Source organism: Phascolarctos cinereus, unplaced genomic scaffold (genome assembly GCF_003287225.1).
Source record: "Phascolarctos cinereus isolate Bilbo 61053 unplaced genomic scaffold, phaCin_HiC Scaffold_9;HRSCAF=440, whole genome shotgun sequence".
NCBI classification, from domain to species: Eukaryota; Metazoa; Chordata; class Mammalia; order Diprotodontia; family Phascolarctidae; genus Phascolarctos; species Phascolarctos cinereus.
This window is the reverse complement of record NW_027556402.1, coordinates 151,146,974-151,291,152: the sequence shown is the minus strand read 5'-3', so window position 1 is coordinate 151,291,152 and position 144,179 is coordinate 151,146,974. Positions and strand designations below refer to the sequence as shown.

Genomic DNA, 144,179 nt, shown 5'->3' with positions numbered 1-144,179 from the left:
ATATGGAAAAAATGAGACATGCAATATTGGTGTAGTTGTGAAATGATTCAGCCATTCTACAGAGCCATTTGGAAGTGTGCCCAAAGGGCTATCAAACTATGCATACCCTTTGACCTAGCAATACCATTACTAGGTCTTTATTACAAAACAGATAAAAAGCAAAAAGGAAAAGGACCTATAAGAACAAAAATGTTTATAGCAACTCTTTTCTGGGGGGCAAAGAATTGGAAATTGAGATGATGCCCATCAATTGGAGAATGGCTGAACAAGTTGTGGTATGTGATTATGATGGAATATTATTGTAGTATAAGAAATGATGAGCAGGATGCTCTCAGAAAAACGTGGAAAAGCTTGCATGGGCTGATGCAAAGTGAAATGTACTGTGTACAAATTAACAGCAATTTTGTAAGATGATCAGTTGTGAATGGCTTAGCTATTCTCAACAACACAACAATTCTGAAGGACTTATGGTGAAAAATGCTATCTGTGCCCAGAGAAAGAACTGATGATGTCTGTATAGAGATTGAAACATACTTTTTTTAACTTCCTTTATTTTTCTTGAGGTTTTTTTTGCTCTTTGTTTGTTTGTTTGTTTGTTTGTTTGTTTCTTTCTTTCTTTCTTTCTTTTGTTATTTCAAATATTTTAATAAGAGTTCTGTGCAAGGCATTTAAAACACCAATTTGTGAGGATAAACTGTTGGAGAGAGAGAATACAGAATACAGATAGTAAGGAATTTTCTTGATTTGGGGCAACATCTGAGAGTCCACTGTTTTCTGATCAGCCTTGCTGCTCCATCATCTCATATTTTCTTTTTTCTGTGTCAAAAATCTCTCCTTGGTGTCCAGGTTTACGGAGCCTCTTTTTCTTGAAGTAAGCTTCAGTAAGATGATTTGGAATCTTTACACCCTAAAGGCTAACCCTGGTAGAGGTGACAATGACAAAGTTCTGATGGGTACTTCTCAGAGGAACACGGTTGATGGTCAAAGGTCCAGTCACCAGTAGCAAGCCACTAGCCAGCTGCTTCAGGAAAACAAGTTGTTTGCCCCCATGGCTGCCAGTGAACATAATCAGAACCATGTCTGCAGTGATGGTATCTTGAAGTCTCCTTACATACTGGCTGAAGGGCTTTTTGCCATGACTTAGGAGCTTTCTGGGCACATCCTCAGTAGAGTAATACCTCGGCATCTTGAGAATCCTTTCCACACGGGTTCCTCCATTCTTACCACCAATTGGCTTTGCGATAGCAGCAGGCACCTTCTCTTTCTTTTTTCCTTTCAGTCCTGGATTTTGGTGCAGCATATTTCCACTTGTACATGGCTCACCAGGAATACACTGTAGACCTCGAGTCTACCAATCCCTCAGGCCAAGAATGGGCTCTGACTGCAATGCTTTAGAGGCTTTTTCACTACCTTTTCAGCTGCATCTTCCTTTTTGTTCTCCTTTTTTTTTTTTCCTTTCCTGACCTTCTTTTCCTTTGGTTTCTTTGGGGATTTTTTGTCTGCCATCTTGAGAGAAGGGAAAGTGTTGTATATGGTTTCTTTCACAACATGAGTATGATGGATACGTTTAGCATAACTACATATGTATAACATATCAACTTGCTTGCCTTCTTATGAGGGGTCGTGGGGAGGGAAGAAAGGAGAGGATTAGGAACTGAAACTTTTAGAAACGAGTGTTTAAAATTGTGTTTATATATAACTATGGAAAATTAAAATGCTAAATTACAAAAAAACCAAAAAACAACCCCCCCCCCACAAATTTCAATGTACCTTGTCTTGGAGGACCCTCTTTACAAAGCATATTATCTGCTAAGTGTACTGGTACTTTTCTCTGAAACTCTATATAAGGTAAACCTCTCAGAGAATGAGGAGGGGCCCTTTTTCTGGCTTTCATCCTTTTCCAAATGACCAAATAATGTTTTTTTTCTAAAACTATTTCAGATTTTGGAGTGCTTTCTAATGACTAACAATTATGGTGGCAGTGATGATTTCTCCCTGGTGGTCACCTCAGGTTAACCCAAAAGCTCTCCAAGATCATGGAAGCTGATTAAGTCTTTATCATATTAGGATTTAGCATATTAGGACCTGACCAACATTGCAAGAACCTCAAGAGTCCTCATGTAGTCAAGGCCTCATATTACAAGGGTTAGGACTGAGGACTCCCAGTGCCCAGAAAATTAAGGGGCTATCTTTTGCTTTAGTCAAGGAAACACAGGCAGTTAGAATTAATCCAGGCCATGATGATCTACAAACAAGTAACCCCTTTGATTTGATCACTGGAGGCCTTGATAAGCAGCTGCTGAAAATCTGATTAAAATTAGGCTGATAAAAACAAATTAAGCTGGTGATCCTTTGATAAACCTTTCTCTTTCTTTCTTTTTCTCTCTCTTGCCAGCTTCTCCTTCAACCCTTTCATGATTCCTGGTCTGTGACTTGTCAGTATCCTGGTGAGCATGGTGTTATGATCCAGGCCTTGAAAGTTTGAGAAACTTGTATTTGGCAGCCAGTAAGGTGGGCTTTGACTGCCTCCATTTTAAAGTGTACACAAGGTCTTGTTTACCTTGGACAACTTCAAAGAGAAATACATAGTCATCCATAAAAACTAAAGGCAGCTAGGTGGTATAGAGGATACAATGCCAAGACTGGAGTTAAGAAGACCTGAATCCAAATCCAGCCTCAGACACTTACTAGCTGTGTGACCCTGGGCAAGTCACTTAACCTCATTTTGCTCAGTTTTCTCATCTGTAAAATGAGCTGGAAAGAGGAAATTGGAAACCATTTCAGTATTTTTGCCAAGAAGACCCCAAATGGGATCATGAAAAGTCAGACAACACTGAAATAACTGAACATCAACAATAAAAATAAATAGAATGGGAGCTTATAAGGGTGAAAATAAAGGAAGTCTTATAATTAAAACAGATCTTCCACCTATCTGTAATATTGATCATGTCTTACTTGCATGATGCGTTGATTAGACTTTTGGTGGCAGATAGGGAGGAACACTGAGATTCTTTCCTTTTCTATGCCTTCTGAACCCTGACCAAGTTGGAGACTTCAGAGATAGACAGACTAGAAAAGAAAGGAAATCTTTTTTTTCCTCATTTGTAGAAATTTATGGCGTTATAAACTAATTAGAAACTAAAATTGTAACTGAAATTAATATCTTTACTATAAATTTCCAAATCAAAGTTGATTGAGATGCAAGCAAATATTCAAATTTTAAAACTGCAAACATTAATATTAGGTGTATACAAGATCTGAGTGGGATTCAAGCATTCCCTGCAGCCATATGGCTTACCTAGGAGCATCTCAGAGGTCAGCCAATTTCTAGCTACATCAAAATGGGTTTAAACTATTGATATTTAAAGCTTTCCAACTGTATACTATAATATTTCCATATGCTAGCATACAAGGTTTTTTTGGGATACCTAAAATAGGTGAATACAGAGTTACTCAAGGAAAGCAACCCCAGAACAAAACATTCCTATCTTTTTTATATTTCCTTCTTTAAATGTTAAACAGCTCTTCTACAACCACTGTATAACAGCATAACTTTAGAACACCAACTCAAACTTTCTGCTGATCTGCCTGAAACAGCTTCAAAGAGAGTTCAGTGATATTATTAAGACTATTGAAAATAACTCCAGTCTCTGTGGTTTAAATTGCTTGGGATCCTGGTTATGATTAAAGTGGTATACAAAGACAGTGGCATAAAAAATTATAGTGACAGGGGAATACACAGATGAATAATAATTCTGCTCCACAAGGGGATTATAATCTATTTGATGGAAGAGAAATAAATAAAACTAATTGTAATACAAATGAGAATATAATGACATGCATAAAAGGAGTAAAAAATGTAACATGAGACTTTAGATTCTTTCTAATCTCTCTCTCTCTCTCTCTTGATTATGCATCTATAGTATGAATCCTGAGTTAGAAAATCTTTGGGGGTATTTCTTATGAAGTGCAAATTTAGACTAAAAATGAGATCTGTGTACTATACAATACTTAATAAAAAATCAGAATAACACAATGACAGAAAAACAGTTTTTTTAAAAAAAATATCCTGTTATTTGAAGATGAGTTTTGGAATCTATTTTTTTCCTAAATTGCTGTGAACTTCCATAGTTTGCTATTTTCTTTTCTGAGTTAAAAATGTCAGTACTATTTTTTGACAGATTATCTTAATAGCATCTATGTTTCTGTTCTGATGCTTCTTATCTTTCTAGTGATTAACTCTTTTCCTATGCTGTAATGCATTCTGATATACTATATGTGCTTTTCCTGTTTACTCTTAATCTAACTTCAGAATATTCCAGATGACATAAAAGTAGGGGAAAAAGAATTATTTTTCCTGTCCACTCTTCTTGCACATCCTGCACTACAGTTCTTGTTAATCTCCACTTTAGTAAGACTTTTCATTCACATCATTCCTTTTGCCAACAGTTTCATTTCAGACCCTGAAAATTTCAGCATTTCTCTTTCAATGACCAATATCATAAACTATTCCCCTCATTTGAAGATCAGTTGGTAGAGTAATAAGGAAACTCTTTTTTTGTCAGTATTCTAGTAAATGCTATTTATTGTTTTTGTCATATGTCTTCATTCAGATATTACTGAGGAATATATGTGTATATGTATATATAGATGTATAGATAGATAGATAGATAGATAGATACACATATTTATCTATATTGATATACACATATATCTATATACAAATATAGATATAGATAATGATATCTTAGTCCCAAATATGAAGTATCTTCTCTATATCTTTGATAACTAGTCATCTAGTAGTTGCTTTAAAAAAGGGAAACTCCATTAACTACCAATCAACCTAGTTAAATATTTTGCAGTTCTAATTTCTAAGAACCTTTTTTTTTCTTAAGTGATCCCATTAATTCCTCTCTGATATTTCCATCCATTCTTCTTAGTTTTGCCATTCGGGTTAAAGTCAAAAAAATCTAATCCCTCTTCTACACAACTCATCAGATACTTGAAGGATTTCCTTACAGTGTTCCTCCAAGTCATTTATGCTCCAGGTTAAGTATTATCCAACTTATTCCTTTCAAACAATGTGTACATATGGCAGACTATCCAGTACCAACATTATTCTTCTCACCCTTTTCTAGACCAGAACCTAACTTTTTAAATTTCTTTAAACACATCACTAAGAAATGAATGTATTATTCCAAATGTTGTCTTTCTAAGACTGAGAATAATAGTACTATCACCTCTTTTACTTTGGAAGTATGCCTTTCTTCCCATAACATATCTCATTGTTGACTTACATTATGATTGTAGAACATGAAAAACCAAAGTATTTCCAGATAAATTATTATTTAGCCATGTCTCCATCATCCTTTACTTGCAAAGCTAATTTTTCTTGTACCTAAATGTAGAATTTTATTGTGTATTTGTCCTTATTAAATCTCATCTCATGAGATTTTATCATACCCAAACTTTTGTCATTATATTGGCATATAACTGTTATACAATGTATCAAGTATTCATCTCAGAGTTATTTTATCTTTGAACTTCACCAACATAACTTCTATGTATTCATACTATTCATTGATTTAAAAAAATATTGCATGAAAGACCTAATAGAAATTTCCCTCTAAGATAACAGTTTCATCAGTCTAATAATGATTACTCAATGGGCCTTGTCATTCAACCAGTTTCAAATTGAACTAACTCTAATATAACCCAGCTCAAAGGTTCCCAATCTTTTCAGATAAGAGTTTAAAAACAATCATAGTCATTTGCATAGAGTGGCTGTATAAAAGCATTCTTACAAATGCATATGCTGATACATTCAGGAATATTTTTAAAGGAATTTATAGTACATGAATCATATTATCTACATGTATTTGAAAACATGTGTGTATCATATAATTAATTATGTCTACCAGAGAGATTTTTTATTTATTGCAATGAGTCATTTAATAAGATTGTTAATGTATATATGAGTTAATGCACTCCTTCAAATAATTGCTCTTCCTCACTGAGTCTCACAACTTGAGGAACATTTATGTAGCCAACAATAGTTAATTTTTTTTCAAAAAGGATTATATTGATAAAGTTATGAAATCAACATTTTAATGATTAATGCTTCCTTTTTAAATGTTCACAAAACACTTTAAAACTTTGCTCTATAAAGTTGCTAAGAACAGAGTTTAAGATTGTTGACTTGTAATTTTCAAACTTGAACTGTCATTTTTTTTTTTGAAAAATGGGTCAAAAGTCATGGAAGTGTTCTATAATTCTTTCTTCTCTTATCTTGAGTTTCAATTTCCTATTAACATTTTTGTTCCATATGACCCAGTTAAAAGTTCATTCTCCTTGGAAGAGAAAATAGAAGTAAAATATAAATTGAATATCTCTGCCTTTTCTTGTCATTCACTTGAAAAAAATGCAAATCTTAACTGCAGAAAAACACTTCAGTATGCAAAGTAGATGAGAGAAAAATGGATGCATTCAAAACCTTTAAACATTGTACAAAAGCTGGTTTTAAAAATGTGAAAAATTCAACATGTAACTTCCAAATTTGTCCCTTTTGTCTGTGTTTCCTTTTGAACTTCCTTCTACACTCTTGTACATTTTCTTATAAATGTTTCAATTACACTTCCTTTTCAAGTAGTTGGGATCTTGATCAAGTGATAGGTGAATGTGTCCATCACTTCTCTAGAGAGGTATGCACTGTCTTTAATACTTAAATACTTTCATCATCATCTAAACAAGTCCCTTCAAACATCAAAGCATTTGAACAGACCATCTCCATAATTTCACCCTTCTATTTAAAACCATCTAACCTTCCTAGACAGCCACCCAATTTTATGGGTCATAATGCAAACTAATGCAATGTGATGTGACTGTCAGACTGTCATCACTTTAAAGAAATATCTTATGTGAAGAGAACATGGACAAGGTTATTAGTGAACAGAACAGAGCAGGAAATACTTGGCTATAATCTGTATAGAGAAGTATATGCATAAAGGTAAACTTTATGTGATATAAATCTTTCTCTTTATTTGTAGCTTAGTCTACAAAATTCAGTTCATTGTGTTCTAGAAATGCTAAGAAGCATTAGAGATGATAACTAGGGATCTTGCCCCATGAATCTTTCCATCTTTTACAAAGGATAGTAAAGTAAAAAAAAAAAACACAGTTTAGCAAGATGTTCTGGGGACAAGTGAAAACATTGTGTTGGCAACACTTAAATATATAGTCTGAAAAGTCACTATGCTTAGAGTCGGATGACATTTTATGAGTCAAGGACACAACCCTTATTGGCTGTGGCTTTGGGCAAGGGACTCCAGTTTTCTAAGTTTGCTTCTTTGACTTACAATGGAGATAATACTTATGGTGCTTACCTTCTCTATGCCTTTGCATGGTTTTCTACCTTCTCCTACCCCCTCATTCATGGAATGCACTGTCCTTACTTTTACCTCTTTGATTCTTTCACATCCTTCAAGATTTAATTCAAGTGCCAGATCTTATATTAACCTTTACTTTCTCCTTTAGTTGCTAATGTTCTATCTTGATTTTATTCTAGCATTTCCTTTTTGCTTCATACAGCCTTTGACTTATGCTTACTCGATTCTAATTTTCAAGGAATCTATTACATGGATAAGGTTTACTGTTATTACCTTTAATATGCTATTAATTCTTCCCATTCTCCTAGAGTTCCTATTTTGCTTATAATATAATTTTTGTAAAGCAATTTTTATTTCTTCTAGGAACTCTTTTAGATCTCATGGCCAAAAGGTATTTTTTGGAGATTTTGTTTGTCTTTGTTGTTGACTCATTCTAGTCTTTCTTTATTTCTTGGGTGTCCCTACATCTAAAAATTTTAACATTGGTATCCTTCATAAACTTCCTGAATTGGAAACTTGTGTCAGCTCTCACTACATGTGAAAGGACTGGAATCTTGTCTCATTCTGAACTTTATTATGTCAGTTCCTGCCATTGCTTTCTTTGTCATCATCAAAGCCACCACTAAGGGGTGGCTCAAATCAGTTAACTGCAAACTTTCATTGTCATAAGCTAGCTGATCTAGGATGAAGTGTGATCCCTGCTCTTGAGCTCTGATGTTTGTTGGCTCCTGACCTTTTATCTGGCATGAAAGTGACATGGCTTTATGGTCAAAATTTCCCTTACACTTTGCTGGTCCACTCCCTAGAAAGGATCTTTATCCTGTGTTCCCAGGCCCAAGCTTTTGCACAGTCTCCCTTATATTTTCAGGATTCTGACAATCCTTCAATATGAATTTGGCTTGCAAAAAAGCATTTACTATTTTCTTGTGTGTGTGTTTGTTTGTTCTAAACTTCCTGAATAAGTTGTTGAGAGCTGGGTTGTTCAGCTCTTGTTCACTCTTCAGAAGTTGCTGAAAGCCCCTGTTAATGTCCTCTCCAATACTGAATTATCTGTTTAAATGTGACATTTCCTTAATAAAATTCAAGCTCCTCAAGATCCAAGTATGTTTATTTTTCTCTTTTGCATTTGTATGCTCACCTTCAATGGTGTCTTGCATAAGGTAGTTACTAAAGGTTTAATTCAAGTAAATCATAAAGCGCTGTTTGAATATTGTAAGCATTATCAATATTATTATTTGAAAGGGGGGAGTATAAGTGGTCAAACAAGCCACCAATTTGGAATAAATCTAAGGGGTTCTTATCTGAATTGATGAAAAATAAAAGTCCAATCCAATTTAATTCAAGGTGGAACACATTTGGTACCCACTTTGTATAGGATACCAAGAATGATCTCTGGCTTCAAGGAACTTACATTCTCCTTTGAGGATTAGAAATACAAACCTATAGGTATAAAATTGATCTTCTATGGAAGGACAGACAATTGAAAATTGATGGGATTAGGGAAGGCTTTTTGTGGAGTTGTACATGACTTTAACATTTAGGGAGTCCAGAGATTCTGAGAGGCATAGGTGAAGAAAAGAGTGTTTTCCAGGAATAAGATAAAGCCAGAGAAGAGTCAAAAAATTAAGAGATGAGTTGCTGAAATATGCAAAATTACTTGTAGGCCAGTCTGATTGGAACATAAAGTGAATGCATAGAATCAAAGTAAAATAGGTTGTGAAGGAGTTTTTGTTTTATCCTAGTCATTGGGGAGCTAGTGACATTTAGTAATCAGGGAAGTAATGGTTAGTTTTTTTGTTTGTTTTTGGTAGCTATAGGAAGAATGGATTACACAAGGGAAGAGAAGGGAAGGGAAAGGAAAGGAAGGGAAGGGAAGGGAAGGGAAGGGAAGGGAAGGGAAGGGAAGGGAAGGGAAGGGAAGGGAAGGGAAAGGAAGACCTGAAGCATGGATTTCACTTAAGCTTCTTGCAACTGTCCAGATGAAGGGTGATGAAGACCTGAACATAGTTGGTTGCCATGTGAGAGGAGAAAAAAACGTGAATGGGAGGTTTTGTGGGAATATAATCAATAACACTAGGCAACTGTAATAATGGAGGGGTCAGAAAAGGGGAAGAATTGAAGAGGAGTTGGGGTTGTATATGAGCTTAAATGGTACACTTAAAACAAGGAAAATACATTGACTTTTATATTGGTTGTGTTGAAATGTTAAACAGGTATTTACAATATAAGACTGGAGCTCCAGAAGAGACTAAGCCTGTATGGACCAGGGAGTCATGTCCATAAAGAGGATCATTAAAATCATGAGAGTTGTTAAGATGGCCTAACTAAAAAGCATAGGGAAAGGAAAATGTAGAATAAGAGCTTTGGGGACTCTCAGTAGTTTACAGAAAAGAAGATATGGATAACAGTTCAGTAAAGGATACTGAGAATGTGCTGAGATATAATTACAAGGACAACTAGGACAAAAGAAGGCCATAAAAATAAGTAAAGAGAGTTTTCACTTGACCACAGTATAACCAAATGCTTTAAAAAGGTTGGAAGTATGAGAACTGAGAATAGGTCATCAGATTTATCAATTAAGGGGTTGTAGAGTTATAAAACATATTAAAGATCTTTCATTTCCAAGTAGTATAATTATTCAAACTGGAGTAGGGGAGGGAAGAGTCATTACCATTAGATATTTTCTCTGGACCTGCTTTTATGTGTGTGTGTGTGTGTGTGTGTGTAATGCATACATACATATATATATATATATATATATATATATATATATATATATATGTTACACACATACATAAGTTATTTATAACAATATTTTATTATTGAACAGATTTTTATTTTAAAAAAAACAATAAAGAGTTTTTAAAATTCTATGTTTTCACATAGGATAGGTATTTTCACAATTCTTTTCAGCTAGGAATCATTTGTCATTGCAGAAGAAGATCAGTCTAAATCTAGTGGAATTGTCTATATACTGAAGGAGATGTCATACCAAAATAAAACAAGACAGAAAAGGACAAAAGTCTACTCAACCTTTACATAAGTGCATAAAGATCAAATTCTTGTTTCCTTTTATAATTACTCAATAGTTTCATTAATACATACTATTTATAAAAATGCCTTTTCATGAATAAATTAAAAATAAAGTGAAATAATTTTGAGATTTTTCTTTTGATCCATCCACAGCATAAGATCTTTTTCTATACATCTTGTATTTTGTTTAATTGAAGAAGTAATGTGAGATTAAAAGTGCCTTGAGAATTCTTTATATAAGCTTACATAATCCCACAATTGAAATATTGTCTAAAATAGAGGGGCATCTTTAAAGTGAGAATAAATGAACACTTTTGTTATATGTATTTCTTATAAATTGAAAATAATTTTCCTTTTCATAATTGATTTTTTAATATTTTTTAAATTTTTTTATTTTAATTTTTAGGCAGTTGGCGTTGTGACTTGCCCAAGATCACGCAGCTAGTAAGTGTCAAGTGTTTGGTCTGAGGCTGGATTTAAGCTCAGGTCCTCCTGACTTCAGGGCCGGTGCTCTATCCATTGCACCATGTATCTGCCCCTTTTTTCATAACTGCAATGGAAAATATTTTTACTCCCCTGAAAGGATGGTCTACCAACTAGAATTAGTGATATTATTGCAGTTTCAATACATTTATTCCAACCTATAACTATTGCTTTGTTATCTATGATATAAAATATTCAACAGCTTAGTCAATGCTGAACAATTTATATATGGCAATAGACTTTCATGATATGGTTTCAGAAAAATATAAATACTATTTCATCTGTATTTTCTAAAATTGAAATGTTGAATTTGTGATGTGATCTAATATTCTTATGCTGCTAAATCCAGTTATATAAGTGAAAATAAATAACCTACAGAAAGAACTGGGAGTCTTGAAAGTCATTCTCCATGAAATAGCAGTTAAATTTTCTTATATTTTACATTTTACAGCATTTCTCTCTAAAAAAAAAGGTTATAGACAGATAGATATAGATATAAGCCAAATTTATAAAAAAAAATAAGAACCATTCCTCAAAGGATAAATGGTCAGAGGATATTAACAGGCAGTTTCCATAACAAATCAAAGCTATCAACAGTCATATAAAAATGCTCTAAATCACTAATACTTGGATAAATGCAAATTAGAACAACTCTGAGGTACTACCTCACACCTATCAGATTGGCTAACATGAGAGAAAAGGAAAATGGCAAATAATACAGAGTATATAGAAAAACAGGGACACCCATACTCTCTTGGTGGAGCTGTTAACTGGTCTAGCCACCCTGGAGAACAATTCACAACTCTCCCTACAAGGCTATAAAACTGTGCCCAGCGTTTGGCCCAACAATACTATTACTAGGTCTGTTCCCTGGAGAGATAAAAGGAAAAGGAGCAATATGTACAAAAATATTTATAGCAGCTCTTTTTGTGGTAGCAAAGAACTGGAAACTGAGGGGATGACTATCAATTGGGGAATGGCTGAACAAGTTGTGATGGAATAGTATTGTGCTATAAGAAATGATTAATGGGATGATTTCAGAAATATCTGGTAATGTTTATATGAACTGATACATGTGAAGTAACGAAAACCGGGAGAATATTTTACACAACAGAAATGTTGTTATGACAATCAATTGTGAAATACTAAGTTACTCTAATAAATACAATGATCCAGGACTCGAAAGGACTCATGATGAAAATTTATATTCACCACCACTGAACCATGAGTGCAGATTGAAGCATATTTACTTTCAGTTCTTTATCTTTCTTACTTTTTTTGCAACATGACTAATGTGGAAACTTGTTTTTTAAGACTTCACATGTATGTACTAAAAAGTGCAGGAGTTAAATATTTTATTTCTGAAATACGATGAGTAAGAGTCAACAGAGAATAAATCAAGCTTAGATTCAAATGGATTTAAACAGTGCTGAAAGAAGAGACAAGGGACAAACTTTTGAAGTATTTTTTTTTGCAACTCACATTTCATTAATAGTTTCCACCACCTCCTCCCCCTTTTTGGGGGCATATGCCTTTCTCTTGAACGTCTGCAATCTTCAAGATAAACTCTATTGCTAAAAGTTATTTATACATTTCAATGCTGTCCAATTGTTAATTGCTATTCCTAGTGATCCTGAGGGCATCTCAGCTTCAATTTATATATATATATATATATATATATATATATATGTACTTTAAAAATGCAATGATATCATATTTGTATTTGTTTTTATTGTGTTGAGATATCTTAAAGTTTCTCTAAAGCAGTACATATATCCTTTTGGGAAAACAGTTTAATGGCTTTAGATCCTATAATACCTCCAGGTAGTCACAAATTAAGAAATCTTAATAAGTGAATGATGCAATTAGTGCTGCTTGGTTCTTAAATTCTTTATGAAGCAAGAACATTTCTCTCTACCCTTTCTGCAACCTTATTATGTAAGAGGATAGGAAATAATATTGTAAAGTAAGCCAGGGCATTCAGTTAAATAAAAGACTTCCTATAATTTTCTAGAATAAAAAAATTAAAACATTTATCAATGAAAGTAATTTTCTTCTCATTCTAGCTATAGTGAGTCTAACTGGAAAAGATATTAAAAAAATGGAAATTTGGTCTTACACATTTACTAATTATGTGACCCTGGGCAGATCACTCAAACCTGATTGCCTCCAAAAAAAAAAAAGGAAATTTGGAAATATATATCATACTTCTAGAATCAGAGCATTCCAGGTGGATTTGGTTATTGATGCTGAAAAAATGTGATGATTAACATCCATAAATTATCCCTTGGATGAATTTGCTCTTATTATTGGTTCTTGGATTTGAAATTTTTCCAGTAGTTGTAAAAAACAAACAAACATGATAATAAATAAATAAATAAGTAAACAGACATATATAGAAACAGGGATAAAGCAACCAATAAATCAATCAATTAACCAATATGGCAGATAATAAAATTATAGAATGCAAAGCTTAAGGCACCTTACTGATCACATTTTCGTAAGCCCTTATTTATAAGGCTCTTTATAAATTTAAAATCAGAAAATCAATATTCAACTACTTTGTTTTCTTTTTTCTTGAGAAAGCAATGTTATACTGAATAATAGCCTTTGATTCAAGAACGCTGCCTTTTCTTTTTCCCAAATGTCACCTTAAATAACCATAGTACCATCATGTATTATTATGGAAAACCGAAAAACACTCCCAGAAAACTCTACCTTAGCAAATTCAGTGATGCTTGAATGATTAAAGTTACTTTTTTTAATATTGGCACAATTAAATTCTCTTTCTAGGTGCTTATGATAACTTTCCAGTTTCCTGACGAGTCTGTGATCTAGATCCTTAGATAAGGACGCTCACTCCAAGAGTACAAACCACCACCCATCCATCTCTTCTCATTATGGGGAATTCTCATGCAATTTACTCAGGTTGTCCCATAAGCTGTAGATAAAATTTTAGAATGGTACATAGACAGCCCCTGTACAATAATGTGAACAACAACAAAAAAAAAGACATGAGATTTTAACAAGACCAGAAAATTTCTTCATAAAGGGGCTGTAGGAACTATTGCAATAGATCTTTTATTCTTCTGTACTGTCATTGCTGTGCTTAGAGTGTCTATCTGTTAATACCAATTCCTCATGCATTACTGATAAATAGCCTTTGTCAGTCTCATGTTTCCTTGATAATATTACCTGTATATATTTTTAGAATAATGTCTTTGGACTTTTGCAACATATAGCCAATGATATGCTTTTATCAGTCACGTTCTTTGTGGGATCTCTCCATCTCTCCTTTTCTTTGCTTATGTAAACATGCATAAGTAGAACCTAGATACAGTGGATAGAGAGTTGATATTGAAGTCAGAGACACCTGTATTCAGAAGTAGGTTTTTACATAGCTTTGTCACCATGGAGAAATCATTTATAATCTCAAATCTATGTGACTATAAGTTAGAGTTCATGTCCTTATCTGAATTAGTTATGAAGATTTCCAACCCAGGATTCCCTACATTAATGCAGAGAGAATGGGGGGGGGGGAGAGAGAGAGAGAGAGAGAGAAGAGAGAGAGGAGAGAGAGAGAGAGAGAGAGAGAGAGAGATTATGAATCTATATATGCTATAGCCTATATGAAGAAATCTGTCCTTTTATGTATTTAGGAGTCTCTATTTAGATAGATAATACTGTAAGGGGTGTGAAATTTAATCATGTTCCTAACTACAATTTTCTGAGACAAAGAGAAAAGAGAGATACTGGAAATGTACGTTATGATGGGTTATCTTTTCTCCCTCTGTGAAGTGTGAAGTCCTCATGAATTTCACTTTAGGAATATTTCTCTTTTGGTCATCAGTTTCAAGCATTTCTAGAGTTCCTTGCAATGAGGCAGTCACACTTCCTGAAGCCTCTTCTTCTTGTTGTTCTTTGCTATCCTTCTGTATCTGTGTTTGTGTTCCTTGAAGTTTCTCTTTGATGTGTCACTCTCTGCTCCCAGTCAGATATGTTGTCTCCTCCATGTACAATCTCTCTAATTGGATAATGGGTTGATGGGTTGTAGGGTGACGTGGAGAGTACAACTTTGCCTCAGGGTTGACTCCTCTCTCCCTTGTTACCCTTCAGGTCCAAAGTTCTGTCTTACTGAATGACGTTGAACTAGATTATTTTTAGATTTATTTTTAGGCTTAATCTAAATGCTAGGTCACAAGGATCGGCAACCTATGGCACTGAGGCCACATGTAGCCCTCTAGGTCCACAAGTGTGGCCTTCAATTTGAATTCAGCCAAAGGGCTACACTTGAGGACGTAGAGGGCCACATGTGCCCTCAAGGCCTCAGGTTCTCCAATGCTGAGCTAGAATTTGAACACCTCAATATATTGCAGGTATTTTCTTTGAAGCATCAACTGCCTTTCATTTATTGGTGAAAAGTTTATGAGTACTTTAGGTCAATTAAGGGCTTGCCTATACATAGTAATAGTGTAAGAAAATTCTTTAAATCTTTGTTTAATCTATTGATAGATTGATTAATTGGGGTTGGAGGGTAGAATATCATCCTTACAGAGAAATGTTGTGGGGATATAAATTATTTAATCTTGCAACTGATTGCAAATCTATATAGTTACCTATACCTCTATGCCTGCTCCTTGGGATAAAATATTCTGCTTTTGTTATCTATGATGAGAAACTTCTAAGGCAATAGCCCCTGTTGACAGACTGCAAATTTATTTTCAGTTTACGTTAGTAGTTGACTGAATTTTAGGAGGAGAGAAAAGGGAAATTTTTATTGTAAAATTTATTTTGTAGTGCTTTGTACTCTGCTAACTACTGGGGAGATGCCTGGCCAAATTCCTAATCTAATTTACTCCAGGAATGAAATGTTTTCTAACTGTATTTAATGTAGAATATAAGTTATTTGTGGGCAAGGATGATTTCATTTTCATTTCATATTCCATTTCATTTTCACACAAATTACTTTGGATAGAGTAAGTTCTTAATAGAAATCTGTTTAATTAATGCAAAAATGTCTTTTTTTGTTGCTTTAGAGCTCCCTTAAAATGAATTTAGTATTCTTTCACAAGTATATTTTCATAATAAAATTTGTGTTTCTATAAACCTCAGATCATTTTATGCTTACTCTGTTTTTATTTGACATGAAAAATTTAGTCTGGTCCAAAGTTAATAATGAAAATAGCTTCATCTAGTGATTATAATCTTAACCTGCAATCTTATGTTCCCAAGAGAGGACTTCCCATCTTTCAAAGGTGTGTGGGTGGAACAAAATTCCAGCATGTTAAATAAGATGGAAATGCAAATGGATCAATATTTCTGTATGCATTTTGTTTTTTTCTTTTTCAAAAATATTATTAATTTATTTTTAACATTCTTTTCTTTTAATTTGATTTCCAAAATTCTCCTTCTCCCTCATATACCTCCCTCACCCACTGAGAAGGCAAGCAAAATAATATCAATTATACATGTGAAAACATGAAAAATATATTTCTATATTAGTCATATCAGAAAAAATAAGCAAGAAAAAGAAGAAAGTGTGAAAATTGAACTTCAGTTTGTACTTAGAGTTCATCAGTTCTCTCTTTGGAGATGGAGAACATTTGTTTTTTCATCCTGAGTACTTTGGAATTTTTTTGAATCATTGTGTTGATCAGAGTAGCCAAATCTTTCACAGTTGATCATCATTACAACAATGTTGTTACTATTATCTTCCAGTTCTTCACATTTAACTTTGCATCAGTTCATATAGGTCTTGCCATTTTTTTTAAATTATGAAACCATCTCAACTAATCATTTCTTATAACATAATACTGCTCCATCATAATCATATGCCAACTTGCTCAGCCATTCCCCAACTGATGAGCTTCTCTTAAATTTCCAATTCTTTGCCACCACAGAAAGAACTGATTTTTTTGGGGGGTAAATATAGGTCTTTTTCCCTTTTCCTTTGATCTCTTTAGGCCACAGATCTTATAGTGGTATTACACAAACACACACACACATATATGTAAAATTGTGCACAGCTTTTGATAGATATATACATACATATATCTATCAAAAGGTGTGTATAACTTTATAGCTCTTTGGGCATAGTTCCATATTGTTATCCAGAATTGTTGGACCAGATCACAGCTCCACACACAGTATATTAATGTACCTATTTTCCATCAACCCCTCCAGCATTTGTCATTTCTGATAGTTGAGAAGTGGTAAATCAGAGTTGTTTTAATTTGCATTTCTCTAATCAACAACGATTTAGATAATATTTTCTTATAACTATAGATAACTTTAATGTCTTCTTTTGAAAAGTCCCTTTTAACTTCTGCTTCCGGAAGCCAGGATCGTGCAGTGAAAAGGTAGTTGCTCTCACTCTCCCCTATCAACCTCTGAAAACCCAGAAAATATCACCCCAGAAAAAAAAAATCCTGGGACACCTGAACTAGAAGAAAGACAGGGAGCAGCAGTGCAGCAGCCCAGCAAACGGGTCTCCCAGTGCCTCAGCAAAAATAAGGAGGCAGAACTACAAGAGGCCCCAGGCAGATAAGTACCCTGAGGCATTCATCTGTAAGGAGGTGAAGAAAACAACCTAAAGGCTTCCTAGAGCCCTGGTCTTGCTGATTCCAACCCAACACCAGGCAAGCTGTCAGAGCCCTGCAGCCTCCAATTGTGAGGAAATCCTGAAGCCCATGTGGTAGAGCAGTGAAACACCAACACCTGGACCTCCGAGTGCCTCAGTGAGGGCAGGGGGAATTAGAGGAAACCAGCTCAGAAAGCCACCAGGTGCCTCAGCAGTCTACTACAAAGGAATCTCCCAGTGCATCAGAAGAAGCCAGGGAGACAACACTGCAGGGGGCCCCAGGCAGATAAACCCCCTGCAGCACCCATCTAAAAGGAGCTGAAGAAAGCTAAAGTAAAGGAAAAGCAGGCAATCTAGAATTTCCTGAAAGTTCCAGCCTTGCTGATTCCAGCCCAACAGGAGGTAAGCTGACAAAATCCTACAGTCTCCAATTGCCAGCATAAGAGGCCCCAGCACACAAAGCCAGTAACCAAGACCTAGGCTCCCAACACAAGAAGCTTGGGTCAGTACCCTCTGTTCCCCAGCAGGAGAGCTCAATCTCTTTAAAGGCCAGGGAATAAAGAAACACCATGAGTAAAAAGAAACGTACCATAGATTCATATTATGAGAAGGGTGAAGATCAAGACAGAAATTCTGAAGAGGACAACATTGTCAACAGATCCACATCTGCAACAACAAAAGGGAATATGAACGTGTTTGAAGCCCAAAAATCCTTCTTAGAAGAGCTCAAGAAGGATTTTAATAGTCAAATGAGAGAGGTAGAAGAGTCCTTCAAAAATACAATTGGCCAAATGGAAAAAAAATACACTGAATAAAACAAGTCCCTAAAAAACACAATTGGCCAATTGAAGGAGGAAGTATAAAAACTAACAGAAGTGTACACTGAAGAAAACAAATCCATTAAAAACACAATTGGTCAATTGAAGAAGGGAGTACAAAAACTGACAGAAGAAAACAATCTGTTAAAAACTAGAATTGGACAAATGGAAACTAATGTATCTATGAGAGAGCAAGAATCAGTCAAACAGAAACAAAAAAATGAAAAAATAGATGAAAATGTAAAATACCTTACCAGTAAAACAACCGACCTGGAAAATCGACTCAGGAGAGTCAATTTAAAAATTATTGGACTACCTGAAAATCATGATGAAAAAAAGAGGCTGGACAGTATCTTTCAGGAAATCATAAAGGAAAACTGCCTGGAAGTCCTACAACCAGAAGGGAAAATAACCATAGAAAGAATCCACTGATCATCACCTGAAAGATATCCCAAACTGACAACACCAAGGAATATAATAGCAAAATTCCAAAATTACCAGATGAAACAGAAGGTGCTGCAAGCAGCCAGAAAGAAACATTTTAAATATCATGGAACCACACAGGACCTTGCAGTTTCTGCATTAAAAGACCGCAGGATGTGGAACACGATACTCCGTAAGGCAAAGAAGCTTGAAATGCAGGCAAGGATCAATTACCCAGCAAAAATGACCATTATTTTTCAAGGGAGGAGGTGGATATTCAACGAAATAGGATATTTCCAAACTTTCCTGATAAAAAGACCAGAGCTCAACAAAAAATTTGATCTTCAAGTACAGGACCCAAGAAGGATTTAAAAAGGTAAATGGGACAGAAAGATACAATATGTTGTTAATAAGGGGGGGCTGTTTAAACATCTACAAGTGAATATGACACTTGCAACCCTTGAGACCTGTATTGTTATTACACCATGCTAAAGGAGTATACATACAGAGGGTGGATATTAGTTGAGTTTGATGTAATGATAAAAAAAAAAATCTAATAAGGTGGGTTAGATGGATCCAAATAAGTGGATGAATCTGATCTTAGAAAATGTACTGAGAAAGGAGGAGGCAGACAAGGGTAAATTACATTGCAGGAAAAGACACAAAATTCTATTACAGCAGAGGGAAAGAAGGGAGGGGGGAACATTGTTTGAACCTTACTCTCCTCAGATTTGGGTCAAGAAAACATAACATAATCAGTTAGGTATAGAAATCTAACTTGCCCTAAAGGCAGTAATAGGGAAAAGGGGAAGAAAAGGGAAAGGGATAATAAAAGGGGGGAGGGACTGAAGGAGGCGGTGGTCAAAAGCAAAATGCTAGTGAAGTGGGGAAAGGAAAAAGGAGAAAGAAAAGCATAAATAGGGGGGGAAAAGGATGAGAAAAAGACACAGATAGTAATCATAACTGTGAATGTGAATGGGATGAACTCTCCCATAAAACGGAAATGGATTGAAGAATGGATTAAAAACCATAATCCTACAATATGTTGTATACAAGAAACACATTTGAAAAAGAGTGACACATTCTGCTAAAAGGCCCCATAGACAATGAAGTTATATAATTACTAAACATATATGCACCAAATGGTATAGCATCCAAATTCTTACAGGAGAAGTTCAGGGAGTTACAGGAAGAAATAGACAGCAAAACTATATTAGTGGGGGACCTGAACCTCCCCCTCTCAGCACTAGATAAGTCTAACCACAAAATAAACAAGAAAGAAGTTAAGGAGGTGAATAGAACGTTAGAAAAGTTAGGTATGATAGACCTCTGGAGAAAACTGAATGGGGATAGAAAGGAATACACTTTTTTCTCAGCAGTACATGACACATACACAAGAATTGACCATGTACTAGGGCATAAAAACCTCACAATCAAATGCAGAAAGGCAGAATATTAAATGTATCCTTTTCAGATCATGACACAATAAAAATTATATGTAATACAGGGCCATGGAAAGATACACTAAAAAATAATTGGAAACTAAATAATCTAATCCTAAAAAATGATTGGGTCAAACAACAAATCATAGAAACAATCAATAATTTCATTCAAGAGAATGACAATAATGAGACAACATACCAAAACCTATGGGATGCAGCAAAAGCAGTTCTTAGGGGAAGTTTTATATCTCTAAATGCTTACATAAATAAAATAGAAAAAGAGGAGATTAATGAATTGGGCATACAACTAAAAAAACTAGAAAAAGAACAAATTAAAAATCCTCAACTAAACACCAAATTAGAAATATTGAAAACCAAAGGAAAAATTAATAAAATTGAAATTAAGAAAACTATTGAACTAATAAATAAAACTAAGAGCTGGTTTTATGAAAAAACAATAAAATAGATAAACCTTTGGTTAATTTAATTAAAAAAAAAGAAGAAAACCAAATTACTAGTATCAAGAATGAAAAGGGCAAGCTACCACCAAGGAAGAGGAAATTAAAACAATAATTAGGAATTATTTTGCCCAACTATATGCCAACAAATTTGACAATCTTAGTGAAATGGATACATATTTACAAAAATATAAATTGCCCAGATTAACCGAGAGGAAGTAAAATACTTAAATAACCCCATCTCAGAAATAAATTGAACAACCCATTGATGAACTCCCTAGGAAAAAATCTCCAGGGCCAGATGGATTTACATGCGAATTCTATCAAACATTTAAAAACAATTAATTCCAATACTATAGACTATTTGGGAAAATAGGTGAAGAAGGAGTCTTACCAAATTCTTTTTATGATACAAATATGGTGTTGATACCTAAACCAGGAAGAGTCAAAATAGAGAAAGAAAATTATAGACCAATTTCTCTAATGAATATAGATGCAAAAATTTTAAACAAAATATAGCAAGTAGATTACAGCAACTTATCACAAGAATAATACACTATGACCAGGTAGGATTTATACCAGGAATGCAGGGTTGGTTCAATATTAGGAAAACTATCAGCATCATTGAGCATATCAACAACAAAACCAACAGAAACCACATGATCATCTCAATAGATGCAGAAAAAGCTTATAAAATACAACACCCATTCCTATTAAAAACACTAGAAAGCATAGGTATAAATGGAGTCTTCCTTAAAATAATAAATAGCATATTTCTAAAACCTTCAGCAAGCATTATATGTAATGGGGACAGGCTAGAAGCATTTCCAATAAGATCAGGGGTGAAACAAGGATGTCCATTATCACCACTGTTATTCAATATTGTACTGGAAACCTTAGCTTTAGCAATAAGAGAAGAAAAAGAAATTGAAGGCATTAGAATAGGCAAAGAAGAAACAAAGCTATCACTCTTTGCAGATGACATGATGATATACGTAGAGAATCCTAGAGAATCAAGTAAAAAACTACTTGAAATAATCAACAACTTTAGCAAAGTTGCAGGCTATAAAATAAACCCACATAAATCATCAGCATTTCTATATATTACCAACAAAGCCCAACAGCAAGAGATAGAAAGAGAAATCCCATTTAAACTTACTGTAGACATTATAAAATATTTAGGAGTCTACCTCCGAAACAAACCCAGGAACTCTATGAACACAATTACAAAACACTTTTCACACAAATAAAATCAGATCTAAATAATTGGAAAAACATCAGTTGCTCATGGGTAGGCAGCTAATATAATAAAAATGACAATCCTACCTAAGCTAATTTACTTATTCAGTGCCATACCAATCAAACTACCAAAATTATTTTATAGAGTTAGAAAAAATAATAAAAGATTCATTTGGAAAGATAAAGGTCCAGAATGTCAAAGGAACTAATGAAAAGAAATGCAGGGGAAGGTGGCCTAGCAATTCCAGATCTTAAATTGTAACATAAAGCAGCAATCATCAAAACTGCTTGGTACTGGCTAAGAAATAGGGAGGTGGATCAGTGGAATAGGTTAAATATGCAAGACACAGTAGTCAATGACTATAGTAATCTATTATTTGATAAACCAAAGACCCCAGCTTCTGGGATAAGAACCCACTCTTTGAAAAAAACTGCTGGGAAAACTGGAAAAGAGTATGGCAGAAACTAGGCATAGACCCAAATCTCACACCATATACCAAAATAAAGTCAAAATGGATTCATGAATTAGATATAAAGGCTGATACCATAAGTAAACTGGGAGAGCAATAGTTTACCTATCAGATCTATGGAGAACAGAAGAATTCATGACCAAACAGGAGATAGAGAACATTATGAAAAGCAAAATGGATAATTTTGATTACATTAAATTGAAAAGTTTTTGCACAAACAAAGCCAATGCAACTAAGATTAGAAGGAAGGTAGAAAATTGGGAAAGAATTTTTACAACCAGTCTCTCTGATAAAGGCCTCATTTCTAAAATATATAGAGAATTAAGACAAATTTTTAAGAACACAAGCCATTCCCCAATTGATAAATGGTCAAAGGATATGAACAGACAGTTCTCAGATGAAGAAATTAAAGCCATCTATAGTCATATGAAAAAATGCTCTAAATCATTACTGATTAGAGAAATGCAAATCAAAACAACTCTGAGGTACCACATCACACCTATCAGATTGGCCAACATGACAAAACAGGAAAATGATAAATGTTGGAGAGGATGTGGGAAAATTGGAATGCTAATACATTGTTGGTGGAGTTGTGAAATGATCCAACCATTTTGGAGAACAATTTGGAACTATGCCCAAAGGGCTACAAAAATGTGCATACCCTTTGATCCAGCAATAGCACTTCTAGGCTATATCCCAAAGAGATCAAACAAATGGGAAAAGGACCCACATGTACAAAAATATTCATAGCAGCTCTTTTTGTGGTGGCAAAATTGGAAATTGAGAGGATGCCATCAATTGGGGAATGGCTGAGCAAGTTGTGGTATATGAATGTAATGGAATACTATTGTGCTATAAGAAATGATGAACAGGCTGACTTCAGAAAAACCTGGAAGACTTATATGGTCTGATGCTGAGTGAAGTGAGCAGAACCAAGAGGACTTTGTACACAATAGCAGCCACGTTATGAATGACTAAGAATGTTAAACTGAACCCTTCTCATCATTATGAGGATGTAAGACATCTCCAGAGGCCTCGGGATGGAAAATGCTGTCCACATCCAAAGAAAGAACTATGGAAGTTGAATCGCTATCACTTATTTTTACCTTCTGTTGAGTTTTGTTTCATCTTTCTGATGGTTCCTCCTATTGGTTTTAGTTTTTACTTACAACTTCACTGATGTGAAAATATGTTTCATGGTTATGTAAATGTAAAGCCTATATCAGATTGTGTGCTGTCTTGGGGAGGGTGGGGGGGAGGAAGGGGGAGAAAAATTTTCAACTCCAAAGCATATGGAAGTGATTGTTGATAAATTGAAATAAATTAATAATAAAATAAAAAAAAGAAAATTCCCTTTTAGGAGCAGCTAGATGGTGCAGTGGATAGAGCCCTGGGCCTGGAGTTAAGAGGACCTGAATTCAAATTCGGCCTCAGACACATATAACTTACTAACTCACTTAACCTCAATTGCCTCAGAGAAAAGAAAGAAAATTCCCTTTTTATATCCTTTGATCATTTATCAGTTTGGGGATAACTCTTATTTTTATGAATAAGATGATAATAATAGTAACAGTAATAATAATATTTGATAAATATATATTTGAGAAATTAGGCTTTTTTCAGAGAATCTTGCTGTAATTGTTTTAATATTACTTTGTTGTCCATGATAGCTTTAAGCAAAATGTCATTTTCCTGATTATCTTTTTCAATTATTCAGTTTTTGCTTTTGCTTTCTCTGAAATCATGATTGCTACTCCTCCTTTTTGCATTTCAGCCAAAGCATGCTAGATTCTGCTCCAGATCTATTTTAACTTTCTATGTTTCTTTTTGTTTCAAGTGTGTCTCTTGTAAACAACACATTGTTGGATTCTAGTTTCTAATGCATTCTTCTATATGCTTCCATTTTATGGGTGAACTTATTCCATTCACATTTACGCATTTACACTAACTGTACTTTCCTCCATCCATTTTTTTTCTGTTCATCCTTCTCTTTCTTTTTATTCTGTCCTTCCTCAAAAGTTTTTTTTTTTGCCACCTCTCTTAATCTACTACTTTTTTTTTTTAACAACCTCTTTCCCATGTCTCTTATGCTCTTCCCCTACTATTTCCCTTTTGGGTAAGATACATTTTTGTACACAACTGAGTGTGTGTGTGTGTGTGTGTGTGTGTGTGTGTGTGTGTGTGCTTCCCTCTTTGAACCTATTCTGAGAGAGTGAGGTACAAGTATTGCCTGCCACCCCACTCCATTTTCCCTTCCACTATAAAACATTATTCTTGCATTCCTCTTTTATGTGAGAAAATTTTCCTCATTCTATCCCCCCTTCCTTCTTCTACCAGTACATGTTTTTCTTTCTTCTCTTAATTTAATTTTTTGGAGATCAATATAATCATCTCATACTTATGCTCTCTATTTTTGTAGACTACCTCTGTGCTAATAATGATAAAGTTCTTAGGAATTACATATATAGTTTTCCCTTATAGGAAAGTAACCATTTTAACTTTACTGAGTCTGTTATGATTACTCTTTTATGTTTATTTTTAATGCTTCTCTTGAATCTTGTGTTTGAATGTCAAATTTTCTATTCAGTAATACTGTTTTCATTAGGAATGTTTCAAAGTTCTCTATTTCCTTAAATATGTAGTTTCCCTTGAAGTATTATGTTCAATTTTGCTAGATAAGCTATTCTGGATTGCAATCCTAGCTCCTCTTCCTTCCAGAATATCTTATTCCAATCTCTCCACTTCTTTAAAGTGGAAGCTACTAAACGTTTTCTGATCCTGACTGTGGTGCTATGATATTGAATCATTTCTTTCTGGTTGCTTGCAATATTTTCCTCCTGAATGAGAGCCCTGAAATTTGGCTATAACATTCCTGGGAATCTTTATTTTGGGATATCTTCTAGGAGGTGATCAGTGGATTCTTTCAATTTCTGTTTTACCTTATGGATCTATGATATTAGGGCAGGTTTTCTTGAAAACTTGTTGAAATATGATGTCTAGGCTCTTATTTTGCCCATGGTTTTCAGTAAGTCCAATAGTTTTCAAGTTATCTCCCCTGGATCTATTTTTCAGGTCAGTTCTTTGCCCAATGAGATAATTCATCATTTTTTCTATTTTTGTTTTCATTTTTGACTTTGTTTTATTGTTTCTTCATGTTTCATGGAATCTTTGACTTTCACTTACCCTATTTTAATTTTCAAAGAATTATTTTCTTCAATAACGTTTGTACCTATTTTTTCATTTGACTAATTCTGCTTTTTTAAGAAGTTCTTTTCTTCAGTGAAGTTTTATATCTCCTTTACCATTTGGGAAATTCTGTTTCTTAAAGTATAATTTTCTTTAGCCTTTTTGTGCCTCTTTTACCAAGCTGTTAATTCTCTTTTAATAGTTTTCTTAGATCACCCTTGTTTCTTTTACCATTCCCTCCACATCATGTCTTTCTTTAACTATTTCTGGAATTCTTGTTGGGCTTGTGCCCAATTCACAATACACACACACACACACACACACACACACACACACACACACACACAAAAGCTTCAAGGTTTTTTGTGCTACTGTTTTCAGATTTGGTTTTGGGAGTCTGCAAATATTCAATACTTCCAAGGTGGTATGATATGGGAAGAGGTGTAATCGCTGCTCTCCTAGTCAGTACTCTGGTCTTTATCCAGGAAGGGCCCTGGATTCCCTTTAGCCTCAAGCACTAGTGTTCCTCTCAGCCCTGGAATTCTGACCAAGTCCCTGGCTCCCCTGCAGCCACAATGCTAGCACTTCTCTTTACCTTGGAACTATGAGCAAGGCCCTTCTTCCCTTATGACACACAACAAGTGGTCATCTCTTCCCTGGAACTGCTTATATGGACAATAGAGTTTCCAATTAGTCCCAGCTGCACCCAGTGTCAGCAAAGGATCCCCTGTAATCTCTTTCCAACTGCTTGTTCAACTCCCTTGCTATCTCTGGGCTGAGAGTTCCCAAAGTTGTTGCTGTTGCTACCACTGCCACAGCTACCTCAATGCCCCACAACTGGTACCATCACTTCATTTCCAACTGGCCCCCACATCAGTGTCACAGACCTCTCCTGCTGACCTTCTAAATTGTCTTAGGCTGGGAAAATGCCTCACCTTGACCTTTTGTTGACTCTGCCACTCCTTAATTGGATCTGAGGATTAATTTTAAAGTTGTTTTGAGGGAAGTTTGTAGAAGTTCAGCTGAGTTGCTGCCTATACTCTACAATCTTGCCTTTACACCTTGTATGCATTTTCTGATGAAATCCTTTTATGAATTATCATAGTACATAGGGCATTTATAATGTATAAGTTTGCTTTATTTTAGTAAAGTGAGTGAATCTTGTATAGCACTTGAGGAATCCATTGATTTTTTTTTCATGCCCTTATGGTATTCAAATGGAAAATAGTTATTAAGTTCTTATTGGGAACAAGGCATTCTACTAAAGTTGGGGAAGCAAAGGCAAAAATGAATTAGGTCCCACCCACAAGGATCTTCTACTATATGTGTTTTGAGGGCAGGTTATAATATGACCTCACACTGTATTGGGCAGGAGAGTATACTAATAAAAGAATTCTGAATTAAGAAAGGATTTATAGTACATGGAGCAACTTAATTGAGTTTTAAAGGAAGATGATTCTGACAGATAGAGATGAAGAATTGATTAAAGACATGAAAGATAAATTCCATAAGTTAGCATAAATCGTAAGGCCAGAAATGTAATGTTATGCTTTGGAAAGAACTAGTAGTCCAGTTTGGCTGTGTATATGTGAAATGGAGTAAAATATGTCTGGAGAGGTGGATTGAACCCAGCTTCTGGAAAACCTTGAATTTGAAGACACAGGTGTTTATATGTTATTTTTAGAAAGAATAGCAAGCTGGTGAGCATATGAGTTGATTTTGGAAGATTATTTTGGCAACTCTGTGGCAGGTGGATTGGAAAGGGAAGATACGAGAAAAAGAAAGACCAATTAGTAAGCAGTAGCCAAAACAAGAAGTGATAAAGACCTGAAGTACAGTGTCATATCCAGAAAGAGAATGGGATCAACAGGACTATTTGTGTGTGTGTGTGTGTGTGTGTGTGTGTGTGTGTGTTTGTGTTTCAGAAGGATTGGCAAGATTTGACAAAGATTGTGTTTAAGTGTTAAAAGAAGGCTCAAAGATGAATCTAGTATTATCAACTTCATAGGTTGATAACTAAGAAAATAGAGGTAACTTAATATAGGGTTATTTGGAGGGGTAAGATGATGAGAAGTATTAATTTTTCTGCTGATAGCCAAAACTGTCATTTTACATTGAATCTAAATAACAATGAAAATATTTACTTGTTAATATAGAATCAGGTTTTTGTGAGGAAATACTAAGTGACTTTCTTGATAACTTATAGAAGTATTTAACCACATGCCCTTCACTGGCCATGTCATTCTTCTACTCAGAAACCTTCGGTACTTCCCAATTGCCCATGGAATAAAATATGAACCCCCTGGTATTGACTTCAAAGGCCCTTCAAAATCTGGCCTCCTTCTACTGTTTTTAAAATACTTAATTGTACTTGTTCACATCTTCTACATTCTAGACAAAACTGGATTACTCATTGTCTCCATTCTCAATAGGCCTTTCCTACCTTTATCTCTACCTTTTAAAGTCAATAGTTCATCTAATACACATAACTCTGGTTTTGAGTTCGGTAGATCTAAATCTAAGGCTTTCCTCAGACATTCACTATCTGTATGATGTGGACAAGTCACATAATATCTCTCTGCTTCATATTCCACAAATCAAAGGTGACCATCTATGTTAAACACTTTGAAAGCCTTAAAGTTTTATATGAAATTTATTTTATTGGGTTTTTTAATATTGCTGTTCCTCATCTGTAATATGAGGAGGTTGAGTTCAATAGACTCCAAATTCCTTCCAGCTTAAAAATCCATCCTCTACAGGCTCTTAATCTCTGTTTTTCTTTAAGGTCTCATTTTACATAAAGATTTTTTTCAGTTTGAAATGCTGCAGTAGGGGGTTGGAGCCAAGATGGCAGAGTAAAAGCAATGATTTGCTTGAGCTCTCCCTCAAACCCCTCCAAATACCTATAAAAAATAGCTCTAAACAAAATGCTGCAGTGGCTTCCCATTTCCTTAAGGATAAAATAAAATCTATTTGGGGATTCAAAGACCCTTCACAGTCAGGTTTCAGCCTATCATTTTAGCATGAGTACACATCATTCTCCATCACAAATTCTCCCCTGCAGCCTAAGTGTAATACTTCTTCCCTATGCACAATAATCTATCTCCTCTCCATGCATTTTCTAGGCTGTTTCCCATGTCTGAAATGCTCACTTCTCATGTGGACCTCTTAGAATTACTAGCTCCCTTCAAGACTCAGCTCATGCCATATCCTTTGAGAGGCCTTTCTTGAATCACCCTCTCTTTAGGCACCCCATCCAAATTACAGTGTGTATCTCCAGTGTTTACTTTTATGTAAACAGGTTGTAATCCCCTAGTAAAATATAAACCCCTTCTGGGCACATATGCTCTCCTCTTAATATGTGTATCCCCAGCACCTGTCATGCCAAATGGGTTTAACAAATGTTTGTTGATTATTTAATACTTTATAATCCTAGTTTCCAATCCTGAATTAACAACTCAGATACTTTCTGTGAGGGCACATCACTTAGTAAATCATTGCTACTCAAGTGACCTAAGACAGTTCATACATGTCTCAAAGAGGCTGACACTGTCCCTGAGAGTCACTTAGTCACTTGTACAATCACATCCAATGTTTAGTTTATGAGATATACTATTCCCAGAGTCATCAATTCTATTAATTCTGGTCTTGATATACTGAGGGAAGGAGGTCACAGTTCAGCTGTGGATGCTTTAAAGAGCACCAGGGAATATATATCTTTCTGAAAAGCTCAGCAAACTGTAATGCTTCTCATTTCTCAACGTACAGAACATCAGAAATTCCTCTGATGAGGCACAGGAGGAATCACCGTGGCTCAATAAACCAATCAATGAACTAAGGTCAGAGCCTTACATGCTATCTCTGCTCCTTGAGATTTCAAGATTCTTTGAAGTCTCAACAAAATAGTGAAAAGCAAATGACTGACCAAATGTTTGGTGTAAGGTGTAGATCTTTTGGTGTGAGGATAAAGTTTAAAGAACTTCAGAGGCAAAGAATCCCAGAAATATTATCCCCCCCAGCCCTTTAGGAAAGTGGACTCTGAATCACATGACAGATTGGACTAAATAAGAAGATCTTAATCTGTGTGTGTGTGTGTGTGTGTGTGTGTGTGTGTGTGTGTGATTAACCCCTTTAATAATCTGGTAAAGCCTATATATACATGGATTTAAATTCATAGTAATTTATTTAATAATATGGAAATACAGTTACCAAAACATTTTTAAAAGTTCATGGTCCCCTTGTTAAGAACACCTAGATTAATGTAAGTTTCTTCTAACTCTAGGAATTAATTATGAAAAAAAAATCTATAAGATTCAATGTATCTTTGACTTGAATTCCTAGTCATTCTGAGATGGCAGCTTTCCTCCTATACTACTTCATGATATTTATTCAAGCTGTCAAAAAAGAAGTGTTCAATTTATAGAATTGAATTTGTTGATGTTTTTGTTGGGTTGTTTCAGTTATGTCTGACTCTTCATGATCCCATTTTGAGTTTTCTTGGCAAAGGTACTGGAGTTGTTTGTCATTTTCTTCTCCAGCTCATTTTATAGATGAGGAACTGAGGTAAACAGGGTTGTGTTACTATACCTCTGCTACAGGGAAAAAAGTTTTCCCATATTTGGCTTTCCTATTTAAACATTAATATGCTAAATATGTAACAAAATTATTCAAATGCGTATAATACTTTATGGTCTACAGAGGATTTTCCTAACAACAACCTTTTGAAATGGATGGTGAAAATAACATTCTTTAATTTGCTGATGAGGAAACTGAAACTAGAAGAGGTTTCCAAAGTCCTTTGACTCCAAGGCCAAAATGCTCTCTGCTATATCATGATGCAATGTTGTGATAGTGGCAAATGATGAAACAATTTTTAGAGTCTGTGGATTTCCCTCCTTTTAAGTGTATGCACTAGTGATTCATGCCTTTATCCTGTTATTGGTTGTGGTTATTGGCAATGCTGAGAAACAAGAAAGTGTTGGTCTAGGCAGAAACTAGAGTGGCTTTTGATCCTGGAATTCTTGGATAACCAGAAAGAGCACTAAACCTCTCAATTTCTTCATCTCTAAAACGAGAGGGTTAAACTGGTTGGGCACCAAGGTTCCTTTCAGTTCCAACTCAATGATCTAGTTGGCACATGTTCCTTTTACCCTAAAGCATGCTAGTTTTAACTGATTTTTTCTTTATTCAGTAATTCCTAGGGTGCACTACCTACCATATGCCTACTCTGCTCACATAAAGCAGGGAAAGAACACACATGAGAAGATTTGCTGAAGGCACCAATTCCTAACTGACATTGTTGTGTGCCCAAAGTTACTGGCAACTTTCTGAATAGATATAGATGAACCACACAGACCAAGTAGCAAAATTCCCATAGTTAGAAATACCTGGGTTAAATTCGGCCTTAACACAATTACTGTGAGACCCTGGGAAAGTTTCACCTTTCCATTCTGAGCTTCAGGTTATACATATATTAAATGGGGATCATACTAGCACCTTCCTCACATGATTATTGTAAGGAACTAATTAGGTTATATCTATGAAGTTCTTTGCAAACCCTAAAGAGCAAAGAAGTGCCAACCATTTTTTTATTATTTCTTCTTGTAGCTGATCCAAAAGTCACGTATGTAGTCATAAATACAATACACATGATCATACACAATTTTCAAAGAGTACAATTAGAAATTGACAAGTCAATCTTTTCATGAAACAATTTCTAACCATAGTTTAGGCAAGCATCTTACCACATGTTCAGATTCCTTAACATACATGATTAGAGTGTTTTTAATAATGTTGGACGTAGTGCTGGGTACATAGTAGATGGTCAAGCATTTGTTGATGGCTAGAATCTCTGCTTTTATATTCAAAGTTTCCCATTCTGTAACTTACTGTTTTACCCACAGTCACACATGCACTGTTAAGCTTTCTTTTACTTCTGCTCAGAAAGCGATAGGTGTTTTGATATTTTTTCAGCGACATAATATTCTTTGCTACTTTATTAGAATGATATAATGCTGTGGGATCATTCAGGACAGGTATAGTAAAACTGGTTTTGGATGAATGTTTCATTTAATTTTAATAATTATATATATATATATAATATTTATTTATATTATACATATAATTACATATATAAAATAATTAAAATTAAATAATTTTAATAATTATTCACATAATCACAAAATTATAACCATAAGAAGCTAGAGTAGGAAGTCTTAACTTAGAAACCTTGAAATTGGTTTCTTTTTTAATATTTTGGTAACTGTATTACAATAAAATTATTTTCTTTGTAATTCTATATATTTGTACATTTAAAAACATTATTTTGACCTCGTGTTCATAGGCTTCACTAGACAGCCAAAGGGTTCCAACACACATACACACACACACACACACACACACACACTCACAAAACATTAAAAAAAAAACCTGTATTAGAAGATTTCTTATCCAACACTCATCTTCTTAATGAGGAAACTGAGAATCACAGGGGCTAAATAAGTTGCCTAAGTAAAACAGGTAGTAGATGAAAAGTCATCTATTTTATCCCCAAATGCAACATATTTCCTGCTATATCTGTATTGAAGTGTCTTGTTCACTTAACCTTCACAACAAAGTATTTGAGAGTTTTCCTCTTCTTACTTTTTTTTTCTTTTTTGGTGAAGCAATCAGGGTTAAGTGACTTGCTCAGGGTCACACAGCTAGTAAGTGTCAAGTGTCTGAGGCTGGATTTGAACTTCTTCCTTTTCTGTAGATAAATTACAGCATATTCTCTGATGTTGGAGATAAGAAGAATGCACTGATAGAATGCAGAACCAATGTTATGACCCTGTAGTTATGATTAAGTACCTGTTTGACCTTGGACATGAGTTAATTTCACTTTTCTAAATCTATTGGTTTATGTCTGTAGTAATGAGTTTGATTCCCTTTCCCTCTGTAGAGATCCTTCATGGTGTGAGACCTCAAGGGCTCCTCCAGATGTTTCCAATTCCTATCAGCAGCTTGTACCATATCAGTGATATACCCTCCCAGAGTCCTTCAATGCCATTTTGGAAGCACCTCACTAGAGATAAGTCTTTGCTAATGCACTAATTTTAGGAATGAAGTGTGAAGTATAAAATACTGCAATATGGATCAGAACATTTGGTTTGAAGTTTGGATAGGGGTTGGGGAATGACATGGATTCAGATAAGATGTAGTCCAGTAGATGAAAATAATAAGTAGAGTTTGTTCTTGGGAGGACAGGCAGAGTTCTTAGTAACAGCAAAGAGTCTAGGGCACAAGTTCTGGACTCCCTAGTAAGGTTCATGAAGCAAGTAAGGCTGATGGGAAAAAAATGGATAAAAACCCTAGTCAGAAGTTAGTGCTGTGCTTGGCTGTGAATAATATTTCTGCTTCTTTCAAATATTGAATACTTAGTTTGCAGGTCTCCTAGATACTAATCATGTAAAATTCCATTTTATGGGCATTTCAGTATATAACTTAGCCTCTAATTAAATTATAAGTAACGTAAGAGAGAACATGTATTCAAAGACTAAAGAATGACATATTTAGTTTCAAGAATATGTTTTTTTTTTAATTCTATGATCTCATCCCTTAATGTCTGAAGCAATGTTCTTCATTTATCCAACCCTTGTTGATTTTGATCTAAAGCCTGAGAATCCTTTTAAAACAGAAATAGCTTAGATCTGATGACCCTCGGAAGACTGGAACTATTATATGTAGTCTGTTTCCCAAATTTTGGAGTCTGCGTCGTGTGCCAGTTGAGGTAAATGTTTCAGTATAATACCATACATATTCTCTTAGCAGTTTTACATTCCCCTTAAAGAATTTTGAACATTTCCCAATACTAAACCTCTGGCAACACAGGTGAGTAATCTGGTTCACCTTTAATTCAAGCCTTCCTCCTATAATTCCCTGGATGTTCCTAGAAATAAGCTCCTTGAAGGCAGGGACTGTTTAATTTTTTGGCTGTGTATCTCCAGCTCCTACTCCAGTGCCGTCCACATAGTAGGAGCATAATAAATGAATGAACCAGATGATAAGAAAAGAAATAAAATGTCACCTATATGATGCAAACAGGTATTGTTCTGAATATATTTTTCACAAATAAATTCCTTATCAATACCTTGAATCTGAGTGTATTCCCTTTGTAGATGATGCTCAGCATGGTTGCTAAAGGTAAAATGAACACGCCTTCAAAGCTCCACATCATACTCATCAAAACCATCCCTTCCCACTGAATTCATGACTCTTTTAACTGTTCATAAGGCAAGATGTTTTACTTAATAAGAGAAACACATCTTTCTTTCAAAGAAGACATATTCTTTGTGATCACATTTATTTCATTCAATTGTACTTTTTGCTTGATTGTCAATGAGCAGATATACACAAGACAAATACAATGCTAAAAAAAATGCCTTATGAGACTTCATCAAACACTGGAAAATGGATGGAGTCTTTAAAATAGCCTGAACATGCTAATTGGCATGGGAACACAGAAAAATCCTTATCTTTCTCTTCTTAAAAATTTTAACTTTTAATAAAAAAGACCTTCATGAAAGTGTTTGGGGTATAATAGTGCACTCATTTGTCTTCCACCAATACCTCAGATCAATTTTTCTCAAAGTGACCTTTCCCAAAGAAATGTATTACTTATTTCAGTACTGTAAATCTGTTTCCATAAGGAAAATACATGTTTCTCCATAATTATTTCAATAACACTTGAAATAGATAAGACGTGTTAAAACAGCAGGGAGAGAGCATTGCTCTTAACGGGGAAATTGACACAAGATGTTTTAAGTGAAATGAAAGTAATCAGTGTAAGAAGAAAAGTTATTTTTAATGATTTTTACTTGAAATACCATGTTTTCCTGTTAGATATGAAATTACTTTATGTTGTTTTGCAAAAACAAAAATAGGAAAGAACACACGGCTTTTCATAGTATGACCACCTAAGCAATGTTTTCAGAGCAATTTTATTTGAATAAATATTTAATTCACTTCTCATATTACTCATGTGCTTTACTACCACATTTCAATATGTGCATTTTGATTATGAAAGTTTGCAATTCAAATACTCACAAAAATAAAAGTTTATTTTTTAATTGTGCAAAATGACAAACAGCATGGAATCTTCCTTGAATATTTGTTTGAAGGTCAATTAAAACAGCATTAATTTTCCTTCCAAATAACAAAAATCCAACATCTGACTATTCATTAATAGACACTGTTAAACAGAAGTCAGTTTTCATAAATTCATATACAAAGTAGCGGAGTTAATTGAAGATGATACAGAATGACTCACAGTATTTTACACTTTACTTTTTATTCCAAACACCAGAAGAGATCCTCAAAATACCTCACACTTAATAAGCACAAAGTTTCTGCCTTATTTGACCCATGATTCTCCCCTAGAATTTAACACAGAGTACAGTACATGGTAGTCACACATGAAGGATTGTTGCACTGAATTGCAATTAATGCATTTATAAGAACATTTCTGCATTCTACCCTCTTTCTGTCTTTTATCTCAATGTGACTAATGTCTAACGTATTCTTGGACCCTCAGGAATAGGAAAGTGCGGAACAATAGAACAGTAAGGGTCTGGATGCCCAATCTTAATGCATATTGATGAAAACATTTGCACTATTTAAAATTCACATAATGTTACAGAGTTTGGTGTTGGGCCCAACAGTCCATTTTCCAAGTATATCTCCTTTGGAAGGGATCTAAGATTTGGCAGTTTTTGAAGAAGTGTATGGGTAAAAGCTATCAGGGACATTTCTTCCCATCCTGAATGCTACTTGGACTTGAGAAGGTCTATTACTAAATATTAAATGTATTAATATTGTGGATTGCTGTTAAAGTATAGGAAAGCATGGGAACAAATATTTGCCAAAGACAAACATATTAATCTTCCAGAAAGAAACACTTCATACTACAATTATTTCCAAAAAAAAAAGTTCATATTTTGAAAGAGATATTTTGGAGGTTAACTGATATCTATTGGTACTTATATATTATTATAATAGCACATAGGCACTTGCTAAATGCTTTTTTACTGAGCTTTTCAATAGGCATATGTTCATATTACGTGGTCCTCCCTAGTGATGTAGAGGAGTTATCTCACTGAAAGTTTTCTAAGTTTTCTATGTTATTTTGAGGTAGTAGTATTCAACAAAATTTTCTAAAGCAGGGTAAATATATCAGTGATCCTAAAAGTCTAAGGAAGAACATCAAAGCCCCAATTTCCAGGACTAAATATTTGCTATCTCTTTAGGCAGTTCCATGATTAGCTCGTAATTAGAAGGTAAGTCTGCTCTCTCAAGGTCACTGCATACCTCAGAACACAAAAGTAGGTATTTGCATGCACATTCTCATGGAAAACAGAAGGTTATATCTTATACTGCATCAAGTTACAGAGTATGATATTTCCAGGCCTGAAAGCACTCATAGAAGATTATAGTTTCAGAATTTTCCCCTTTAAAAATTTCCCCAAGAAAGTGATGAATCAGAAGGCAATTACTTGAGAGTCAAAAACTATTACACTCACAGTCTACAAAGCTTCACTATACTAAGCGGCTATAGACAATGATTGCAAACAATGTTTGGTTAGAAACGACTTTAGTGAGATAGTTTATATCAAGTATATTGATACCATGTAAAATTCACATAAAACAGTTTCCATTAAGTGTGGATTGACAGGCTCAAGAAATACATGTATCTCACCCCTTGCTCTACTTAGCTCACAACTAACCACCTCATATTACTAAATATGTTGAAGTTTACAATTCAATAATAACCTGATACTTAAAGCATTATAACATTTTTTACAACCCTATGAGGTAGGTTGTGCAAATGTTCTTGTCCCCTTTTATAGATAAGGAAACTGATGCTTACAGAGGTCAAGTGGCATATAGGATCATGCATTTAGAGCCAGAAGGGATCTTAGGGGCTATTGAATCAAATCTTCTCATTTTATACATGAGGAAAGTAAGGCAGAGAGAGAATAACCTTCTTGCCTGGGGGTCACACAGCTAGTACACTTCTGAGGTGAGATTTCAGCTCAGGTTATCTTGACTTCCATTCTAGTGTGTTGCCCACTACTTCATGCTGCTTTGTTTAAGGTTGCATTAAGTTTCAAGTCTATCAGGAGTCTTCTGCCTCCAAGTAGTTTGAGGTTTTCTTTTTAAAAGCATTTAATTGATATTTTGTTGATTCTTTTAATATTGCTGTCACTTCCAAATATTTTCCACTCAGCTCAGTACCCTCCCTTACTGCCAACTACAGCTAAGAAAAACAATTAAGTCAGCTGAAGTTTGTTTGCTTCATCCACCCCTAGAGTTTCCCACTTCCCTGCCCAGTGGAGGGAGACATGTTTCAACAACAGTTCACTGAAGCCTGAAATAGTCACTGCATTGATTTTAGGTCTGATATCTTTCGGTGTTGTTTTCATACATATTATTTTGTGCCTCGGTTTTTTTTTCTTCTTTTCTATTACACCTTACTCTACACCATCCCTCTCGGTCCTTCTTTTTCATTTTATGTAGACTCAAGTATTTATTGCATGGAATTAAGACAACATAATTATCCTTATACTGCCAAAGTTTATAGTGTGTGAGTACAAGTATATTTGCTAAAAGATAGCTTCCTCTCCTTACTTTCCTATTCCAAGTAATTTCCCTGGATCTCTCAACTTTGAACTCAGGGCTTTTTCCTTTTAAGGAACACCTCATTTAGTGAGGAACAGATGGATATAAGTACGAGTTTATAAAAACATGGAAAATGGATATACAGCTGGAAGGGACTTCTGAGACTAATTTCAATTCAGATTTTCTTTCTCTGGCTCTATGCCCAAGTGTAGCTAATAGCCACCAGGAATGAATATGATTGAAATAAAAGTCCATCAAATTTTATTTTTACTGAAACTCTAAAAATAGATTAGAAAAACATTTTACTCTCATTTTTTAAACTTACTTTTCCTTTGAACATCTTAGAAAACTATTTCTTCCAGGAGAAATCCCAGGAGTGGACATAATATTTAAGTAAGTAATTCAGACCTTTCATTACACCTTATTTTAGTGCCCCCATTTGTCTTTACCCATTCATTGGCAGTTTCAGCCAAACTCCTCTTTATGGCCCTTAAAATCCTTTATAATTTGCACCCTGCTGAATTTTTCAGTTTTATTTTACATTACTCCCTTTGTCCAATCTACATGCTTTATTTTCCAGCCAAGTTGGCTTCTTTGATAATTCCTTGCTTACAATATTACAATTATTTTCTCCATGTCTTTGCATAGATTGCCCCCCTATACCTGGAATGCTGTCCTCTATTACGTCTTAGAATGTGTGACTCCTTTCAAGGTTCAACTCAAGCACTACATTCCACAGGGGACCTTCACTATTTCTTCAAGTAACTCCCTCTCCCCAGTGACATTGTATGTACTCTGTATATAAAAGCAGCTGAAAATACCTGGATTAAAGTCCTCCATTGACATACACAGGCTGTATGGCCTTAACTAAGTCACTTAATGTTTCAGTACCTTCGCCTACTCTCTAAGACTATTAGCTGTAGAGAGGGGACCTACCTGCCTTGGTAGAGGAAATTCCTGTCTCAGAGACCCATGTTCTATTCAAATCTCAGGTCCCATGTTGGACCTATGAATTCTCTGCTTCAGGAAACACTTAAATAAGGTCTATGCAGGTCAGCTCTCTTTCTGTGGCCTGGAGTTGTAGGGTTTAATGTGTGTACATTTATTTTTCTCTAGTAGAATGTAAGCTTCTTGAAGGCAAGGGCTGCTTCATTTCTGAATCTTCAGTGGCTAGCACAGTTCCTCACACATTTTCAAAAAAAGTTGAACCTGTGATTTTATAGGTAAGGGATACTATAACTATTAACTACATTAGTTTCTACTCTTCAACTTATAGCGAATCACCTCAGGGCGCTGAGATGTTAAATGATTTGGCAAGGTTGCAGATAGTATTTGTCAGAGAGGGTACTTGAACCTTGATCTTCCTGACTTAGAAGCTGGATTTAGATCCAGGATGCCATGTTCCCTCTTTTTTTGTCACACTGTAGATGTTCCATATCCATTGAGTTGAATTGAATATCCAGTTAAAGAAAGGTAAAAACTAATGCAGAGTGAAGATCATGTTTTATTTTGTTTTGGTAATGCAAAGAAAGTTATTTGGAAATTCTTTTTACAAGAGACTTTTAGGCCATTTTAATGACTTGGTAATTGTTTTTTATGGCTCTTCAATAAAACTGGAATTGTTCAGATAGCAGTCAACAAAATCTCAAATTGGCTCTTTGGAAGTGAAAAATGAGGAAAAGAGCAGCTTCAAATCATTTGTTTCCTAATGGTTTTCATTTCATCTGATATAAAGCAAATTTATCTTTGAATAAAGAAGTTATAAAAAGGTAAGAAAAGAAAATGTGGGTCATTCTATCAAGAACACCACATTTTTTATTAGACCCCTACTATACAGTACTCTGAGCAGAATGCTAGTGTTAATGGAAAGAGTCTGAAAGTTTGCTAAAGGGAAATTTATATATAGAAGGAAAAAATCAATTCAAGTTTCATAGATAGCTTTTTATAGACTTGGGCTGCTTAGATCATGATAGAAAAGTCTTTCTCAATTTGAAGATAGAATTATTCTCAAACAATTGAACAAATTGTATCATACCTAGTCTATTCATTTCTTAACACATCAAGCATCTAATTTGTGCCAGTATATATATATATATATGTCAACTCTATAGTATGATGGAGGTATTTTTTTAAGATCTATTTATGTGTACACATCAGTGATTTCTGATACCTCAACCTAGTAATAAGTAATATGGATTATGAATTTTATAAGATTTGGATGGTAATTTTCTTATTTCAAATGAGTTTAGAGATTGATGGAAATATTACCTTTGTATTTCTGACACTGGTCTATGATTTATTTGAGATTAAGTCTTTCAAAAACTTTCTATTTGCTTAAAATATATCTTCAAACAGCTTTGATCCACTATATTACAATCTACTTTATGCTTATTTTCAGGGATACAATGTGGGGACTATATTCACTTTGGTTTTGATCTTTGATTTGAATTGCATCACAGTTAACAAATTCCTGCATTAAATAAACATCTATTTAAAAATCGAATCTACACAATTTTGTTGTGATTTTATTTTATTTTGCTTTAGATTGTGCATATTTTTGATTCAGGGGAGTTTTAAAATATTTTCCCACTGCATCTTCTTAGAACTCTATTTTCATTTTCGCTATTTGAATGAGATGAGAGAAGCAGAATCCTTTTTAAAATACCTGATTCATAAAGCAATACCAGCCATGACATTTGATATGTGACCAAACCAAACAATTATATATTTTTTTCCTTCAAAATCTTGTCAATTCTCAAATTTAGTGGGCTAGTGATTATATGTTGGCATGAGTCAGCATGCTGCATCATACAGAAGGTCTGTCTTAGTTTCAGGAAAAAACTAAATTCAAGCCTTGTCTCTAATAAATCCAAGTCATTTCTCTTAAAGTCATAGTGTCACAGGTAACATTCAAAGACTGTCCATGACAGATGTGTTTCTACAATTTACCTATTGAGAGAGTTTCCATACCCATAAATTCATCATACCAGTGACAACACAGGTTTACTGTCTCTCTGAGAAAAAAAGAATTAAAAAAATACTAAAACACTAAAAATACTAACAATATTTATGTTTTCATTCTGATTATGGAACAAGATGTTCTAAAATTAATTCCTTTTTTTTTAAACCAGCTACTTCCCAAGAGATATTTTGGCAAGAAAACCAAGGAAATAGTATTAAAATTATTTGAAATAACTTTTTAAAAAATGTTTTATTATCATTAAATTAACACAGCCACGTGGCATTGCTATGCTGATATAAGACAACCTGGACCCAGCTCTACTCTGTAATATCCAGATAAATTTGGGCAAACCTTTCACCTCTCTGTACCTTAGTTTCCTCATTTACAAAATGAGGATACTAAAACAAATGATCTGTAAGGTCCCTTAAAATCTCTTAATCCCAATAAGTTATTAGAAAATAAATATAATATTGGTAAAGACTGTTAATGGAGATGTTACCCCTTCAAAGTGACATATTTGGATTTCAACAAGGTCCTCTTGAACTTCATATCTTATTACAAAGGAATGATATTTATGGGGGTAATAATTATAAGAGTAATAATAATACCTACCATTTGTAAATTTCATTAATTTTTGCAAAGCATTCTACCTATATTACCTCATTTGGTAGATTCAGAAGTAAATTGGGAAAAGAGTCAGCACCATTTTAGTCATACTACATCAACACTACATCTTATAGCCTTAGGGAATTACTTAGGATATGGGCTTTCCAGGGTTGCCCAGCCTAGTTGACTACCTATTCTATTAACCATTAAGGCACGTGTAGATAAGTACCATCTTTTTGGTGGAAGAGGGATATAGAGGAATGAGCTCTGGATTTAGAGATAGAGGACTTTGGTCCAAGTTCTATCTCTGCTACTTACAACCTATGTGACCTTGAGAAATAATTTACTCTTTCTGGGTCTTCTTTTCTTTTCTGTAAAATTAAGGGGTGGTGTCCACATCCAGAGAAAGAGGAGTCTGAATGCAGATGGAAGCATACTATTTGCTTTCCTTTTCCTTTGTTGTTTTGTGTTATTGTTTCATTCTCATTGTTCCTCCCATTAGTTCTAATTGTCCTTTACATCATGACTAATAGGAAAATATGCTCAACATGAATATATAAGTAGAGCCTATATCAGATTGCACGCTGTCTTGGGGAGGGGGAAAAAGGGATAGGGAAAATATTTAAAACTCAAAATCTTATGGAAGTGAATGTTGAAAACTAAAAATAAAATAATTATTTTAAAAAATTAAGGGATGAGACTAGAAGGCCTCTGTAGTCTATTCCAACTCAGTTCTATGATAGTGATGGTTATAAATGATGCCAATAAATGGGAATACATTCCTTGTCACCTGGCCAGCATTGGGCAGTACAGAAAACCTATGACTCTCATGTCTCTTCTTTCCTCATAATCAGTCAAAAAACATTTGTTAAATATTGGCTACATACCATGCACAGTGCTGGATGCTGGAGATACAAAGAGAGAAATGGAAAACTTTTAAGGAGTAAATATTTCAGACTATTTTAAAGGACTAAACACTTGAAAATAACTGTGCTTCTGCTTGTAGTAGAATACAAATGCTAATAAAGATTTGTTATGTAAAATATAAGTCCCTAGTTTTCAGTCCATAATTAGAATATTTCCTTCAGCACTAATTCTTTTAAAAAAATTAAAAAGAAAAAAATGTACTTCACTAAACCATCAAACTAGCTTTTAGGATTCATCATTTTCAGGAATATTGATACTGTTATATTGGGAAATCAATGATTTCAAAAATACAGAACAGCCCTTCTACTTAATACCATCAGTTCCAGTAACATACAGTTGAGAAAGGGCCTCCTGCAATAGAAATAAAGATAATGGGCCCCAAATCCATGAGACATCAAAATGCCACTGGCCCAGTCAAAATAAATATTGTTGAAGCTTATGATATCCTGTAATGAACCATTATCCATGGAGACTTCAGAGGTAGTAAAAAAAAACAAAAACAAAAACAAAACTCCACTATGTGCAACCAGTAAAGTTTGTGTACTAGTGACAATGCCTTGAACATCACAGGAAATTAATAAATATTTGTGGAATATATAAATGAAAAATTCTGCCACTTCCACTAAATTCCTTTCTGACCCTAGGTCTTCTGTCTTTCTCCACCTCAAATGATAGATAAGGTTGTGGTATAATTGGATTCCCTCAATAATTCTAATATTTCCTCTTAATTTACACATTGGAGAGATTAGGATTAACCAGAGACTAAAGCAAAATTAAAATTTTAATAATTGATTCTGAATAGAGTACTTCTAAAATCTCACTAGCCTGAGTTTGACAAGGAGCCCTTGAGGGTTCTGCTATTCAAGATCTCATTATATCATCATGACTGGTGTATGGAGATGAGAAGAACTTTGCTCCAGCAATAATTCAACCATCAGTTGCCTCAGTAACTGTGGACAATTTACTCAATACCTTTGTGACATGGTTTTCTTTTCTATTAAATGAGGATAGTAATATGTGCCCTTTCTGTCTCACAGGATTGTGATGATATCATACTGCACATGCAAAGTTGTTGTTCTTATTTTTAATAAGCTAAATGACCTATGCAAATAAAAGACATTTTAATCATCACCTGTTATATTGTAGACACTTTTTGAGAATCAAGGAAATAGATAAACAAATAGATACAGTTGACAAGTTAGAAGCACTGCTCCTTAGTTTTGAGTAAAATTCAACATCAAGTTTATGTAAAATAAAGATATTTGTTACCTTTTTTACATTTATTTTCACTGCTAGCTGATTTCAATATTTTTATGTTCACATCTTCATTTTTTTTTTTGCAAGATGTTATGGTTTTAGATGCATATGCTTTCAACTTGCTTGTAAAAAAAAAATTCCTCCCCTGGATTTATTCCAGGTTCCCAAATCAGCAAAAGCATAATATGATAGTATTCAGGTCGAAAGGGTATCATGCTCTGTGATCTACAAAGGCAAAGTTATAATTCTGTATCATTCTTCAAAAGGTTAGGAATTGGCCCATCAGTGGCCTTTGTTCTCTTTATGAAGAGTTTGATTCCATTACATAATATATAGTGAATGAAAATTAACCTTTTCCTCAATAGTAACAATAGCAGACATATAGTGTTTCACAGTTTGCAAAAACAGTACACAGACATTATCTAATTTGTGAGCTATATATACATATATACACATACATGTATACACACAAACATATATGTATGTATATATGTATGTGTATAGGTATTACAATCATAACTATGTAAGCCAATCCAGTGATGATAGGCCTTTCTAAACTTTGTTAGGCTGGTGCTCAGAGAAAAGTATGTCACCATGCCTGTACATAAAACTTTTCCAGCTTGGGGCCAGGTAAGACCTGCCACAGATTTATCTTAGCTGGCTTGGACTTTAAGAATCTAGGTCTACTTCCAGGCCATGATAAAAAAAGATAACTTATCTTATTTTGTTTTGTTTTCTTAAAGTCCTTTAAAAAACAACATCTATACATATAATGTACAAAGAAAAAGTGAAATCAAATCCTATTGTATCTCTCTCCCCACCTGACTCCCAAAAAATCCACACTTTTTTTAGTTTGACTATGCATATTGGTCAAAAGGATTATTTTTTTTCCCTTCAGTGAAGGGATAAGTGTGAGAGAAAAATGCTTAAAATCTTGTGAATTGAAAAAAAGATAAAATTTGTTACATACAGTCAATAAGTTCAGGAGAGTAACACCTTCAAACTGGAAAAAAATGGTTAGGATAAAAAATAAGCATTTTACTTTTTTAGAATTTGACTCTCTAGACAAACATTGGGAATACATTTCAGCATAACATCAGACACAAGGGAGTGCTTACATCTTTGAAATTGTGTTTATAGAAAGTAAATTAATTTTTAAAAAATTAAGTGAATATAGGTAAAAATAAATAGTATCTTGATATTCTTGTTAGTAAGGGCTAACAATGTCATCAACTGTAATTTATATGTGCTTAATTAACTTTGCTCAAAATGCTACAACTCTAGAAGCCTCAGAAAGATGGTGATGGAATGTTCAAAGTAACTACTGCTGTATTTTTTTTGTTTGTTTTTTGCATTGGTAAAAAAATAAATTTCATGTTACTAAGTTACATCGAACAATATCTATGTTTAGTTTGGCTTTGTAAATATTTGGGAGTAATGGAAATTTATAAGTAAAGGTAGCCAATCCAATAAACAAGATTAAATAGAGCAAAAGCTGTTGGGAAAAATATACGGGAATATGAGTCAATTTTGGCAACACGGATGTGTATTCTTCCTTCCCTCCAAGATCCTGTCCGGCAGTCTTCAAAACAACAGAAAAAGCTGGCACAGTCTTTGCCTTCCAAGCATTGATATCCATAATCATCATCTCGTTGTTGTGGATGAGAAATGCTGTTCATTGGAATCAATGTAGATCCAGGTCGGACTGCAACTGCAGGTGATTTCTGAATAAAAGGACATATTGGATTTTTCTCATTGAATTAATAATAACAGTAACAATTAACATTGAGGTAGGGCTTTGAGGTTAGCAAATATTGTCTTATTTCCTGCCCATTCAAACCTCAAAAAAAGATACTAATGGCAAAATGAAAATATGCATATTTGAACATTTGTACGTGTCCATGGACGTTTTTCTTGTTTCATAATTTATTTCAGGAATCCACATAAGTTTATGGGGGAAAAACACGCAATTCAATGTCCTTTCTAGTTTTAGAGCTCTAATCATATTAGAAAGAGTGTCTTATAAATAGTAGGTATCTCACAGGGTTTTTGTAAGCCTCAAATTAATAATCAACCAATCCACAAGCATTTATTAAGAGTGTTCTGTGTCAGGCATTGTACTAAGTTCTAAAGATACAAAGACAAAAGATAAAACAATCTCTTCTCTTAAGGAGATTTTATTATATGGGGAAAGACAACATGCACACAAATTTTACATAGATTTTTTTAAAAATTCATATAGAATAAATTTTATATATAATAATAAATTTTATAAAATTTTATATAGAATAAATGTATACAGAACAAAAAAAGACATAGGGTAACTAAATAAAAGGTAGTTAGTGAGGGGACACCAATAGTTTGCTGGATTTGGAAAGCATCTGGTAGAAAGTGGTGCTTGAACATATTCTTGAAGACAGTAAGAGATTATATGAGGCATAAATGAGGAAAGGGTGACTTACAGGTATGGGGCATGACCAATGCAAAAATATAGAAACCTGAGGTGGAATGTTTTGCAAGTCTTTTAAGTGAGAGCTCTTATTCTGCGATTGCTCCTAACAAATACCAATTTTTTTTTGCAGCCAATTTTCATGAAGCACCTACTTAGAAGATGTGTAATTTTTATGGCTATAGCAAGATAATTATGAAATACATTTTGCATGGCCAGCATACATACAACATAACTTAAAAAGGGAAAATAGAACGTATATGTTCAAATAACTCTGCTTATTTGAACAAATATACACACGACTGTATCTATTTACCTAAGTAACCAACTAGCTGTCACCCCAGCAATGGAAGAAAGTATTGGGAATACATTGATTTGTATCCTGGAAACCACTGAAGAATTAACCAGGGAAATGTGTCCAGTAGAAATCTGCTTATCTTAGCTGCAGCCAAGGAAGATGCATTTTTTAAAATTCACTTAAGCATAGTCACAGCTAATAATGATAAGAGAGAGAGAGAGAGAGAGAGAGAGAGAGAGAGAGAGAGAGAGAGAGAGAGACAGATTGATTGATTGATTTCATGTGAATTCTTTAATACTGTGGAATGGGGTAGAATTCAGGCTTTCAGTTAGATCTCTTTACCTACGACAACCTTTATTTCTAGCAAACAGCCCTGAAAGCACCAGGGAACTTATCATGTTCAGAAATGGCTCTCTCTTTGAAGCTGAAATAAAAAACAAATCCCAAGTGTTATCTAATTATCATTTAAAAATAATTCTTGGTGACTGTTTAACTTATGGAGCAGTTCTTGGATTCCCCAAACATAGTGTTACAAAATGGTCACTTTAACACATTTTACAGTCAGTCCCCTGATCCTTCATAGCTGTTCAAGTAAGGTACTTGCTACAACCACTGTCACATAATCTTTCCTGGGAGATTTGCCAAATGCCATTTACAAGAAGACTTTTAACATGCCTGAAAATTCTGTTCCTGCTGATATTCATCTCCTTAAAAAGAATATGGCTGTGTCTCATTCACTCTCTGGGACCCTCACCCCTTTTTTTGAGAGTTGTCTCCTTAAGAGAGAGAGAGTTTCTGAAAGTACTATCACAAATATACATTTAAGAGATCTTGGACACATAGAAGGCTCAGAGGATATGGCTCTGATGACTTTGTTTCACAAGGATGGCAGTATGGCTAGGCACAGAAGACTCCTCAGGGGAACATTCCACAGGACAGATGACTTTGATGAGTCCATCAGTCCCCTCAATTACTGTCATCACTGTTACATTTTCGTCTGCCTACAAATACCTTCAAGTTTTACTCAGTCAAGAAAATATATGTTTCTTCCTATCCAAATTCTATTCCATCTTCCTCATACCCTTCATAGTCACAATTTTAGAAGAATTTATCTATACTCAATGCTCCACTTCATTGTCATCCATCTCTGCTCACCCTGTTGAAATCTGATTTTACCCTAGCATTCAAAACTGCTATCTTCAAAGATACTTTTGCTAAACTAATCACCAAATCCAGTGGCATTTTCTCAGTTCTCATTCTCCTTGAAATCTCTATATTTCCATGCTGTTAGCTATCCCTGATGATGGATGGTTTTAGATCCCTTGAATCCAAAGATACCATCTTCTTTTACTTTTCTAATAATTATTCCACTTTCTCTTTTGCTGGCACCTTGTTCTCCTTCTAAACTCTTAAGGTAGGTTTCCCCCTATTCTTTATCCATGGCCCATTAATCTTTCCTTTTTAGACTCTCCCTTTAAATCTCATTGAATTAGAGGGGGGTTAGGGAGCATATGGACTTTAATATCATCAGAATTGGCTCAAAGAGAGAATAATATACACACTCAGAAACAGAAATCTATCTTATAATACAGGAAAATAGGAAGGGAAGGAGATAAGAAAAGAGGGCAGAGTTCATAGAAGGGAGGGCAGATTGGGTGAGGTAAAAGAAGTAAAACACTTTTGAGAATGGACAGGGTAAAAGGAGAAAGAGTAGGATAAAAGGGGGAAAAATAGCTCTAGGGAAATACATAGTTAGTAATTATAATTGTATAAAAATTAACAGCAAGTTCCTCTGATAAAGTCATCATTTTTCAAATATGTAAAGAAGTCAAATTTATAAAAATGTAAGAGCCATTCCCCAAGTAATAAATGGCAAATAATATGAATGGGTAGTTTTCAGATTAAGTAATCCAAACTACTTATAGTCATATAAAAATGTTCTAAATCACCAATGGTTAGAGAAATGCATTTTAAAGCAACTCTGAGCTACCACCCCACACCTATTAGATTGCCTAGTATGACAGAAAAGGAAAATGACAAATTTTGGAGGGGATGTGTGAAACTTGAGACACTAATGCCCTGTTGGTGGAATTGTGCTGACCTAACCTTTCTGTATAGCAATTCTGTATATGCAATTATGTAACCATGAATACCCTTTGACCAAGTAATACCATTATGAGGTCTATATTCCAAAGAGATAAAAAACAAAGAAAAAGCTGTGTATGTATGAAAATATTTATAGCAGGTATTTTAGTGGTAGCAAAGAACTGGAAATTGAGGATATATCCATGAATTAGAGAATGCCTGAACAAATTGTGATATATGATTGTGATGGAATACTCTTGTGTCACAAGAAATAATAAGCAGGATGCTCTTAGAAAAACCTGGAAAGACTTGCATAAACTAATGCAAAGTAAAATGACCAGAAACAAGGGAATATTTCATACAGTAACAGCAATATACAATATTGTATGATGATCAGTTGTAAATGACTTAGCTATTCTCAGCAATGCAATGATCCAAGACAATTCTGAAGGACTTATGATGAAAAATGCTATCCATTTCCATAGAAAGAACTGATGGAGTCTAAATGAAGACTGAAGCATACTTGTTCTTCATTTCATTCTTCCTGGTTTTTTTTTTGTCTGTTTTTCTTTCATAACATAAGTAACATGGAAATATGTTTTGCATAACTGCATGTGTATGACCTACAGCAAATTGCTTGCCTTCTCAATAAAGGGGAGAAGGTAGGAAGTGAGAGAGGAAATTTGTAACTCAAACTTTTTTTTTAAATGAAGGTTAAAATGTGTTTTTAAATGTAATGGGGAAAAATAAAATATTAAATCTAAAAAAAAGAAAAAAATAATAAGTTTCATTGAATCATAGGCTCCCAGTATTAGAGATTTGGAAATGGAAGAGATCTTTGAGTTCATCTCATCCAGCCTTTTCATTTTAGAGTTGAAAAAACTGAGTCCTAGTCAAGTTACTAAAATTACTCACTCCTTCCATGAAGATGACCTCCAAGTCAAAATCCCCTTCATTGATCTCTTTTCTGAGGCATGAATTCACCCCTTGACAGTCCCTACAAGATATCTCCACCTGCATGTTCCATGATAATCTCAAAATCAATATATTAAAAATAAAGCTCATTATATTTGCCTCTTGAATTGCCCCTATTTTAAATTTAACTAATTCCCTGAATGGAATCACTTTATTTAATCCCTATATTCAAAACCTTGGTTTTATATTTGATTCTTCACTCTCTTTTCCTTCTCAAATCATTTCTCTTAATCAGGAAATCACCTTTTATCAATTTCACTGATGCAACAACTCTCCCAATCATCACATCCTCATCATTCCTACTGCTACCACACTAATATGGACTCTTATTACCCTCTGTGTTAGAATCTTGAAAAATTTTTCTCTTCTTGTGTTTACCTTCTCCCCCTCTGAACTATCATTTTAATTTCTTCCAGAATAGTCTTCATTATTCATAATCCTAATGATTCAACATGACCGTATCTACAAATCTTTGGTAATAATTTATTGGCTACTTAACAAGTAAAAAGAAAATGCTCATAGGCCTACACAACTTGCCATTGTTTTACATTTCTGGCCTTCTTTCATGTTGTGCCCTTCCATGTACTCTATGCATCTATGGTATTACTTACATTACAAACTTTGCCTGTCTTTTCCTGTCTCTATGCCTATGTATTATTCTCTATGCTCTCCTTGGTTTTCCTGTAGAATTTCTACCTTTCCTTTAAAGTTAAACTCAAATGCTACCTCTTCTGTGAAGGCTTTCTGGTCCCCTTGGTTGTTATTGACAATCTCCTCTGGGTCTTTGTTGGATGAAGAACTCAATAGTGAATATTATGGGTCTGGAATAACAAAAAATTTGCTATCTTACATGGTGATTTTAGGTGAGAAACCCTATGGAAAAATAACTGCTATTGTTACACAATAGCTTTTGACTGCACCATACAAATATCCTTCTATTTAGGTTCAACACTTTTTACTTAATTAATATAGTTTTTCTTTAAAAAAAAGACCCAACCATTTAGAAATAAAATTAGGGACCATTGAAAATGACCCTATAATAATAGGATTGTGGCTCAAAAGAATTAATGTAAATGAACAATTCTTTTCCTACACTCTGAGAAACTGACAGGTTGAAAAAAATGTATCTTGTCAGGTCTCACTGCGGTTATAACTTAATTATTTTGCAGGCTTGGATGTTCCTTAAGAAAAGAATCCAAGGACTAGAGGGTTGAGATTTTTCCACCAACTGTGTTATGGAAAGTGTTTTCTCTGAGCTTCAAGAAAAATGCCCTGACCTTTTAGCTACTCTGACCCAGCAGCTGTGGCCTTAGGCCCTAGGATTTCTATGAAGAAATGAGCAAAAAGGATATTTATTTGTCTATCTCTACCTATCTATCTAGCCATATATTTGTCTGTGTATGCACACATACATGTATATATGTACATTAGGTAATGTGTGTAAGTGTACATATGTATATATAAGTGTACATATGTATGTATATTATATATAATATGAAATCTATACTTCTAAAAGCTTATATGTTCAGGGGTAAAATGTATGAGAGAGAACAGAATAAACAGATGTGATGGCCAGATAACAGGCAGATGTTTTTGGCAATGAGCTTACTGTTTGGTTGCTTAGTTTGGAACAGAAAGGAGACAGAGATTCCATAAGGGCCTCAAGTATATGGTTTGTAGACAGCAGTATGCACAGCTGTCTATAAACCATGAAAATGTGCTACAATCCACCTGATTAACAAGACCATATGGCTGAACATTGAGCCATGGGGGAGAATCAGATTTGATCACTGAACCCAGTTTTTCACTCAGCATGCCATCTAGAGTTGAAAGAATTGGCAAGGCAGCATAACCAAACTAAGAAGAAAGGAAAATGTCTTCAAACTCCTTAGGTAGCCTCTCGGGGCTCAGTTTTAACAGGTCTAAAGGATTTTTTTTTTAATATCCTCAATAACAGCACAACATGTAATTACAAAGTCCTGGTTTCAGCCACTAACTTATTAACATTTGTAATAGGGAGCTGCAAAGGCCACAATAGCCTTAAAATAAAATAATATAACTGAAATTGTATTCCTTTAACTCTTAAATCTCACCATCTTCATCCATTGAAGATCTAAGGACACTTTCCACACTGCTACTCAGAATCTACTTATAACTTAATAGCCAGCTAGCTCCAAGAGGATAGATGATCTGTCCATGGTCCTACAATCAATAAGTATTACAGGCAGAAATGGAATCAGGATTTTTCTGGAGTTCATCTTTAGCCTGATGTCAAACTCCATCTTCTTCATTACCTTTACCCACATTTCCTAATGGGGAAATTCCTTAAACCAACACAGAGAAGCTTCTGCAGGGCAATTTGTAGTCTTAGAAAGTTGCCTGGATGCATTGAAATAGTAAGCAATTTCCCCAAGTCACACAGCCAGTATGTGTCACATGTGGGTTGAAACATCTTATAGACTCTCAGGCTGGGTATCTATCACTACATCAAATTACCTCTCTATTCCGCATATTGACGCTCATTTGTAAAATCTTTGATAACATATCTTAGGGTTTGTTTATGTGTTGCTGTTGTTTTTCCAATCATATGAAATTAATATCACTGACACATGTTGCCTCTTTAGACTTTCCTATTGTTAAATTCCTCCAAATGTAACCTCAAGAAATATCAGAAAAAAATTTCCATTAAGAAGAACTAGGTTAGATGCTAGTGTTTTAAAAGAGTAATTGAATGTGGTTACTGATCAACATATGGAGAAACTTGACATTGAAGGAGATGTTTAGCTTGAGTTAAAAAATAATTGTGGAAAAGTTGCTTTCTCTCCATTCAAAACATAGTTGGGAATGGTCTATCTGCCTTGAATGTTCTCTAAGGGGCTGTTTCATTTATTGACTTGGGTTTGTATGAGAGATAAAATAATCTCAAGTAAAGGCAGAGTGAGAAACTAATTCTGAAATGCAAATTTGCAGAGCTGCATGACTGATAATAGGCTCCATTCTCTTGGGATGTACCTCCTATTTTCAGTGGGAAGATCTTATTGATTCCCAAAGGAACTAGTCAGATAACTGGGTATATCTGTGTGCCCGTGAAAGTATACCAAGCAATCAGAGATTTGGCACTGAGACTAACATAAATGGTTTTTCATTTAAATGAATTGCAAAATATCCCAGAAGTGAATGAGAGTGAAAGTAAAGGAGGAAAGAGGCAAAATGAAGTGAGAAAAAACTGAAAAAGAATCACTTTCAAGAAGAAGAGGATAATGATCTGGAGTTTCATCCCTCCCTTGTTTCTAGATGCAAAGGGCACCCTACACTATTTTTCCTATAGACCATTTTCACCTATTTAATTATCATTAAACAGATATTTGATTTTTGCTTCTAAAATATTTATTAGAGATGACTTTAAGTATTTGAAAAAAGAATGGGGAAAAAATAGATGGCTATGTTTCCCAGGCTCACCAAAAGTAGTGAATCATGTTAATATCTATTGATTGAAGTATGATATTATCCAATTCAACTTTCTAATTTCATGCCAAACAACAAAAAAGTGTACATGTAGGAGGGGGAGATAGTGGGGATGGGGTATATATAATTCTGCCTTTTTCTGCAATGAAAAATAAGTAGCATCACAACTTTTAAGAGCGTGTTTCTTTATGAAAATAATTTCAGTGAAATTCATCAAGTTCAGCTAGAACCCAAAATCCTATAACAAAGTTAAAATGCGAGAGGGAAAATTTTAACATAAAAAAAGGTTTCGAACTTAAGATGAGCTAAACTAAAAGAAGAAGTCTATGCTTGTGTGGAATGGTCTTCCAAGGGTCTTGAAGGTGAATTTTGCATTGGAGGAGTGTTTACTGGTATTATTAATCTCCTTTTATTTTCATTCACCCTCTATCATACCCCATACCTCAAGCATTTTATTATAAGCAAAATAACATACGTATGTTTTCCAGTACTGCACTATAAGTAGACCGGAGTGACAGATTTGTAAGCTTCAACATACCCTGGACTTATGTTTGTACTTCCTGTCTTTAAGCTTCTTCCCCTTTTTGTTGCTAGTGAAATAATGCAGGGTTCCATATTCCATCAAGGCCGCAAAAACAAAAATGAAGCAAACAGAAACAAAGAGATCCATAGCTGTCACATAGGAAACCTTAGGGAGGGATTTCCTTGCAATGGTACTCAGTGTTGTCATTGTCAGCACTGTGGTTATACCTACATTCAGACAAATAGGAAGAGAAAGAAGTTATCAGGTGGCTTTATGGACCACATATCTTTTCATATAACAGACATCTTCTACGGGTAAATAAATAAACAATTCAATGAAATTACTCTGATTATCATGCTTTTTGAGGGGAATAATTATTGCTGATTATAATTATAACATGTTCCAATTTTATGGTGGTAATCTAAAGCCTTTAAAAGAGTTTATAACATTATCAGTCTTCCTTTAATAAGGCAAAAGCTTTTTTCAAAATAAGAAAAATTAATATGCAATATAATAAAATCACCATGATTTTCATCATTTTGAGGAGTATTTATTGATAAATATGATTGTAGGTTCCAATTTTATCTTATTATCAATATTTTAAATAGTTCATGCTACTTATTACATGATAATTAATTTCACAAAAGCTTTGAAAAAATTTAGAACTTACTTTTATTGACTGATTTTTGAAAAGCAATGTGGCATAGTGGATAGCAAATAGTTCTCAATCAGAAAGATCTGGAGCATCCAAAGACTGTGGAACATCATATGCAGCTGCATGACCCTGGGCACATCACTTAACCTTAATTTCCTCAACTGTAAAATAGCACCTACCCCCCAGGGTTATGAGGATCAAATGAGATAATATTTGTAAAGCACTTATCATAGTGCCTGACACATAACAGGTACTTAACATATGCTTGTTAATTCCCCCATATGTGCATGTATTTGCAAGTATGCATGTGCATACACACATATACATAGATGTACACATATATATGTATATACATATAGTTATATGTATATATAAATTTTCATTTATTTTTGTGAGGAAATTTTAAGTGTAAAAACTTCCTCCACTGATGCAAATTATTTGTAACTAGAATTAGTGAGTTGTTTGGGGTCAAAGATGTTAGATGACTTGTCTAGTCACATAGCTAGCACACATATACACCTGTGTGTGTATAAATATAGATAGATAGATAGATAGATAGATAGATAGATAGATAGATACACATGGTTTACAACAGAGGTGAATATACAGTATCAGGATCTACCTATAGGTATATACCTATAGCTTCATAAGGAAAAAATGAATCAGACATCACTAGCAGCTACTTTTGTAACTAAAAAAGGGTTGGTGACTAGCCCATGGTCACATGTGAGTGTCAGAATCAGGACTTGGACCTAAGTCTTTCTAATGTGAATGCCCGCATTCTAAACATTCTAAATATGCCTATATATTCTAGTTATTCTAACTATATCCACTATGCCACTCTGTAACCCCATGATCTGACATGATCTTTTCACACTTAATATAAAAATAAAGCTAACTTAACAGTAAAAGGTAAAATGAATAATGACATAATATTGCTGACACTAAGGTATTTATTAAAAAGCAAGTATTACATATGACAAATCTTTGCAGTTTGTCCAAAAAAGCATATATAATGGCATGGGTAGAGACATCTATCTATATAATTATAGTTCTACATTTTCAAAAATTTGGACAGATATGCAAATTTTCCTTTGACACCACTCATAGCAACATATGAAGTCTCAATTATTATGTAGCTCTTTCCATCATCCTCCAGAAAAAAAAAATAGTTTTTATATCAAAGACTTAAATATGTTAAATGACCACCATCTCTTTCTTTCCTTGCCATATGCACTGAGGGTAGTCAAAGGCAGATGGCTCGGGTCTTTTCCCTTATATCAACCACACTCTATTTAAACTGTATTTGCATTTCAAAACTACAAAGTAGTATTTGTTCTAAGCTGGGTAGCAGAACATTTAGAACTTACCTCTATTTAAAAAAATGAAAAATACTGTGATTTTTATTCAGTTTTGCTTTGTTTGGACCTGTGATTTCATTGTTGTGTAGAACGTTCAATGAAGAAATTCCCTTTACCAGTAAAGATTAGAAATTCTCAAGACATTGTTTCAGAACTGAATTGTAACTGAATTGGTAAATATCTGTCAGAGGAAGGACTTGAACCCAGGTCTTTCTTAGACAAAGATTCTCTTCATTACTATTTAAATTATAATATATTCAGTTGGCAAATTAAAACTTCATATTCATAAAACCCATATTCACAGATCGTTGTTGGGAATGATAAATCTTCATTTTCATTTATTTCAACAAGAATTTATTATTTACCTCTAATTTTTGAGGCACTGTGCTTGATGGGGGAGATACAAAGTGAGTAATGTTATTTATAGCCTGGCCTGGGATACTGAGCAGTTATACAATTTAATCAGGGTAAGACAATGAATAAGTGTTGGAGGTGAGTCTTAAAACTATGCCCAGATGTGGTGCCACCTCAATATCTACTATACTATATTGCCTCTTGTTGTAAGCCTTAGATTTTAACCTTTGATTTTTTTCTCTCCAAATTCTCCAATGGATAGTCCAACCATGTCCACAATTTCTGAAAATTGTTTGCCAGGTAGATATTGATACAACCCAAATTTTGAATGTAAAGTCTTTGATAAAACATGTTTGTGTTTAAATATTTCAAAATATTAAATACTTGCAGGTATATTGCGCTTATATAATTCATATTTGCTATTTCATAATGCACTGGTGTATGGCATCATATAAACTTAATGATAGAAATAACCTAACACTTTTTCCCCCCAGGAAGAAATACGTGAGCAAGTTCATAATGAAAATGGACTTTTTCAGGCCCCCTTTAAAAAAAACAGTGATTTTTTAAAAAATTAACAGAAAAACAGGGATGATACAAGGCATAGTGGAGGAAGAAAGTTATTGCAGTCAGTAGACAAGCTTTTATTAAGTGCTTACAATGTTCCAGGTACTATACTAAGTTCTGGGGATATAAAGCCAAAAAAAAATTACCCCGGGGTCTCTGCTCTCAAGGAGCTCACTACGTCTGGCATAAACATACCAATATATCTATCTCATCTATCTATCTCTGTGTATCTATCTATATGTCTATATCTATCTAGAAAGAGGCAGAGAGATAGAGACAGACAGAAAAAGAGAGAGTCACAGGGAAAAGAGAGATGAGAGACAGAGACATTCCAGGTCCAGGCTGGTCCTGGGGATAGCTTAAATGCAATTGAGACTTCAGGAAGCAAATGATTGAATTGACATTTGATGTGGCAATTCCCTAAGCACATTTAGTTCTTTTCTGATTCTAAGCCTCTGTTAGCCTTCCTCTTCTTTCCTACTAACTTGGTTATGGATATACTAGTGAAAAAGCATGGGATGTTAAAGGGAAGCAGAAACTACTACATTTCTTTTTAGGTCTCCTTTCAGATCTAAGGCAAAGATATGAATAGGGACTGGTCCTATCTTTTGATTTCTATTTCTTTTCTTTGGAGGCAACCATGGCTAAGTAACTTGCTCAGGGTCACAAAGCTAGTATGTGTCTGAGGCAGGATTTGAATTCAGGCTCTCTTGACTCCAGAGCCAGTGGTCTATTTCCCCACCCCCCCACCCACAACCATCTTTTCATTTTTATAGTGAGTTTCCACATGATGAAACTGCCTTCATCAATGCAAGTCAGTGCCTTCTCAGCCACTTGTCCTCTTAAAGAATTGCCTAGAGCAACAGGAAGCTAAAGGATTTGATCAGGATCACATAGTCAATATGTCAGACTTCAAGGACTTCTTCCCTCCATAATACCAGGCTTCCTCAAGGTAAAAACAACCTTTTTTCCCTCTCATGCACTTAATCCAGTGGTTATCTTCAAGATTGGATCATTTACTCAATAATGAGTTGCAATGAAGGACCCACAACTCAGTCAGCAAATGACTCCTTCTACCCTGTGCTGCACACAATTATTCATTGTCAGGGCAGACCATAAAGTATTTTGTCATCTAGCTTGTCCATAGACTCCATTATTCTGGAGATTCCCTCTCTTATCATTCCAGATGGATGGACACTGTTTTTACAGAACTTCATGTTCAGTCCTCTAGTATTTCCTTCCTTGGGTGAGTCTTATACTCTGCATAGTCTGAATCATATCACATCTGGCAGAAATAGGTTCTTCCATTACAATTTTCAACCATTTTAAGCTCCACATCTAACTACCACACTCCTCCATGGACCAGTTTCCCAAAGACACTTTATAAATAACATTGACTTTTCCATGAATGTGGGAGAGTTGTTAATCTTCACATTCATCTACCAGGAAGAGCTCCAGAGGCTCTGGGGTTGCTCCAGAGCACAAAAGCGCACTCATGTAGTGCTTTAAGGTTTACAAAGTAGTACTTTAGAAGTATTATGGGAGCAGCTAGGTGGCACAGTGGATAGAGCTCTGGCCTTGGAGTCAGGAGGACCTGAGTTCAAATCTGGCCTCAGACACTTGACACTTACTAGCTGTGTGACCCTGGGCAAGTCACTTAACACCATTGCCTAGCCAAAAAAGAAAAAAAAATATTATCTCATTTGATCCACATAAGATCCATGTAAAATAGGCACCATTTCCCCCCATTTCACATACAACAAATCCGAGACTCAGCAAGGCTAAATGCCTTGCCTGTGCATGGTTACAAAGCTACTATGTAATTTGTTAAAAGTAGAATTTAAACCCAGGTCATCCCAACTGCCAGTAACTGTGCTCTGTTCACTATAGTCTCTTATTTAATAGCTCAAGAAAACCAATCATTTATCAAATGCCATTTAAAATCCATAAAGTCATGTAGGCAAGGGTTTTTTTTTTTATAATTGCAAACCCAATAATACACAGAAGAATGTAACATGGTATGTATATTGGAAACAAAAATGGATTTCATATTAAAGTAATCATAGGAAACCAAGTAAAGGTAGGTATAGAATATATTCTATTAGCAACATCTACATCCTTGTCAGACTCCCAAGGCAATTTTTTTGCCAGCTGCGTAGTTAGATGTCTTGAGCTTTAATATTGATGATTCCAAGTGATTTACATTTTACTATACATTATTAAAAGATCTTCACCAGCCATATCAGGCAACCACATGAAGGGGCCCTTTGTGATTAAAAATAGAAATTCTGCCTTTAGCTTTTAATGTTTTTTCATGAAATCAGTATTAGTAGTCAGAAAGTTTTATTTTTCATCAGAGTGAATCAATTGAACAATAAGCTATCTTTGTAAATGAATTGTAGACATGGAAATAGTTTTTATGTGACTTTAAAATAATAATTGGTTCATTTTCAGAATAGTTCAATGTTATTATAATGTTTTCAAAAGACAAAGCAAAAGAAATTTATTGAAAACAAGAGAAGACCCTATACACAACAGATTTACATAACTAGATTTTTTATAACAAAAAGTTGGAATCAAAATATGTGCGCAATGATTGCGATATTGTTGAAGAAAGTGTGGTAATGAATATAAAAGGATTTTGTTGTGCTATGACTAGCGATGGCTAGGAAGAATTCAGAGAACATGAGAAGAATTGTTTAAAATGATAAAAGTTAATAAAACAAAATATCAATGACTGCAAGTTTGTAAATAAGCAAACTCTGAAAAGAAATAGAATTAACAATACAACAGACAGTGTTGTCTTGTTGCTATCATTGTTAAGAATACATTCCCTCTGTTCAGTATCAGTAAAATACAAAACTACAAAGTGATATGTACCATCAGTTAAAGTCATCCTAAGTACCTGGTTTGGGATAACTGTTTCAAGAGAAGGTACTTTGTGGAGAAAGATGTGTATTTATTGGGAAATGGCTCCCTGGTTAAAAAAAAAAAAAGAAAGAAAAAGAAGTGCTAGCATAAAAAATAATTAATAGCAAAAAGCAAACATATCAATTGTAAATAACAATTCACATTATTAATCATTGTTACTGTCCAGGCACACTCAATATCTCTGCAGCTGATTGGTCAATTTATAGATTACTCAATTCCCAGCTTCTCATCTTTCTTACTTCAGTTCTCTGCCTCTTGGACCCTTTGCTTCTTTCTCATTATAACCACCACCAAAAGCAAACAGAAGCAATAAGAGGCAGTTTATTTAATCCTTGTAACTATGGTAAAAGGCTTAGTAGGGGAAATGACAGAAATTATCAAATACAATATGGTTTAGGGACAGGAGAATTGTATTTACCTAACCTTCCCTTGATTCCATTTTCCTATGTCCTCATTTGCACAGAAAAGGATGAATTGTCTTAAAATCTAATCACTCTGTAATCTTTTTTTTTTTTCCTGCTGCCCCTCTAATCAAGGTACTGCAAAGGGGTCCTATGAGATGCTACTGATTTAGGTCCTAGTGGCACAGACTGTAATACATTTGGTGGTACACTCATAAAAAAGACATATTGCAGCAAGTATATTTTAATATTTCATACCTAATGATGTCCTTGCAGGAACTGCATCTTTGTTAATCCAGAATGATACCCAGGAAAGGACAACTGTTAATATACATGGGATATATGTCTGAATGGTAAAATATCCCATACGTCTACTCAGATCAAAAAAGATTGTCATGATAATATAATCACCTAAAAGAAAAGGATGAAAAAGGCATAATTTAGTCACAGTATCATGAAAAGTCAGAGTTGAAAGGGACCTTAGAGAATACCTAATCCAACATATGCTTATACAAGAATCCCCTTTATAATATATCCCCCCAAAAGCAGCATTTTTATTTATACAATTAAAATATATATAAAGAGACAGATATGTATGGAAAAATCCAAAGATAACCATTTTTAAAGGTATGACTAATGCCCTGTTTTGTTGTTATTATTGATGTTTTTCTTACCAGATAGTGTATGTGAGATCTCTGTTGAGTTTCGTAACCCCACAAATGCAAATTGGTACAATCTCCAATATTTAGGGTCTGCTACTTCCACAGAGGTTTTCTTCCATTTATATTCTATTTCATTTCTAGGATACCCATCTGAAAAAAATCATAGGAACATAATGTGATCAAAATGTCCCAGCAGTCTATAACTTTGTGCAAAAAAAGAGAACAACCAATATCAGAAAATGTCACTTATTTTTCTCTTTTCTCTGTCTGTCTCTTCACTTCCTATCCCCCCTTATTCTTTTTTCCCCTCACCTCCACCCATAATATTTTTCTCACTTTTGACTTTTTTTCTTTTTTACTTCAATAGTGTCTTAGACCAGAAAGTAACATTTGAAGAAGTTCATGATGCCTGAGTCACATCAAATATTTAGATCTCTGACATGTAGCATCATCAATGTTATATTTAAATCTCTTCCCACATCCAATTAGTAAATGCGTTCTGTTGGTCCTAGCTTGACATCTATCCCATCTTCTCTCTCTCTCCTCTAAGATAACCCTAAGAATAAACCCATGTTAATTTTTCACCTGCATTATTTTAATACCTCCTTAGCAATCTTGCTGCTTCTATTCTCCCCATATCTAATCCATTCCCATTCTAACATGCAAACCTGATGATAAAATCCAATGAGAGCAGGAGGAACAAAAACCCTCTAAAAGGACTTTCTATTGCCTAATCAATAAATTCCTAACCCATTAAATCAGTATGTATGATTTTAAGAAATGGGTATCAACTGAATTGTATAGACTTGTCTCCCACTACTGTTGTTCATGTGCTCAATTCTTCAAAAACCAATATGGATTTAGTGAATCCAGTCAACAAAGTTTTGTGATTTTCTCAAGCACACTAGATAGTGTCATATTCAGTACAGGTTTATGAAATACCTACTCCTTGAGACAGTATTAGGTAACTTCTCTAAAAGGTACTTCCATACCTTTGCTTTATTTCTATATGAAGGTATATATCTATGCTTTTGCTTTTTTTGGTGTCCCCTTTATTAACTCTCTGCAACATTTCTCCCCCTTTCAAATATTTACCTGTTCAAATTATTTCCTTCCTTTAAGATTCAACACAATATCTACCTCCTCCATGGAATCTCCCTAGATCCTCTCATTTTTACCTCATAGGATTATCTTGTCTGGCTTTGTAATATAATCACATCTGTATATATGCCATCTCTCTTAAAGATGAGAAGCTTCTTAAAATCAGGAGTGCGCTCGCTCTCTCTCTCTCTCTCTCTCTCTCTCTCTCTCTCTCTCTCTCCCTCTCTCTCTCTCTCTCTCTCTCTGTCTCTCTGTCTCTGTCTCTCTTTCACACACACATTTGTCATAGTGTTTTTCGTAGGTATCTCATAAGCTTGTGTTAAATATAATAGTTTTACCATTTTTTGCATATTTTTTCTTCCCTGAATATTTCTATAAAGTTGTACTTAGTGATAAACATGCTTGAATTTAATATAGGTTGGGGTTGGATAGACATAACAATGAACTTTTGGCAATAAAAACAATTCCTGAAATGTGCTTCATAAAAAAAATAGAATCACATTGAAAATAAAAAAAAATGTTGTTAGACCATTGTGTAGAGAGCAAAGAATGAACTTTATTATTAGCAAGTCATCAAGAAAAATAAAAACCTTATATTAAAATGTTTATAAATGAAATCATAAATGCAAATGTATACTGAGTTCCTGAGAAGAAATGTAGTAAATAATTATGCTGTATTTTCACAAGTGTAGTTCTCATCCAACTTAAGTTAAAATTTTATTGAGTAATCACTATTTATATAGTATGATGAAAATATCAAAATCAGCACAATACCAACCCTCAAGGAATTTGTGGTCTCTTGGGTGAATTATATGTACGAGTATATATTTTTTAAAAATTAATATCTATGTTATTTCATTTTAAGTTCTTTTTTCTTTCTTTATTATCAACAACAGTACACAAAACCTCCCGTATTTTCTATCTTGGCTACTCTCACTCATCCAGTTTCAATAGAAAAATATTCTCCCTTCCTATATTAAATGAGAATTAGCAAAAGGATTGATGTTATCCTTTAGAATATAAACTCATGCAGATCCAAGGCTGTGTGTATATAATCAACTATAGTGCAATGTGTTTCACAGTCTTAAAAGTGGTTCTTGAATTGTATTTAATTATACAAATCTTGGCAAAAGAGTCAAATCTTTCTTCTGCAAAGTGTAGACAACTCTAATAAAGTCTTCTAGAACCTCTGTAAGAAAGTCTGGCCATAGATTTGACATTCATACCTATATATGTTATTGAGATATCATATGACAAGCTCTGAAATATTGTTCAACTGTGTCAGAATAAATAGTTGCTGCTTGGATAATTTTAATGTTTATATAGTATGATGACTGAGATGTCCAATTTATCTTTAAGTCATGTGTCATTTTTTTTTTTTAGGATTAAAAGGAGAAGACTAAGTGCTGAATGTACTTTATGTAGTCCAATCTATAGTAGATAACTCCAACACACATTTATGGAAATCAAAGAAAATGATTTCCTCCTTTGGAATCATTAAATAAACAATCTCAGAATTTAAAGTTTGATAAAATTATGAAATATTTTACCACCTACAGCTGGAAAACTCCAGTGGGCAGGAATGTTCATCCATAGGGAAGTTATGTAGCTGAAGATAGCATTCAGCATTAATTGTCAACCTAATTCAAAGAAACAAAGATCTGGTAAAAACAAACAATATTTAAGAATTATGATACATTGGGATGTTTACGAGATATGATTTTTTATACTAAAATGAACACTGGATAGGTAGCTAGACATAATAAAATAAAACTAAATTTTCAGATTACAACCATTATCAACAAGTTCAACAATTTTTGCATGTGGAAAATTGTAACATAAGCAAATAGAAATTTTCTAGAAATAACAATAATACAATGTTGTTCACACTCCACTGTAGGGCCAGACTTCATAGAAAAATGGGATTTGTATTACCAGTATTTTTTCTATGTAAATTCCTATACTTTTAAAACAATTTTAAAAACTAGCTTTCAGTGAAGCACAGTTTAAAAGAAAATGCCCAGTATGGGAAAAGTGTTTGTTCTTAATTGTTAGGATAGTGAATTTAGGCAATTTGCATCTTTGAATCATATCTATAATTGGTTCTTTTTTTGAATAACTTAGTTATGACACTGAAAATCATGTAACCATAGAATTTTAAAGCTAACAAGGTACTTTGAGATCATCTAATAAAATCTTCTCATTTTATAGATGAGGAAAGTGAACACTACCTATTGTTTCTTAGGGCTAATGAGAGAAAGAAAACAATCTTTTTATAGCACTGAATTTTCATACTCTTAGTGTAACGTCTGCCTAAGAGACTTTATTAAGTGGGTGAATGTCTAACGGAGAATACATGGGGTTGTATGTTCAGGGGGCCAGAATTGTAGTCCCAGTTCTGCCACTAGATGTCATGAAACAGTTCAATGTCTCAGTTTCTCTAGCTCTAATATGGTGATAATGCATTTGTTCTCCATCTTAACATCTCAAGGAAGTAGACATCTGAAATTCATATAGCATATGATGATATAGAGGCAGTGAGGTGATAGAATGGCCAGAGTCCTGGTCCTAAAGTCAGGAAGACCAATGTTCCCGAGTTCAAATCTGGCCTCAGGCACTTACTAGCATTTTGACCCTAGCCAAGTCACTTAACCCTGTTTGCTTTAGTTTCCTCGTCTGTAAAATGTACTGAAGAAGGAAATTGCAAACCTCATTGGTAACTTTGCCAAGAAAACTCCAAATTGGGTCACAAAGAGTTGGACATGACTTAACCACAACAATGATGTGTAGAAATGAGGAAGGAGGAAGAAGATTAGTAGTGGTGGTGGTGGTGGTGGTGGTGGTGGCAGTGGTGGTGATGGTGGTGGTGATGGTGATGGTGATGGTGATGATGTGGTGATGATGATGATGATAATTCAATATCTGTACAATTCTTTGTGGTTTGGAAAATGCTTTTACATACATGTTAAAATTTCCATGAACCCAAGGGGTAATAGAGAGGCACATGATGAGTGTGAGTAGGCTATTGCATACTACCAACAAAAAAAATGCACAAAAGTGCAAAGAATGACACCAGAGATTCATGTGCCTGGGTGGGGGGAGGGGTGTTTGGTCATGGTGATATATAGGATAACTGGCAGACAATCTTCATGCTCCTTTAGTATCTAGACTATGTCAAAGAACATAGAAGGTCCTAAAGTAGACTATTGAGAATATTTGAAAAGATATGAATGAGTCAGAAAGTATGAGCGGTCACAGATGGGTTATTCATTGTTGAAGGGTATTCCCATTTTGGTAATAATTATAGATCTATTGAAGTATCATTTTTTTTATTTGGCTGCCATGACAAACTATTAGGTGATTATTATAGGTAGTGGAGGTATTAAATATGAAAGAGTATTATTTTCTAAGAAATGAATTGCTAGATAGGTCAAAAGTATTAGTAACATCACTCTTAAACACAATTGCTTCTGGGAATGAATGAGTGAGGTTGGGCAAACAAAAAGTGTGAAAGTTGCAATTGGCTGGTATTCAAATATCCAAATAACTTGGTAGATTGCCAGGAGACAATTGGACATCCACCTGTATCTTCTGTTAGAATTCACATAACTAAATATGGAAGAGGTTAGAACCCTGTATTCTGAATAAAAAGCCTCCAGGTCATCAGTGTGTTTGTGAATCAGGCAGCACTCCTAATGGAATATCTAGTTAGCTTTAGCAGGTAGCTATCTCCTCAGATCTTGTGCATTTTGGAACCATTTCTTATCTTACTCTATCCTGGGTATATAATAACAGCACCAAGTTTCGATTAAAATGAAGTTCTATGCTGGTATCATCACCACTGAGTAGAGCAGAAGACAAGAATTTAAATCACTAGCATCAGTTTGAAGTCACTTTCTATAACAAGCTTAGGTGCAAATGGGCACAAAGTACTTTAGGAGAGATGTTATAATTTTTTTTAGAAAGATTAAATAGGTCTTAGGAAAGATAGATTTCAAATCAGTTTTTGTGTTCAATGCAAGCCTTTAGATACTTGGTAACACAGATACTAGTGATATTATTTTGACACTTATGATTTCATATATTTCACAAATTAAGTGCTGCAAAAAAATGTTTCAGCAACTGATAATTATCAGCCACTTATATCTAGTAATAGCAGATGAGAAAATGTATCCAGGAATAATTGCTCTTCCTTTTAATATAATTTATTTTAATCCAACTTATGGATTTCTTTAAATATAAGTTTAGAAGGTAGTTCAATTAAATTTAAAGCAAAACTTTTAGAGACCTACAATGAATTACTTCCCAGCATACATTTATCATATTTTAGCTCAAACCAGAATATTCATAATGTGGTCATTTAAGTTGATTTAATAGAAAAATACTGCCCTATTTAAGGCTTTTGTTATTTGATTATAAGCGTCCATTGAACAAATTTCATTATGAGTCAATCTGAAATTCATCATTGGATCATTTTCTTTGTGGTATTTTCAAGTACTTTAATGGTTTCTTCTCAGACATATGAATCAAAGAGCCCCTGAGGTGCTAAAGGTTTTCTATAGACTGTGAAAAGGGCATTTCTGGAGGAGGTAGACAGAAATGGTAGAGATCCAGGAAAGACAAGTTTTAAATTTAAAATAAAACAAAACAAAAACGTGTTCTCATCATGGGATATCAATTTTCACATACTGGATATACCTTTTGATGGTACATTTTTATAGAATGAGAAAAGTCTAAAGGCTAGGAAGGAATTTGAGAGTCATTTTAAAAAAAATGTTTTATGTTGGGAGCATGGGTTCTGCTGGCTTCAGAAAAAAAGACATGGTCAGAAAAGTAAATGTCTTAAACTACATTCTTCATCTTTCCCTTCTCCTATCCAATAATAAAAACTCTGTGTAAAATGCTGTTGGAGGAAAGTATAGGATTCACATTGGGGGAAGATTTTTTTATGTAGAGACACCTCTAGAAATAAACTGTCTCTAAGGTTTTGGAATTTTGCGATAGAGTGGGAGCAAGTTGTTGAAAGTCTCTTTGACTTACAGCTTGTAATTAAATTGATACATAGACACAGATATACAAATATATATTTGTGTGGGTATTTAGAGAGCTTTAGGAGAAGCAATAAAAGCAAGTAGCTAAAAAGGCTTCAATGACACCGGGAGAATCCATGATTAGCCCTGTCTTATTCTGGGAGTTGGGCTCAGTCACTAAGGGGATGTGAGGAATGTAGGGAGAGAGATTCTATAAAAGCAAATTTATAGGCTTAGCTAGTGGTAAGTTTGGAAAGGAGTATGTTATAGGGCACATCAAAAGTCATCATTGGTTCATCCATTCAGCATTTATTAAGCACCTAGTGTGTGTATTTGTGTGAAAGGGGACACTGTCTTAGATACTGAGGGAGACAAGACAGTCCATTCCCTCTTGGTTTCTAGATAACCATAATGCGTAATATTTCATAGGGTCATAGATGAAGAGTAGAAAGGAACCTCATAGACCATCAACTTCAATTCCATTTTAGAAAGAAGGAAACTCAAGTACAGAGAGGTTCACTTTTTAAGTACATTACAGAGATAGAAAACAAAGTACTATGTGAGGTTTAATCAGAAAAAAGTAGGGGAGTCTTCACAGAAGTATCATTTGATTAGCAGTTAAAGGATAGGGAGACATTCAATAGTTGGGGTAGGAGAAACAATTCACAAATAGGGCAGAGTATGAACAAAAGCATATAAGTTGATGTGCATGACATAAGTGGTAGATGGTCAGAAACTGTAGTTATACAGAAGAACTGAGCAGATTTGTTGAAACATAAAGTAAATGGACATGCATAATTGGGATGAAGATAGATAGTGAAGTAGACCCAAATTGTAGAACTTTGATAAGAATCTTAATGAAAATCAAATAGTCTTTACTTAATAGACCAGAGGGAGCCACCAAAAACTTGGAAGCAGAGGAGCAAAGTGATAAATCCCATGCAAATTCTATCTATCTATCTCTATCTCCATCTATCTATCTATCTATCTATCTATCTATCTATCTATCTATCTATCTCTCTCTCTATATATATATACATATGTATGTGTGTGTATATATATATATATATATATATATATATACATATATATATATATATATATATATATATATATATATATATATATATATATATATGATTTTGGAAGCAATATTAAGGATAAATTGGGAGAGGGGAGGTGTTGAAGAAGAGTGGAGTCAGAAGACCTGCTGAAGGCTATTGAAATAGTCCAGAGACAATGGGAATGGGAGTAAGTAGGAGGGGCCTGATGGAAGGGGTATAGAAGGAGTCGTCAGGATTTGGTAACTGATTAGATGAAACCAATGTTATAAATGTGTGGAACAGTACCATAAACATAATAATGTCAAAAGGAGTAGCAGGTTATAGAAAGAAAGATAATAAGCTTGGTTTTAGAAACTGAAGTTGTGATGATGACAATTTAAAGAGCAGATGTATTTTGGCTGATAGAAGCTACAATTTTGGGCCCAGGAGGGAAAAAAAAAATGATAGTCAGGACTAGGAAAACGTAAATGAGAGTCACCTTAATAGAAGCAGCGGTTGAAACTAGATGTAAATCATTGCCACAGAGGGACAGAGGTTAGAAGGAAAAAAAGAGCCAAAGACATATTCTTGTGGTATGATGACCCCTCCCCTCCACACACATATTAAGGAGCTAAGGGAAAAAAAATGAGTGACCAGGGAAAGAAACAGAGAAATTACAGATGGAGGAAAATAAGGAGTCAGTGGTATGTCTGAAGCCAAGGGAGAAGATAACAACCTGGAGGAGGAGGAGGAGGTAATCACCCATGTAAAAATTGGAGAAATGTCAATGACAATCAAGATTCAAAAAAAAAAATCCACTGAATTTGGTGATTAAGAAATCAAATTAATAAGGATGATAGGATCAGTAGCTTGAATGCAAAATGTTAAGAGAGTGAAATATCAGGACTGTATAGGCATTGGAGTCAAACTATTTTTAAGAGTTTTCACATTGAATGGAAAGCTAGAATTGTGATAGTTGAATGTGTTAGAAGAGACAAGAAATGATTTTTTTAGTACCTTAGGGTGAAGCTAAAGAAGGTAATAACAGTTGTAATAACCATGGGGAGGGAGGTTAGAGGCTGAAATTTTAAAAGATGCTATTTGGGTATAATTCCAGATTGCTCTCCAAAATGGTTGGATCAGTTCACAGTTCTACTAACAATGATTAGTGTCCCCATGTTTTCACATCCCCGCCAACATTTGTTGCTTTCCCCTTTCATCATTTAACCAATCTGGTAGGTGTAAAATGATATCTCAAGGTTGTTTCCATTTACATTTTTTAAATCAATAATGATTTAGAGAATTTTCCATGTGAATATAAATTATTTTGATTTCTTCAATCAATAATGATGCTTCCTGGACTAAATAACCAAAACATCTGTATATTGGCAGGTCTGGCTCTAGGCAGAACAGGCTGATTTATAAATATGCGATATTTATTGAGCTTCTCTGGAGAGATGCTCTTTTCCCCCAAATGTCTCCCTTTACAGTCTTCCTTTGCTACCTGAAATTCTTTGAATTATTGCTTTTCCTTGAACACTAATATGGAGAATAATTCATTGACCCATTACTTTAATGCTGCACTGAACTGGTGATCTCTGTGCTGTGGTTCTTCTTGTCTACCACTGTACATATGATTCTGTCTGATAATCATTCATTAAGTACTTACTATGTGCAAGGCCCTGTGCCAGGTATTATATTCAAAAAAGACAAAAATAAAATGGTCCCTCTTCTTAAATAATGTACATCCTGCTACAGGTGGTGAACACAATCTGAACACAAATTATGTATAATACAGGATAGAGAAGGAAGGTGTAAAATAATCTATGAGATAACAATCCTTTGAAATATATGGGGGGAGCACTAATAACTGGTAGGGGAGGTTGCCTATCTATTATTTCTCACTTCCACTTACTAAATGATTAACCACCTTTTGGACAATTTATCATTCTTTATGGCACTTCTTATGAGAAAGTCATAATGGAAAAAATTCAACAACCCTCTTACCCCTGCCATGGATTTTCTCATTTTTCTTTGTATAACTTACAACTTTCATTCTATAAAGAAGTCTCATTATGCCCATTAATACTTTAGAGGAGCATGAATTAACTTATCAATTTAGCTAGAAGAGAAAAGGGTCTGGGGAAGTAGTATATAGGACAGCTGTATTTTCATGAGGACTTTGAAAAAAAAAAAGGGAGGAAAAGTTCATGATAGCAAGCTGAGCAGAAGGGTAGGCTTTGGTAAGGTCCCATAATGGGAAAGCCTGAGTTTACAGGGAGAGCAGGGGATAATTGGAGTGGCCAATACGTTTATATGTTTGTTTGTTTATTTGTTTGTTTTTACAAAGGCAAACCTATGTATTGTTTGGAAAGCTAGGTGGTACAGTGGATAGAGTGTAGGGCCTGGAGTGAGGAAGACTTCCTCAGCTAAATCTGAATTCAGACATACTAGTTGTGTCACCCTTGACAAGTAACTTAACCTCATTTGTCTCAGTTCCTCATCTTCAAAATGAGCTGGAGAAGGAAAAGTTAAAACAATACAGTGTATTTGCTAGGAAAATCCCAAATGGGGTCACAAGGAGTCAGACATAACTAGAATGACTGAACAACAACAAAAACAACGTATTATAGAAGGGGAACTTGGGAAATGACATAGACTCTATCTGCACAACACCTTGCTTTCTGGTCATCATTTGTAAAGATGATTTACTCAACGACTCCTAACCATCCTTATAACATGAATGCATTTTAAAACATTCTGTAATACCTTTATTTTGTGAAACTTGTATGTGTAGAAAATTATCTGTAAACTTGATGTATTGAAATGTCATTTCTGTATTTGTTATTAAAAAAAGAAAAAAAATATTTAATGGGTTGTAGAAAACTACTATGGATAAAGGGCTAAAGATACATACACATACATATATGTTCTACTTAAAATAACAACATCAAAATATTACCTTAAGGTATAGAGAACTCTTCCATCACTCCATATTCGAAGCAGTCGATTAGGAGTTGTTATCCAATGAGCATCTGATTTTCTTGAATTTCTGAAGAAAGTATCAGGGATCCAAATTTTCCCTACCATGTTGCTATTAAGCATCAAGACTTTCATTGTGCTATTAAATCTCAAGCGACTATCAAACCAAGTTTGGGCAAAAATTATATCTATGGTATATTCCTGAAAAGAAAACCAGAAATTTAAGGGCATATTAGGATTTATTTTTGTTTAATAGCTATCTCTTGCATTTCTTTAATTTGTGTGTATGTCAAGCTCTTCTGCCAAGTCGTAAGCTAGAACTCCATAAGGACAAGTACCTTAATATTCATCATAGTGCCTGGCACATAGGAGGCACTTAATCAATATTTATTAACTAACTTTTGACAGAATCTTATTGGAGCTTTCTAATTTGCCAAAGGCCTAGGTTTCTTAACCATTTTTTGAGTCATGGACCTCTTTGAAAATCTGTCAAAGCCTATCGACTCCTAGGAGTAATACTTTTAAATACAGTATATACAATTCATAAAATTACAAAGGAAAACAATTATAATATATTGAAATAGCTATCAACATTAAAGCAACAACAGAAACAAATAAAGTCCACAGTGGACCCAGTTTAAGAGCTCATTGCCTAAGCCATACATAATGCATACAGCTGTCTCTTAATATATGCTTACAAGATTGTAAATTAAATTGAAACATTTTCCTTTCCATCATAGTATCTCAAAGTTCTTACAAATAACAGCATCTATTGTAGAAAATGACCATTATATTCTTTCACTTTTTCCAAATAAATCATATTCATTTCCAAATAAATACTATTCATGAAAAAAAAAAAGTAAAGTGGTGAATCTGGGGCTAAAATCTTGATTCTCAGTCAATCATGTTTAGTTTGATGCTCAGATTTTATGTCAATTTTAGTAGCAGATAACATGTCTGTTACCTGATAAATATTGAATCTAATTCTCCATTACACCTTGCTGTTATGTTTGCTTCAAGTAAAGATACTCAACACTTACAAATCTTTCTTCTGTCTGTCTCTCTCTCTCTCTGTCTCTCTCTGTCTGTCTGTCTGTCTGTCTGTCTGTCTGTCTCTCTCTCTCTCTCTCTCTCTCTCTCTCTGTCTCTCTCTCTCTCTCACAGTTGTGACCACAGTTTAAGAATTTCTAAATGGGTCACAAGCAGAAAAAGTTTAAGAAGAACTGTACGTGTATGTGTGTGCATGTATGTATGCACGTATGCACATGTTTATGTGTGTGTATGTATGGATATATGTGCGTATTAATGTATGCACATATATTCCATGCAAGCCAGAAATTTTTACCCAAATTTCCCTTTGGGAAAACTAGGCATTATATAATACAAACAAAGAAATATAAGATCCCTTCCATGGAAGAATTATTTAGTAATATAAAAGTAGGTGTATATTTATATACTCAATATGAAGAATTTGTTATTTTTTCATTGTGAAAAATTTCCAGTGTGGGAATTCCCTATAGTAACAAAACATTGTTTATGATTTAATAGATATGTCCTAGGGAATTACATGAGGTACAGAGAATTTAAGTTACCTGTCAAACAACATAGAACTAGTATGACTAGGAGGTGGGTTTTTAATCCTATGCTCCAGACTCCAAACTCAGCACTACCTCCACTATGTCTCCAAGCCTCCTCTCAAGAATAATTGTAATTACAATGGAAAAGGAAAACATTTAGCCATGATGAATACATATGATTTTAAGCAGAATGTTAAGTACATTTTAAGATGCCTTGGACACAGATAATTTCTACAAATAGGACTTATTCTTTGGACTCAAGTTACTATTCCCTATTTAATGGTTCATTGAATTAAGGAGGCCAGTTTGTTCAATTTCAAATGTAATAGAAGAAAATATTAAGTTATCTTTTTTATTGGGAACCATTTATTAACATGGTAATAAAATCCTTACACTCTAAGTTCCTACTTCCTTCACTGAATTTCTACTTGGATGCTTTATCGAGGCTTGGCAATGGCTCTGTATTCATAAAGGCTATGCAACAAATCACCAACTTTGGTAAGTTCTGTGAAACTAGAAAGTCTTGGAGTGGAGGCCTGGTGATGGGTTGTAGATCTGTCATCTAAGGACTCTCATTACCAAGTTCATTGAATGGTGATCTCTCTCCACCACCACCCCCACAACATGTGTGTGAATACTTATACACACACACACACACACACACTCAAGGTAACTTGCAAAACCTACTAAGACACAGAATAGCTGCATTTGGAAGGAAACTCCACACTATGAAAATCATGGATTCTTTAAAAGGTGAAATATAATCCTCCTTAAAGTACCTCATGGAGACTCTTAGTTTTCCAAGAATTAAGTAAAGACAACATAGAAAAAGCGGCATCTTATGTTTTGTTAATGTTTCTGAAAGTACCTACAATGGGCATTAATTTGATGCCTTAGGATTTAGTAAGTTTTCCCACATTGGAGATTTTTAGCTAAAAATTGAATGACCACTTATCAGGCCAATATTTGTGATACACATAAAAGTTTGATTCCAATTTGTTAACCTCTGGGGTCCCTTACAACTCTGAGATACTCTTCTGTGATATTATTTCTAATGAACATAAGTGTTGAAGTCAGTAGAAAAATATAATCCATAGCAATGGTGTCAAACTCAAATAGAAATGAGGGCCACTAAACCATGTACAAGGACCCACGGCCATATCTAGGAGTGTTTGGACCACCTGTGGCCTATTTGACACTTTTGCTCTATAGTGAATCATGGAGGTCACATAATTGCTTGATTTATATACTGTATGTTTTAGGACTATCCAGATCCTTTTGGATTAACTAATGAGAACTTTTTTTTTTTGGTGATGATACTAGAAAAGGAATGTTCCCAAAAGATAATCACAAAGTGGCTACTCAAGTAAATTGGACTATTTGCTATCCCCTAATCAGGCCCTCCACTTTCATACATCTGTGCCTGTCCCATGCCCTTTTCTGTGCCTGGCATATCTGAATTCCCCAGTTTTCCTTAATGAACTCTTACTTATTCTTTAAAGTCTAACCTTCTACATTAAGTGCTCCCTGACTCTTCCCTTCTCTTGTATACCTCATTTAGCACTATCTACATAGGATTATAGGGTTAGAGATTTAGAGCCAGAAGCACGGTGGAAATTGGGGAGGTCTTAGTTCTAACCCGTGCAATTTCATGGATGAGGAAAAAGAGGCCCAGGAAAGTATAGCTAAGGTCATTTAGAGGGCATATGACAAAGCCAGGGTTGAAGCCCTTGTCCTACCTAAATCAGTACTCTTTGTTTGCAGTTATCTAAAGCACTTGGAGAGCAGGCCTAGGGCTCTCAGATGTTAAAACACTTGCCCAGTTTTACTTTTACCCAGTCTAGCATGTTTGTGTGTTTAGGGAGAGGAGACTAAATTAACTCCAGTGGTCCTGACTGCAAAGCCACCTCTCTATTCATTCAGTCATGCTGCTTCTCATCTAACTGTGTATAGTACAGAAATGATTCATATACAAATAGCTACATGTACTATGCCCACATGTATGAGAAGCAATATTGTTTACCAGGTGGAGAGGTGACTTTAGAATAATGATGACCTGGGTTCCAGTGGTCTTATTCCTCCCCCCCTTGCCAATCAAACACTAGTTTTGTAACCCTGAGCAAATCACCTAAGCTCTCAAGTTCTTAAGTGATGGGACTAATCAAGCAATGGGACCTCTAAAAAAGGGTCCTAGAACTTTTCCCATATATTCCCACTAATTTCAGGAAACCAGATCTCTGACATTAATCTGAGGCATCGTGCCCATTCCAGCATAATCCTTTTAACTGCCCTTTCATTGTGGCCCTCATTTTCTGCACCTGGCCCACTGGCCCATCCCAGGCTACTTGCCACTCCTTAATGACATCCAGATCTTCTCACAGCCTTTCTGTATAAAATAACAATTTTAACCTCATCAAATGCACAGATTCCCTAAGAATCTGGCCCACTTGTATTGGCATCACAAATAGTGCAGACTGACTAAGAATCTTGCCCACCCCAACCACTGTCTTCATAACCTCACTTCTCTGACTTAAAGACTTGGGTGGTTGAATTCTTTCAAGGCAGACCCACCCTGTACCATTGCATTTCAGGGTTCCTAGCAACCCAAACCACAACACTAACCAACTCCTAAGACAAGTTTTAGAAAAGGTGCCAAGCCAACCTGACTCAAAAGAGGAAGTTTCTTTCATCTTTGAGTTCACTATACTAATGAAATCTCAGGTCCACTATTTATCCTTTTCCCTAAACACACACAAACATACACACTACATAAAACAAAGAGCATATAAATTATCTAATCTGATTGAATTATTATTATTAATTATTTTTCTTAGCCATATCAATATTCAGTTTCCTATACTCTTGTTCCAGATCTACTTTTTGTCACTTATCAAAATTTCACTATTTGATTAAAACCAATTTGTCCAAATAAAATTGACTTGTAACTGGGCTTCAGAAAGTTGTGGAAAGAATACATTTTTTAATTAAAATGCAGAAGCCAGTGGAGCAGTTACGTTGATAAGAATGACACTAATGCTTTTCATGAAAAAAAAAAGTTATCACATTCAGATGTGAACATTTTATAAGGCACAAGAAATTCTCTCAGTAATCAGAACTCTACATATAAATGTGCTGCATCTACTAAGGGACAACCTCTTGTGATAACAAAATAGAATGGTTTTCTTTAGCCTTTATGTAATTCAATTCAAATGTACATTAAGGATTTCTTCATCTGAGGCTGATGAAGCAAGAAGCAATCCCACTTGCACCATTCTAATTTGCTTTCTCTATTGCAGCAATCTACTTTGTAACAAATATTTTGCATTGTCCTCCACACCTCCCCTATCACATCACCCTTACCCCAGCCACCCACCCCCTTCACTCACTGATTCTGGTACTAACAGAATTCCTTCTTTCTTTTCCCCAAAGATAATTTACTATCAAGTTTATATTCCAGTATAATCTAGCTTGTTATACTCAATGTATATAATATTCTGTTTATCATTCAGGAGATAGAAATTGCTTCCCTGAGAGGAAAAAGCCTTACATGATGGATTGTGTCCGTCTTCCTCAGATTCTGAATCTTAATTTACACTGATAAAATGTGGTTGTGCCATACGTTCCTCAACAGTGTCTAGAGCAGAGCAATAATGATGATGAAAATGATAACAATAATAGTAAATCTTATTAAGCCATTAACAATATCATATAAGCTAATAATACATATAACATTTACTTGTTTTGGGAAAGTATTATTTTATGCATTAGTTCATTTAATCCTCACAAAAACTTTCTATAGTGAGGAAAATGATGACCAGAAAGGTTATGTGACTTCCTTGCTGTCACATAGGTAGTAAATGGTAATCTAGTATTCAAACCCTGATTTTTGGATTACAAATCTAGGACTCTATCTACTACACAAAAGCTTCCTGTTGTCAGATTGTGGTCTCCTAAGCACATGGAATCTGCTTCTAGGAACTCTAACTCCTGTAAAAACAGGAAACCCCAAATACCTATCTCTCTCTCCTCAAATACCTATTAACTTTAGGTCTATGCAAAAACATCTTGTGGTTCCTTCATCCTGAGGATAAACTGAGTGCAGATGCTATTCAAGAAATCGAATCATTCATGCAGTCAACCATTTGACATATCTATGTAAAGAAATCACTTTATCTTTAGATCTCTAACCTGTGCTGGAAGATTTAAATGTATTGTGTCTTTCTATTAGCAATGTTCTTTTATCCTACAACACCTTGCATAAGATATTAGTTTGGGGCCTGATTTTTTTCTAGACCGAATAGGAAGGGAAGAAGGAAATAAACTTTCATTAAGCACCTACTATGTGCCTGGAACTAAGCTAGGTGCTTCCAAGATATTATCTCATTTGCTCTTCACAACTACTCCAGGAAGTAGATGCTATTATTATCCCCGTTTTATAGTTGAAGAAATTGATGCCGACATAGTGACTTGACCAGGTCAAAAAACTAGAAGGTGTCTTTGATCAAATATGAACTCAAGTCTTCCTGGCTTCATGCTCAACAATTTCTTTACTGGGTCACCTACCTCTCTCTAGGAAATCAAATAAGGACAAGGGTGGAGCCAAGATGGCAGAGCAAAGGCAGAGACTTGCCTGAGCTCTTTCCCCAAACCCCTACAAATACCTTAAAAAATGACTCTAAACAAATTCTAGAGCAGCAGAACCCACAAAAAGACAGAACAAAACAAATTCCCAGCCTAAGACAACCTGGAAGGTAGACAGGAGTCTATTGCACTAGGCTGAGAGAGGAGCACAGTCCAACACAGGTGACACCAGTATAGACTGGGCCTCAGTGAGCCCAGAGCAGGCCTTGGGGCAACTGAATCACTGGCAGCAGTGGGGGTTTCCAGACTTCTCAGCCTGCAGATGCCAAAGACAACTTAGAAGGTCAGCAGGAAAGGTCTGTCAGACCTCAGTGAGAGAGGAGTATAGTCCAGCACAGCCCCAGACCCAGCAAAACCAGGAGCAGGTGTTGGGAATAACTGAATCACCAGAGACTGCAGCAGTGGCAGCAGCTGCTTCTGGAGCCCTCAGCCCACAGAAGGTAAGGGGGTCAAAAACTGGTTAGAAGGAGATTAAAGGGGTCTCTTTGTTAGCACTGAGGCAGGACTCTATTGCTTTGCCCCTACTTGGATCTGGTTTGCAGCCCTGGGTGGCAGTCCTAGGGCAAGGAGGAGTATTAGCACAGCAGAACTTGTTGTAGTAGTGGAGAGAGTCCCTCCTTACACTTCCAGGGCAGAAAAGAGTGCTGGTGGTCATTCACAGACCAAAACACAGGCCAGGGGAGGAGTAAACAACTCTCTTTAGATCATACCATCTTGGAAAAACTGAAAACTCACAGGTCCCTAGAAGTATCTCTAAAAACAGCTACACAAAATCCTTGAAGCTTGGGGCAACACATTCTCCATACTGGAAGCATAGCCCTGCCTTAACAAAGGGTTCAAAAGTCAAGTAATAATTTGGGAAAATGAGCAAAAAATGGAAAAAAAAATCCCTAACTACAGAAATTTACTTAGATTACAAGGAATATCAAAATACACACTCAGAAGAAGACGACAAAGTCAAAGTTCCTACATCCAAACCCTCTAAGGAAAATATGAATTGGTCCAGGCCACGGAAGAGCACAAAAAGGATTTTGAAAATCAAGTAAGAGAAGTAAAAGGAAAAATTGGGAAGGGAAATGAGAGTGATACAAGAAAATCATGAAAAACAAGTCAGCAGCTTGAGAAAGGAGAACCAGAAAAATATTAAAGAAAATAACACCTTAAAAAATAGACTAGACCAAATGGCAAAAGAGGTCGAAAAAAGCCAATGAAGAAAAGATGCTTTAAAAAGCAGAATTAGCCAAATGCAAAAGGAAGTCCAAAAGCTCACTGAAGAAAATAATTCCCTAAAAATTAGACTGGAGCAAATGGAAGCTAATGGCTTTATGAGAAATATAGAAATCCTAAATCAAAACTAAAAGAACAAAAAAACTGAAGACAATGTGAATTATTTCATTGGAAAAACAACTGAACTGGAAAATAGATCCAGAAGACATAATTTAAAAATACTGGGTTACATGAAAGCCATGATCAAAAAAAGAGCCTAGACATATTTTTTCAAGAAATTATCAAGGAAAATTGCACTGATGTTTTAGAACCAGAGGGCAAAATAGAAATTGAAAGAATCCACCAATCACCTCCTGAAAAATTATCCCAAATTGAAAATACCCAGGAATATAATAACCAAATTCCAGAGTTACCAGGTCAAGAAGAAAATATTGTAAGCAGCCAGAAAGAAACAATTTAAGTATCATGGAGCCACAATCAGTATAACATAAAATTTAGCAGCCTCTATTCTAAAGGATCAGAGAGCTGAGAATGTGATATCCTGGAGGACAAATGAGCTAGGATTACAACCAAAAATCACCTAACCAGCGAAACTGAATATAATCCATGAGGAGAAAAAATTGATATTCAATGAGATAGAGGAATTTTATGCATCCTTGACAAAAGACTGGAGCTAAATAGAAAATTTGACTTTCAAATACAAAACTCAAGAGAAGCATGAAAAGGTAAACAAGAAAGGGAAACCATAAGGGATTCATTAAAGTTAAACTGTTTATCTTTCTACATGGAAAGATGATATTTGTAACTCTTAAGATCTTTCTCATTATTAGGGTAGTTAGAAGGAGTATGTATAGACAAAGGGCACATGTGTGAGTGGAATATGAAGGGCTGATATCTAAGAAATAAAATTAAGGGCTGAGAGAGGAATGTATTGTGAGAAAGAGGAAGGGAGAGGTAGAATGGAGTAAATTATCTAACATAAAAAGGGCAAGAAAAAAATTTTACACTGGAGAGGAAGAAGGGGCAGGTGAGAGGCAGAGTGAGCCTTACTCTCATTAGAATTGGTTCAAAGAGGGAGTAACATATATACTCAATTGGGTATAGAAATCTATCTTACCCTACAGGAAAATCGGGTGGAAAGGGGATAAAGGGGGCGGGGGGAGGCACACGGAGAGAGAAGGTAAGGCAGATTGGGGGAGGGGATAGTCAGAAGCAAAATACTTTTGATGAGGGACAGGTTGAAAGAAGAAAATAGAATAAATGAGGAGGGGGGTAGGAAAGGATGGAGGGAAATACAGTTAATCTTTTACAACATGACTACTATGGAAGTGTTTTGCATGACTACACATGTATAACCTATATTGAATCGCTTGCCTTCTTAATGGGAGGGGGATAGAGGAAGGGAGAGAATTTGGAAGTCAAAGTTTTAAAAATCAGTGTTAAATTTGTTTTTACTTGTAACTGGGGAAAAATAAAATATTAAATAAAAATTACAAAAGAAAAGAAAAGAAACCAAATAAGTTTGTTTCACAGTGCTTACTACAGTGCTTGGCATATGGTAGGTGTATATATATTAAAGGTGTACTAATATAAATAAAAACAACAAGAATAATAATAACACATTAATACATTTGCATAGCAAAGTTTCCATTTACTTACAGTCTTCAATTTCTATTACTAATTATTCTTAAACCTATTTTATATTATGTAATTTAATTACTTTGTTTTACAAAATAGAATATGGGTATATTGCTATTCCCTATTTTTAATCTTTTGTTAATAACAAATCACACAGGTAGAATCTCCTGTCTTGAATTTTTTTTGAAGTCCAAGTCCAAATTATGCTGAAATTCAATTCAATAAATATTTCTCAAGGGCCTACTCTGTGCCAGGCATTAAAAAAAAAAAAAAGACATAGTCCCTGCCCTAGAGGAGTTTGTAGTCTTAATACTTATAACACAGAGGCTCAGAAAACTTTACAAGATTATAAAAACAAATTAAATGTAAGTACAGTGAATACATAAAGAAATTATACATAAAATATTATGAAAGATGGGAAGGAGAAGGGGAATCTGAAGAGATTATGTCCTCCTTAGAGGCTAGAATAGTTTCTGGGGAAGAAAATGACATCTAAGCTTAATTAGGAAAGATATCAACAGGTAAAAACAAGGGGTAGGAGTCATTTATTATAGAGATGGAGGTCAGTATGAGAAAAATCAGGACGAATTTTCTGAATACTGATATTGTGGTGAGAGAATATTAAAGGCTAGTAGACAAAAACGTAATGTAGTGATTCATTGGACTGAAGCTCTCTGTGTGAAAATCAGAGCAGCAAAGAAATTTTTACTGTGCCTTGTTGACAGTTGCAAATTCAGCATCTCTGCCTCATCCACAAAGGGCTCTGGGGACAAGTAGCACAAAAGCATGTCAAGCTATGTGTTAACAGAAAAGGCCTAGAGGGAAAGAAAGGTATTTTTTTTTTAAATGGATGGATTTTGAATGTAGGGAATGGTATTGGGAAAATGTCATTATTTTCAGTAGTTTTTGCCTTTCTTCTTGAATTTTCCCTGGCTAGAAGATGATAATGATCAGGAACTTTCTACTTTCGGGGATGGGTGGGAAATCACTTTGACTTGTGTAGCATTGGTTGTTCTTCCTAGTTAAAGAGGATGAAAATGGCATCACTATGTTGGAGTCAATGTACAGTGTGTCCAACTGTGATTGATCAGTTCAATATGAGCTCAGAAGGCTTGACCTGGGCACAAATTATCCACATGAACATTTGGAATAGAGATTTCTCTACATTTGCACATCTCATGTTTCTTTTCAGCTATTGGAATTCTGCTTTACTCATAGAGCATGTCTTCTTCTTTGACACAGGCATGCTATGCTGGATGATCCTGTGCCAGTGTCTCACACATCTCATAGTTAATACCAAAGTTCTTCAGAGATACATTTAGAGTATCCTTGCATTGCTTCTTCTGAAGTGCATGTGAGTGCTTACCTTGTGTGAGTTATCCATAAACTAGACTTTTAGGTGAATGTAAATTAGACTTTTGAATAATATCATCAGCCCATCAAGTTGCACTCTCTGCAGCAGAGCTTGACTGATTGGTAGTTCAGTTCAAGCAAGGATCTTAGTGTCAGGTATTTTATTTTACCAGCTGATCACTAATAAAGGGGGCACAAATGAAATAAAATGTACTAGATATGAGGGAAGCAGGACTTAGGTCATGTGTAATTGAAAATATGCCTAATGCTTAGCATTATTATGAGTCTCCAAAGGAATAGATAAGGTGATCTAGAATGACATCTCTGTTTAAGTGGAAAATCAAACAAAATAGAACAGCTAGAAAGGAAACAAAACAAAAAATAAAACCCAGGATAAAGTCTTGCCTTTTTCCTCCTAGGAGATCCTGGATCCAAACAGAGTGCCTAATGCAGAGAATTGAACTTGTGTGTTAAAAATGTATAATGGCTATACAGTCAACCTAGTTAGATTGATTTCTACTATTCCAAAGAAAGTCTTATGATGAGCAAGAGTATAACAGTGGAAGAGCCCAGACCCTGGAGCTGGAGGAGCTGTGTTCAAGTCCTGTTTCTGACAAATCACTTAACCTCTCTGGGGCTTATATTCTTCAGGCTTTTGTGGTCCCTTCCAGGTCTACATCTATTTTGTTACCTCTTTGTAATTGAACTTAAGGATAAATGGACGCAAGAGGGCAAATGGGTGTGAGAAATGATTATTAATAACCAATAATTAATATCAAACAACCAATAATCTGAGTTCTCCCCTATTTCTAAAGTTCCTTTAAAAGTTCAGTCTTTTTCTTCAGGACATTACTGATAATGAGATTGTGTTAACTCTTCTCAATCTTGTTGAAGGCTCCATCCTGCTCAAACTTGTGTGGGGTATGCCTTCTTTGAATTGATAGCCTAAAGCTATGGCTGGTCCAGCATAGAGATAACTTTCCTTATCCAAGAGATACTCAGCCATTCGTTTTAATTTTGCCCACCTCTACCACATTAACCAATTAGATTTGATTGCTGTTTGAAGGACCATCTACTGTTTTGAAGGGTATATAAACTGTGAGTCCTCCACCATAATTGCCTTTGATCTAAGAGAAACAACCACATGATCATTCTTTTATTAATAAGCTGCTGGCCTTATTAATAAAATGGTTAAATTACACAGAAATTATGTTTCTTGAATATTTTAAAATGTCATATGGGGGACCTAAAATAAGAGGTTTAGCCATTGACCTGATTTGTGGAAATGACAACCTATACAGTTAAGAAAGCCACACCAATGAGAAAGAAGATGATGGAAGGTAGAGAATGACTACCAGATGCTTTAAGAGTGAGTGACAAGTAGAGGATATTTGGTTTACTTTATGGCCCTTTTTGTTGGTGGTTGAAATACCGACAAAAGAGGTAAGTCTAAGTAAGCTCTATGGTGACAGTCACATGCCCTACATTCTGACTACTATCAAAGTCTAGGCCCTGGCCAGAGTGCCCTCTACTTGCAACACTCAGTGGGTTGGGTCAATCTCAAAACTACAGAAGAGTTGTACATCTGATTTAGCTACTCCATTGAAATTATACTTCTGGACAAAAACATAATAGAAAACAACAAAATAAAAAATGTTTAATGGCTATCTTGATGAATAAGTAACATACATACAAAACTACAACAAAACAACAACAGAACTATGTTCATGTACTTTGTCTAGAGGAATGAAGATTACAAACTGAGCCCACTAATTTGGCATTTATCACAGAGGCTGAAAAGCCATAATTAGTTGGTATCAAGGTACCCATAAATATAGACTCAGATCATATTTGTTTCCCAACATTTAAAGGCATAACCATATTGTACTTAATTAAAGAAACAATCCTTGAAAAGCTGACATATTCCATCATGTCTTTTCAATATGCATAGTACCATGGATTGTTACTCACATAAATGCAAGTTACCCATATAAATTTGCATTTCATGGAAATACTTGAGACTAAAGTACAGAGACATAGTACACCATAACAATCCTACTTATTTACTAAAGAAGTTTCTGTAGTAAATACAGGAAAAGTCTCTACCCATAAGAAGTTCGCAATCAAAGACAGTAGAGACCATGTGAACCACCAAGAACTAAGGATTTTATGTCTCTGGATGTGACCTTTATAACTTCTGAATTTGTCTTAATATAGCTAGATTACCACATTATAGAATTTATGTTTCAAAAGAAGCTTGTCCATCTAGTTCTGAGTAACTGTGACATCATATTCGACGTACAATCCTTGCTGCCTCAATTAAACTGCCTGCTGAAGCATGATAAAGCCCTATATCTGCAAAAAAAATAATAAATTTGGCAGTAGAGTCTACATTGCATGGTATAATGTTTGTATTTATTTATGTTATTAAAATCCAATGGGAAAAATACATCACTATCCATCTTCCTCATGCAGAAAATTAAGATGTTTTCAATAATAAAATGCTTTTACTGAGCTATTAGAAGGGTAACATATGCATTCCTTTGGGGAGTGTTCATATCACATTTTTACATGACTAAGTTGACTTCTAAATCTACAACCACAACTCTTACTGTTTTTTTTTCCTAAGTGAAAAATTCCCAGGATTGCTACGTAATTTGCATTATTACAATAATTTGAAAATTATTTCCAATACCAGACATTTATTCCTCATTCAAAAATGGCTACATCTCCCAAACTGATTTAATTGACAAACAAAAGATACCAGTTTAAATCCACCATTAAGTAAGTGGGAACAATGCATTCAAAGCAATTAATCAATCTAAAAAAACTTACAAGTTTAATGCCAAGCTGAGTGGGTTTAAGCAGCAAGTATTATAAAGCATAAGGGGCCTTGAAAATGTGTTCTTTCACACAACACTTTTTACTAGAACACCAATCTTATTTGACGCTTCTTTAAATTTTCATGTGGCCAAGTTTTAAATGTTTTATGCAGGGGAATGGTGTTATAGTATCACTGGCCAGGGAGTGAATTTATTTTTAATGCTATATGCAGGAACAGGGTCAGTCATTAGAAATAAAGAGTATAAAGTTGGCAAAATTTGTCTTCACTTCCTAATCCCTGTCCTCCATTGCCCATATCCCCACCTTCATACTTCTAGACACACATCTTTTTTTTTCTCCTTTAGTTGTCATCTAATCACAGAGAAACACAGAAGTCAAGACTTTACAAATTGAAAGGAATGACACAGTTCATCGAGTCTAAACCATACTTGAAAAAAATCCCCTCCACAATATATCTAATAAGAAGTTATCTAGCTTTTACTAAAGACATCTATTGATGAGGGAACCCATTTACTCCTGAGGCACACTGTTCTGTTTTGACATTGCTCTCCTTATTAAAAAGTTCATCTGTTTTTTAAATCAAGTTCAAATCTGAACTCTTTGAAACTGGTACTCACTGCTTCTCATCTGCCATCTAGGATGATACTAAGCAATATAATTGCTTTTCTATAAGTCATATTTCAAAAAAATTGAAGATAGCTACCATAGACTCCTCTGAGTCTTCTCTAGGATGACCATTCCTAGTTTCTTCAACCTATCCTCATAACCCTAAACCATCCTGGTTTTCTTCCCCTGAGCACTATTCAACCTTACAAAATGCTTTCTTAAAATATGGGCCCTAGAATATGGGCCTAAAATATAGGCCACAGTATTCTAGATAAAAGACAAAGTACAGTGGGACCATTGGCTTCCTAGCATTGGACACTATGCTTCTATTTAACTGTAATTACTTTTATATTTGCTTTTTTGGCTACCCTATCACATTGTTAAATCATAATTTTCTTCCTGTCTATTAATACCCCACAGAACTTTTTTTTAGATGAACTAATACTACATCTGGCATACAGTAAACACTTAAAGTGTGTCATCTTTCTATATATCTGTCTGTCATCCATTTGCCTATTTGCTTATTTGCCTATTAATCAATTGATCTATCCATCTTATTAGAAGCAGCTAGGTGACACAGTGGATAGAGCACTGGGGCTGGAGTGAGGAAAATCTGAGTTCAAATTTGGCCTCAGAAGTTAACTTGCTGTTGGACCTTCCAGAATTCCCTAAATCTCTCAGCACCTCGTTTTCTCAGCCACAAAATGGGAATAATGATAGCACCTACTTCTCAGGGTTTCTAAGATGATCAAATTGGATATTTATAAAACATTTAGCCCAAAATGGGAATGATAGAAATGATAAATAATAATGATAATAATAAGATAAACTAAGCTGCTAATTATCTTCCTTTTCCCTTCCCCCAACATATCTACATTTTAATAGAACACTAGAGAGAAGCAAAAGACCTTTGAGGTCCAAAACAGAGAGTGAAGAGTAGCAGTCCTTTAAAGTGCCTGGCCTGGTGCTAAGTGCTGGGGATATAAAGGAAGGCAACACTTTCTTCCCTGTGTATACACACACATAGATAGACAGACAGACAGACAGACAGACAGACAGACAGACAGACAGACAGACAGATAGATAGATAGATAGATAGATAGATAGATAAATGGATAGATAGATAAATGGATAGATAGATAGATAGATAGATAGATAGATAGATAGATAGATAGATAGATAGATATAGAGAGAGGGGACAAATTGGAGATAAAGTCAGAGGGATGCCAATAACATCAAGGAGGAATCCAGTAAAGTTTCTTGTAGAAAGGAGGATTTGAACTGAGACTAGGCAGAAGCCAAGGAAGCCAGGAGTTAGAGATAAGGAGACAAAGGGGTATAGCTTATGAAAAAAAAAAAAAGATGGAGTTGGGAGTTGGACTGTGAGAAACAGCCAGGAGACCAGAGTCACTGCATTTTAGAGTATATAGGGGTGGAGAGGTAAGAACTAAGGTATAAGAAGATTGGGAAGGTAGAAAGGGACCAGGTTATGAAAGGCTTTAAACATCAAACAGAGGAATTTATATTTGATCCTGGACATAATAGGGAGCTACTAGAATTTGTTGAATAGGGGAATGTTATAGTCAGACATTCAATGAAGCAAGATTATTTTAATACATGACTGGAGAATAGACTGGAATAGGGAGAAATTTGAGATAGGAAGGCCAACTAGAATGCTTTTGCAATAACAAAAGCAATCCAGGCTGAAGTGATAGGGGATTGCACAAAGGTGTACCAGCGCCAGAGGAGATAAAGGGCTATATAGGAGAGATGCTGAGAAAGTATAATCCACAGGAGTTGGGAACATATTGAATAAGGGGAGAGGGATGAGAGAGAGTCAGGCATTGAACCTCAAGGGAACAAACCTCATATTGTGTCATTTTAGGCAACAATGTTTGGAGGCATAGATCCTGCCCAGGGACCCTCTAAACCCCTTTACATAGACAGTAGCATCTGACTTGTAAGGGCTATTGTGCATAATATAACAATAAATGATAAAATATTAGGAGAAAACTTCTGTGTCATTTGAGGAAATGTTATCACAGGAAAAAAAAATTTTGGTTTTTCTTTTTTATTTTCTGGACAACCATAATGCAGCAACCTATTTACCAAACTACTTCACATTAATTAAATAAAATGGTTTCTTTTCTGTTTTTATCAAAGACAACTAGTTAATATCTCCTTAATGATAATCCCTCTGAATGGCATTACCAAAAGATAAAACAGATTAGATGGTCAATTATTATTTCCTCAGAGTAGGTTTATTATTGAATTGCACCAAATGTGAGGCAGGTAGGTGGTGCCGTGAATAGAATGCCAGACTTGGAGTCAGAAAGACACTTGCTGTGTGACCTTGGGCAAGTCACCTAAAGCTGTTTGTTTTCCTCAGTTATCTCATCCATAAAATGATCTGGAGAGGGAAATGGCAAACCATTCCAGTATTTTTGCCCCCCCCAAAAAATGGAGTCATGAAGAGCTAGATGCAGCAGACAAACAACAATAAACCAAAGATGTGGCTTCTATACCACTTCCCTGTCATCTCCTCACCGTGCTGCTCCCACCTTAACATCATCCTTATCTCCTTCCACAATGCCTCAGTTCTGATAGAAGACTGTTGATGTCATTTTTTTCCCAATAATCAGTTCTGTATGACACTTCTGACAATTTTCATACCATATCCAAGAGTGTAGCTGCTCTTACCCCTTTTCTGGACCTTCTTTATATGAGGTCTTCCCCATTAGCATGTAAGCTCCTTGAAGGCAGGCTGGCTTTTATTTGTATACCTGAAACTTAGCTTCTGCTTGGCACATAGTAAGCACTTTATCATATGTCTGTCTATCTATCTTCTTCTGTCTATTACTTTTTAAGAATTAAGCTCAATTCTCTGTCATACCACCCTAGGTGCAGATTGGAATCTTTTGCCCAGGACTAAGATTGTCACTCATCTGTAAGCCTTGAAGAACCATCTTAAATGCCCTAAATGAATAGGCAAAAATGTTCTGAAAATTTTACCACTACAAATCCAAGTTTATGTTGCTCTACTCCCTTGGAAGGGATGGTTTCAGAAGACTTCCATAACCCATAATTTCAGGATGATCAAATTATGCAATCACCTGGTAGGAATGTTATTCACCCATACTTTGAATTAGATTGAAGTCACAAGAGAAAAGAACATCTGTGTGAGGAACGAAAGGTATTTATAAGCCATGAACATGAGTTATCTGCCCAGAAAGGATTACTTCTACGGTAAAGTCAGCTAGTATTCCACAAGAATATTGGAACATATAATATATTGCACAGGTTATACATATTAGCTATCCAAAGATAAGCTGCTCCAAATGGTGCAGATCCTAGTACAAAATATTTGTTGGGAAACATTAAGGCTGGAAACAAATTTTACCTATATCATCTCATTTGATTCTCCCTCCAACAATCCTATCTTTTAAAAGCTATAGCTATGGTTATTTCTATTTTATAGATAAAGAAACTGAGGCTGAGAGGGTAAGTGATTTGCCAGGATTACATTACAGTTAGTATCTGAGACAAGATTCAGATAATTATACCCCACTGTTTCTGTAATTAGCTAAATTGCCTTTTTCCTTGAGAAATAGTTAAGTCAATTATTTTAAAATCACTTGAGTAGACATATCAATTTTTATAATCTTTGTTAAACCTCCTAATGACAGTTAGGCAATAACATAGAAAGGCAGAAAGAAACCACTATCTCCAAAATAGCTTCAGATAATTGAGTGTTGGCTTAGTCATTGACTTTAATGTTGGGTCTCAGCAAACTTTCATATTACTGAAATTAAATTTTTATTTTATCACAATCCAATGGTTATATGATCTTCTTTGCTTTTTGGTTCCTATTAATTTACTTTGGAGAGGTGCCTTTTAAAATAATCTGTGATGACATTTCTATGCTGCTTTTTAATTTTATTGTTTATCTTCAAGTGACTTTTAATTAATGAGACTTTTTAAAAATTATGTTTGATCAATGATAGGTGTAGAATTTGAAGAATAAGTGGAAATTCTCCTGGAGAGAAAGAAATTCAATAGGATGTATCTCTCATCTGGAAGGTAAATTTGAAAGCTTCCTGAAAGTCATATGTAAGGCAATGTGATATAGTGGAGAGGATGTTGAGCTTTGAATTGGGGGATTTAGGTTCAAATTCTCTCACAGATACATATTATCTCTGTGACAGCCACTTAATCTCTTTCATGCTCAGTTTATTCTTCTCTTAAATGGAAATAGTAATATCTATATTACCTACCTCACAGGGTTGTGAATGTTTTGCAAAGCATAAAATGCAGAGTTGATCTATACTTATTCTTCCTGTTAGGATTATAAATCTTTTTCCTTTAAAAAAATCAACTACCATCTTTTCAGTATTAAAGAAATATATTATCTATTGGCTAATGCATGTGTCAAGTTTAAAAGTAGTCCATAAATGTTGTACATTATTACAATGACTGAGATACAAAAGGTTAAAGCAGAAGATTTACTATTCAAATTGAAGAAAGTTTAGTGGAATAGATTATGAACTAAAATTGAATGATAAAGACCAGCTTATGTTAATTAATATTGATAGAGATTATTAGAAAGCTAAAAGAGATGAAGTTTTATGCTTTAGACACAATATTTTCCTAATAGGAAAAACAAGGCCTTTCCATGTATATATTTCAAAACAGTTTCTCCTATAGTCACTCAACATATTCTCAGCAGAAACCTATGGAATAGGTGAAGGACATCATTGAGAAATGAGTGAGAGGCTGAATTCACTTTAGACTTCATTTATTCCAGCCAATCTACTATACAGATGAAAAAACAGGAGGTCATCTAACTTTTACTACAATCATACCATCATTTAGTGTCAGAAGCAGGCCTAAGACCCAGGCTTGTTGCCTCTTAGGCAAGGATTCTCTCCACTAGATTCTACTATCTTTCCCACAATTGCACGTAACCTGACTGGAAAACTACAAAAACTCATTTGATCTGCAGTGGTGTTAACTGAATCTAAAATGTACTGCAACAACCTCAGGATAGACAATTCAATATTTCAGTTTCATTTTCCCCTCCCACACACCCCCCATTTTCTCTCCCTTAGCTCTCATCAAAACTATACTGCAGAAATTCAAGAACTAGCTCAAATAATATAAAGGAAAAAGGACATGGAATCCTTTTATTTTCATCTAATTAAAATCACAAATGAAAATATTCATAATGACCTACCTATCATATTCAGATCAAAGGTGAGATATAAAGTTTAGTTAAGACCTAGCCTCTTCCCCTCAAGGAAAGTATGGGCAAAAGAAAAAGGATAATACACTACAGAGGGCTCTAATGCAGTTGTTTATAAACATATTAGGTAGTTTGAAATACATAAAAGAAATACAAAGAATAGATGGAAGGTAATCTGACAAGACAAGGCACAAACCAACCACAGAGGGCTGGTGGGGGAACCAAGAAAGGTGGGATGAATGAAGCCAAGGAAACTAAGAAAGAAAAGTGAGTTGGGAGGGAATTTTAGGCTTGGGAGGTGATTAGTAGCAAGACATAGACATAGGAGATGAGATGTTCAAGGAATAGCATCTAAGTCGGTGTATCTATATCATAGAGTGTATGGAGGGGATTAAAGCATAAAAAGACTGGAAAACTCAGAAGACGCCAAATTACCCAAACAAACAAACAAACAAACAAACAAACCCAAAAACCTTTATATTTGATCCTGGAGGTAATAAGGCAACACTGAGTTTTTGGTTGGGGTCAGAAGATGATAGGCCTAAACTTCAGAAAAATCACTTTAGCAGCTAAATGGAAGGTTATAGTGGAGAGATATTTGAAGCAGGGAGACCAATTAGAAGCCTATTTCAAAGTCCAAGTAGGAGGTAATAAGTGCCTAAACTAGGTGGTGACTGCATGAGTAGAGGGAAGAGGATATACACAAGAGATGCTATGGATGTAGAAAAAGATAGCCAGGAAAAAGAACTGGACTTTACTTGGAAAGAAACATGGAGCCAACAAAATGTTTGATCAGAGGAGAGGAAGATTGACATGATGAGATTTATGCATGATAAGGATTATTCTGACAGTCTTATGAAGGGTGCCTTGGGTAAGGTGAGAACTAGGGAAAACAGAAAAATGAAAGGAAAATATAAGCAGAAATTCATAATCATTAGAACAGGTGATAATGAAGACTTGCTGTGGAGGGATGGGAATGTGAAGGCAGAGGAAGTTGTCAGTGTTGTAGATTTGAAACAAATATGGATAACTCATGACAGAACAAAAGTGTAGGAAGAGCAATGGTAAGACAACTTGAAGTTAAAAACATGGGAAAGTAGGTGAATAATGGTGGTGCCACAGACAGAAAGAGTGAGATCATAATGAGGAGTAGGTTTAGGGAGAAAGACAAAAGATAACTAATTATGTTAATTTGGATAAGTTTTAGCTGCCAGTGGTACACTCAGGTGAGTGAGATAACCCATAGCAATTATGAACCTCGGTATGTACTTAGGTTAAGCAAAAAAAAAAAAATCATGATCTGAGACACAAATTAAATTATTTATTTTTATTCTTGAACAAACAACATGTATATACATTTGTGTATGTACAGATATATGTTAATACATATATGTGCAAACATATATATGTGTGAACAGAGAATAAATATTATGTATATATAATTTGTGTATATATACATATATAATATATACAGATTATACAGACACATATGTCTATATATTTTATTTGTTAGACTTGAACAAAGTTATTAAGATATCAAAGATGTCAATCACCAATCAATGAAATAATCACAAATTTCAATCCATTTTTACAAACACTGGCAGCTATTACAAACCCAAGATAGTATCAAATATAAACTGTGGAAAAGGCAAGGGAAAAGAACAGAGCGGAAGGATATTGCTAGACCAAGAAGATGAAGATGAAGTACCAACAAGGGCACTGGCTTCAGGAACAAAGTGCCAATTAAAAAACACTACAGAAAAAAGAAAAAAACAAACAACCCAGCAGGTTTAAGCAATGGATTATATGTGCAGGGCATAGGAGAGAACATAAGATAACTGGGTTCTTTGAGTCAGACTTGGAGTAATGGTATAACTGAAACAATGAAATAGTTGGGAATTTGCAGACGAATATAAAGGGATTTCTATTTTACATTACCTATTAAACACAATATTGGTGACAGTGGTATCTTATGGATAGTCATATGAGAAACATTTATACATTTTCCCCTTTCTTTGCCTATTATGAAGCATTAAAACTTTGCTTATATTGTCCTGCTCCAGGTTCTCTGAGGCCTGCACACCCATGCCATATTGCAGTCTGCTACCCACCAGGCACGATATACCTTTCTGATCGATCATCCAGGCTGTCTTGGGCTGGAAATTTGCTTCACTCTGTCTTTTTGTGGGTTCTGCTGCTTTAGAATTTGTTTAGAGCCATTTTTTACAGGTATTTGGAGGGATTTGGGGGAGAGCTCAAGCAAGTCACTGCTTTCACTCTGCCATCTTGGCTCCGCCCCTCCCTCATATTGGAAATAGAGTGAGAGATAGAGATATCTGTGTTCTGTGAAATATTAAACATTGTTTTTATAAAATTATGCATACATTTTAAAATATGTGTACGACCTGACCCAAAATACAAATATGGTTATAAATTTGTGGAATTAGTATTTAAGCTTATTAAATATGTGTAATATAAACATGTTAACAGATTAAAATGCATTCATTGTTTCATAGAAAGTATATAATGATAAAACAAATAAGATAATTTAACATTACTGTAATTATCTAAAGAATTGGGCATTTTAGAAAATTCTATTTAAATTAAACAAGTATCATGTGCAGAGGAGTATACTAAGTATTTTGTACTAGACTACTGTCTGTACTGATTTATTTCTCCCTCCACAGGTGCCAGAGTGCTTGCAATTCCCCAATCTTCAATAAAGTCAGTTTATCGAGGAAAGATAAATCATTTAGTGGACCTTGAACCAGAGTTATGAACAATATAGTCATTTACAGAGTGTAATGGACTACTACTATTATCATAGTTAAAGTATTGCTATTAATAAAAATAGTGTGCAAAAAATGAGAACATTTACATAGTATCTTATGGTTTGGAAAATGCTATACAAAGGTTACAGGGAAGCTGAGACCATCTCTCTACTTCAATGCCACCTTAACATGAAATGTACTCAAGTGCCACAGCTCCCTGTTACACATTAAACCTTTGATTTAATGATGGCCACCTTCAGTAGTCCCTTTATTTTCATTTTTAAGGAAAATATCACCTTGATAAATATCACCGTGTCACTATCACACTAGTATGTAAGTATATTGAAATAATTTAATCAAAAACAGGAGGTACCCAGTCCAAGACAAGGACAGGGTGAATGAAAAGTAAATAAAAAAGAATTATATTAGAAATAGAAGGATATTTAGAGGTCATCAGTTCCTCCTCCTGCATTCTCTAGAAGAAAGAAACTGAAGTCCAGATAATTTAAATTATTACAGCACAGAAGATGGGGATACTGAAGGCTAACTTTGTCTCCTTCAAAATTTTGCTTGGAAGCAATCTGGAATGTAATAGCCATAAAATATTGTTGAAAATGGTCTCATTATTCTGGCTCACTAAGATGCAAATGACTTGATCTTATTTTTCTTTTTTAGCTTTTGATATGTATACACACACACAGACATACCCTAATTGTCCTCTAGGTCCTTAAGTGTGGCCCTTCAACTGAACCCAAACTTCTCAGAATAAAGTTCTAGAGAGCCATGTGTGTTTCAAGGCCACAGATTCCCCTCCCACTGGACTAAATAATCACTCAGGTTCCTTCCAGTTATGAATGCTTACTTAAGGAATACAGACTGAAACATAATATTTTTCACTTTCTTTCCTTTTTTTTTTCCATTTTTGAGTGTTTGTGCATGAAATGACTAATGTAGAAATGCTTTATATGATTTCATATGTATAACCATGTCAGACTGCTTACCATCTGAGGAATGGATCAGGGAAGGGAGTGAGAGAGAGATAGAATTTAAAACTCAAAACTTAAAAAAAGTTAATTGTTTAACATGTAACCAGGGGAAAGATAGAATATGTCAAAAAAATGCTCACTAAAAATAATACAGAAATATTCAGCTTTTCTTATATAAATGAGGGACTGAAAATATCTGTAAAATGAACTTTACTTAGATTATAACACCCCAAGGCAAGATACCATTTAATTAATAATATGTTACTTTAGGATCTGTGTTCAAGAAGGCCTTAACTGAAAGCTATTTCTCATTCTTAATATTAATTTATGACTTACCATATTGATTGGATCAACAGGTCCAATGCTGTTAACATAAACATCAGTTTCAATTATTGTGGGTCTCACTGAAAAATAATAGCACCAAAAAAAGTCACAGATATGATCAGCTATGTAGGGTATAAAGACAAAATTTAAATTAATGACATAAAATTATTTACTTACACTATTATTTAATTAAAATTAGGTGCCTGTACCATGGAAATAAGCTTTAGTTAAGGAATCATATAATACATTTTAGCTTACTGTCAGTTCTACAGTCTAAAATTACAAACTTGTACAATTTGATAATGGGAAGGGAAGGAAAGAATGGAAGAAATGGAAGGAAGTAAGGAGAAAAATGAAAGGTTGGAAGGAAGGAGAAAATTTGAGAGAGAAGGAAAGAGCTAAATTTAAAGTCCAAATTAAAACATTTAAGCAATGCAATTGTTGGATGGATCACATTTATAGAGCAATATAGTTTAAATGGACCTTGGAGGTGACTTAGTCTAATATCTATTAAATGTAGAAACCCTTACTACAATATTCCTGACAGGAAATAGTCTAGGCTCTGCTTGAATGTATCCAATGACAGGGAGTTGTTTCCTTCAAGCCAACCCATCTTAATGCTAGAACACTTAGAAAAATATGTCTTCTGTGCAGCTGAAATCTTTAATTCATTGGTCCTAGTTCTGGCCCCATGGGAGAAAAAAGGGTTTTTCTTCATTATAAGCCTTCAAATAATGTAATAGTGTTAATATTCTGTTAAGTTTCTGATCTTCAGACTAAAACATCTTTTCTTCAATTGTTCATTCTATGGAAACAGAAAAAAAAATCTGTGAAATAATATAATAAATCATTTTCTACATTGATTACAGTGTAGCCAGAGAATTTGGACTCAAATGTTGCAATCCTAGTTGTTTTTCAAGAGGAAGTAGAAATGACGTAAAAGTAAACAAAGACAGAAAACTGAAATGGACTTGACAGCTAACCTACAGAGAAGAAATCCAGAGCGGAGGTAACAACATTGTAATGAGATTGAGGAATCAATTCCCCTAAAGGTAGCTTACAAAGGGAAAGATGCTAAAGGCTTGGGAAAGGAAACAAACAACTTCAAAAACCTCATAATGTATTGTTACTGGAAAAACAAATGACTAGTGATATTCACACTTATTGACCAATGTGCTTACCTTCCCATCTCTACATTGTTTTTAAAAAATGAGGATTATCTACAACTTCAGAAGTAGAAGGGCAGAGGTGGAGTTGAGGGATGAGAGTTAAGAAGAGTTGAGTTCAAATCCCACATTGGTAATTCATTAGCTATATGACCTTGCACAAGTCACCCAAGTTCAATTTGCTTCAGACAATTTCGTATTTCATTTCTTCCAAATCAAATGAGTTTTGATTTTTGTGGAGGGAATTAGGGTACAAGAAATCCTCTATGATCTAAAGACTACACATATTTTGAGGACATCATTGATGAAAGTATTGAATGGAATGCTGCAGGTCATTTTTACAGCAGACCTCATCTTTATAGTCATACATTTGACTAAAAGGCATATAAACTAATAGCTATGAGGTCATAAGACTGTGATTTTTGATTTTTGGCTATAAAAAATATTTGATTCACTGAATTGATTTAAAGGGACCTCCCCAATATTTCCTATCCATATATCAAAATATTACAAATTGTTGAAAAAATGTAAGAGATAACTTTTTGGATGACTGATTATAAATCCCAAGTAAGATATAAAAGAAGGGGACATTTACTCTCAAACAGAGCTTGCTACCATCATGGAGCATATCTAGTACTGAGTCTATATGGAAGAGGAATTTCCTATTGATAATATCAGGGTCTTTCATATCCTATTGTTGGTGAAAATCATTGCAATGCTTTTAGTAAGAAAGTAATATTGCAATGACAACCACATCATTAAAAATTTTGTTTCAATTCTCCTCACAGGGAAAACAAACAAGCAATCTTAAGAAAAAAAAAGTAGATGAAACGAGTCTATTGTCCAGACTTTATATTGTCCTGGGAAAGGCCCTACACTCTTACACTCTGTTGGGTCCTGAGCATAAAACAAAAAGTAAGAGAGTACTTTTAATTATCTTTGGGGAAAAAAGTTTTTAATGACCCCAACCTTCACAGTGAAACAAAGTTTATATATCTTTCTGGTGAGCTAGTATTGCTAACACACTAACAGTCATGGAATAATACAGTCTCTAAAATTTGAAGTTAAATCTCCATTTTCTATCAGTGGCTCTGCTTGGTGTCAACTCCATGAACATCATGCCTCCTCAGCATAAGCTTATCTTCTCGAATCTCATCACCATGAAGATTGACTTTGCTTTTAATACTCAACACATACTCAGTACTCTCATTTGCCCCTCCCCTAAGATTAGAGTAGTGGAGAGTGGAAAAATGAATGCCTCCTAAAGCTTTCCTTTATAAAAGGTTCAGTACTTTCGAGGCAATTCTCCATTACCTCCAAGACCTCCATCAGTAGGTCTACTTGCTTTTGACTCCATAAATATCATGTCTCATGCTCCGGTATGTCCTCTCACCCCCTTTCCAGAAATTTTGTATTTTTGTGTATTTTCTTCTCCCATTAATTTATAAGTTCCTTGAAGGCATTGACTGTCTTTCCTTTTCTAATTGCAACTCTAGCACTTAGAACAGTGTATGGCACATAGTAGGCACTTAATACATATTTATTGAATTGAATTCAGTTATCTAAAGGGCAGTGGTTGGGGCAGCTTGGTGGCACAGTGGATAGAGCACCAGCCCTGAAGTCAGGAGGACCTGAGTTCAAATCTGCCCTCAGACCAAACACTTGAAACTGGCTAGCTGTGTGACCCTGGGCAAGTCACTTAACCCCAATTGCCTAAAATAAAATGAAAATGTTTAAAGGGCAGTGGAGATACTCATGGCAGATGTAAGTAAACTATAACCTAGTGCCAATCAAGATTTGTAAGAGAAAAGTCACAAAAAGTATGTCATTAGATATCCATAATTGCCAGAAAAGCTGAACCAGCCATGTGCCAAGAATGAGGGGAAACTAATGGACATCCCGAGTTTTGTTTTGTTTTTAATACATATAATGTTTAAAAAGCTAGATGAAAGTTCTTGGATTTTATGATGGACTCCCTCATCTCTGCTGAATTTTGGGGAGTCTATGGATAAAAGTTGTGCAGAAAAAGAGGTTTACCTATGAGGTGTGATATGTACCCCTGGAAAGAGTACCCACATAGATGGCATACAAAGTTGTTGAAACATTAAAAAAAAATACTGCTTCATTGTCCAAATAAGACCATTATAATGAGAAGGAACTAAATGTCTAGATGACGTTTCCTAAGAATGAGTCCTCATCTTTACCTTGGTCATTTCCTATCCTGCCCCTACAATGGTTGCTGCTGCTATTTCTCCTCCAGTACAGATCAGAGACCAGGCTTGGGAGGAGCTCAGCCATTTGGATGTATGTTTTATAAGACCTTGAGTCCTCATCTTGCTTGAGATATTTTCTGCACTCCACCAATGCATGACTACCCCTTCCCTATTCCCACTTCTTGTTATAAAAAGTATAATCAGACCAGCATCACCTTTGCTTTTGGAATGGATTTATCAATAGATTTCTTTACATTTCTACTTCCATCATAGTGATTTCCCAGACCAAAACACTCTTCCCTTTTGATTCCTGCCTTAAGTTTTCCCTTCCTTATTACCTGCTACATTCTTATGCTCACAGGTGTAAATCAACACATAAACATCAGGCAAAATCTTGATCTAGTGAAATATTATAATTTTTTAAAATGAATACTGGTTGTGAAGTCATTTAGATTCAACAAATATTTATTAACTTATTATTCAGGGTCCTTTCCTTGATATCAATTAAGTCTATAAAGGGAGAACTTGGATTATATCTACTCAATTCCAAACATTTTTTTGTCAGATTTCAGTGTTTGGTATCATGGAGAAAAAAATTTATTGATTGACCAAATATTTATGTTTTCAACTTGATTTAAACACTGCTATTGCCTGATTTTTATTTTTTATTTTTATTCTTACAGAAATTCTTTGCATATTTTATTATGTGGTATTTTGATTTAAAATATTTATATTAATTTATTGTATTCATTTTGTTAAGATTATACAATTATCAATATATTTCCATTAGGGCCAGATTAAGTGTATTATTATCTTTCAGTTATCATTTTTAAATCTCATTGATTACATATTTTTGAAGAAAAAGTAGGATTTTCTCTCCATTTATATTATCTTTTATTAGATAGTGTATATGTATGTATGTATGTGTGAGTATATGTGTGTATGTTTATACAAAAAGATCAAAGTACAAACACATTTAGTAAGTAAACATGAAAAGCACTAAATGAAGATAAATTCCTAAGTTAATGCCTTTTTTGTTACAAAATTTTAAGAGAAATAACCTTTATGTATATCAATTTTTCAACCTGAAGGATCTTAAGAAAGTACTGAATGGCATTTTAGTATTTAACATCAAAAGGCCAAATTTGTTTTCTGTAAAAGTCACCCTTACCAAGTGACACAAAGCTCTTCAGGAGGCTGAAGAAGGCATTTCTATGAAATTTCCATTTATCATATCTGACTTAGGTCCTTTTGTGGAAAAATAGAAAGTATCTAGGCTAAATCGATTCAATCTATTATAATAAAAACGGATACATATATTCAATAAGTACATCAATACATGCACAGCATGATAAAAACTTTTGCTTTTGCATTACTTTGTTGAGGGAAATGCATGCATGTATATAATAGCTAGCAGTTATGTAACAAGTACTATGTATAAGGCACTGTCCTTAGTGCTTTACAAATATGATCACTCTTGACCTTCACAATGATGCTGGGAGGTAGGTGATAGTTGAGGAAACTGAGGTAAACAGAGGTTGCTGTCTGACACATAGTAGGCATTTTTAAAAGTTTACTGGATTAAATTGAATTGAATTTCCTTCCTCAGGTTCACACAACTGGTGTTTGAGGTTTGACTTGAACTCAGGTCTTCCTGACTCCAGACCTGACTTTTTATCCATTTTTGCCACCTAGCACTTTAATATATACATAGTCAAATGTATACGTATGTGTGTGTGTAGGCATATACACACAGATGTAATATAGCCTGAGTATCTTGTTATCTATGTGTGTACATATATGTACATAAGCACAATACATGTGTGTGTGTAGTATACACACATGTGGAACACGTAGTTGTCAATGTGAATAGAATGCTGACATCAGGAAGACCTGAGTTCAAATTGAGCCTCTAATAATTACTAGCTGGGTGGTCCTGGGAATGTCACTTAACATACAGATATATATATGGGTATATAAGTAGGTGCTTGTGTGTATAAGCTTTGATACATGTCTGTATTACGTAAGATGAAGTCAGATGGAGTCTCATATATGTAAGAGATGCCAGAGACCAGTTTCTGGAAGATGACTTGCTTTCTGCTACATTATGGGTGGGAGCAGCATCTTTCAATTGACTGCTTAATTAGAACAGGCTGAATTTTTAAATCTATCTGAGGGAGGCACAGTCACTCTCTTTCAGGTGCGATCCAGGGGCAAATTGTAGAATTTTAATAAAATGAATTCAATAAATTAAGATAAAAGATTCTTAAATCAAAATACCACATAATAAAACACACAGAGGGTTTTTATATGAATACAAAGGTCTTATTCATCTGAAACCAGGGAACCATGCACTAAGATGAGTGGTGTAAGAGAAAAGGGCCACCTTTCCCTTCACTTTAGGCCTTGGGGATCTGAAAAAAGAGGACTGAAGTTTTGCTCTATTTTGCTTGTCCTTTGCAGTTTTAAATTCTGGGAGTGGAATTCCAGATCCTGGCACTCAAGCCATGGTGACCTTTAAGCTAGGAATCATGGCCAATTTTTCTCAGTCTTTCCCTCAGGGTATACCCCTGACATGTTGGGGAAAATGTTTATATGTTTGTTGTCCCTATACCTTTGTGGTAAATATTTGTGAAAGCTAATATAACTGCTAAGTAGCAAATGGAACTGGAATACTTAGACCCCTAAAACTGGGGAAACGAAAGTGGTGGGGGACTGAACCAATGGAAGATATGAGAGATACCCCCAAATCCCTAAGATTAACTAAAAACACTGGGGAACAGGCAAAATGTAATATATGTGGTCTTCAGGCAGTGAAGGCCAGGATAGTTACTGTTATATTTACATTGGAAGGTCCTTAAGGACAGAGATGATCTTTTATTTTTTTTTTTAAATTCATTCTATACCCAGTGCTTAGCACAGTGCCTGGCACATATTAGGTACTTAATAAATGTTTATGGGATTGGAATGGATCATGTATATTTGTATGTGTGTGTGTGTATATATATATATATATGTATATATATATGTACTTTCACACACCCAGAATATATATGTGTGTGTATGTGTATACATATATATATATATATATATATATATGTGTGTGTGTGTGTGTGTGTATCTATCTATCTATATATATATAGATAGATAGATACACACAAATATATATGCATACATATACACAGCATATTGTCAATTTGCCATACTTTTGAAGAACTTTCGTAAAACTGGGTGTTCTTAAATTTTCAAATTGTTTTATTACTAAATCAAAGCTTTCATTACTACTAGTAAATATAAACATCTCCCAGGAACAACCGTCAAATGTGCTGAATACTCAACAATTCATATATGAGTATTTGCAATAAATGTAGTGTAAAAAAAAAAAAGAAAAAATAACACATTAGGGGAAAAGGCCAAATCCCTTGGGGAACCTATAGTCTAGTTAGAGAGGAATCAAGAAACTTGTAATCTATTATTGGTTTTAAAACTATGTGTGTAATAGCATTCAAATTAATTTTGTTCTCTGTTCCTCATTCTCACCCACTCCATTTGTAAAACTAATGAAGGATGAAAAGGCATTTATTGAGTGCTATGTGCCACGTACTGTATTAAACAGTAGGCATACAAATAGAAAAACAGATAGATGACAATGCAGGGGGACTTCAAGGCATAGAGGCAGGATAGCTGGTAAAGTATGAAGTTCCTTAAAAGGCAAATAGAAGAGCTGATGGTCCTGTATCTCATTGAAAGGAATAGAGGTGTTGACTCATATATTATCCAATCCTTGTGAGTAATCAAGTAGCCTGAACTAAGGAGGAGTAAATATATCTTTTTAGTTAAGTAAGGGCTCCCCTTTGGGTGTTAGTTTTTTTTTTTTCCCATGCCAGGGTCATATTTGGGGAAAGTCCAGGCTTGGTAAGGAAGTAATGGGGTAAGAAAAGAGTAGAACATATTCAGGCTATGTTAGCAAGTCTTCTTCCTTCCCCACCAACTGTCAAACTCAACATGATGGGTTCAGGAAAGGATCAGAACTGGGGAAGGAATCCCAAGATACAAGGTGATAACTTTTACATTTCTATAGCAGTTTAATATTGACAAATAACTTCCTTTACAACTCTATGAGGCAGATGGTATGACTATTTCTTAAAAATCATTTCACAGATGAGAAAACTGAGACTGTATTAATCTTTCTTGGGACATATATATTGTTACATGAGAGTATAATATTAGAAAAGATTAAATGCATAAAGAAAATACCTATGGGAGAATTCTAGGTATCAAGATAGAAGATGGAAGAAAAAATCTTGGGAAAGGGATTCCTCATATTTGCCTTCTTACTGATTTTCATATGCCTCAAATATATATCTAAAACCTAAACATCGGGAAGCATTGAATGAAGACAAGTTTTTAAAATAAAGTTTCATCTTCTTTAAGGACTCTGTCCTTTTACATTAGAACATCAATGAGCATAAACTATTAATTATGTTACTATGCAAATGTCTTAGCTTTTCTATCCCTCAGTTTATCCATTTCTCAAGTAGTGAAAAGAACTTTGCTAAATATAAATAAAAAATGTGGAATTTATTGGAGAAAATGCTGGGTCAATTTTAAGGTAACACCTCATTTGCCCCATTTCACATTTTTCTGAAAACATCTTTGTTTTTACCAAGAACAATATATGACTAAATCAAGATATTTGCCCATATTTGTACACATATGAATATGCAATTTATATTTTATTATTTATTATTAAAAGTGTGTTGGGTATTGGAATATAATTGTGATTATAAAATGTTATTTCTTTGTAGGTAATAAGATACAATAGGACTATTAATTTAAAATTATGAGACTTCTCAATCAATAAGAATAATTTGATTTTTGATAGTCAAGAAACACTAAGCATTGTTTACCTCATTTTTTAAAAAAGTAGACATGTTTGCTATCTATTTCTTGCAATCACAGATTTTAGCACATTGCAAATTCTAGTGAAGTTATACCAGCCGTAAGTTATATATTATTCAGTAGTCATTATGAAGTCCAATTAATAAGTTTGCTAGGTTCATCTACAAATTGTTATATTACTAGTTAATAATTACAATATTGCTAAGAACAATTAATATAATAATCTATTTAATATTATATATATATTTGTTTTCACATATATGTGTGAATATATGTACATTTTTCTGTGTGTGTATTATATATGTATATAGACACATATTTTACATATATGAATACATGTATTCATATACCCTACATTTTGTTATAATGAAGGTCAAATTATTCCATCTAGTCACAAATTAAATTATGGTGCATATTTTCAATTTGGACTTAGAAAACCTCTAGTTGTAGATATTATCCTGATTTTTCTTACAGCATTATTATAAGGGAATTCTATTGCACATGTAATTTTGTTTTCTCCAGTCAATAATGAGAAAATATAAAATAGATCTCTTGTAACCCTGATGGTAGTTTTCCATGTTACAGAGAGAGCTATACTATGTCTTATTATGCACATAAATAATATTTACATTCCATAGTATAATTTGAATTGCAATTTAGTGAGGTTTTTTTTTAGATTTTATTCTTCATTTATATGAACTACTCATCTCCCTAGATTCATTGTATATCTTATAATTACATTTATACATTTGCATAAAATAGGAAATGATATATGTTGGTTTTGGTGATCTATCCTCTTGTTCATAGATTTCTATCCTTTTTTAAAAAATTGTTTTGTTTTTGTTTTGCTGTAATGGAACTTTTCAGCAGTGTGGTAAAATCTATGGATCTCTTCTAATAATAATGTTTGCATTGAAATAGTTTTACATTTGTGTGCATATATACATATGTACAATATAAATATATATATATAATATATATACAATATATAATAAGTAATGTGTGTATGTATATATGTGTGTATGCATGTATATATATGTATGTATGTATGTATGTATGTATAATAATCAGATCTCAGATTAAGAACTCCAGCTTCAGATAAAGGCCTAATTTCTCAAATATATAGAGAACTGAAACAAATTTAGAAAAATAAGACCCCATTCCCAAATGGTAATTGATCAAAGGATATGAACAGTAAATTTTTGGAAGAAGAAATCAAAGCTATCAGAAGTTACATAAAAATGTTCTAAATTACTATTCATTAAAGAAATGAAAATTAAACCACTCTGAGACGTTATCTCACACCTATCAAATTGGTTAACATGACAGAAAAGGAAAATTACAAATGCTGGGGGGGATATGTGTGTGTCTGGGGAAAGGTACATTAATACACTGTTGGTGGAGTTAACTGGACCAACCATTCTGGAGAATAATTTGGAACTATGATCAAAATTGTGGATATCCTTTGCTGCAGCAATTTCACCAAAGACATTAAAGGAAAAGGAAAAGGAGTAATATATACGAAAATATTTATAGCAGCTCTTTTTGTGGTGACAAAGAAGTAGAATCTGAGGGAATGCCCATCAGTTGGGGACTGGCTGAACATGTTGTGGCATATGATTGTAATGTCACACCATTGTGCTATAAGAAGTGACAAACAATATGCTTTCAGAAAAAAACATGGGAAGACTTATATGAACTGATGCAAAGTGGAATGAACAGAACTAAGAACGTTGCACATATTAAAGGCAACATTTTAATGATGATCAATTGTGAAAGAAATAGCTACTTTAATAAATACAGTGATTCAAGACAATTCCAATGGGCTCATGATGAAAAATACTAGTCACCATCAGAGAGAGAACTGATAAACTCTGAGTACAGCTTTATGTATACTTTTTCATTTTATTTTTCTTGCTTTTTTTTGCAACATGGCTGATATGAGAATGTTTTACATGACCTCACATGTATAATGGGAATCATATTGCTAGACTTATCAGTGGGTGGTAGAGGGGCTGGAATGAGGGGAAAACAAATTGGAATTCAAATTGAAAAAAAAAGATTGTTGAATAAATGATAATTTTTTTTCAAATAGGAAAAAAAATCTTCCTGTTCCAGAAAGAAGGAAATGGGCATCACTGTGACAATAATTATAGTGAAATTTTAATGTATCTTTTTAGATGGGCTTTTAAACTATAGCTAGTTAATGTATGTAAGCATGAGTGGACACAGAAAAATGCATAATTGCTCAGTGATTGCAATTTATTGCAACCCATAATTTTTATGCTAAATAGAACCCATTTTTGTCAAGGTTATTAGACTGTACTGAAAATACAGTATAGCTAGATTTCAGCAAAGTATTTGACAAACTCCTTTGTAGACAAGTTGGAAAGATCCAGAACAATAGCTTGGGAGCTAGAAAGGGCACTTAGAAGTCACTTAACCCAACCCTCTCATTTTTCTGATGCACATTGGTTTAATGTGACGTGTTCAACATGACACAAACAGTATATTTTAGTATCGATGAGATCCAAATAAAAATCCTCCAATTAAAAAATTTTCTATTCCACCACTACTACAGTAAGATATTTCCTGAAAGGACTGGACAACTCAACCGCAAAACAGAATCAAATTATCAACAGGTTGCTGTCTTGTTGTAAAGATGCTTTCTAAGGAATGCTTCAAAGATTTAGGTTTTGTCCTGTTGTAGATGAAGGCATAAATGACATGTTTATCAGATTTGTAGAACAAAAGTATGGGTAGATAATATATTGGATTAGAGAATTTGAATCCAAGTTCTCTATTGTTATAGCAATTGTGTTAAATGCAAAGTATCTGATTTCATTGGAAAGAATAATTATTACAAAGATGTAGCTAGAGAATTCATGTGCAAAATAAGTTGATCAATAGCAACATTAGTCAATAATGAGAAGGAAGTGAAAGATCATTTAAAATACAATAAATGTTTATGAACTTAGACTTAATAATTTAAAAATAATTTACAAAAATAGGCATATGAGACTTCCCTTATATTCTAATCCAAGAAGGCCCTATTTGACACATTCTTTTTAACTGTTGTTTCCACAGTTCAACAGTGATATTAGCACTTTCCAGGTATTCAAAAGAAAGGAAAAAGGATGACAAGGAGGTTGTTGCCTACACCATATCAAGTATATTTATGGCAACTCTGAATATTTATCTTGCCTAGACAATAAGAAACTAATAAAGAATCAAACATTGTTCTTAAATATTTGAATTCCTAAAACATGGGGAAAAGTAAAACTTATTCTGAGTGGTAAAAAAAAAATAAATTATACCAATAGGTATAAGTTGTAGGAAAGCAGATACTGGCTTTATGTTAAGAAATTTCCCAATAATTTGAATTCTAAAACTGGAAGAACTTCTTTAGGAAGCAATAGGTTTCCCAACACGAATTAGTGGTCAAGATGCTTGACCATTTATAAATGGTTTTGTCAAGGAGAGACATACATAAGATGAATGGTTTTGTTAAATATCTTCTAGTCTTTTCCAGCTGTGCTTCTGTGATTTCATGCTTCTGAAAACCACGAAGTCTTTTTGAAGCTGCTGTAACATTGAATCTTAAGGTCTCTTCTACAGAATTAATTTATAGGTTAAATTACCTTATCATAAAAATTCTTTTAATATTTTAGCAATTGCAATCTTTTGGATAAAGGTCAATACCACAGTTATCTTGAGTAGAATTCCAATGTATATTTAATTAGCTACCATTATTCTTAATATTTAAAAAATAAAACAGAATGGAAAAGACATTGTTATTTTTTCATTTCTCCAGAAATTAGGAATGTGTGCTATAGTTTTCTTGCAAATATCCCCAGAAGATCATGAATATCCTCTTTGCATGATTTTGAAATGATAGGTGAGCTTTCAAAAGTGTAGTCCAGAATGATGATTAACAGGGTGATTAAAAAGAAGTGGTGGGAAGTGGTAAACTATTTTGGTAAAACTCAGCTCCGGGGTCACTGCGTGTTTGATGACTGGTTGTCTAAGGACACCAGCATATGCCAAGTGGAGCAGATGGTTTTCTAGTAATCATTAATTATTATTTATATCTGAGAAGACCATAGAGTCCTAAAGGATAGTTCAGGAAAATGTAAAATAGCTCAGGAAATGAATTAACTAAAAGAAACATCCCTAGGAACAACAATGATGTAATGTCCAGCAGCATAGCAAAAAAAGAAATCAGGTTCTTTTAAGCAACCCGAATTGCCAAGGTGTGACGATTTGAAACCAACTTTAAATTTTAAAATCACTATCTTAAAATGTTAAGTAAAGCCTTATACCTGGATAACATATATTAAGAGTAGATTATATTGGGTAGGTTCTGGGCATGTAACTTCATTGATATGGGGATTCTGCAGTGAGGAAAATCTCTCTACCAATGCAGGTTGGTACCTTCTCAATAAAGTATAGCTTTAAAGAGTTACCAAGAACAGTGGTATCACTGTTAAAACAAGAACCATTAATCAATACATATGGGGACTTGTGGGGCATGTATTTTCTTAGTTTTAAAATGTAATATCCATTTTATTGTGTCTTTACTTGTTTTGTCAAAGATATCCCAATTATATTAATCTGGTTTGGGATACACTCAGCATATGTGGCCTATAAGCCATGTGTTTTATACCTCTGACCTAGAGCATTGATAAGTTAAGTGACTTGTCCAAGATAACACAGCCAGGATGTACCATGGTCAGGACTTTAAACCAAGTCCTGACTTTAAGGCCAGCTTTTTATCTTTCTCTCTCTATGTCATGCTGCTTCAAATATAGAGATTTAAATTATTTATATATTATGTTTATAAATATATATGTACATATATATATACACATAATGAGAGATACAGAGAGAGACAAAGACAGAGACTGACAGATGATGGGTCTATATATCTATTTCTATCAGTGTGTGTGTGTGTGTGTGTGTGTGTGCATGCATCTATCTATGTTTAGGTACATACATACATACACATATATACATATATAAACCTATAGATATAGCTACAGAAATATGTTTTGTACTTATTGAGTATTATGCATGGTATTATATGTAGATAAAGGTATCTTGGATATACACACATGTGCATACATACATATTCATGTAAACATAGACACATACACAGATATACACACGCATGTGTGTGTGAGAGAGTGTGTGAGTGTGTGTGTGTGTGTGTGTGTGTGTGTGTGAATACAGCCATACATATACACACACACACACACACACACAATGAATGGAGGAACTGGAAGAAAGCTTTGGGGATTTTCTTTCAATATGTAAAAAATAAAATAATAACATCTTCAACTACACCATAATAAGCAGTGGTCAATCTGTATCAAAAATTAAAATTTAAAAAGTTAAAGCTATTGTTTCTTTTTTTGCTATAATACTAATAACATTGAAATATTTTTTTTCAAGTTCAGGGATTTTTATTAAATTCAACTGACTATTGAAATAACATCACTTCTAAGCGTCAGGCCATTCAACAGATTCCACTGTTGGAATATTCTGGCAGGTGCCAGAATAACACTCTTTCCTTAACTGAATTAATTATATATTTGGACTTGAGTTCTTAGATGAAGCCAATTCAGCTTTGATTCACCACTGAGATATTGGAAATTTCAGTTTCCTAAAAGAAAATTCATAAAAGGAATGTTCATTTCTAAAATTAAAAATTAATATTTCCATTTCCTTGTTTCATATTGTGATAATTTCTGAGTATACTCTTCCTATTGAACTATTCTTTGTAACCAAGAAAATTATTTAAGCGATAGACAATCATGTCTAAGTGTATGCTACCTTCCACACCTGCAATTACTGTCTTTTTACTCAGATTTTTAGATCTAAGACTGATCTTACTTCTGGAAATGGCTTTCCAGAGAAATCTAATGGCCTAGAATTTGACAAAATCAATTTTCCTCATTTCCCTAGACAAGTAAAGAGTAACTGACTCTACAAGTCAAGGGGCCTTAATTTGACAAGGAAAAAGAAAATAAACAAATGAAAATAATTTACTCTGACCTTAAATGGTATACCTTTCCACTTAATAGAATGATGGTGTTATTCACAGAAAAGAATAATTACTAAATTACTAAGAGGCAGTTTACAATTTCATTCTATATAAAATAAGCATCATGTATATGTGTATATGTGTTTCTGTATGCATCACATATATTTTGTATATATGTAAGCATTACATAGGTTTATATCTATATGTATTTACATATATACATACACTGAAATATATGTATATATCTACATAAAGAATACTTTAGCTATTGTGATTTAGATCATTAAGACAACCATTTTACATATTTTTTCATTTTTCCCTAAAATGATTAAAATGATATGATAATGAAGGAAGCTTACCTCCTATATCAGGCCGAAGCTTGTTATCATAGCCTTGAAGCAAAGAATTGAGGATGTGGGTGACATCACCTTCATGTATCTTTGGTGCTAATACCCAAGTTTTGTTCACTGTTAAATCCTCATCATCTTCATCATCTGCTTTGTCCACACTAAAATTCAAATTTTAAAAAAAATTAAGAAAATGAAACTAACCCTTTTATATAACAGCAGAAAATTTTTGCAGCTAATTCTATCATCTTAGGAATTTATGTCAAGTAAAACAATGAATTACTGACTTCTACACCAATCTCTTTTTGTGACACTTAATTTAGAATTCATAATGTGAAATCCAACACAAATGTGCAATGTGAAATGAATAAAAATAAGTCACAAACAACACCCAATAAGGAGAAAATAAGACATAAGAGAAGAAAAGTTTACAATTTATGCTGAAATAACCTACTAAAAAGTGAATATATAGGAGAGGGTTAAAAAAGGAGATAGAACTGCAAATGTTTAATATTATTGCCTGAAATACTATATATGTATCTATTTCATGTCAGAAGAATAACTACAAAAAAAACTATCATAAAAGACAGATAAGTAGAGATATATACCATAGTATTATAAATAATCCCTGTTGTGTAAGCTTGATTTGATACTAAAATGGACCTCAGAAATATTAAATAATGGCCTAAATTCATAACTTATTTTACAGATGAGCAAATTAAGGCTCAGAGAATTTACCTGACTTGACCAACAAAACACAATTCTTTCAGTCAGGTGCTGAGGCCACTGAGAAATAGTAACTCATAAAAATAGTCAAAGATTATACTTATTTTTAATTTAATATAGAAAAGGCAGTGGTTTAGGTGTTGATGCAGAAACCATGGATAGAATTATAAAAAGGTCAAAAAATGCCTACAAGTAATTTTCTTTCCATGTCAGTCAAATGTGTCTGGACTTAGAGTCTCCCCCAGGGATGAAATTTTGCACCTCCATTATTCATCCCTCATACATCACCATAACCCTCTAGATCTATAGTCACAAAAACTGCATCAAAGTCATTCAATTGTATTGCCCTAAACAAGACATTCACAAAGGAAATATAAATCCATAATTAATTTGCTATCACAGATTTGAAGTTTCTTATTTTTACACAGGAGCCTGAAAAAAAGCTATTTTTTTCAACAAAAAAGTGGAAAATATCAGATAAAATTGGTTTATATTGCCTCTTTTTTAAAAAAAGAGGCTCTTTTCTGAAATATTTGTTTGACAATTAAGAATTTAAGACATTGGATTTATTGTTTGGTCTTTGAAGATCAAGTTTCTAGCTCTAGTTTCTGTGTGGAAGACTTTTTAATGGTGTCCTCAGACATCCTTGCAACCTGTTCCACTGTACTTGGTTCTTGCATTTCAAAGAAATGGTATTTTTGGAGAAATCTCAGTGTTATAAATTTGATAAGGAGGAAAATGACTATTTTAAACTTATTTGTACTACTTGGTGTGTTGGGAGGTAGTACCCTTAGGGTATCTCTCATTTGGCCATCTTTTTGGTTTTCTTTTCCTGAATTACATGGAAATTAGATATTTCAATTAAGTTATATCAAATAATAAACATCATGTTACAGAGAGATACAACTAACTTAGGTTGCAAAAATGTCAGTTATGGTTTTCACTTATTGAAAAAAATTATAGCAGTTCTTTCTAATTTCCTATTTATTTCTCTCTTAATCTTGTTAAATTCAAAACAATAAAACTATCAAAATATTGACAATTCTTACTGGTATTTTCTTCAGGGAACTTTTATGTCTAATTATACAGAGATGTTAAAGTTGACCTGAGATTTCAGGAGCTCTCCTGCTCTGGAGGTCATGTTTTGTTGTTGTTGTTACTTTTTTTTTGTTTGTTTTTGTTTTTGTTTTTCCAGTTTGAACTATCTGGTTGCTTGGGGCAAGGTTGACCAGTTAGAATGAACTATGCATATATAGTCTGCCATTGAAAATCTACAAATCAAAAATTCAATATAGAGAGAGAGAGTGTGTGTGTGTGTGTGTGTGTGTGTGTGTGTGTGTGTGTGTATGTTAGGTATAATACTCAAAATAGTTTGTTATGATAGTATATATAAATGTACATATTGATAAAATAAAGTTATAATTTTTCTCCAGTTCTAATATTCCCTTTTTAGGGTGGATGGCATATGTATTTGGGTTTTGTAATTGTATGAACATTTAGGATCATTATATATGTTCTTATATTGTAGTTTCCTGAATGTTTTAATTTCAGTAACTTCAAAAAATATATCACTTCTGATCAACTTAAGAAAGAACATGAAATTTATTTTTATGATGCACCTCAAAATCTTATAGCCTCCAGCACTACAAATTTTTCTTTGACAAATAGGAGAATAGTAGTTACTTGTAATGAATCTAAATTTGGGTATTAAATTAATAGGTAAAAGGAAATGCACAAAGCAGTGCGTCTTAGCAAAGCCTTTTTAGATTAGTGTGGCAGTACACATCTAAGCTCCCTGATGCTGGGAGGCTAAGCCTGTTGGATAACTTGAGTTTATGATTCTGAGCTACACTTGCTCTAAAGCTGATTCTGTGTCTTCACTGTCAGGCAATAATGTGGTGAACCCCCTGGGGCTTAGGGATGGAATGGCGGCCAGGAAGCTTATGGAGGCAGCCCTAATGGATGGATAATGGACAGCTAGGGAAACTATACAAGATCAGGGGATGGAGTATCTTGTGCAAGTAACATAAAGGAATATCGAGTCCTGATTCATAGAATCATAGAGTACAAGGAGAGGGTATGGTATAGAAGACTGAAAAGGTAGAAAGAATCCAGGTTGTATATGATCCACACACCTGGGAGAGTATCTACAATGCATAGTAAGGAAGTTTTACATGAAGCCTTATGTGATTAAAAATATTATTATATATGAATTGTTCTCCTGGTTGAGTGATAACAACAGTGTAAAGACAAATTTTAAACACTTAAATACTCAGATAAAAGTATTTGCCATCTATGATTCCAGGACACCAAAGTTCAAGCATGCTAGTCACATCCTCACAGAGATGTTACGGTCCATAAGTCTAGAATGAGACATATATTTTTGGACATGGCCAACATTGGAATATATTTTGTTTGACTATCCATTCTTTATAACAAGGATTTTGTTTTTCTTTTTAATTAGGGAGGGATTAAAAATATTTTAGGGATAGAGTTCCAAAACAAAAAGAGAACAGAAATAATGCCAGAAGAAATCACAATCAGGAAATGTTGGAAAGTTGTACATCATATTTATTTTATACTCAAAAAGAAAAGTAAACTCTTCATGATAGAGATCAAACGTTTGACATCCAATCCATTCCTGTTCTATAACATAGAAGAAAAAGCTAATTGTATTTTGTGTTTAAGTTCAGAATATATGTGCATAAGAAATATAATAGATATACATAATATGCATGTATACATATATGCATGTGTATATATCTATATTCATATATACATCCATGTTTGTAAATCTATACTCATATACACATTCATGTGTGCATGTACAGTGTTAAAACCTCTCCATCTCACTTATCACTGATTCATTCATCACCTAAGAACATATCTCAATTAACCAGCCAATTGAAAAATGTAAACCAAATTCAAAGTATTTCTCAACTACTGGGTCACTGGACAAACGGCAGTAACACTGCACAAGAAGACAAAGTCGATTTCAGTCTTGCTCCTTCTTATATTTCTAGCCTTCTTAAGTATTACTCCCGTCCATGCACTCTTTATAGCAACACTTTTAATCTTAGTTATGACATCTCAGAGACCACCTTCTTTAATCCATCTGTGCACCTTCTGAAACACTCCTCTTCAAAAGGTTACTTGCTCCTTGCTTAAATTCTCCTTCTTTCAGAATACAATGCTTCTCTTTATTCAGTTTAAGATCACATTACTTTTTTTTCTGTCACAATGAACTGTTGACTCATATGAGCTTACAATCTACAAAAGCACTTAGATCTTTGTTCTGGTACCTTCTTAAATTTTTATTATTAGATCGAACCTAGCATTGTAGTTTATTGAAGTTTTTTTTTAAGATTCCAATTCTGCCATTTTAAATATTAGCTACTTTCTTACCATCATATCATTCCAAAATATTATAATGATTTTAATTGCATCTTCATTCAATTTTTTTCTTTCTCTTATTTTTATTTTTAATGATGCATAGGGCAGGGTTAAGGACAGAAATCACCAAAATATTATGAAAATACTCCCTCCATTTTATCTTTACTTCATTAGGTAACACTTCTTGGCTTTATTTATTTATTTTTTTGTCAATCAAGATTAAGTGACTTCCCCAAGGTCACACAGCTAGTAAGTGTCCGAGGTTGGATTTGAATTCAGGTCTTGCTGACTTCAGGACTAGTGCTCTATGCACTGTACAGCCTAGCTGCCCCATACTTCTTGGCCTCTTGATCAACAGTACATTTATTTGCTCTCCTAAAAATCAGGAGCTATGCTGCATGCATCTTTTGAATTCAAAATGCCTAATTTACAGTTCTTTAACTTACCCATTTGAACATGTTGAGGCTTTTCCAAATGTTTTGCTTAAACCTAGATATTCCTGTCCATATTTCCCTTCTTTAGCAATTGATTGCAATTGAATTGAACTAAATTAAACTGAATTAAATTCAGAAATTGAACTGCTGTCTTCTATTGCATAATAACCTTTCTAAATGGTCACAAAATATCTGCTTAGAGCGCTGACCTCAAATCTGACAGGAAAGGAAGATCAAGTTCATTGTTGATAATTTTCATACCCTGATTTCTGAGAAGCAGGGAGAAATAATTTTCCTGTACTCAACCTTTTCGTTGTCTAGGGTGCCTCAAAGGTTTTTGATTAGTTCTATGGTTATATCTAAAATAATTTTTGTACCCTGGGGCATAATTTTTACAGGACAGAAGACAAATTCACTTAAAGTAAGCATTTTCATTGTATACATTAACAACAATATTGTAAGATGATAAACTGTGAATGATTTAGCTATTATCAGCAATAAAATGACCCAAGACAATACCAAAGGACTCATGACAAAAAAAAATGCTATTCACATCCAGAGAAAGTGCTGTTGGAGTCTGCACACAGATTGAGGCATACTATTTTTCACTTTCCTTATTTTTTTTCAGGTTTTTTAAAAATTTAATCTGTTTTTTCTTTCACAACATAACCGATATGGAAATATGTTTTATGTGATTGCACATCTATAAACCACATTAAATTGTTTACTGTGTCAGGAAGGGGGAAGATGAGGGAGAAATGGATAAAATCTGGAACTGAAAACTTTTAAAAAATGCTAAAAATGTTCTTTAAAAATAAAATAATGGATTAAAATTTGTTCTCAAACCATTTCTATATCTATCTTGGGCTCTGATTCCCTCATCAATGTTTCAGTCCTATCTTTTAAAATCTCATCATTCTCCTTGACATAGGATACAGAAGCAGACTGAAGACCAAGAGTCAAAAAGCTCCACTTTTCTCTCATTTCTCTTAATAGTGTCCTTTGGCCTTAAGGGCAGATCTGTTCCTTCTGTGATTTTCATATTGCTCTGGACATGCTTAAAATGTGCTTTTTTATGGTCCTTTGTATTTTGTTTTGAAAACTTCAGCTCATTCTCTGCTTTTACCTAACAGACATTCTTTGTATAGTTCATGTCACACTTTTGTATTCATCCTTAGCTACCTACTTCTGCTTTGTTCCATCTTTTGTGTGAGTGTTTTTAAAATTGGAGCTCAGGTTGTACTTACTGCTGGGGATAATTCAACATCACTGTTGCTTCCACACACACACACACACACACACACAAAGAGAGAGACTAGAAAGATTCATTGGGCAGAATTTTTCTAAATATAATTCCAAGAATATAAAAGTTTCTGAGTTACTTCCCACATCACTATCCTTGGTAGAAAAATAAATCTCAGTTTACATTTTTAAAGCCAATTTTAAATTTAGCTTCTCAATTATATTCAACTCAGGTTACTACCAGAAATAGAAACTATACCTCTATTTTTAATAAGGTAGTCATATTAGCCAACATAAGGTTTTAGGAGATATGAAGATATGATTAAGGCCAACAAGTTAATGTCATTTTATAATGAGTACACAAGAAGAAGTTTAGAAATTCTAAAATACTTCACTGCATTAGTCCATGCAAAACTTCCCAGGCTTCTCTGAAACTGGTACCTTGGTCATTTCTTGCAGCACAATCATTCCATGACATTTATAAACTACAGTTTATTCAGGCATTTCCCAATTGGTTAGCACCTCCTTAGTTTCCAGTTTAAGAATAAAACTTGCATTGAATGCGGCCAATATAGGAATTTGTTTTGCTTAATGCTCCATTTTTATCACAAATATTTTATTTTTTTTCCTTATTCTTTTTTTTTTCCAATGGAGGACAATTGGGACAGAAAATAAATGTTAATTGAAAAAGATAAATTTAATTTAAAATAGTGAGATAAACATGAGATTAGAAAATATACTTTGCTGATATTATTTTAATAAATTATATTTTATATCATTCACTGGGATGTTTTACTATACTCAACTATTTTCCATAATTACCTAAGCAGAAGAAAATTTTAATGGTTAAAATAAATTGAGGCAGATGCACTGGTTCATCCATTCAATAAGTTTTTAATCCCACCTATATTCAAGATACTATACTAGGTGTTAGAAAAATGAAGTTAGATAAAAAAAATGTCTTGTTATCAGAGTTACAGAGTTATCAGAGTTTACTATCCAATGAAAAAGGGTTGGGGAGAGCAAACAGCACAAACAACTATGATATGAAACAATAAGGTAAGAACAAAAGAAAGATACTGACAAAATATGAAGGTCAATTTGTGGAGGGGTTGATAATTCTCATCCAATGTGGATGGATGTGTTAAAGAAGGTTTCACAGAGAAAGTGACATCCAATCTGAAGTGTGAAGAAAAGGAGGCACTTCAACAGATAGAGTTGGGGGAAGGGAGAGTGAGAATGACAATAGGGGATACAGAATTGCTAGTTTCTATTGTCTAAGAATATTAAGAGATAAGGCTGGGCAGGTGAATTAGAGGCAGGCTTTGGAAGACAGTGAATGTTAATGAGAGGAATTGATCTTTCATTCTCTGGGCAATAATATTTTTGGAATAAAGGAATGAATAACGAACAGTATGGTAGTGCATTAGGAAGAATACTCTGGTAGATACTGTGTGAAAGGTAGATTGGAACAGGGATATATTAGAGAGTGGATGGCCAGTTAGGAGGTGATTACAATAGTCTAGGTGAGAAGAGAAAAGGTACTGCATATGTGTGATGAGAGTTGGAAAGAAGGGCTGCATATGAACATTAGTCCTAAGATAGGAATGACAGGATATTTGCAATCAATTGAGTTATGGGATGAGGGGCAAAGGAAAACCAAAGATACTTCCAAACTTAAAACCCTTGATAACATCACCATATGGTTTTATTAATTAGCCAAAATAGAGAAGACAGGAGAGGGGCAGGTTTGTATCCTGAAACTCTAGACAAAGATTAAGATGGAAAGAAAGATTTTGGAGTAACTTAAGTAAAAGTCACAATGACAGAAGTGGAAGTTGATAGATCACCAAAGGAAGTAGAGAAAGAAGAAAAGAGGTTTAGAAGATACATGGAGAACTTTCATATGTAAAGGGGACAAGGTCTAAAAAAATACAGATTTAGAAGCAGGAAAAATCATGAAAGTACCATGTCTTGGAATCCAATGGGAGAGAGGGAATCAAGAAAGAAAGCAAGGGCTATTCTTCAGTGTTAGACACCACAGAGAAGCCAAAAGGTATGAAAACAAGACAAAGACCACTGTTTGTCAATAAAAAAAAATAAGCATTACATTGTAATGTTATTTTAGTAAAGTGTTGAAGTTAGAAGTTGGACTGAAAAGGCTTAAAGAATAAATCAAAGCCAAAGAAATGGAGTCAATGATAAATATAGATATTTGGGGGTGGGGAGAGTTGTTTATTTTTTGTTTTTCTCTTATTTTAGGCATTCATACTGAAGGTAAGGAGAGAGGAAATAGATTGAGAGGGTAGCAGGGTCTAAGGTTGTTTGTTTTAATCAATGTTTGTTTCCAGGGTAGGAGAGATCTGAGCTTGTTTGCAGGCTGAAGGAATGAAGATATGACAGAGAGAGAGATTTAAAATGCAATGAGAAAGCAGGATTGATTTTTGGAGAAAAAAGATGAGGCATGAGGAGTTAGAATGGATTTCAATCTGATATTTTCTACATAAATAAACATATATGTCAGCTTTTGATTTTAGATAGATAAATAGATAAATGGATAGACATATTAGAACTGACTAAATTCAAGAAAAAAAAATTGTCACCTAACTAAATACATCTTTATTTCATTTTCATTAAAGATTTTTAAAATGACTTTATATTATATGGAGTGCCACATTCATTTCTAAGTTATATATTAATTGAATTCATATTTATATGCCCCATCTCTTACACACATCACTTATGTGAACCAAGGCAAGTCATTAACCTTTCAACACTCTAAGCAGCTCTCTAGGACTTTAAGATATATATCTATATCTATATCTATATAGATATAGATAGATAAATATATATAGATACATAGATATATAGATACATACATATGTATGCATATGTACACACATATATAGATATATACATGTAGATATATCTATGTAGGTAGATATATCTATGTAGATTGATATATAGATTATCTGTGTGTGTGCGTATGTATGTATGTATGTATATACACACATATACGTTTATATATAAATAAAAGATGCCTACCTGCAGGGAATTTCCTCATACAGACTAATGGAATAAAAGATCCAATTCCTATCATATACACATACACATACATATACATATACACATGCATATACATGCATATATTCTGATTGAGGTCTGTGACTACTGGGTCAACAAGAGATTTATTTTCACCATTATCAAAATATAGGGGTGGAGATACAAATATTTTACATGGTTACATCAACTGTGTTATCAATGTATATAGCATACCTCCAGAAACTGAACTGATATCCAATAAATAAAAATCAGTGATAGTCTAATTTTGTTGGGTAAGAAGCATTTAATTGCTATGATCTGCAGAATGCCAATAGGTCTTCTGTACCAAAAATATCTATGTCTTTGCAACTAAATCTTTATACTACATCTAGCTATCACCTCTCCATTCATCAGTCAGAAAAACTGAAATCATGCCTCAAGCTGTTCTTTTTTAAATGTAAATTTCCAGTCCAGGGAAATTAACAATATGGTTATTCATCAAATATTACCAAGAAATTCATTAATAAGCTCCTTTGAGGATGAATCATAAAACAAGGAAATTTAGATTAATAAGCTGTGGAAAGAGCGAGAGGCAGGGGGCAGGGAGGGAAGCTCTGGGATAGAGATCTTTAGTTTTACAATTGTATGTTATTATAATTGGTTTATTTATTTACTTAAAAATTTTATCCTTCATCAGATTGCTACGGGGTCTGTGATTTGCTCCAAAAAGAAAAAATGTTAGGAACCCCTCCTCTAGAAAGTAGCATAGTACCAATTGGTCTTCTCAACATGATAAGTAAATATTTTTGCTACAAATAAATACATTTGTGTATCCCCCTATTTCTGGAAGAAGTTAGCTGTTCATCTTCATTTACATAAGTGTAAAATAGGAAAGCTGTTTATCTTCTTATCATTGCCCATCACCACTTTTCCCACATCCAAATGCCAAGTCAGGATGTAGTAAACAATATTTTTAAAATCAGATTTATTTTCTTCCGCAGACATTAGAATTCCCCCAAGGTTCATACAAACAAAATAATTCTACTAATACTTTATTACCTTTGGGCCAATGCTAAAAGCTTTCTCTGGCTTTTTAAAAACAACCATACAATATCTATAGCTTAAAAGTGACCTAACAACACTTCAGATACAATGATATACTCTGAAGAATCACTATAAGACATGTATTGCAATTTAGTTTTATTTTTACTGGTATGCCTAAAGCCCATATATTTTGAAGCAAAACCAAGCTAAACTAAACTTAACTAAACAAATAAAATGAAAATACTTTTAGGACATAGGTGTTTTTATCTGAATTCAGTTCAGTCCAATCTAATCCAGTAAACACTATTAAGCACCAACTAAGTGCCTGGCCCTATGCTAAGTACTGGGGATACAATTAATAAAAAAAAAATCATCTCTACCCTCAAGAAGCTTACAATCTAATGGAGGTAGAAAAAAATATTGGAGGGAGGTCCTATTAATCCTATCATAGGACAGATTGACCCGCCTCCTTCCTAGTCATCTAAAAGAATAAAAAAAATTACAGTCACATGAAGTCTGGGGTTGTCCAACTTTTTGGGGTAGCTAGCACTACTCATGTCACCATACTATGATAAGCTATATGGAGATGAGGAGGATTGTGTCCAGAAAAGCTAAGTAAACAGAATCTTCTTTATGATTTTTGCATGTTGTTTCAGTGTTAGGGAAAAGTTTTTTCCCTTGTAAATATGCAATGATTTATGAGTGCCCCATTTCATACGAAAATCAAACCTGCACTAAGAGTGCTGCACTGACAAACTCTCATTCCTTTCAATGTGAGAATTCTTTAAAATAATTGAATTTTTTAATTTTTAAAATATGCCTTTTTCCCTCCCCAGTCAGAGACTAAAAAGATGATATAATTATCTTTCTAATAAGATTTATTTTGTTTGTTTGAGACTTGTGATTCCACTGGTGTGTGAACCTCCCAGTGTGGTAACTCTCTTCTATTAATGTAGATTCATGACTCATCTGTTATTTCAACCATGAACAGTGTGCTAAGAGATTTGAAAGATCAAAAATATTTGCCCATAAAGCACAATCAAAACATGTTAGAGATAGGACTTAAACCTAGGTCTTCCTGACTGCAAGGCTAAACTTTTATGCATAACCAATTAGCTAGTATAAGATGTTTACCTTTACTTCCTCTAACAATAATCAAATTCATCTATAATGATCAAATAATTATACAATTAATCAAATTAGATAAATGTTAATTTTAATGTATAATTATTAAAATTCATCTATAAATTACTTGAAGCACAAATAGGGATTTCTACAACTGTGTAGTACAGAGGTAGGGAACTTACGGCCTTAAGGCCATATGTGGCTTTCTAGGTCCTTAGGTGCTGCTTTTAACTGAGTCCAAGTCTAACAGAACAAATCCTTTTATTAAGGGGATTTGTTTGTGAAGTTTGGATTCAGTCAAAGGACCCTACTTGAGGACCTAGAAGGCTACATGTGGCCTCGAAGCTGCTATGTTCCCTACCCCTGGTGTAGTTTGTACAATGAAAAGTCATTTGGACCTGGAGTCAGAGAGACATGGATTAAAATTATTTTTTAGCTCCAGCATTAGGTTCATTTCAATCTAATTTCAGTTTCAGTCTCTCTCTTAACATCAGGTCCTCTCTCCTCAGACTATAAACATGTCCAATTTTAACTTACTCTGAAAAGAGAAACAAATAAATCCTATTGTGATCAGATCCTGCTATACCTTCAGATTATTTTTAATCTATATTCTCCTTGATTCTACTGTCACACTCCTGCACAAACCTCCCTCACTTAAATCCACATGACTTGCAAATCATGGCATCATCTTCTTGATGCCATGGTCCTCATTGAGAATGAAGCACATACCACAACAACTACACACAACCACAGCAAAAAGTAGTCATTTTCAATCAGTGTGACATTATGCAAACTGATGGACCACTCTGAGCCTTCCTTTCCTTTTCCCTAAAATGGGAGACTTGAATTAGATAACCACCAAGATCCCTTCTAGATCTACATCTATGGATGTACATTGTTTTTGCCCTGCATATCATATACAAGGAGTGATATAAAGCACAATCTTTTGAATGCAATCACCAAAAACAAACACTTAGCTGGACTGGCATATAATCCATTACCTCAAGATACAGCTGCAACAATCTGTATAAGGTTAAGTAAAAAGTAAATTGTTAGTGCCAATAGAATGAATCCCTTCATTTCCAACAAGACAGATACTGCCAATATACATATGGGCTGGAATATTAATTTGCTGTTTCCATCCTGCCCACACTTTCCCACAGTGTGTATGTATATGTGTGTATATACACACAAATTATAGAAGCAATTCCAAGGACCAGAATAAAGGATTGTGACACAATCCTGTTAAAATAGTGTCTTGAATGCTAATACTCCAAAGCTGGCAAAAGAAGCTAAGAAGAATAAAAGGTTTGTTTTTAATTATAATGGGAAGAGAAAGATCAGACAATAACCCATGAGGTTCATGGAAGAATAAGTGATGATAGAAAAAAGATAAAGTTATTAGATTCTTTTGTTTTGTTTTGTTTTTTCACATTGAAAAGTAGCATTACTTTTCCCCCAGAAATAACAAAACATCAATGACTATGGTTATTGATACACAAATAAATAATGAAAGTACGTAGATGAATTAAAGTCACCTGGGCTAGAGGAGGTAAATTCTTAGTCCTGAGAGAACTGAGAAATGTTAAATGATATTTGAAAGATTTTGGAAGATAGAAGAGTTTGAAAAAGGGCAAACATTCCATTTTTTTAAAAGGAAGAAAATGGAGTCTGAACACTCTAGGTCAGTAAGCTTGATTTTGATTCCTCAGACAATTCTAGGCTAGACCAAAAATTGATGACTTGAAAAAATCTAGAAAGGGAAGCAGTAATTGCAAAGATATATTATAGATTCATGTAGAACAGATTGGTCTGAGAAAATTGTTAAGTTATTATGAGGGGAATGTCAAAAAAGTTTACTTAGGTATGATCAAAACTTTTAATAAAATATTTCATATTATTCTTATGAAAAAACATGGAAAATAATTGATTAAACAATAATATAATGAGATGTGCTTCTAACGGAATGGGTGGTTGAACTTAGAGCAATTGTTAATGTATTCAATGTCATTTTTTTCAAAAGAATTTCAGTTAGGTATGTCCAGAGCTTGGCCTGAGATGTTTAACATTTAAAAAAAAAAACAACAACTAAAACATGTAAGGGCCTAGTTGTTATAATATAAAACTTGAAAGAATAGCTTATACAGTGAGTGACAGAATCTAAAAGGATCTTTATACATTGGTACATCCGAGGTGAATCTAATAAGGTGAAAGTTAATAGGGAAAATTGTAAAATCTTACACTTGAGTAGAAAAATCTACCTCACAATTATAAGTTATGGGGAATGTGGATAGATAGTAGGTGTTCTATAAAAATTTTGAGGTTTTAGTGGACACCAAGCTCAATACTAGTCAGAAGTATCATGCAGAAATTTTAAAAAGCTAGTTATCACTTGTATAATGCTAAGAAAGTCAGAACTTCCAACAATACAGGGATGAAAGTTCAATTGCACTTTGACTTCATCAGAACTCATCTGGAGGATTAATAAAGTTCTGGGCATTGTGTTTTAAGAAACACATTGATAATCTGGAGAGTGTATACAGAAGAGGGCAACCACGATGGTGAAAGGTCTTGAGTCCATAAAAGAACTGGGTATATTTAGTCTGAAAAAATAAAGGTTTATGGTGTACATATTAGCTGCCTTAAGTATGTGAAAGGAAAAATTAGACTTGGTCTGTCTGGGCTGAGAGTCCCAACCAGAAGAATGAGGACTAAGGGGTGGAAGTTGCAATGAGGAAATATAGACTCGACGTCAGGAAAAGGCAAATAAAATTCGTAAGAATTAAAACTGTCCAAAAATGGAATTAGTTGCCTACTAAGGAGATGGATTCCTCTTCTTTCAGTGCTCTTAAAGTAGAAGATATAGGACTGTTTGGAGAGGATTTCTTTGACCAATAGGTTGAACCAGATTTCTACTAAGGATTTTTGCTTAGTCTTTAATTCTCTTTATTTTATGAAGAGTATTTGAACAAATGTCACAAAAGATATCCATCATCAGGGAAATGTACAGCCAGAGAAGAAAGCAGGACATCTTGTTACAACAAGAAGGGATAATAGACAGAGAACCTAAGCCTCAAACCAATACCTGTGAAATAATAAAGGACATGAAGAAATTGTCTTGATTTCCCAGATAGATACCCTAAGATGAATTTAGGAGAGGAGATTATGAAGAGGATTTAAAAAATGTGTGAATAAGTTACATCTGCCCTGGTGGAAATAATATGCAGCTCAGTTATGTCATGGATTTACTGAAGTTCTTTGAATCAGTTGAAGCAATCATCCTGAGCAAATGGGCTGAATATATTTGTTCATTGTTGTTATTTAACATGTCTTTAAAAATCATTATGATAATTACTATTGTCCTCCTATGTGGAAATATTGCATTGGTACTCCAGAGGAATATAATCATAACACTGACCCTGGGATATGCCAAAAACTATACCTAAAATTTACAGATCTGAGATATTGATCAACCTTCTAACAGTCTTATAAACACAGGCCCTAAGCTTTTTAAATATAAAATCTAAGGAAAGTCTGGTATTCAAAAAAGTGTTTAGCTTGTTTTAATCTAACAAAATTCTATGTTACAAATATTTAAATTAACTTCAAAATGTGTTTCAGCTTTGTACATAATGGAATGTTTAACTTTTGATGTTTACTTATAATAGCCATTTATGTCCTAAAACCTTTCCTGTGAGCTACTCCTTCAATTCTGTGCTTAGGGTAGTATAGTAACTTCCACTTTGCAGACCCAATCACAATAATAATTATTTAAAGTAGATCAATTATTTGAGCTATATTTGGAAGATAAATAACTATTGAAGGGAGATACATCTAAAATATTAATAAGAAGGTGAATCAATAAGGTTCCTAGCACATCTCAAATACCATTAAATATTTAAACATTTATTGCCAGTAGCATTAAGATTGGTGAACATTTTCTTTATTATTAAATATGGAAATATTACAGGAAGATTATTTTCTCTTTGGCAGAGCAGCATTGAAGGATAAAGAACACACCAAAAAGAGTCAATAAGAAGCATATTATAACATCTAGTATTTATAGAGAGCTTCAAGGTTTGCAAAGTATTTTCCAAATATTATCTTACATTATCCTCACAACAATCCTGGGAGTTAATTGCTGTTATTATGTCCACTTTACAGACAAAGAAACTTTGGTAGACAGTGGTTTCATTGACTTGTCCAGACAGTACATGTCTGATCACAGCTACTGTATATCTGAGTCCAAATTGGAATTCAGATCCTCCTGACTGCAAATCCTGAACTCTATTGAATATGACTTCATGAAATGGAATAAGATTGAATGGGGAAAAATTGATTTTTCTTAATACATTCAATTTATATGATAGGATATTAGGGAAAATATTCTGTATAGACTTTGAAACATTTGACAATAAAATAGAGAAAATCAAGACTCTTAGATTAGATTCATCGTCTCTTCTCTACAGATTTCTGACGTGAATTTTTTTCTTTGTTTTTGATGTCATTTTGAAATATTAAGTATACATCCCCAAATATCCTCTTTGGATTTATCCGGGTCTATCTTCCATGAATTTACCCAATTTTGGAAGCTAAAGTATGTATAGCAACAGGTGCATGGAGGGGAATAGATTATGTAGACAATAGCTGGGCATCATCAGTCTTTTAGTGAAAAAGATTATCTTGAGGTTTCAGTGCAAGTCATATGGAAGTTAACGTTGTGATATGGCACCTAGAAAAGCTAACAAAATCCTGCTCTATTCTGTACTGATCAGACCATAGGACAGCTAGTATGGTTGATGGATAAAGCATTGGACTTCAAATCGATAAGAACTGAGTAACAATGTGGCTTTAGGCACTAAGTGTGTGACTTCAGCAAGTTACTTAGCCTCACTATGCATCTTTCCTCATCTGTAAGATGCAAACAATAATAGCACCTATCTCCCATGATTATGAAGATGAATAAGATAATATTTCTAAAGCGCTTTGCAAATCTTAAAGTGCTACATAAATGTTAGCTAGCTATTATTACCACATCTGAGTACTTAACTTAGTTTGTAAACATTGCATTTAGGAAAGATATTAATGAGCTAGAGGGTATCCAGGGGAGGACAACTAAGATATGAAGAACCTCAGAATTATGCAATAGGAGGACTGGTTTATCCCAGAAAAAAATATTTAGTGGAAATGACGAACCTTCTAAGCATTTTAAAAGCTTTCCCATGAAAGGTAGAATAGACTTCTTCTGTTCCAGAAGGCAAAACAAGAGGGAGGAATCAGTTGCATATGTGCTATGGAAGAGGCTGGCAGAACCTGCAAATAGTTGAGGTTGTTTTTGTTGTTGTTGTTGTTTTCTTTTGCTGTTTGTTTTTGCTTTTTTTTTTCCGGAGGTGAGAGGAAAGGAAAGCAATACAAAACTTACTATCCAAAGCTATCCAAAAAGTGAAATTAGTTTCTTTGAGAGGTAGTAGATGCTCAAAAAAGTTCTTCAAGCAAAGCTACAAAGATGACTTGTTGGATATGCTTTATAGTGAAATATTGTGCAAGTATAGATAACCACTGATATCCCTTCCAACTTTGTTTTTCTGTTGAAAGAAGAATATGATAGGGGCAGCTAGGTGGAACAGTGGATAGAGCACCAGCCCTGGATTCAGGAGGATCTGAGTTCAAATCTGGCCTCCGACACATAACACTTACTAGCTGTGTGACCTGGGCAAGTCACTTAACCCCATTGCCTAGCCAAAAAAAAAAAAAAAAGAACATGAAAAAGGAAAGAAAGGCCCGGATAACCAGGTAAATCTTTTTTTCAGTCTGATGCGTTTCTTTTTTCTTTTTTCTTTTCTTTTTTTTTTTTTTTTTTTTGGTGAGGCAATTGGGGTTAAGTGACTTGTCCAGAGTCACACAGCTAGTAAGTGTTATGTGTCTAAGGCCTGGATTTGAACTCAGGTCTTCCTAAGCCCAGGGCTGGTACTCTATCCACTGTGCCACATAGCTGCCCCACATCTGATGCATTTAAATAATCAAATATAGCTTAAGTTTATAGATTAGAACTTAAATTGGAACACATGATATCTGACAATTCAGCCCTAAAAAATTGAGGTGGGAATGAAGTCACATGAATATAGCAGAAAACCTGCTGGACTTTACACCAAAAGACATACTTTTGAGTCACAAATCCACCACTTATCAGCTATATGAATTTTGGCAAATAACAATCTGTCTGAATCTCATTTCCTTCATCTGTTAAAAGGAAGTGAGTAAACTTACACTGAATACATCACAGAATTGTGAGAATAAATTAGAAGAGAAGTAAGTTATTAATATCTGTGGAAATAGATATTATAAACTGATGGGGAGCATGGAATAGTTTACCTGTGCAATCTATGGATAAGGTTGTATGTATGCATTTAAGACCAAACAAGAGATAGAGTGCATTACAGGATGTAAAATGAATAATTTTCATTAATCAAATTTAAAAGGTTTTGCATAAACAAAACCAATGCAGTGAACATTAGAAGGAAAGCAGAAAACTGGGGGAAATTTTACAGCAAGTTTTTCTGGTAAGGGCATTATTTTTTAAATATATAGAGAACTGAGTCAAATTTATAAGAATACAAGTCATTCCCCAAAAGATAAACAAAGGATGCAAACAGTTTTCAGATGAAGAAATCAAAGCTATCTATATTCAAATAAAAAATGCTCTAAGTTTCTATTAGAGAAACACAAATTAAAACAACACTGATGTATCACCTCATACCTATCAGATTGGCTAAAATAACAGAAAAGAAAAATGACAAATGTTGGAGGGGATGTGGGAAAACTGTGACACCACTGCACTGTTGGTGGAGTTGTGAACTTTTACAACCATTCTGGAGAGATTATTTGGAAATATGTCTAAAACACTATAAAACTGGGCACAATCTTTGATCCAATGATATCACTACCAAGTCTGTATCGTTAAGAGATAATAAATGGAAAAGGACCTTTATGTACAACGGTATTTATAGCAGCTCTTTTTGTGGTAGCAAAGAACTGGAAATCAAGAGGATGCTCATCAGTTGAGGAATGGCTGAACAAATTGTGGCATACTATTGTGATAGAACATTATTGTGCTATAAGAAATGAGGAGCAAAATGATTTCAGCAAAAACTGGAAAGACTTACATGAACTGATGCAAAGTGAAGTGAGCAGAACCAGGAGAACATTGTGCATAGTAACAGCAATATTGTAATGATGATCAATAGTGAATGACTTAACTATTCTCTGAAATACAATGAGCCAAGACAATCCCAAAGAACTCATGACAAAAAGTGCTATTCACCTCCAGAGAAAGAACCAATGGAGTCTGAATGCAGATTAAGACACACTGTTTTTTTTTTTACCTTGTTTATTCTTCTTAGTTTTATTGTCTGTTTTCTTTTACAACATGACTATTATGAAAATATGTTTTGCATAACTGCACACATATAACCAATATCAAATTGCTTTTCTTCTCAATAAGGGAGGAGGGTAAGGAGAAGGGGAGATAATTTGGAACACAAAATTAAGAAAAAAAAAGCTAAAAATTGTTTTTGTGTGTATGCCAGGTCTCTCAAGTACATTGCTATCAGATAATAGCTCTGATGTTAATAAGTCAGAGGTAGGCTGGAGAAAAGCTTTGAAACTAGTTTTTTTTTTTAGTTTGTTTTATGGGATATTAGATTTTTTTTTAATAAAAACACATATCTACAGGGCTAAAAAAATATGGAGAATACAAAATGAAAAAAAGAGATGGGTTTTACAAACTGCATCAAAGTAGGCCTACATTTTAGTGCATTTAAAGAAATGGAAACTTTTACTTCAGTTGAAACTATGTTGGGAATGCTGATATTAAAAGAACAAAGTGGAAAAGGGTAATTTTCCCTTTTATTTTATGAGAGAGAGATTGTAGTTTGCAAAATGACCTTTCACCAAGGAACTAAGAAAAATAAAACAAAAACACCACCAGAACAGAGGTGGAGGAAATCATTGTGGACTGACTTTTAATCATATATCAATTAATGTCAAGCCATAGATAAGACTTTGAAAATGTAATTTCAAGGGATATTTGATGTTTTGTAATAGCCAAAGTAAAACTAAGTAGATTTTGATATACATGTTAGATTTTGAAAAGGTTTTTCTTGTTTTGTTTTACTTTTCAACAGAAAAACATTACCTATGATACCTGGACCTGATACTTCAAAGTGAAAAATGTTCAAAGAGAGATGGGGATATCTAAATATACAATTCTTAAAACAGATTACAAGAGATCTTTATGAAAAACCAAATGACAAGGTATCTCAAGCTATTTTACCTTCATTTCTAAAGCTTTCACATTTTTAAAGGACACATATAACAGATAAATTGATAGGTCATTAACCAAGGACACATAGAATTGAGTACACAAATAGAAAGAATGCTGTCAGGAACACACAAAATGATCAGAAAGAAACTGAGGCTAAGGAAAAAATTCTGAGGATAACCAAATGAATTTTTTTAAAATCTATGTTGGAAATAAGAACATTGAAAGGTATTGGCCCATTGTTTGGGGGCAGATGATATTGTGTAAAAAGATGAAAGAGGGACTCACAGACTGTCTAAAGGTCTATTTTTCTTGTAATTTCTCTTTAAGGTCTGTGACACAGCTACAAAGCAGAAATTAAAGTTCATAATGGATAAGGATATAGAGAAAGAGTACCTAGCTCTTTTAAATGCATTCACATCTCAAGGTCATGAAAATTACATCTTCAGGCTCAACTGTAAGAATGTGCTAATGTAGTAGCAAAAACAGCACTGATGATATTGGAGGAATAATGGAGAAGGCAAGAGGAATATGATGATGGGAAAAGGGCAGATGATGTCTCCATTTCCAAATGTGCAAGTAGTTGGAAGTCCTGAGTTTAGAAATATCATTTTGGTTGTTCCTGGGCAAAATTCCAAAAGAGATAATTAAGTAGGTATTTCTGAACACTTAAAAAGGAAAACAATGATCATTATGATGCATCATGGATTTAATGAGAATAAGTTATATGAAAACAATCTAATTTCCTTTTTTCCCCTACAGAATTCTTAGACTAGTATACCAGTAGAATGGCCTAAGCCAAATATTTCTAGGCTGCCCCAATATATATTCTCATGATGGCCCCATGGAGTAGGTAAAGAAATATGGATTTGATAGTTGTACAGTTAAGCAGATTTATACTTGCTTGAACAGCTATACGTAAAGTGGTTTGATTAATGGATTGATTAATGCTCAGACCTCTATATTGGTTTTGTCCAATGAAAATTTTAATAACAAACTTGAGTGCTTATTATATCCTCAAACAACACAAATATGGAAAGTATAGCAAATATATTGGATGACAAATTGGGATTTGAAAATATCTTCTCAGGGTGAAACTATTAAAATTAAATTTAACGGGAAAAATACAATTTCTTGCACAAGTATGGGAAGGAAAGAAAGCTTATTTGTTACTACTTAACATAAGACCTAGTGTTTTAAGTACAGTATGAAATAACAATATGCTGCAAATACTAAAGGAGCTAGTGCAATTACTAGTGAGGTCTCCATTAGTGAGAATAAGTTCACACTGTATATTTCCATTGAGCTGGATCCAATTACCATACTTTTTATAATTATAACTTCTGAATGGTACAAATTTGAATATATGCAACAACTTCATGGGATTCATTGTTCACACTATTTACAATCTAGCTGTATCTGAAGCATAAAATCTAGAAAAAAAGAGAGTAGTAATATTTTACTCTGAGTTCAGTTCTTAGCAGAGTATTTTTTTAAATGTAAAAGTTTTCTGGAAATTGCACCTTGCTATAGAAATAAAAGGAATGACTCCTTATATTCAATGTGATATTTTGACAATTGCAAAAAAGCCCAAATAAATTATTACATCTAATGAGAGAAGACATGTAACAGATGAGAAAGTTATCATCAGATATTTAATTGTTAGCTCCTTTAGTACAGAGACTATCTTTTGTCTCTTTTTGGATCCCTAGTACTTAGCACAGTGCCTGACACATAATATATGCATAATAATTGTATTTTTTTTATTGATTGATTGATTGATTTGCAGGCTGAGTCTGGGGTCTAGTTTTCTCCAGAAATCAGTTAGAACCAGTGGATAGAAGTAAATTACAATTTTAAAGCTGGAAGTAACTTTTGGGGCCAGTGAAACCACCCCCCTCCCCACTTTACAATTGAGGAAACTAAAGCAGGGAGAGCTTGTGACCCAGTTAGTATCTGATAAAGGATTCAAACTTAGGTCTTCCTGAATCAAAGTCTAACTCTCTATCCAATGTGTTACCTATTATAAGGTTCATTATAAGCAGATTTTAGATAAATAAGGACAAATTTCATACAGAGTTATCCAACAATAGAATAGCCTATGCTCCATACTGTATAGTGTCCTTCTTGGCATCAAGAAAAGGGGCTCTATTTTATATTTCCAGTGATATTAACTGGAGCCACCAGACTACATGCAGAGATTTTTAACTAGAACATCCCTATCTAGTTTGGATTGGGAGCACACAAAGACAGAGGATCAAGGAGAAAGCTCTCAGACCTAAAAGAGGGGCCTTAGCAAAAAATAAATAAATAAAATTGGTAGTTTTTTGTTACTGTTGATAGTCCTGTGTTTTCTCCAGTGCACTGTAATGTTGAGTGTTAAGATGACTGCCTGGGAGAGGTTAAATAGTCTACGAGAAATGCCCATGGTCACACAGTTTGTGCAAATGGTGGTAAAACTTGAACCAAGATCATTCTGACATGAAGGCTACTCTAATACTGTGGGTTGTCCTGGTATCTGTCTGAGTATTTACTCTCCTTTACTTATTCCTTACTTATGATCAACCCCTTCTTGTGAGGATGTCCTAATGTTCTATCCTGGGTCCTGTTATCACTATATAATCTCTCACTGAGCTTACCAGCTATCATGGACTGAGTTACAGTCTCTATAATGATGACTTCCAAATGTCTATATCCAGCCTTTATTTCTCTTTTGAGCTCCTGTCATGCATCATAAACTAAATATTGCACATTTTAAACTGTTTGTCTCAATGAAATCTCAAATTCAGTTCAAAAGAGATCTCATTTTTTTAAAAATTATTCTCTACCCCTGTGCCCTACTGTCCATGATTTGGAACAGCCCTATTTTTGATCATAGTACCACCATCTCTAGTTACTCAGATATACAGCCTCAGGGTCATCCTCAACTCTGCTCACTCTCCTTCATCCCACACATTCAATCAGTTGCCATGTCTTGTTGAATCTCCCTCTTCAATATTTTTTTACTGTCATTTTCTTCTCTTCATTCACATGGCCACCAACTGAGTTCAACAGATGGAAAGCATTAGATTAAGGAGCATGAGGAAAGGCTTTTTGCAGAAGATACCACTTTAGCTGAGACTTGAAGAAAACCAGGGAAACTAGAAAATGAGGATGAGAAAGGAGAGGGTACCAGACATAGAGAATGCCCAGTTACATAGAGATGTTTTCATAAGTTTAAACATATATATCCTTAGAAGAAGAAATGGTCTGAACACAGCACTTAGTATTACAATATAGATATTTTATAGTGCTGGTTTGTTTTTTGTTTGTTTATTTGTTTCTATGTTTTGCTAATAAGCTGAGCCCATTTTTAAGAATATAAACTTCTTTGCTTCTGCCCACTTTCCTCATATTTAGAACACAATCACCTATGGTAGTTTCAGGCTTTCTCGGTGCTTCCTGGTAACTCTCTCTGGACATTAGGCTAAACATATTTTCAAAAGTAAAGAAAAAGCAAACAAACTGTTTAGACTTCCCTATAGAATGCTGTCAAATTGGCTTTTAGGAATGATTGTTTGTCCCTAGTTAATCATGGATTGACAAATAGGAGTTTAAACTTCAGAGCACATCCAATCGTTTATACCTGCTACCAGTCAACATAAGCATGCTCTGTGTTTCCTAACCACTCACTGCATAGTGAAGAAAAGCCTTATTATTGGCTGCTGAAAAGGAACTAGGTTTATTCCATAGCTGACTTGCTTGAGGGCTGGACTCCCACTCGCCAGCCCCCTGTTACTACAGTTTTAATCATGTTCTTTGAAAATGTGTGTATATGTCCTTATCAGCCCAGTGGTATTGGTCTGAGAGTGATAAGCTGATGTTTTGAAGCACATGATCGTATGCCCAAGACATTCCATTTAATTCAGGCAGAAAATTAAATCCTGGCCTGAGAGCATCTTATATGCAAATCCTAAATATAGGGAAAACAACAATTACTATTAAAACTAATAACAACACCACATACCAAAGCCCCTGCCAGTCATTGTTTTCTGATAGCAAGAAGCACAGTCTTCACGGGGTCCCTTTTATGATGTAGCATGGGATGTTTTCAGTAGCTCTAGCTTAGTCTGTGATAATGGCATCTTCCTGTGGAGTTTGGGATTTCTTTCCTTCATTTTAGTTCTGAAAAACAGACTGTCCCCAAATCACCTTTACAGACTTTAACTTTAGGCTTACTGCCTCATCCAACTCTTTTCTTTGCATATCTCTCCCCCTTCCCACCAAGTGAAGAGATGTGGAAGGACTCCTGGCCCAGGCCATTAGCCAAGCAAGAATAAAGACTGAAAGGACTGATAGGAAATTCCACGTGGGGAAATACCAGCAATTATAAATGACTGTATCATAAGAAGCCCCAATAAATGTGTTTTTTTTTTGACAACTCACTTCTCTCTTGTGAAGGGTCACAATCTGTTATTCCTTTTCCCTACCTTAGAGGTAGACATAGAAATAGATAGCTAGACAGAAAGACAAAATCCATTGAGCACTTATTCCATTAGCCATTGTGCTAAGTGCCAGAGATACAAATATAAGCAATCAAGACATTCCCTACCCTCAAAGAGTTTACATTCTAATGGGATAAAAGATAACAAGTATGAGAATGTGGGAAGGTGGTTAAAGGAGAGTTGTATCTGAATAAGGGAAATGTCAAGGAACCTGCAAGAAGTGGTACACAGGAGTGAAAAAGCTGACCTACCTGATCCAGAAGATTCAGGGATAGAATCTAAAACTTCAGTGAGGCGAAGCTGGATCAGAGAACAGTGATATTATGGAGAGACAGAAAGGGCTATCTTTTACCATCTTCTCTGTCATTCTAATATATTCTTGCTTTGCTTAATATCTAAGACATATTCCTTGTACTCTATCTATAGCTCAAATTTAAGAATGAATGTTCCCCATGTATCCTCCCTGAGACTTAAAACCACTTTGACTACATTTTAATATAATGAGAACCATTTGTTGTAATGAAAACCAGTTTTTACTTATATTATCTTTTTGTCTCAAATACTACTTTTAGAACTGCTTATGAAGAGTTGACCACAGTTGTAACTACTCAATAGGGACAACTTTAATTTATTAACTAAAGTCTTCCAAATTAAATGAAAGTAATTAACTATAATCTTTTTTTTCCCATCTTCCCTACTTCCTTATACAATGTGCTATAGTTGCATTCTCCACCTTATCCCCTGTTTCCTTCTTCTGCTTCTCTGGTCAGCTGTTTAAATTCTTAACTACATTCCTTTTCCAAAATCTGTTAAAGCATTAGCTTCCTTTCATACTTGGCAAAAATTGTTATCATTATTATTATTGTTGTTGTTGTGGCTGGTCCTTCCTGCTTGCTTTTACAGACTTTGACTGTCACTCAGAAGATAAGGTCTAGAAAGGCAAATTAATGATCATTGACTTGATCATCCTAAATGTGCAGTTGTTCACACAGGAAGTTCTCAGTATATCTTTACCTATTCTATTTATTTCTTCTTCACCTAAAGACACAAATCCATTTTCTTCTGAGATTGATTTTATTTCTATTATAGTATAGAAACATATAGATTTAAAGAACCATGTCCATTCAATAAACATCATTTGGCTATTTTTTTCATAAAATATTATCAATAAAGTAAATATCTTGGTTATTATTAATTCAACTTGAGAGCAATCAGAGAACATTAGTTTATTCCTTCCCCATCTCCCAATAACACTAATGATAAAATCTATTCAAATACTAAACTTGAAAACAAAGGAGTATATTTAAATATTTTCATTCTGGCTATAGGATAGCAGATATAAAGTTTTCTTTCATCCAGTTATATGAAGATTTAAATCCCTTCCCTCCTCCCATTTTGGACCTTTCCTTACCCTAGGGTAATATCAAAATGAATGGTATTATGGACTGCTAGAACTGAGCATGATTTTTTTTAAAATAGCTACTCCAATGTCTCCTCCATTAGCTTCTCAAAATGCTCCTCCAATGTTAAAGAACTGACATTAATAAAAAGTTGTTGAACTCACATTAAAAATTGATAAATTGAAACTTAAAAGAAACAAACATGTTATTGCCAAGAAATAATAGATTTTTGATATAGATGGTGAAAATAGAACACAGAAAACAGTTTATTCATCTTAATTCCAACAATTAGAGAAGAAAAAAGCAGGGGAATGTTTCATAATTCAACAATATTAAAATCAATATACTCCTTTTCTATCTCCTTAATGGATAGCAATAAAGGAAGCAATAGTTCTTGTCAGATGCAAGGAACAATGGCTTTCTAATCCTTAAATCCAAAAATAGTTCCCTTTCAAAGTGAAATCAACGTTAATGAATAGAACTTTGATGAACAGGCCTGTTTGTAGATGCTTTGGAAAAGTTTCCCCAAAGCAAGACTAAGGTAAGGCGGAGGTGGTTGTGAGGAGTGCCTACATGTATGTATTTGTGTTCAGCACTGAATTTTGTCTACAGTGACAAGGAAAATATTTAAGTAACACTGTGACTACATCTGCCCAAGCAAAGTGAAGTGGACAACTCAGGCTATTATCCATAAAATCAGGGTCAAAAGAACTGTTATGAGGATATAAGTATCTTTTCGGATAGAATTGCATATTGAGACTGTCAACATTTTCTCAATGCACTAGTAACATCTCCAGTCTACTTTGCCTGTCTTTACATCTAACCCCAGTGTGTTCTCTCTTTAAAGATTTATTTATAAATTCAATTAACTAATTAGGAATTTCTCAACAGAAAAATGATTACACGTATCCACTGAGTCAACAGTTAAATTTGTTCAGTATTTCACAAATTAAGTCCTTTGCCTCTAAAAAACTTGCATATGACATTGGATTGAACTGCATAAACTGGGAAGTAAAAAAAAATAAAGTGGCAAAGTCAGAGCAATTTTATCAGAAAAAAAGAGATATTTATTTAAGGGTAAACTATACCTTTTGCCTTTGCTATGAATTAAAAGTTTTATTTGTCTGATATTATGGATAATACGTTGAAAGGAAGGCCAATGTTTTTGACTACTGAGCATTCAGATTGTTCTTTCAGGAAGCCACTGGGGATGATTTTTCTCCATACTTCTAATATTATTGATACTTGATGAATAGTATGAAGTTAAATATCTGGGTTGGTATCATTGTTCTTTAATTCCTCATAATTATCACCATAACTCATCAAATATCTCTTTTTTTAAGTGAACTCTAAGAGATGAGACTTTTATCTGAAAAAAAAATGTTTAATCTGTACTATTTCTGAGTTTAGGAAGCAGCATGCTTAATGTAGATAATAAACTCAGATCAGAATACTTTAATAAGGATAGAGATACAAAATCATTTGATGTACTATTTTGTTTCTTACAAGGAAAAAAATTCAGGTGCCTTATGTGCTGTGAATGACAACAATTTGTCCTGTTAAGGTGCCCAAATCACTGAACAACATTCCATTTTAGCAATGATGAAAGTGCAGTGTGTAAAAGTACACTTTCCACTGCAGAATGGTCATACTCTTGGGTAAAATGGACACTTATTAAAAGCCAAAATTGTATTATATAAAAAATGGTTTAAAATCTTGATAGCAAACATTCACTTATTTTTTTTCTTGAGCCATCCAATAGAAATCTCTATTCATTTTACTATGCTTCCAAAATGACATGAGAGTTTTACTGAAAGACAAACTGTTTTCCTTGAGGGAAAAGATGAGTAGGAAGTGGCATTTACGTATGTATGCATATGTATATATGTATGAGTGTCTGTATATCATCTTTATTGATGATACACTCTAATATACCATGAAAAATAACTGAAATCCTTTTTTTTCAATTACAGGACAATCAGATTATTATAACATTAACTAATAATATGATCATCCTGAATGTGCTCAATGAATTGATTTGAAAAATTCCTCTTGCAACTGATTCAATAAGGCACATACAACTAGTGGCCAACCTTACATGTTCCTTGCTTTATGCCCAAACAGGAAATGTTTTTTTTTCCTTACAGTTTAAATAAACTAGACTAAACAAGCCCCTACAATACTTATATCACAGACAATAAGTAAGATTAAGTCATAAGAATTATATATATATATATATATATATATATATATATATATATATATATATATATATATATGAGAAAGGAGAAAGGGAGAAGTAAGTAAAGGAGCAGTACTCAAATGAATAATAAAAGTGTAACAGGTCTCTGAAAAAAAACTTTTTTATAATCAAGAATCATTAAGAACATTTTTATATCAGCCATGCATGTTCGGCAACTATACCAACAGATATTTATTTTCAAAGGTAACTGTGGACACATTAAAAGAAGATTGAGTAGCACTTTACTTTAAAAACTAAAATGATTAGGCTGAGAGATAGACTAAGTCAAATTCCTAAGTAATCTGATCTCATTAAAATATCCACATTTGGAAACGTGTAACATATTTGCCCATAAAATGCTCATCACTGAACCCAGAATGGTCAATCAAAGCCATGAAAAAACGGGGAATAGGCTAAGGTTTCTCCCACTTGTACTCACCAAGTCCCCAAACGCAGAATCAGCAACAGGAGCAGGAACCTCACCCCGCCGCAGTGACTCCATAGGTATAAAGGAAAAAGAAAAGGACTTTTCCAAGAATCCATTGAGTTTGTTCTTCTCATTTTGAGGGAGCTAGTTTAAATCCCCGAACAGAATACTTATTCTGCCATCTCAGCAGTACCCTCGTGAGAAAGGGAGAGTGTGAGACGTAAAAACGCCCCCTAAACAGGTAGCATCAGATGCTTCATAGGACTGGAGCCAGCGTGGCCAATAAGATCAGCAAAACCTTGGCATAAATTAGCTTAAAAAGTGTTGGGCGAATCAGGGGCTCCGAGGGGTGGGGCTTCGTTTACTAGAAAGGGAGACGAGTCTGGGTGTCTGGAATAGATTGGGTCTTAAGGAAAAGAAAAACAAAGCCCCTTCTGGTTCAGATCTAGAGAGCCAAGTTGGTTGGGGTTCGATCAATATCCCTGTCCCAGAGAAAGAGACATCCCACTACCCCCTTTCCTCAACCTTTCCACTGACTCCGCGTCCCCAGACAACCCAGCTCGACTTCAGGGCTGGCTGATTTTCTTCCCCAACTCATCTTGCATTCAGAATTTCTCTTCAGGATGAAACCCATGTGATCTAGCTGGGCAGAGGAAGACCAAGCCGATCTTAACCTTCCCCAGGCACAACTGAATAACTAGGGCACCTGAGAGCACCATGGGATGGTTGGTATGCAACCTGTGTTGATTAGCTTTTGTAGCTGTCACCTTACTGCCTATAGAGGGAGAGGACCTGCAGGCACCATCCGCCTCAGGAGGATCGCAATGACACCAGGCACCAGGCATGAAAGGGTCTGAAAAAAAAAAATTTAAAAAAAAAAGAAACCCGAAAATGGTAAAAATTCTCTCTTCCCCTGAAACACAGCAGTCAAATGCCGCTCTCATCCCTTCCCTTCCACCCACCCTCTTAGCTCCTGGTCTGTTTTCTTCTGCACAGACAGTAATAGTTCCCGCTCTCTCTTAACCCCTCAAGCTTGTTTTCTTTTTGCATTTTTTTTAACTGGGGTGGCTAATACCTAACTTCAGAGGTATAGCCTGAGTTTTGTTTGCAGCCGAACCGTGGGTTGCCATGAGAACGAGCAAGCCTTGTGGCAGCAGCTGGAACAACTGTATGGGTTCAGACTGACTGTGGTTGGTGCTAGCGTTTACAGGCGTTCTTTCTATCCCTGTGCTTTTGCTTAAATCCCCACATCCAGACATCTCTGCACGGGGCTGGGCTGGCTGGCTGTGTCATTAATCATACCACAACCACCTGGAATTGGCCCTGTCCCTGGCTGAATCGCATTAACAAACTGGGCTCACGGAGACTATGGAAGTCAGGAGTCTCAGTGGGTGTGTGTAAGAGATAATGTGACTGTTTCCATCCCACCATCTAAGTACCCAAAATGAAGGGGGACGGTGTAATGATTAGGTTGCAGGTCTACATTTTCTACCACAGTTGACCAATTTCAAGTCTCAAATTCTTGCTCTTAATAATTGGTGCTGCATTGCTGTGTTTATATGTGTGCGTGTATGTTTTCCTGATCATTGATTCTCCATTCAGTTCAGGTCTTCTAAAATATGCTGTTTTTCTTTTCGCTACCTTTTATTACTCTAATCTGTGAGATATGTTAAAATATCATCTGTGCTAAAGAATTTAAACAAAAAATTCATTCTAATAGATTCTGAGGGATCTGAGTTAACTAAGACTGATTAGTTAACTAAGGAGAAAGACTGATGCAGTTGAAAATGTATTTTGAACAAATATTTGAGAATTTTATTTGAAGCATATAACTAATACACTGATCCTATTATCTAGTTCTTTCTGCCATAATTCAGTAGAAATGCAACATTGTGACTAGAAAATACTCTTGCCAGGTTTCACTAGCATGTTTTGCCAAAACAAGATAAGGGTATTTTATGTTAATATGAATATAATCATAAAATCAATGGGTCATGATTTTATTATCATTTATTCTTTGGATATTATTTGACCATTCATCTGTTAAGCCTTTTAAGATATGGACTTAAAGAAAATTGTAGAACAAGAAGAAGTACAGGAATTATATCCCCATGGTTACAAATTATGTGTCTCTTGAAGCATCAGACACAAGATTTCCAATAAGAAGATGGCTCACCCTCTTCACAGACTGTTGCCCCTGGGTTTATATTTCAGATAACAATGTCAGTTTCTTGCTCCATAGTCCCTTCCTTTTACACAATGCCTTTTTTTTTGGACCTTTTAAACTGTATTCCTTCATTCAACTCTTCCCTTAAAACATAACTCTTCTGGGAAGCAGATTGCCTCCCACTGTCATGTTAATAAAGATTTCCCTGGAAAGTATGTGATGGCAGTGTCAGCACTGCAGGACCAAAGGAATGGTATTTTTTCAATACCATCCATGTCTTGACATCTTGACTGCCTGCCTTATTTGATCTATAAACTTGCTAAAGGAGAATTAACCATAATCTATGTTTTGCATGGGTCCCAGAGTTCTTCTGGTTCTCACTAAGGAATCAGAGTACTCCCTTAATTGAGAAACTAAGAGGTTTGTTCCTTACCTGAAGGCGGAATACCATACTGTGCTGAAGATGATACTAGGAGAAAGCTGCTTCACCTTCTGCTCTGGATAAAGTGGGGAAATACTCTGACTCCATACACACCGCTCACCTCCTTCTGCCACCATGTAAACCACTCTTCTCAGTCTCCCCTTTCTGGCCAGGCCACCCCAGTGGCAGAGGCTTTAACATCAGTAATTATAAGGGCCAAAATTATGACAACTGTGATTAGATATTTTCTCCTGCGCTATAACATACTGAGTTGTTCTGTGGACAATATATCCTCAGCATGGCTCAGATGACAGCTTTGCAATATGTTTGAGCCATGGCTTTGGTGTATGTTTGGCTTCTCTAGGCTTTTGCCTTTCCAAATGCTCTTGGCCACAACACAAGTAGCTATTTACCTGATGTTCATTCCTAGTGGAAACATTCCTTCTGGGCCAGTGCTTAGCAGAGAACCTTGAACATAGTAAGTTTTTAATATATGATGTTTATGGAATTGAATTGTTGAGTTGAAAATGGGTTAAATCAGAATTAAGCAAAGAAATGTCATTAAGGATTTCTTTTTGAGCATCCACACAATTAAGTTTGGTAGAGACTGATCTAGAGAGGACCAAACTTTGCTAAAATCGTGTTATGGATAGTTTATGTTTTGAGCTTATCTACAATACAATCTCTCATCATGAGTTTTGATAATTCACTGCCCTCATGCTGACCAAGATCGGCCTAGAGTATGTCATTCTGAGACCCCATTTATGCTTGCTGTTCACATGTAGTATCTCATACTCACAACCACTCAACCGTATACCATCACAATTTAACTGCCATGTATCCTATCACTTAAATGTCATGTATCCCTAAGACCAAACTTCTGAAGAGATGGCTGCATCCATTTGTAATTTCAGTGGCATTTCTCATAAGTCCTTTCAGGTTTCTTTCAAATAATCTGTATCCTAATCACTTTTTTTAAGATATTTTTTTTTCCAAATTACATGTAAAATAGTTCTTAACATTTGATTTAAAAAAAAAATTTTGAGTTCCAATATTTGTTTTACCCCTCCATGCATCCCTCCCCTCATTGAGAAGGCAAGTAATTTGATGTAGGTTATACGTGTTCAGCCATGCAAAACAAATTTCTGCATTAGTCACATTAGTCTTGCCTGCTCAACTGCACTAGGGTTCAGGATCTCCCACTGGTTTGCTGAGGTGGGGTTTACTGCTGGCTTGCTAGGATGCCCCCTGTCCTGGAATGAGATCCCTTTTTTACCCAAGTGAGATGGACCTTTCTTGCTGATCCTCCATGTCTCCTAGGCTAAAAGATTACTCCACCCCATCTTTCTGCTGGTTCTGCTGTATGTTCCAGGATTTGTTCTGGGGTGCCATTTTATGGTTGGCTGGTTGTTTGGAGGTGAATATGGGAGAGCTACAATGATTTACTGCTTACTCTGCCATCTTGGCTCCTGAAAGTAGGATGTTTTATTATTTCTTGGTCTCTTATAATTTCAGTGGCTTCCCCTTGCCCAATTCTCATTTCATTTTTAGGTTTTGAATAGCATTTTATTCCATTAATATTTAAAAGTACCTTGGCATAAACCATGATTTTGTTGCTTGTTATGAGCCACAAGATCTTTTTTCTTGTTTAAAACATTTAAGATTACTGAAATGTGATTATTCTCAAAAATAATTTTATTGTGAATTTAACAAATACCATACAAAAAAGAGAACATTTCCATATACAAAATAGAAGAGTAAGACATGACATATAATCTAAATTATATACAGCTTGCTTTTAAAAAAAAAGTATATCATAAATTCAATATGTTACTTTCAAAACTGTCCTGCTTCTCTGTATTTCCCTCTAAACTCCCTTCTGCACATTTTAAAAAGATTTTTCAAAAATCTTTTTTTCTTTTTCTTTTTCAACAACATTATTGTTAGCTTTCTCTTCCCACCTAAAATTTGCTTCTCCTACCCCATAAAAAAGGAAAAGCACAAATCTTTGTAAGAAATAAACATAATCAAAAAAATAAATCCATATAATTTGTCATGTCCAAAACTGTATCTCTCAGAGAGAAATTGTTAATTCATCACTGATACAGTTGGCCGTGGTTTGACACCTCCCTGTAATTCCTGCTCCTATAAAACTCTCCTTGAAAAGGCTGAAACTGTTGAATTGCTTGAGCTCAGGAGTTCTAAGCTAGATAGGACAAAGCTGATTAGATGTCCACCCTAAGTATGACATCAATATGGTGAGTGTGTGGGAGTAGAGAGAGAGGAAACCTCCAGTTTGCCTAAAGAGGGTGGAACAGCCCAGGGTAGAAATGGAAGTGGTTTTCAAAATCTCCCATAATGAGCAGTAGTACTATTGGGCCTGTGAAAGGTCCCTGCATTTCCAGCCTATGAGAGATAGGGAGATCAATTCTCAGGAGAAAAAAATGTCATAGACATTAATTTTTCATACTTCTAAACCCTCTTCCTAAATGAAGCTGAGGAATCAAAGCTATAGAAATATTGCACAGGCTTAATAAAAAAGGAGGGAGGGGAATGGTCATTTACTAACCCTGTTGTAGATTAATTTTTAATAAAATGTCATTGATGGTTTTGGTTGTTTACATTATATACATTTATAAGTCTTTGTTAAAGCTCTTATAACAAATAAAAAAGTTAAGTAAAACTGATAATATAAGCACATCTGAAAATACATGTAACATTTTGCTTCTATAATATTACCATTTCTCTTTTTAAAAAAAATTAACAGAAGTAGATTTTCTAGATTAAAATATATTTTTCCTTAGAAATGAAAGATGAATTTAGGCAAATGTAAGAAAGACAAATAGAAAAAAAATTGTTAAGTATTAGCTAATGAACCAACAGAAACAATGCTGCTACTCTTGGTGGTTTCTGTACTATCAACTGAAGATGTGGCTTGTGATTCATGATGAGAATAAAATAGCAAACTGTCAGATTCAACAATCAGTAAATACAACCTAATAAACAGTAGGAAAGCACTATGGAAAGTTTTGTAGGCCATGCAGAGAAGAGATTACTGTGTCCTCACGGGCCACGCTCCTCCTTCCTCCTCCCCCAGTCCAAGATCAATAAGAAGACTGGGCTAAAACTTGTAAATTCAAGTGAGATACACATGTAGGATATATGTGTGGCAAAGGCAAATTACAATTCCTGGTACTACAGAGCCTGGAAGTCCTTTCTCTCTTCATAGGGTCCAAACGAAACTTTGGTGCAGCATCTCTTCTGGGCAGTTTGTTCAGATGAGTTTCTAAGGCTTGCTCTTCTCTGCAACTCACCTCTCAATTGCCAAGGTTAGCTCTCACCCTTGAGTTCAATGTCAGCTCTCTTTGCCATCACAGGTCTTGTTGCTTGAAGCTGTTTCCTTGAGTGACTGCCTTTTTGTATCCCTGTCTTTCTGGAGCGGCTTTTCATGCTTCTCTTGAGTCTTGTATTTGAAAGTCAAATTTTCTACTCAGCTTTGATCTTTTCATCAAGAATGCTTGAAAGCCCTCTATTTCACTGAATGACTATTTTTTCCCCTGAAGGATTAGGCTCAATTTTGCTGGCTAGGTGATTCTTGCCTGTAATCCTATCTCCTTTGACCTCCAGAATATCATATTATAAGCCCTCTGATCCCTTAATGTAGAAGCTGCTAAATCTTCTGTTCTCCTAATTGTGTTCCCACAATACTTGAATTGTTTCTGGCTGCTTGCAATATTTTTGTGGATTCTTTCACTTTCTATTTCACCCTCTGGTTCTAGAATATCAGGGCAGTTTTCCTTGATAATTTCTTGAATGAAATTTTTTGATCATGGCTTTCAGATAGTCAAATAATTGGAAATAATGGGCATCTTTTCACCCCTGATCTTATTTGGAAGGCTTATAGCTTATCCTAATTACAGATAATGCTTACTAATGGTTTTAGGTAGATACTATTTGTCATTTTAAGAAAAGCTCAATTTATTACTGAGCTTTCTAGTATTTTTCATAGGAATAAGTATTTGTTCAAAAGCTTTTTCCTACATCTATTGAGATGCTCCTAGTTTTCTTAATATCGAACTAGCCCTGCATTCCTAATATAAAGCCCACCTGATCATAGTGTGTGATACTTGTAATGTGTTACTGTAAACTACTTGCTACTATGTTGTTTAAAATTTTTGCATCAATATTCATTAGGGAAATTGGTCTATAGTTTTCTTTCTCTGTTTTTGCTCTTTCTGGATCAGGTATCAGCATTATGTTTGTGTCATAAAAGGAATTTTTTTTTGTTTTTTTTTTCCCCAAATACTTTATATAGCAGTGGAATTAGTTGTTTTTTAAATAGTTGGTAGAGTTCACTTGTGAATCCATTTGATCCTAGGGAAGTTTTTCTTAGGCAGTTCATCGATGGCTTGTTAATTTTTTTAAGGTAGGGTTATTTGAGTATTCTAGCTCCTATTAATCTGAACTATTTAAAATTTGGTAAATATTTGCCCATTTCACTTAACTTGTCAGTACTAACATATACTTGGGCCAAATAACTGCTATTAATTGCATTTCATTGGTGGTAAATTCAACCTTTTCTTTTTTTATATTGATTGTTAGGTATTTTTTTAAATCAAATTAACCAGTGGTTTACCTATTTTATTGGTTAATTCATAAAACCAGTTCCTAGTTTTATTTGTTTAATTGTTTTCTTGCTTTCAATTTTGTTAACCTTCTTTTGATTTTCAGGATTTACAATTTGTTCTTTAATTGAGGATTTCAGATTTGTTCTCTTTTTTAAAGTGTTTTTTTTTAAACTTGCATGCCTAATTAATATATTCTTTCTATACTTACTAAAATGCTGCAAGCATTTAGAGATATACATTTTCCCATAAGTGTTCCTTTGGCCACATCCCATAAATTCTGATATGTTGTCTCATTTTTGTTATTCTTGTTAATAGAATTATTAATTGTTTCCATGATTTGTTTTTTGACCCACTCATTCTTTAGGAATAGATTATTTAGTTTCCAATTACATTTTAATCTATGTTTCCACAGCTCTTCAATATAATTTTCATTGCCTTATCATGAGAAAGGGATGCATTTAATGCTCTGCTTTTCTGCACTTGATTGTGAGGTTTTCATGCCCTAATTCATGGTCAATTTTTGTGAAGATGCCATGAACTGCTGAAAAAAGGTATATATTTTTTTCTATTCCCGTTCAATTTTCTCAAAGGTCTAATATCTAAATTTTCTAAAATTCTATTCATTTCTTTAACTTCTTTCTTCTTTTTTTTTGTTAGATTTTTCTATTTCTGAGAGGGGAAAGTTGAGGTCCCTTGGTAGTATAGTTTTGGTGTTTGTTTCCTCCTGTAACTCATTTAACTTTTCCTTTTAAAAATTTGCATGGTATGGCATTTGGTGCATATATGTTTAGTAGTAGTAGTTATTTCTCTGCTCATTTCTTTTAATTAGACCTATGTTTTTTTTGCTTTTGCTTTGTCTGAAGTATTATTGCAACACCCCACCCCTCTTTTTTTCTTTCTTTTTTTTTTACTTCAGCTGAAGCATAATAGATTCTGCTCTAGCTCCTTACCTTTACTCTGGGTGTGTCTCTCTTAGTGTGTCTCTTGTACCAACACATTGTAGGATTCTGGGTTTTAATCCATTCTGCTGCATTTTATGGGGTGAGTTCATCCCATTCAAATCCACAGTTATAAATGACTAATTATGTATTTCTCTCCATCATGCTTTGTCTCCATTTATTCTTCTCTCTCTCTCTTTGCCTCTTTGTCTCTCTCCTTTCCCTCTGTCCCTCCTCAAAACTGTTTTACTTCTTATCACTATCTCCCCCAATCTACCTTCCCTTCTATCAGCTCCACTTTCTATTATCCCTCTCCCCAAGTAAGATTTCTATACCCAACTGAGTGTGTATTGATGTCTTTGAGCCAAATCCTGATGAGATTTGGTGTTACCTGCCACCTCTCATTTTCCCCTCCATTGTAAAAGCTCATTTGCACCATTTTTATGTGTGAAAATTT

General features: G+C 34.3%; 1 protein-coding gene and 1 pseudogene across 1 annotated transcript; both read right to left on the bottom strand.

Moving 5' to 3' along the window:
• Positions 1-668: 668 nt before the first annotated feature.
• LOC110213053 (large ribosomal subunit protein eL6 pseudogene) lies at positions 669-2,961 on the bottom strand (annotated as a pseudogene).
• Positions 2,962-34,476: 31,515 nt separating this feature from the next.
• GABRG1 (gamma-aminobutyric acid type A receptor subunit gamma1) lies at positions 34,477-135,804 on the bottom strand. Its single transcript, XM_020990714.2, has 9 exons — positions 135,581-135,804; positions 107,702-107,850; positions 93,028-93,095; positions 69,787-70,007; positions 62,309-62,391; positions 59,663-59,800; positions 59,247-59,399; positions 52,735-52,946; positions 34,477-44,648 (listed from the first exon to the last, which is right to left on the bottom strand). Exons 1-9 carry the CDS (start codon positions 135,700-135,702, stop codon positions 44,370-44,372), a joined length of 1,425 nt encoding a protein of 474 aa, XP_020846373.1. The 5' UTR covers positions 135,703-135,804; the 3' UTR covers positions 34,477-44,369.
• Between the last annotated feature and the right edge of the window lie 8,375 nt (positions 135,805-144,179).

Bases quoted from the DNA above. Each gene is read 5' to 3' on its own strand.
- GABRG1 (XM_020990714.2), bottom strand. From the start codon at position 135,702: ATGAGAAGAACAAACTCAATGGATTCTTGGAAAAGTCCTTTTCTTTTT. The intron at 107,851-135,580 runs GTGAGTACAAGT...TTTGAATTTTAG, and splicing joins ATTCTGCGTTTGGGGACTTG to TGTGGACAAAGCAGATGATG. The intron at 52,947-59,246 runs GTATGAAATATT...GTCTGAATGTAG, and splicing joins TCCTGCAAGGACATCATTAG to GTATAACCACAGTGCTGACA.